General features: G+C 58.5%; 2 protein-coding genes and 1 long non-coding RNA gene across 12 annotated transcripts; 1 reads left to right on the top strand and 2 right to left on the bottom strand.

Moving 5' to 3' along the window:
- Positions 1-15,112: 15,112 nt before the first annotated feature.
- LOC130840856 (uncharacterized) lies at positions 15,113-19,831 on the bottom strand. The gene is made up of 3 exons (XR_009050070.1): positions 19,566-19,831; positions 18,614-18,799; positions 15,113-15,569 (listed from the first exon to the last, which is right to left on the bottom strand). It is a non-coding gene; the product is annotated as an uncharacterized LOC130840856 (long non-coding RNA).
- A 361-nt stretch (positions 19,832-20,192) lies between these two features.
- Positions 20,193-91,955, top strand: BAIAP2 (BAR/IMD domain containing adaptor protein 2). Of its 10 annotated transcripts, XM_057714140.1 has the most exons (15): positions 20,201-20,346; positions 36,345-36,420; positions 37,914-38,000; positions 62,031-62,092; positions 62,773-62,844; positions 63,451-63,588; positions 73,940-74,092; positions 76,779-77,003; positions 77,182-77,383; positions 78,048-78,249; positions 79,229-79,297; positions 79,604-79,766; positions 81,625-81,659; positions 84,307-84,354; positions 89,712-91,931. In XM_057714140.1, exons 1-14 carry the CDS (start codon positions 20,293-20,295, stop codon positions 84,332-84,334), a joined length of 1,566 nt encoding a protein of 521 aa, XP_057570123.1. In that variant the 5' UTR covers positions 20,201-20,292; the 3' UTR covers positions 84,335-84,354; positions 89,712-91,931. The 10 variants fall into 10 exon arrangements, with proteins under 10 accessions (XP_057570121.1, XP_057570123.1, XP_057570122.1 ...); XM_057714138.1 differs by lacking the exon at positions 84,307-84,354 and having other exon boundaries at positions 20,193-20,346; positions 89,712-91,930; XM_057714139.1 differs by lacking the exons at positions 84,307-84,354; positions 89,712-91,931 and adding an exon at positions 82,364-84,182.
- Positions 91,956-93,308: 1,353 nt separating this feature from the next.
- Positions 93,309-106,337, bottom strand: AATK (apoptosis associated tyrosine kinase). The gene is made up of 14 exons (XM_057713865.1): positions 106,128-106,337; positions 105,607-105,784; positions 105,248-105,307; positions 104,608-104,793; positions 102,156-102,235; positions 101,508-101,626; positions 101,225-101,312; positions 100,098-100,231; positions 98,754-98,838; positions 98,556-98,677; positions 97,066-97,215; positions 93,964-96,610; positions 93,725-93,872; positions 93,309-93,547 (listed from the first exon to the last, which is right to left on the bottom strand). Exons 1-14 carry the CDS (start codon positions 106,335-106,337, stop codon positions 93,309-93,311), a joined length of 4,446 nt encoding a protein of 1,481 aa, XP_057569848.1.
- Between the last annotated feature and the right edge of the window lie 8,816 nt (positions 106,338-115,153).

Below are 115,153 nucleotides of genomic sequence, written 5' to 3'. Positions count from 1 at the left end.
TTACAATAGCCAGGACATGGAAGGAACCTAAATGTCCATCAACAGATGAATGGATAAAAAAGATGTGGTACATATATACAATGGAATATTACTCAGCCTGTAAAAAGGAACGAAATTGGGGACATTTGTAGAGACATGGATGGACCTAGAGACTATCATACAGAGTGAAGTGAGTCAGAAAACAAATATCGTATATTAACACATATATGCAGAATATAGAAAAAGGGTACAAATCAACCAGTTTGCAAGGCAGAAACAGAGACACAGATGTAGAGAACAAACATATGGACACCAAGTGGGGAAAGCGGCGGGTGGGGGGGGGGTTGGTGGGGGTTGAATTGGGAGATTGGGATTGCTGCATATACATTACTAATAAGAAAAAAATATCAAATTGTATACTTTAAATATATGCAGTTTGTTGTATGTCAATTGTACCTCAATAAAAGTTCTTAAAAAATAATTAGTGGTGTTGAGCTTCTTTTCATATATCTGTTGGCCATCTGTATGTCTTCTTTGGAAAAATGTCTATTTAGGGTCTTCTGCCCATTTTTTGATTGGGTTGTTGTTTTCTTGATATTGATCTGTATGAAGCTGCTTGTATATTTTGGAAATTAACCCTTTATCAGTCACATCATTTGCAGATATTTTCTCCCATTCCACAGGTTGCCTTTTCATTTTCTTTATGGTTTCTTTTGTTGTGCAAAAGCCTTTAAGTTTAATTAGGTCCCATTTGTTTATTTTTGTTTAATTTCCATTACTGTAGGAGATGGATCCAAAAACATATTGCTTCAATTTATGTCAAAGAGTGTCCTGCCTGTGTTTTCCTCTGGGAGTTTTGTAGTATCTGGTCTTACATTTAGGTCTTTAATAGGTTTTTATTTTTTATATGGTATTAGAGAATGTTCTCATTTTCATTCTTTTATAAGTAGCTGTCCAGTTTTCCCAGCATAACTTATTGAAGAGACTGTCTTCTCTATTGTATATTTTTGCCTCCTTTGTCATCAATTAATTGACTGTAAGTGTGTGGGCTTATTTCTGGACTTTTCTGTCCTGTTACATTGATCTATATGTCTGTTTTTGTCCCAGTACCACTGTTTTGATTTCTGTAGCTTTGTAGCATAGTCTGAAGTCAGGGAGTGCAATTCCTCCAGCTCTGTTCTTCTTTCTCCAGATTGTTTTGGCTATTTGTTTCCATACAAATTTTAAATTATTTGTTCCAGTTCTGTGAAAAATTCCACTGGTAACTGGATAGGTATTGTATTGAATCTGTATATTGCCTTGGGTACCATGGTCATTTTAATAATGTTGATTCTTCCAATCCAAGAACATGGTATATGTTTCCATCTGTTGGTGTCTTCAATTTCATTCATCAGCATCTCACAGTTTTCACAGTACAGGTCTCTTGCCTTCTTAGGTAGGTTTATTCCTAGGTATTTTATTCTTTTTGATGCAATGGTAAATGGGATTATTTCCTTAATTTCTCTTTCTGATATTTTGTTGGTAGTGTATAGAAATGCAACAGATTTCTGTATATTAATTTTGTATCCTACAACTACTTACTTCATCGATGAACTCTAGTAGCTTTCTGGTAGCATCTTTAGAGTTTTCTGTGTATAGTATCATGTCATCTGTGAATAGTGACAGTTTTACTTCTTCCTTTCCAACTTGGATTCCGTTTATTTATTTTTCTTCTCTGATTGTTGTGACTAGGACTTCCAATACTACATTGAATGAAAGTAGCGAGAGTGGGTGTCTTTGTCTTGTTCCTGATCTTAGAGAAAGTGCTTTCAGCTTTCCACTATTAATATGATGTTAGCTCTGCATTTGTCATACATGGCCTTTATTATGTTGATCTGTGTTCCCTCTGTGCCCACAAACACACTTTAATTATGGCTTATGTGGCACACAACCAGCAAGGGAACTTGGACTTAGTGAAGCTCTGAATAATAGGTAAAGCTGAATCTTCAAAGAAAGTAGAAATTTTATGAATCAATTGTTTTGGATTAACTGCATCATCTCCAGGTTATTTTTCTTACAATTTAAAGTAATATATGGAGGGTCCAGCTCTGTTATGGTAGCATAAGCCCACTTCAGCCCATCTCTGTCCATGTTACAAATAAAAACTCAAGGGGGAAAAAAAAAAAGCAGCTCCCTAAGGACTCTGCAAAGTGAACCAAAGTAGGTGGATTGTGGAGGCAAGTTCAAACTTGCTTCTGTGACCTGTATCAGGAGGGAGTTCCCATTTTATTTTTCTCTTTTCTTTTTGCCTTGGGCAACCTCAGTTGCAGAACTACACAGCAACACCAAACCAAAACTCTGATAGAACTCGGTCTTTCTGACAAGAGGAAATCTGACAGAGGAGCTGAGTTCTAAAAAGTGCAGGGGTCCTCGAGAGGAGAGAGTTGGAGAAAGGGACCTGTGTTCTGGATAAACCAGCATGTCTTGGGCTCACTTCCAAGTTACACATGTGCAGGACAGACCCAAAGCAGCACAAAATGCTTTTGGTAACAACTTAGACTGGAACCACTGGCCCCTGAAGGCAAATGCAGCTTGTGGTCTGAACTAACCAGGTTGACGGGCTACTGAGACAGAACAACATTCTCCAGAGGGTTATAACAGACCCAGAGTCTACACAACATAACAGTCAAAATGTCCAATTTACAACCGCAAATTATGCAAGGGGAGAGACAATCAACAGATGCCAACTCTGAGATGATCTGGGTGGTGGAATTATCAGGCAGAAACCTTGAAGTGGTTATTATGACTGCATCACATAAGGTAAGGTCAAACATACCTATAACAAATGGAAAGACAGAACTTCTCAGCTGAAAAGCAGAAACTGTGCCAGTGAACAAAATGGAAACTTTGGAACCGAAAAATAAAGTGCCAGAAATCTAAAAAAGTACTGAATAGGCTCAACGGCAGAAAGGAGATGACCGAGGAAAGACTCAGTGAACTTGAAGATAGACCAACAGAAATTACTCAATTTGGAGAACAGAGAAAGAGAGAAAAGATTGGGGATGCAGGGCAGCTGAGCCTCAGGAACTTGTGGGATAATATCAAAAGGACTAACGTGTTTTTAAAATCCCAGACTGAGAAGAGGAAGAGATTAAAGCAGAAAAGAATTTGAAGAATAGTTGATGAAATTTCCCTCATTAGTGAAGGACATCAATTTACAGATTCAAAAAGCTTGGCAATCCCCAAACAGCATAAATTCAAAGAAAAAAAGCCTAGACATATCATAATTAAACTGCTAAAAGTCAAAGGCAAAGAAAAAATCTCAAAGGCTGCTAGATAAACATGAAACATTACATGCAGAGGAACAACAATGTGAATGACTACAAAATCCTAATCAGAAGCCACAGAAACAGTGTCTCTAAAGTACCGAAGAACAGAAATGTCAACCCAGAGTTCAATATCTGGCAAAATATGTTTCAGGGGACTTCCCTGGTGGCGCAGTGGTTAAGAATCCACCTGTCAATGCAGGGGACACGGGTTCAATCCCTGGTCCGGGAAGATCCCACGTGCCATGGAGCAACTAAGCCCATGCACCACAACTGCTGTGCCCGTGTGCCACAACTATTGAAGCCCATGCACCTAGAGCCGATGTGCCTCAACAATAGAAGTCACCACACTGAGAAGCCCATGTGCAGCAATGAAGATCCAATGCAGCCTAAATAAGTAAATAAATAAATAAGTAAATAAATAAATAAAAATTTTAAAAAGATATGTTTCAGGAATGAAGGGAAAATAAAGACATTCTTAGATGAAGGAGAACTAATAGAATTCACTATGCAGTCCTGCTCAAAGAGCAATACTAAAAGAAATGATTCAGGCTGCAGGGGAATGACACCAAATGGAAAATGAAAAAACAACAGAAATGGTAACTATATGGGTAAATAAAAAAGATAATTTTTCCTTTTAAGGTTTAAAAAATATGTATGACTGTTGAAAGCAAAAATTATAATGTTGCCTAGTGGAATTTTCCACATATGTAGATGTAATAGGTGTGGCAACTATTACACAAAGGAATTTACATGGGGGTAAGTCCTCCACATTTTAGTTGAAATGGTATAACACTAACTAAATAAACTGTGAAAGGATAGGCATGGATATCAAAACCCCTAGTGTGACCCTTTAAAAAAATAGAGATACAGCCTAAAAGTCAGTAGGTAAATTAAAGTGGAGTACTAAAAAGATTCTCAAATAACCCGGAAGGTGGCAGAAAAGGGGACCAGAGGAGACAAACAGAAAACAATAAAATGGTAGACCAAAATTCAACTACTTTAATAATTACATTAAATGTAAATGATCTAAATACAACAACTAAAGGCAGAGATGGTCAAATTGGAATTAAAAAAAATAACACTATAGGCCGTCTACAAGAAACCCACTTTAAATATGAAGACAGAGATAGGGTAAATGTAGAGAAATAGGGAAGTATACCATGGAAACACTAATCAAAGGAAATCTGGAGTGGTTATATTAATATCCTTAGAGATAATTGTATAATAATAAGGCATAATAATCCTAAATATGTATTTGCCTAACAATAGAACTTCAACATACAGAGAGCAAAATCTGACAGAATTAAAGGACAAATAGCTTCTTAGACACTTCTCCATCAGTAAACGAGAGACAGCAGAAAGTCATTAAGGTCATTAAGGATGTGGTTGACCTGAGCAACTTTATCAGCCAACTTAATTCATGTTTGTAGAATATTGCACCCAACAGCAGCAGCACATATATTCTATTCAAGCACATGTGGAACATTTACCAAAATATCATGTTCTGGGACTTTAACAAATCTTGAAGAATTTAAATCATACAAAATATGTTATCTGACTATAATGGAATTAATCTAGAAATCAGTAACAAAGAGATCTGGAAAATCCTAAATACTAAATAATTCATGAATTAAAGAGGAAATCAAAAGGAAATTAGAAAATGTTTTGAATTGCAGAAAATGAAAACCGCATATCAGCATTTATGGATTGTAGCTAAAGTAGTGCCTTTCCTCTCAGGGAAATTTATAACATTAAATGCTTATATATATATTTTTAAAAGTCTCCAGTCATCTAAACTTTCACCATAGTTATTACAAAAAGAGCATATTAAATCCAAACTAATCAGTATAAATGAAATAATAAATAGCAGAAATCAAAATGACAAGAGAAACATTAAAGAAATCAATGAAAGCAAAAACTGATTGAAATGATCAATAAATTTGATAAACCTTGAGCTAGACTGATCAGGAAAAAAAAGGAAGATACAAATTACAACATCAGGAATGAAAGAGGGAACATCACTACAGACCCTATAAATACTGAAAGGATATTAAGGCAGGAATTCCCTGGCGATCCAGTGGTTAGGACTCTGCTTTCACTGCTGAGGGCCCAGGTTCAATCTGTCATCAGGGAACTAAGATCCCACAAGCTGCTCTGCACGGCCAAAAAAAAAAAAAAGAAAGAAAAGAAAAGGATAATAAGGAATTATTACAATTTTAGGCTCATAAATTCAACAATTTAGATGAAATGGGCAAATTCCTTGAAAGACACAGACTACTAAGGCTCACTCAAGAATACATAGATAAACTGAACAGTCATATATCTTATTAAAGAAACTAAATTCTACCAAATATTAAAGAAAGACTTAATACCAATGCTACACAAACTCTTAGAGAAAGTAGATGAGGAAGGAACACATCTCAGCTTGTTTTATGGGGCCAACATTACCCTGATACCAAAATCACATGAGGTCATCACAAGAAACCTGAAGACCAATATCGCTCATGAACATAGGTGAAAAATCAACAAAATATTAGCAAACTGAATCCATCAATATATAAAATGGGTTCTTTGTCCTGGAATAACCTGTTTTTTACAGGATAAATCACATGGGGTTTATCCTAGAAATGCAAGGTTGGCTCAACCTTCAAATATTAATCAATATATTTCACCATATCAATAGACTAAAGAAGAAAAACTTTATGATATCTCAACAAATGCAGGAAAAGCATTTAAAAACTCTTATTAGCAAACTAAGAATAAAAGAGAACTTCTTTAACGTTATAAAAGTCATTTACAGGGACTTCTCTGGTGATCCAGTGGCTAAAACTCCAAGCTCCCAATGCAGGTGGCCCAGGTTCAATCCCTGGTCAGGGAACTAGATCCCACATGCCGAAACTAAGAGTTCGCATGCCGCAACTAAAGATCCCACATGTTGCAATTAAGACCTGGCACAGCCAAATAAGTAAATAAAATAAATATTTTTTTAAAAAGTTGTTTACAAAAACCCTATAGCTAAACACCACACTTCATGGTGGAAGGTTGCATTCTTTCCCCGTAAGACTGGGAACAAGGCAAAGATAACTACTCTTACCACTTCTGTTCAACATCACATTGGAAGTCCTAGTCAGCATAATAAACAAGAAAAGGAAATAAAATGCACACATGCTGGGAAGGAAGAAACAAAACTGTTTTTATTTGTGGATGACAAGACTACATATGTACAAAATCCCAAAGGAATCTGTAAGAAATCTACTAGAACTAAACGTACTAAATCTAATCAGTAGATTTAACAGGGTCACAGCATACTAGGTCAATACGCAAAATTCAATACATATTTCTGTTTACTATCAGTGAACAACTGGAAACTGAAATTAAAATTTAAACATGAGAAACTGGCTTACCAAAAAGGATGTAGTGTGTGGCAGATCAGTGCTCCTGCTAAGAACTAGAGAAGCTAGACAAAATATGTAAATCATCTCTTTAAATGTATCAGAGAACTGCAGAAGCAATGGAAATGAACGGGTTTAAGATTCCACAGAGGGCAGAACCACAGAAAGATGAGCTGACCATCTGCAGGCGGTGCTTGCCAAGCATTGGTTCATACTGGGTTTAGTGACAGAACTGGAGATTTGAGGGGCATCTAATCATGAGAAGAATGGAGACTTGAGGGCTGATCTTTCCTTCAAGACTGACAAATTTAGGAATGTGTGAGGATGCTAGTTAAAGAGCTAAGGTGGGAACCTCTGGAAAGTTGTTTACTTCGGTGCTGAGGACAAAAGACCCACCAAGGGAGGTGCCAGTGTTTACCCCGGACTTTCTGGTTAATGTCCTGGAGGACCAGCCCCTGGCAGGAGAAGCAGATGGACTTACCAAAACCATAAACCAACCCCAGTTCAGCTCCGTCTTGGCTGGGTTAAGGTGGTCAGCCTCCTTACGGAGGAAAAGGATGATTCTTACCTGCTGGAACACAACATCTCTAGAGCAGGAGTTGCCAAACTTTTCCTTAAAAAGCCAGATAGTAAATGTCTCAGGAGGTATGATCTCTGACTGCTGATCTCTACTGTCTGCATGTCTAGTCTCCATGTCTACTGTCTCCATGGAGACGCTATGTAAACAAACGGGCATGGCTGTGTTACCATAAAACTTTACCAAAACAGGTATCTGGCCCTTGGGCTGTAGTTACCTGCCCCCGATCCATTGCTCCCACCGTCTTTAATACATGACATCAGCATTCATTCAGAGGGCCAGGTGACTGAAAACCAAGAGGAAAAACCCAGCAGCAGGTCCACAGGTTCTCTGAGCACTGGTGTAGCAGGTGAGAACTCTGAAAGATCTGGAACCAGAGCATTTTTCTAAATAGAGGAAACAATGGAGAAAGTAGATTAAAAGATAGAGAATTGGAATCCATATAAACAAACATTTAAGAATCTACAAACCCAACCTTTCCCATCCAGGCAGGTCTGAGCACAAGTCACTTCATCCCGGGTGAGTTAGGCTGCATCTTGATATTTCACCTAATAAGTGAATCTGCTCTTGTGACCATAAGTGACCAGAGGACATTACCTGCAAGAGGTGGGGGTGAGGGTCCCCACTGAGGCTAAGCCTGTCCTACGCAGGTCACAGTCCCCCTTCCCTGCCCCTCTCCTGTGTGCCTACTTTTGGGGGGAGCTTGTGAGCAGCCTGGCATGAGGAGGCCAAGGCCAGAGGACCACACAGGTGTCCCAGGTCACTCTCACGGCCCTGGGGGCAGGGTTCAGTGAGGTGGGAGTTCAGGGGCTGCTCGAAGGTCTCATCCTCATCCCTGTGGTGCTGTGAGATGGCACCACAGCACCGTAGGGGACGGGGTCAGGGCTGCATCTGAGAGCCTCATGGGGCTGCAGTGTGGGGACTGGTTTGCATGGGCTAGAGGGATGCGGGGATCAGGGGAGGGACCAATGCATGGGTCTAGGGTGGTGGGGTGGGGGATGGGCGTGGGGAGAAGTAGACAGACTGGAGAATTAGGAACACAAAGCTGAGGGGCTTGGGGATGGGACAGGGGGCAGGTAAAGCAAGAGGAGCTCACCCAAGGCGGAAAAGCCACGGTGGGATGGGACCTGGACTCGGTCCCCAAAGGGGGCCTGACAGGGGGGATCTGGGTAGGTGGTCCGACCTGAAGTCCAGGGAAGAGGTCTGGGCAGGAAATAGAAACTGAGAAGCCGTCTGAGTTTCAAGTGGGGAACTGAGCTCCACTGGGAGGCGGGGGTGAGGGAGGGGTGGGCCTGCAGGCAGGGGCCCTGGGCCAGGCTTGCACTGTGGTCCCAGGGAAGCAGGTGAGGCAGCCTCTTGGCTCCCCACCTGGGGTCTCAGTCAGCCCCACTCCCCAGGGAAATTCCTTCCTGGGGCCAGTTTCCCCGTCAGCAAATGAGGGTCTCAGTCGAATCAACCTCGTGTGCTGTGGAGAGGCACCTGGTGCGGCAGGTGGAGTAAATAAATAGTCACGGTTTGTTCCTGCTGCTCTGGTGCCCTCAGGTGCCTCAGTCTGCAACCGTTTCTTGTTCTGGTTTTGAGAAATTAATTTGATTCTTAGGCCTGTTGATATTGGCAGCACTTCACGGGAAATCTTCAGGCTCCCTTTGATTAACACCTTGAAGAAAGACGGGGGCTTAGTGAGGGAGGACAGGGCCTCTGGGGGTTTCCAGAGTTAAAAACATCTGCCTGAATACAATGTGCGTGTCCCCAGGGGTGATCTTGGGTGCTCTGTATGGTGCAGGGTCAGAAGGTGGAGAAGGGAGGGCATCAGGGGTCAGTAGTTGGCACAGCAGATGTCAGATCCCCCATCCCAGGTCGGGGGCCCCTCAGTGTGGGGGGTTTGGGGAGGCGGCTGCCAAAGGATGGGAGGAGGCTGGGGAGGCAGGGAGAGCTGTGGTGCCAGTTGTGGGGGTTCAGTGGGCTGAGGTGCCGGCAACAGCAGCAGCCCCAGACTCAGGTTCACAGGGTCAGGTGGGCCTGTTTAATGGAAAAGGTGGTCCTCGGGCCAGACCTGGCTCAGGTGGTTCTCCAGATTTTCTGGAAACCCAGTATATCTACCTGATCTTTCAACAAAGCCCATTTCTGCTGAAGTCTCTGAGGCCCTTGCCCACCAGGACCAGCAGGTGCCGCTGCCTGTGCCCCAGGCGGGGCGGCTCTGACTCCCCTGCCCGACTGTGTGGCCTTGGGAAAATCTGATGCCTGGTCCCGCCCCACCTGTCCTGTGGGCTGCTGGGCCTTAGGGGGTTGCTGAGCTCGACTCCCTGGCTCTGGGCCACCATCTGGCAGCACAGTCCAGCCAGGATCGTGGAGGGTCTGGGCTCCCACCCAAGGCGTCTGCAGGCAGCAGGTCAGGACTTCCACTCACTCCACATGGCCAAGGGTGGGGGCCTTCTTACAGACATCTGAGATGCCCGGTCAGCTGGGGAACCCTCAGTCCACACACCACCCTCGTCAGACCACAGGCTTCATCTTAAAGGCACAGGAACTGCTCAACTCACAGAAGTCGTTTTGGTGGTCCTTGCTGCTTCGGGAACTCTGCCCAGCTGGAAGATGCAGCTGGACTGGGTCCAGGGAGCCCCTCTTTCAGCTAGGGGAGCTGTTTTGGTCAGAAGCCTATGAGAGGAGGCCCAGGTGCAGGCTGATTGGCCTCCATGGAGTCTCCCAGGCTTACACCCCCTGAAGGAGTTCTGAAATAAAGGTACTGAAATTCTGCAGAAGTCTGTTCCTTTTAAAAAGGATGCCATATACATGAAAAGACATTCAGTTAGGTACTGGGAAACTCCAGATCAAAACCACAATGAGATACCATGTTGCATCCACTAAGATGGCTAGAATTAAAACAAAATGAAACAGAAAATAACAAGTGTTGGTGAGGATATGGGGGAAGTGGAACCCTTGTGCACTGCTGGTGGGAGAACAGAAAGATGCAGCCGCTTGGAAGACAGCTTGTTGGTTCCTCGAAAAACTAAGCATAAAACTACCATGTGACCCAGCAATTCCACTCCTAGAGTAAACTGAAAACAGGTGTTCAAACCAAAACTTGTACATCACTGTTCAGAGCAGCACTATTCACAGTCACCCAGAGATGGTAACAACCAAATATCCACCACCAATGAATGGATGAACAAAACATGGTCCCCACGCTGGCATGTTACTCAGCCATGAGAAAAAAATGAAGCACTGGCACGTTGCGACAGCCTGGATGCTCCTCAGACCCTGAGTGAAGGATGTCATGCACGAAAGAGCATACCTTGTGTCATTCCACTGATATGAAATGAGCACAGAGACAGGCTGGGGCTGGCGCAGGGTACAGTGAGACCTGTTCATGGGCACAGGGTTTCCCTTCGGGTGGTGAAAGTGTTTCAGGACTACATAGAGTATTGCACATTGTGAATGCACTAAATGCCACTAAAGTGGATGGAATTGTATACTTTAAAATGGTTAATTTTATGTTATGTAAATTTTATCTCAATTTTTAAAAAAAAGATGTCATGGGGCCCTTCAAAAATACACATCACAGGGAGCAATTTTTCTCAGAGAGTGACAGTGGCCAGGGGTCCTGCACAGTCCCCACGTTCCCTCTGCAGGTTTCAGGTGGCCTCTCCCATACACTGTCTTTCCTTCCCTGCTGGGTCCTGGCGGGTGGTACTCCTCCTCTCCTGAATACGCGTCTTAGGAGAGTTCTGGTCCCACAGAGCCAGTGCCCTGACAGCCACCTGCTGACTGCCCAGCTTCAGGGGCAAGCATGGAGACTGCCGCCCTAGCCCGGGCAGCCCCATCCCTGTCACCACCCCTCCGCTCCCTGTAGCCCGTCACCCAGCTGTCTTCCTTCGGCCTGGGGCCACCACTCTCTGAGCCTGCCACTTGTCCCGTCACCTTTCCAAGCTGTCCACCAGGTGGCAGCGGAGGCTCCCCATGTGGCGTCGCTGCCCATCAGCCCCGCCGGCACCCCTCTTCCTCCGCAGACAAGGGGACGAGATGCTGGGGTCACTTCTCCCACAGGGCAGAGCTCGTCGTCAACACAAGCACGGCCTCATCCTCGGTCCTCTCTGCCTGACTCAGGGGAGGCTGAGCTCCAGATGCTGGGCTGGAAGCCTGAAGGCCGGAGTCTCTCCTGCAAAACACTGCAGGGCCATGCTCCTGCAGCTGACACCCCATGAGACCCCACCTGCCCAAAACTGCCTGCAAACCACCACCTCAGCTTCCCGGGAGCGCTGCACGGCAAGCCCACCACTTTCCAGCAGGGAGCCTATGCTGGTGGGGAGCCTTGGCTTTGACTTTTCCCGAGGTGGAATCAAGGTCTCTGGGGTTTTCCTGGTGGGCTATCTATGAGCCAAGGAATGAAGGAAAATTACAACTGAATCCAACACCACCAGCCCCAGGGGCTCTGAAAACCAAGGCCTGAGGCTGAACAAAGGACTCTGTTGGCTCCTGCAGCCACAGAGAAAATTTCGAAATCTGGGTGAGAATTAACAGCAGATTCCAGGGGCTGAGCTGCCAGATCTCCACAGGGGCCTCATTTCTACCAGCAACAGAGCGACACTGCAAAGGTCACATGGAGCTGGTGTCTGGGTGGACTGGGGTTAAAGGTCCCCTGAATCCATTTAAATTGTTTCTTCCCCGTGGATGGAATCTTCTTTTTGTTTGGACAGCTAAGCAACAGCTAAAGTTTTCCACAAGCCCCTACAAAGATGTCAGCTTCTAACAATTTTTGAGGAAAAAAAAAAAAAAAAGCCTGACGGGGCAAATGATATTCTCAAGCTTGACACTAAAATAATTTTTCTCAAAATCCTATTACTTTCTGACCAGACCTGTCAGTGAAGAAATTCCAAAACATTCCACGCTTCCTGAGGATGTGACAGCCTGGGCAGCAGTTTTGACTACTATCCAGACAACTGCCTGGTTCTGGACAAAAACAGGCACCCCACCGCATCCCTGCAGCCAGCATCAATTCAGCCCCGTCTTTACTGGACCGCTACGGGGCCTCCTGAGGGGACCCACCCAGCCATCTGGGTGATTCTGTGGTTCAGGGGCTGCTTTCACTACAGACTGGACTTGGGGCATCACAGTTCTCCAAAGACCCCAGCCCCTCTGCTCTTGGGCTTCCTGCCACTTGCTGCAGGAGCTCATGGTCAGACAAACTCGGTCCCCCACAGGTGTCTAGCCAGCAACCCCCAGGCCCCCAGAGCCCAGTCTGGCCCCTCAGCCAGTTTTGCCTTCTCACCATCCAGTATCATCACAGTCCGTCTAGCATATTCTGGGGTGAGCCACAGAAGCAGGTGAGGGTAGTTACGTGCTACTCAAAGGGGGGACCTCACGTTTCCCCAGTGCCCACCACCACTCAGGCTGGGTCTGTGGGTCACCTCACCTATGGGACCGAGCCCATAGGTGCCCCCTCAGTGCCCTGCCCCGGCCGAGCATCGGCGTCTGGCAGTGGCCATCCAGCATAAGCTGTCCCCCACTGTGCAAACCAGCGCGTGGACACCAGGCTGCTGTCTTCCTATCAGAGCAGCCTCCTGTGGCGTCCACACCCTCAGAACATGGAGAGCCCCTCTTGATGTCCTTGGTTCCCAGAAACAAGAGAAATGGGGAGACCTGAGTGCCAGGAAGGGCAGAGGTGGGAGAGGAGTCCACACACTGCAGGCCGACAGCTGCTGCCCCGCAGGCAGCAACTGCTCATCTGGTCCCTTCACACCTCCAGCAGACACACCCGGACCAGACAGGCCCCGCCACTTTAGGGCCTAGACAGGGAGATGACAGGCGGGTGGCTCCAAATCCCCATCTCCTGGGAACACCTGGCACCATAGGGGACGTACGCCCCCTTCTCCCGAGACCCGCACGCCACTTGTGCATTTGGGAACTGAGGACGTCCGGGGGTGGGGGGACTGGGGGGAGGGTGGAGATTTCCGTGTTCTGGCTGTGTCGACACCACATGAGACCGCTCTGATAGGAAAACATCAGCCAGTTGTCCAATGGACAGCGGTGGGGAGGGCAGGTGGCGCGGTTCTGTCCCACTATCTAGTTGACCCACAGACCCACCAGGGTCAGCCTCAAAGGTCCCCTTTGGGAGCTGTGGGACTCTAGGTGGGGTTTTAGGATCTGCAGCAAGAAGAAAAAGTCGGATTTCAGGCCTGAAGACAACATTTTAAAGTCTGGCTTTAAATAAACATGGAATTTAAAAAAAGAGAGAGAGAGTGTGGAGCCTCCAGCAGCTGAAATTAGAAGCAGCAGCCTGGGCATGGACGCCATCTGCGCTCGCTAGCAGCCCCAGGAGCCAGCGCTGCAGGCTGGGGTCTGCCCTCCGCCGGGAAGGACCCACGGGGACACATCCAGGCTTGTTTTCCGGGGGGTCCCTTAAGTTCACGTTCCAAAGAACAGATTCCCTCCTCTCCGCTCCAAACATACCTTTGAGATCACTTTCACAGCAATGTAAGTCATTTAAGAGGCAGAGTGATAAGAAAACAAAACGGCATTTCAGGGGTAAATTAAGTAATTATATTGAGGATGAGCCCGTGTTTTTCCTTATCTTTCCCTGAAGCCGAGTGACCCCGAGCCGAGCCGGTGTGCCTGGGGCGGCCGGGCTGGGCATACAGACGCGGTACTCAGCCCCTGGGCCCTTCGAGTCGCTCACCTCTGTCCTCCTCACCCAAAACACCGTGTTCTTTTAACCTAGGGGCTTGCATGAGGGCCACTGCTGGCTTCCTTAGCTTCTGGCCTCCCTGCTCACAGAATCCCGTCGCAAGCTTTGCACATAAGACGCGAGCGTGCCCGAGACCGGGAGAGGTGTGTGGGTGGGTGGGTTCCCCCGCTGCCTGCCTTCAGCCCCTCCCTCCCCACCCATCGCAAACCTGGCCCCTGAGCTTGGGCTGTGCCTCCCAGCCCACCCCCTCCACGAGGGCAGCGCGCCCTGGCGTCCTTCCTCTGACCCAGCCCTCCTGCTTCACCTGGGCCAGTACAGGGGGCCCAGGTACAGGGGTCTCTGCCCAAGGCCTCATCCCCTGCCCGAGTTATTTAAGTCGGCATTGTCAGTTAATATATTCTAACAAGCAAGTGGGTGACCGAGCTGGCAGACGCAGGATGACGCTGAAATGTAAGAAGAGGGGGAGAAACACCGAGTGAAACTCTGAGACTCGTCCTCGCCCCTGCGCTCACCCCCACGCTGCCTCCCACAGGCACCTGGAGTCACGCCGATGCGCCGGATTATGTAAGAGAGCCTGTTGCTGGGGAACCTCTCCCCACCCAGCCTGGCGGCAGGGTGGCACCTCCCCTGGCCCCTCCACCCTCAATGAAAGTCCTTGCTGGCCCCTCCCGGCCTGGCCAGTAGAGAAGCTCTGGGAACTTTCTAGGCTGCCTCGCTAAGAGGGTTGAAGCTGAACCAGGAAGGGCATGGGAGGCCACCGGCGCCTGGACCCACACTCCTCCATCTCCTCCGAGAGGGGAGGGGACCCCTGCGGGGCCCAGCAGATGGGTGTCCCCTCCTCCCAGGCAAGGCCCGGCTCAGAGGTTCCTCCAAAGGCAGAGAGGGCAACGTCACCGACCCCTGCAGGCACAGGGTGAAGCCGTGCTGTCTGCAGCCAACATTTTGGTCAGAGAGGTGAAAGCCTCTGAACCATGTTCAGGTTGAGGAGGAGCAGGTTTTGAGGGAAGAGCAAATCTAAGTAAGAGTCTGGGGAGGAGGGAGGTAAGAGCTGCACCTGGGTGGCAGGAGATCAGCCGTCAGCTGGGCCCAAGACCCCCCCACGCCAGCCTCTTGCATGGAAGCCACGTGACAGGTGGTAGAGCGGGCTCAGGGCACTCTGGGGAGACAGGGCCACTGCTCTACCCACTGAACCCACAGACACCAGACTCGGGGGTGAGGTGCAGGCTCCCTCCTTCAGACCCGCAGGCCAAACAGAGCCTTGTCCCGAGGTCATGGGTAAACTTAGCATTTCAGGACTGTTTAGATTTACAAAGTTACCACAAAGATAGCCCACACCCAATAGCTTCCCCTGTTATCAACATGTCACATCACTGTGGTTCATTTGCTACAAGTAACAGACCAACGTGGACTCACTGTTGTTAACTAGAGTCTGGGCTTTATTCAGGTTTTCTTAGTTTTTATCTAGTGTTTTTTTTACTACTTCAGGACCTGTCCCAGACCCCAGGTGCCACGTCTTCTCAGGCTCCTCTTGGCCAAAGGGTCTCAGACTTCCTTGGTTCAGACGATGTGCTGGGCAGGGATCTGCAGACTGTCACTCTGCCAGGCTTGGTGATGTTTCTCTCGTGATAAGCCTGCGGTGATGAGTTTTGGGAGGAAGAGCACAGTGAAGTGCCTTTCTCAGCACATCAAGGCTACGTCGGATCCCCATCACTCACCCTGCAGATGTGGCCTGGCTCGCCTGGCTGAGGTGTGCTTGTCAGTGTCTCCCCAGCACCCGTCCTCTCTGGAAGTCGCCACACAGCCCACACGGAAGCTGGGGGTCTCCTGGAGCATCCACTGTAAAGGGCAGCTTCTCACGTGCCTTCCCATGGGCACTCTGGTGCTCTCTGGAAGGTCCTGTCTAACCGCTAATGATGACAATCTCTAAGACACACCAAGGGCTTGCCACGTGCCAGGCACAGTTCTCGGTGCTTTTTCTGCCGTCTATACATCTACAGGGCTCCTCTGACTCCCTGCACAGATACTCTGCCCACCCAGAACCTACCCAGGTCCCTACGGCCATCACACTGCTGCTGTCCCAGCGACTGGCCCTGGGTACTGGCTCCCCGAGTCCATGGTCATGCCCTCAGCAGCAGCCCAGGGTAGGTGCCAGGCTTCGCCCCGCGGCAGACAACATGGCCCTGACTCATGCTGGACAAAGCCACAGTGTGCTAGAGGCCGCTGAGGTGACCTTCCTGCCGGCAGGACACAGGCCTCCCCCTGCCCCGGAGCTTCCGGCTCCAGGCACCCCCACGCCTTCTTGCTGACAACGCTAACAGTGTGAAGAATGTGGGCCGAGGACCAAAAAAACAGTAATCTGGACACAAGTTGGACAGTTCTGCCCAGTGACCCTGCCCAGGCGGGTTGCCCAGAGCACCTGGCGTGGAGGGAGGAGGCAGTGATGGCCAGAGAGGATGGGGAAGATGAGAGTGTCCATGCCTCCACTCTCTCCTGCTCTGGAACTTTCTGGTTACCGATTATAAGTGCTCTAATCCAGGAAGGAGAAAAGGAAGAGGAGTTCTGATTGGGTGGATCCTTCTCTTAGAGAGATGAGGAGGCTGCCAGGAGGAGGGGGGGCGGTGGAGAAACAGCTCCCTTGACAGGCACGAAATTTCCCTGTGATCTGAGACACATCGCCACCCCCTTAGGCCAAGCTCAGCAGAAACAGGGTTGGGCTGGTCAGAGAGAGAGATGGTGGTGAAAACCCTTCAAAGTTTTGCGGTCACCTCGGAAAGGGCTCCTTCTGTTTAGCAAAAATTCACAAATCCTTGTGCCTGCCTTGCCAGGAGAACAGCTTGCTTGAAAAGCAGAGGCTGTCATCCTGTAATTAAATCTGAGACCCCCCCCATGTGACGTTGAGATGAAGCCACTTACATAACACGACTAAAAATAAGCTGATGAAGAGATGCACTTTGATTCTTCCCGCTTCTAGCCTTTTTCTCCTGGGCCACCCATGCTGGGGTCAGCTGACCCAGGGTCAGTGTTGGCAGCATCACTTGGTCAGATTCTTGCCTCTGACCCCTGCTTGGCGCCCTGTGCGTGAGGTCCCATCACTGGTGCATGGGGCAGGGGGGCCTCGGGTTCAGAGGTGCGGTGCTGCAGGTCACCATGGCTACACACCTCCTGCTTGTTCAGACTATGGAGGTGAGGACGGGCAGTCAGAAGTGATGGGGAAACTGGCAGTGGGCAGATTCCAGCCCATCTGTTTTCTCAGTGACTCCTGACGAGCTGCTCATGTATAGAAAGCCACTCCCCACCCTCCAAATAGTGCAGGAAGAACAACATCCTGGTCCCGGCAAGGGCAGTGGGCTTGGGGTGTTGGGGGCTGACTGTCCCGGCCGGTGCTGGCCCTCATGTTAGTCCCTGCAGAGCAGGAGAGAGGAGCAAAGCCTCTCCAGCGTGGCAGTGGCTTCTCACTGGTCTTGGAGAGGGTGGGCCTGATCCCAAGTCTAAGCAACCCCAGCTGCACTGACCGCCAACCTCCAGGCAACTCACTAGATCCCACAGGCCCCCGACACACTCTGAGAGTCCAGGGGAGAAGGAAGGAGGTGGGGTTGGTAAAAGTACCGAGACAAGCAGATCCTCCTGACTCCTGGGAGTGGCACTGGGGCCACCTGGCACCCAGTCTACCCCCGGCCCTGGGCACTGCTCAGGCCCTAGGTCTTCACCTGTGTTACTCGGCCCCACCCAGACACTGCTGCCATCTGAAAGGACTCCCACCCAAGTAAGAAAGGCCTCAGAGGACACTGGTATTCTCCTGGCCCAAGGTTCTGACCTCCTCCTCGCAGCTGAAGGGGTGAGCACGCAGTGCTGGGTACCTCGGCAGGCTGGTGGCTGGGGGAAGCCGCCGGACAGGGGACAGACTTTCTCGCTATGGTTCTCCAGTCCCAGGTGCAACCCCCTCCTCAGTCCTGCTCTGCACCTGTCATCAGCCCCGCGTTTCTCGGTGCTATTGGGCTCGATGCGCTTATTTTCACGTGTCCCAGGTGCTCTGTGAACGCTCCTCTGACTGATGGCTTCCCTCCCAGCTGTGCACCTTCTGCCCAGCTGTCAGCTGGAGGGTGCAGGCCTGAGGTGAGGCTCTGAGGCAGGTTGGGCTCTGAGTGGGTTTCCTGCCTTAGCTGCTACCAAACGTGAGTGTCCCGGTAGGCAGGAGAAGGGCAGTCGGGAGCAGGACCTTCCAGAGGGTGGGGCGGGGCTCAGGGCCACGGAAGCTTTTCTGGAGAGGCCCCTCTCCTTCCTCTACTCTCTTGTGGCTGACAGAAGCAGACAGCCCAGGCTCATTCCCCTCCCAGAGTGATGAAACCCTGCTTTCGCTGGAAAGCCTCCACCCACCATTCTCTTGATCCTGGCCACTCCAATCCCTTCAGACGAGCAACAGCTCCTGTCCTGCACCCACCCAGCTCCACATTGGCCTATGACTCCATACAGGTCAGTGGACATCCGTCCTAGGGCCAGAAGAATGGAAGCATGTGCTGCATCCAGCTGGCCTGGAGGAAAGGGAGCTGGGAGAGGAAGACAGGCCTGACTTCTATCACATGAGCCAACAACGCCCTCGTTGTTAGAGCCAGTATGAGCTGGCTTTCTGTTACTTGCAACCGAAAGAATCCCAGAAATTACATACACCAGGATCTACCTTAAAACACTGCAAGCAATAGAAAGGAGGCAACCAGGGCTGGTAGCGGAAAGGAAATTAAACGAAGAAACATCTCTGTGAATGAAGGCTCAGGGTTAGGAGGGAAGGCAAATGCGTCCTGAATATCCCTTCCATTTTCTTCGAATCCACGTGAAGCAGAGTGTAGTACATTTTGAGTCAATGACCCTGTGGAAGAAACCTGTCTTAGCCCCTGCTGTCTTCTGTGCTCCTCTAGCAGTTTTTTTTTTTTTTGGGGGGGGGAGAGGGTGGTGGTGTCTGTCTCCTGGGGCACCTGCACTTGAAGGAATGACTGTCCAGGGGTGGGATGCTGGCAGAGAGCATCGAGTTTAATTAAAGGGAAACACTTAGATCTGGTGTTTTACGATATAAAGCAAATAATTCCTCTATGTTAGCCTAATTTATGTAAATATTTCTCCAAGGGAATTGTACCGGAATCCTCTGTGCCAACCTGGTCAGCTTCCTCAGCAGAACCTCCCAGAAATTGCCTTCAAAAACCAGTCATCTCTGATCCCTTGATCCACCTAGGAAGGTTCCCCCTCCCTCAGGTTCTCCTACCTCTGAGGGTCCTCCCTTCTCCTCTCTTTCCCTTGAGTCTTCCTCCCTCAAGGAAACTACCCCAAGGAGGATCTTCTACCACCCCGAGAGTCCTCTCTTTCTTTGAGCGTTCGCCCTCAATCCTCCCCACAGGATCCTCTCCCCACACCCCCTCCAGAATCCGCCCTCCAAATCCCCCCTCCCCAGAGTCCTCTTCCACAACCCAGAGTCCTCCCCTCTCCAGAATTCCAGCCCCAAGGCCCCCCTCAAGATGCACCCCTCCCAGGGTCTTCCCCCAGGGTCCACCCCTCTTCAGGATCCTCCCCAGGGTGCTCCCTCCCCCGAAACCCCCCTCGAAAGGGCTGGCTCGGGGGTCGCAGCCACCCAGCGGACTTACCTCCAAAAGTGCCGGGTCGCGGCCGGGCCCCCGGGACAGCGCGCCGGCCTCTCACCATCCTTCACCAAGCCCGCGCGGCAGCCGTCCGAGCGCCCGGGGACCTTCCCCTGACCAGCGCGGGCGCCCGACCCCGACCGCGTTCGGGGAAGCGACGCCCAGGACCCGGCCACACCGACTCGCCACTTTGCGGAGTGCCTCCCCCACGCGCGTTCGCGGCCGGCGTCCCCCGCACCCTGCTCCCTTCTTCCTGCGCCACCCCGCCCCCGCCTCCCCGCCCCCAGCCCGGCTGTCGCCTGGGCCCCGGAGGCTGTTCCCAGGGCCCCAGCCCGCGCCGCGCCTCCGCCACCTCCCTCGCGATCGACGGCGCCACAAGCCAATCACTGCCTGGTGCCGGCCCACAACCCCCGCCCCTTCCCCCGCCCCTTCCCGAGGCTCCGGACCCCACCAATGGGAAAGGCGGCGCGGGGGCGGGGCCTGTCGGTTGCCTAGCAGCAGCGGCTGGGCGGGGGCGGCAGGGCGGGGGCGGTGATCCGGGCGCGGCGGGGGCAGGCGCGCGGGGGGCGGGGCCTCCTAGGGGCGGGGCCTGATCAGCTATAAAGGCGGCCGCCAGTGGGGCGCCGCGCTCCTGGTCCGGCTCAGCGCGCTGCCTGTCTGCAGTCTTCGCCGCGTCCGCAGTCGCCGCTGCTTGCGCCCCCGCTCCAGTCAGTGGTGTAGCCGGACCAGCACCATGTCGCTCTCTCGTTCGGAGGAGATGCACCGGCTCACGGAAAATGTCTACAAGGTGAGCTCCGCGCTCTCGCAGCCGCCGGGGGCGGTCCCTGGGCCCTCGGGGGTCGTCCCAGAGCGGCCGCGAGGACCCAGCCCCGGCCCGGCGTAAGTTGGCGCCGGCGCCCTCGTTTCGACAGCCCCGCGCTGCCCCTGCGCGTCCCTCCGTGCGCCCTCCGCGCGCCCGGGGGCCGGAGCCCTCGGACCCGAGTGAGGTGGGGGCGCGGGCTCAGGCTGCGGCGTCCGGGGTCTGCCGGGGTCCGGGGCCGCGGCTGCCCGTCGCCCTGCGTCCCGTGGTGGCCCCGCCGGGCGCGGTTACGCAAGCCTCGGGCACTTTTTTCTCAACAGGCTTTTCATGTCTACAACTCCTTTTCGGGCGTCAGTGGACGTGGTCGGGTGGGAGGTGGCGCGCGGGCAGGTTCGATGGGTGGACAGATAATCCGTCATCTTATGTAACCGCGGAGGGAGAAGACTAATCGTGGAGGCTGGCGCGCCCGCCTCTGCTTCTGGTGTGTGAGGAGACGGCTCGCAGCCCCCGGTGCGGAACGCGGGCGTGGGTCTGAGCACCGGCAGCCCGGCGGGTTTGCACGTTGGCAGGCACCCGGGTTTCCGTTTCTTAGCATCCATTTTCTCGGTTTGGACCCCCACCCCCACCGGCACAGACCCAGGCTCCGGCGGCTCGGGGCTGTTCCCGGCAGCGTTTCCTCACGGGAGATTCGTGCCCTGGGCTGTCCACGCGGTCCTCTTACAAAGCCGTGCTCTGTTTCAAAACTGTGTCTCGCGGTGAAGCGGTGGGCCGGGGCGCGGGGCGGGGGGGGGGGGTCGGAGTTGGTATTTACGCGGCGGCGGCTGGTTCATGGCGGCGGAGCGGGATTGCAGCGCGCTGGCAGAGCAACAGTTTCTAGTTGTGTTAAACAACTACGCTGTGCCTCCGTAGCCAGCGGCCTGCCAAGCCCTCTTTGCGCGCGGAGGGAGGCCTCTGGGGGGCCCTTGGCTTTCAGCTGGAGTCCGGCGCGGCTGGAGTCGATCACGGGTGCTAATAAAGGTTTTTAAAGTTGCAGCTAGGTCATCTGGGAGAATCCTGAAGCCGGGTCGGGGGAGACTAAGTCAGTTCTGAAGCCACGTTACAGCTGCTGGCAAACAGGACTGGAGACTGACGAAGCGACAGCACGTAAAAGGAACAGCCTTTGGGGTTTTTATGTTTGTATCATGAAGAGTCAGTGGCATACGTTTTTGGTCGTGTTGCTCTGTAAATGCTGTCAGGGGAGGGAGGTTTATTAAATTATTAGTCATTAGTTCCATTTCGACTTGCTCATTATTGCAGGAGATGGAAGAGAAGTGCTGGTCTTGGTATTTTTTCCCCTGTTTTCCCTGCTTCTGCACTGAAACCATTAAACAGGAACTTTAATGGCGAGAATTAGGAGGGAGTCTGTGGCATGGCTTTGCTCTGGGGAAATCCCATGATCGGTCTTAATAAAACTCTTATAACCGAGCAGTCAGGCATGCTGTTCCAGCTGAGCAGCTTCTGGATGGAGCTGTGATTTGTCTGCGGGTCTGAAGTGAAATTTGTTGGCAGGATGGTGGCAGAAAGCTGTTAGGATCGGAGTACTTGGGGTGCATGTTCAACAGGCTAGTCTGTGGTCTGTGCTCGGCATGTCAGCTGATGACTGAGCTCCCACGGGAAGGTGTGGCCAAGACCAAGGACTTTCAGGTTGGACACATCAGGAAGTGGGTGTCCACAGGGCTGGGTGCCTCACACACTCCTGGCCAGTGACGGCTGCAGAGCCCCGTGGGCAGGTAGGTTTGTGGGTGGTGCTCCCCAGCCGCTCTGCAGCCTGACTGCTGGGTCTTTGGTGCAGCGCTCTTGCTGTTTGTGGTTTGTCACCGGGAGCTTGGGTTCCGCAGAAGAGCCAGGACGGGTTGGGCGGCTTCAACGCACTGACTGGGCAGAGACCAACCCACCCAAGACACAGTCAGGACACAGCCAAAGCTACCATGTGCGGACCCAGGCCGGTCTGGCCAGTCCTCTGCTCTGTCCAGGAACGCTGCTGCCTCAGTGCCTCGGCTGGTGACTTGTGGGAGCGTGGCTGGGTATGTGGCCCTGCTCGGTGTCACCCTGAGCTGCAGCTCAGCTGTTTGTTTGCTTTGGCCCCTCTGTCATATCAACTGCAGTTCTGAGTGGTGTTTGCCTTGGCAGAGAAGGGAACGGTGGGGATGCTTGTCTTTGGCCTTGCTGATTAAAAATGCGAGAATAAAATGTACAGTTTTGATTCTCCTCCCTGGAAGAATCCCTAGTGCAGGATTTAATCTCTCTCCCTGTGGCCCGGTTCCCATGGGAGCCGTGTCCTCAGGGAATTTCATGGAAGCTGAAGGGGCGAGAAATGGAATGGCATCCAGAAATCTACTGAGAGCTCACCCTCAGACCCTGGGCAGGGGGACAGGGGCTTTCTGGGGTGGGCCCTGGGCTGGGACCCTCAGGCGATGGGAGTGCAGGCAGCAGAGCCTGGAGCCCAGGGCTTGGCTCTTAGGCAGCCTTGGGTAATTGCCTGGGGCGAGAGACAGAGTTGCGGAGTGGGGGTGGGGGCCTGCTGCTCAGAATTAAGCCCAAATTGCAGCTCTCTTGGGAGAGGCCTCTACGCGTCCCCACGTGCTGGAAATAGAGGCCCTTCTTTAGCAGCTGACCTTAGACTCTGGCTTCGGGGGAGTGACTGTCAGATTGGTGTTTTTCTCATGATACTGTATCCTAAGAGAAGCCCTGGCTCCAGGTAACCTGATGACCTTGGAGGGTGGTAGTTCTGGCACTTTCTGTAGGAATGGCAGCACGGGCCTCCATCTTGCCCTGAGGCTGCGGGAAGGTGGGGGACAGCTCAAGGAGAAGGAAGTCCTTCGGAAAGCCATAGGCATGGCTGTTCAGGGTGTCGTGGGCCTTGGGCCTCGGTCACCAGAAGCTGTCTGGTGGTCCTCGCTATGCAGCTGTTGGAGGGAAGCTGGCCTGGCCTTTCTGCATCCGCCCTGGGAAGGTGGCTTTGGCCAGTGGGTTCCTGCAGCCAGAGTCGGCCAGGTTTGCCACCACTGGTGCAGGGTGATAGGCGTCAGTGCTGGCAGGTAGGAGCCCACCTCGGTAGGTGAGAGCCCACTGCTGGCCAGGCCTTGCCCACCACCCTCTTCCAGGTGGGTGTTTAGAGGAGCAGAGGGAAGTGTGAGGCCCCAAGTCCTCTGCTGCAGACCCCAGGCCCCCTTCCACTGCTCAGCAGTCACACCAAACTGTTGGCCACCATCAGAAGCCTGGCGCCCCGAGTGGACAGAGCTCAGCAGGCTCCCTGTTGGGGATGGTGAAGTGGATGCTCTGACAGGCGCTTCCTTGGCAACAGAAACGCCTGCTGGGAAGCAGACCTGAGGCTCTTGTGTGTGCATGTGAGTATGTGCTTGTGTGTGCAGGAACACGTGTGCGTATGTGTGTATGTGCAGACGTGAATGAGCTCAAGCATGCGCATGTAAGCAAGTGCCTGCTTGTTTATTCACAAGTCTGTGTCCAGGTGAGCGTGTGAGTGCATGAGTGCGTGTGTGTGTGTATGTGGCACTTTGTCTTGCTTTAGAGGCACGTCAGGGGTGCCACGTTGGGGCAGCATCTTCTGATAAGATGTGGGGCCTGCTGTCCCTGAGCGGACTCCAAGCTGCCCTTCCATAGCGCACTACGTGGTGCCCGCTCCTCCCACCAGCAGCACAGCAGCAGCAGTGCATCTCCTATCCCCTCTGGAGTAGCCAGTGCAGTGAAGGGAGGTTTCCCTGTTGCACTGATCTCTGGGCAACTGGCTTCAGCAGCTGCTTCTGCCCTGATCACATCCCTGAGGTTGTGGGCCCCTTGGCATGGGACTCTTGCTGCTGGACCTTACCCGTGTTTGCTGATGGCCGTAAGGGGGTGGCTCAGGGGCGTGGTGGCTCTGCAGGGTTCCCTGCTGGGCCAGGAGTGTTTTGCCTGCACTGCCATCCCGTTGGTCTCGCATGGAGAACGTGTCTTTTGTTGGGGAGGCTGCTCGGCTCATGGGACAGACCATGTGCACTTGAGGCTCTGGATACTGGCCCAGGGCTCTCGGGGCATCAGTGGGGAGGGCTGTGGGGGTGCTGCGGAAGCCACGTGCTTGTTGCCACCTTGTTTTAGATCAAAGCTCCTTAAGGGCTGGCAGGCCCATGCACTTCCCTCCCTCCCCTTCGGGCACAGGTCAGGTGGTGCTGGCTGGGCTGCCAAGTTCCTGCTTGTGTATTCACAAGTCTGTGTCCAAGTGAGCATGTGTGCACCTGAGTGCATGCATGTGTGTACATGTGGCACTTTGTTTTGTTTTAGAGGTACCTCAGGGGTGTCATGATTTGGGGTCTTTCAGGGGAGGACTGGCCATTGAACAGAGGGCCCTGTCCCCTCCAGTCAGGAAGGCAGGCTGGCAGGGAGACCAAGGCCCGCCTGGCACTCCCCCCAGTTTGCAGGTCTGGGTCCTGATCAGGGGAGCCCCACACTGGACCAGATGGGTGGCAGGCAGGGCTGGTCTTGTCACTCGGTGGTCCCTGCTCAGCCTTGCATGGCCCCTAGGATGGGTGCTGCCTGGGCTGCCCTCTGAGGGCAGGCACACCCGAGCAGTGATCCGGTGGGAGTGCCCTGGGCCGTTGGCTGGTTGGCTCCCATCCTCTTTTCTTGGTCCTCAGGTGCACCCAGGCAGGGCCCACCCCACGTGGTTGCCCTTGAGGCCTCAGGGTGGGGAGGTTGTCCTCATTACAGTGCAGGCCTGTGCCCACTGGACACGCTGCACCAGGGTGCCCAGTGGGGCTGTCAGCGCTCTGCCACTGTCTGCTGCCCGCGGCCGTGGTAGTTACAGGCAGGCGTGGACTGTGCCAGCACCTGCCTGCCCTGTGCTCCCCTCACTGCCGAGCTCTGATTCATTCTGGCCCTGATTGTGCTGCACAGCTGTGAAATACCACGAGGGGCCCCAACCAGAGGGTGCAGGGCGCACAAGGGTATGTACCATATCCCCTACCAGGTAGGTACCCAGGAGCTCCAGCCAGTGGACCTGGGAGGAGGTTGGCGCCCAGGATTCTCTTATTGGAGAAGATCCTTCTGTCCCCACCTGATGTGCTCCTGAGCAACCGGGTATGGTGACTCAGGACCCACGTGGCCCCTGACTGTGGGGACCCCGACCAAGAGGTGTGGCCGGTGCATGCGTGTCAGTGCTTGGGAATGGATGAGCCTCGTTTCTGGTTCTTGGGCTCCTGTGCCTGCATTGCTGTGACCGTCTCTGTCGTGGGTCTGCTCTCTTAGCTGTTTGCTCCACAAGCAGTGGCCCAGGAGCCCCTGCAGGTTCTGGAGATGGTGGCAGGCTTGTGTCCCCATGCAGAGTTCCTTTTTCTCAGAGCCTGAAGGCAGGCCAGGGTGTTAGCCAAAAGCACCTGGTCCTGCCATGGCATGGGGGCCCAAGGGGACACCTGGCAGTGTGAAGGCAGGGCCTGATGGGAGTCCTGTCTCGAAGAGGTGACCTTGGAAACCGTGGGGGTAGGCAGGGGATCTGCTCCTGAGAGGGAGCATCCAGTGGGTGTCAGCAGGACCCCTCTCTGTCTGCAGGGTCCCAGGTTGGCCCCTCCAGCTGCCTTTGGCCCCTCCTCCCAGCTTTTGCTGCAGGAGCCATCCTCTTCCTTGGAGATCTTATCTGGTCCTCCGCTCCTGTGGGAAGTTCAGGGGGATCTTGCCTTTTCTCCCTCTGGCTCTGGACATGTAGAGCCTTGCTCCTGCAGCGTGTGCAATGACAAGGATGGTCCCGGGTCCCTGAAGGCTCCTCTTGCAGCTCCAGTGCTTGTTTGGGGCCTAGTGGTGCCAGTCCTGATGGCCTGGGCTGTGAGGTGAGCATCCGCAGGGCCTCCTGCAGACCCTCGGGGCACGTGTGTGTTTGAGAGAGGGACTCCTTGCCCTTGGATGGCGAGTACCCTGAGCCGTAAGGTGCTGGGAGGGGTTTTGGACCACAGGGAGAAATCAAGCCCACTGATAGGAACAGAGTGCTTTTTTTTTTTTGCTTGGGTTATTTTCTAGTATGGAAACAGTTCTTTCAGAATTATTTGGACAGATTTTTTAAAAGTCATGTGTCAAATACACATGAAATAATTTGGTAGCGTTTTTCTAAAACCTCTTCAGATTCAGAGTCTGACTCTTCAGAGCTTTGTTTTGGCCTACAGTCTTCAGGGTCAGGGTGTCCCCCAGGCCCCACCTCTGGCCGCCCAGGTGTTGGTGATGAGGGGTTTCCTTCCAAGCCTCCAAACTCTTGTTCTGCCACTTTAGTTGCTGGCATTTTCTTTCTTGATCATAGAAGGTTCCCCCACAACAGCCAAGATCCCTGTTCCTTCTTAGTCACTAAGTGATGTGTGGATGTAATGTTCCTGCTTGCCCCTGCCCAGCGGTGCCAGGGACAGTCCCCAGGCAGACCTGTGCCGGGGACGACACACATGTAACCGATAGTGAAACACGCTGGGATTTCACAGGTGTCTGTGCTGTGAAAGAAATTGACATCTTGACGTTGGAATGGGGGTGGGAGCTTGGTGGGGGAGAGGGTGTGCCCCCCACCCCTGGGAGCTAGAATTCCATCCAGCAGGGTGTTTGTATCTCCAGGAGCCAAGCGTGGGCAGAGCTGACCTGCTGAGCCAGAGTAGCCATGCTGCTTCCAATGGGGCTGTTAAAAGAAGGGGGTGTGGTGGAGGCTGAAGTGTTGCTGATGTGCCCCAGATGGAGGGGACCAGGGGTCCCTCCGCACCCGCTGCTCTTCCGAGCCCACTGTGGGGCCAGTCGAACCCCTCTGCCCTAGCTGACACCCTGGCAGAAGCGGTCTGTTGTCCACCCCTCCCTTTATTCCCTCCTGCCCTTCCCACGGTAGGCACGTCCTTTGCAGTCCAGGGACCGATGGAGCTCAGACCGTGGCCAGTCCTGCCCTTGGGGATCCAGGGCCTTGCTGGCCACGCTGAGAGGCAGCCAGGGGCTGTAGTCAAGCCCAAGCAGGAGGCCTGATTTCAGGCTTCTTTCACAGGCCAAACTGGGCAGGGGACCGTGAATTTGGATGCAGGGCCCTGGACACCTCACACTCGCTCTCATTCTGGCCTTGTGCCGGGGGAGGTGCTGTGGCCGCCTGGGATTTGTGTTTGGCTGGTTACCCTGAATCCTCGTGAAGACCTTTGGTGGGTTGCTTGGTCCAGGCATCATACTGGGAGTGGCTTGTGTGTGACCTCATTTATCTCTGAACCTGTTTCACAAGGGGCCTTGGGTATCCCAGCAGGTGGGGGAGCCTCAGAGATGGTGCGTCCCAGCCCATCCTGGGTGCCCTGCTGAGCCCGGGCTGGAGCCGGGCCTAGAGCCAGGCCTGACCTGAGCTGGGCCCTGTGGCTTCAATCCTGCTTTTCTGTTTTTCCATTAGGGGGCTTCAGGCAAGGGTTTTTAGTTTCTGTGCCACTGTTTTCTCGTTCATGATGAGAAATGAGACCAGAGAACCCTTTCTGGCCACAGGAAGCGTCAGGTAAGTGGTAGCTGTGGTTGGTAGCTTTCAGGGTGGAAAGTTCTTGGAGGAGCAGGGAGGCCCAGCCAAGGCCTCCGCTGTTGCCCTCTGATTTCCCGGGTGCCGAGCAGCCTGTGTTCCCGCCAGCGCAACAGCCTTCCCGGCTGGCTTGTCCCAGCTGGAGGATGGCGGCAGGCAGAGAACAGCTCCAGAGTGTCCTGGGCTGGGTCCCTGCTTGCTCATTGAGGTTCCTCGTCCAGCAGGGAGCCCAGCCCTTTGAAACTCGGGTCAGAGCCTTCCTGGGGACAAGGACAGGTCAGCGGCCCTGGACTGTTCTAACTGGTCGAGCAGTAACCAGATGATAAGAGAACTGAGGGCTGGACCTTCACAGGGCAAGTGGGGATTGGCCCAGTGACTGGATCTGCTTGGGCCACCAAAAACAGCACCACGGGTGCTTGAACAACAGACAGGTGTGTCTCACTTGAGGCCTGGAGGCTGGGATCCAGGTGTGGGCAGGGTGGTTCTTCCTGTGGCTTCTCTCCTGGGCATGTGGAGTCCGACTTCTGTGTCCTTATGTGGTTGTCCCTCTATGTGTCTGTGTCCTGATCTTTTCTTAGAAGGACATTAGTCCTGTGCAAGTGGGGCCTATCCAAGTGACCTCATTTTACCTTGTCTCTGTAAAGACTCCTTCCAAATACAGTCACCAATGAGGTGCTGGGGTTAGGCCTAACACATGCATTTTTAGGGGACAAATTCAGTCCCTGACACCCAGCAGCCATGGGGCCCCCACCCCAAGGTGCTGTGGGCTGGTGCGTGGGGAGCTGTCCTGGGCACTGCTGTCTGAGTCACAGAGACCTGTGTGTTTCCGGGCCCGTGAAGGTTTTCCCTGTTATTCAGTCAGATGGCAGCTCTCAGTTTATGACGCCATGAGGACTTCCCTGGGGGCATGCTGGTTTCACCATGAAAGTGGCCAGATGAGCCTGGGCTCCAGCTTAGCACTGACCCTGGACAGAAAGCAGTTGGAAGGCACGTGACCTGGGGTAGGTGTGGCTGGGCCTGGACGCTGGAAGGTGCCTGGGGCCTTGTGGGGTCCTGCCCCACTGAAGTCGGGACTGGCCGTATGTGCCTCTGGATAGGAAGGAAGGGGCTGGTCTGGTGGGGCCCATGTTTGGACCCTGCTGCATGGCTCCTGGTCTGATGGGGTTTGTCCAGTTCCTGTGGGGATGGCTCTCCCAGTGGGACAGACCCCACCCAGCGCTCACTGCCCTGCCCACCCCCCCCCCCCCAACCTCAGCCCACTTGTGGTTTCCTGTCCCCAGGACCCATTCCAGGAGGGGTCAGTCAGGCTGGGGGCACCTGAGGATCCAGGTCCTGAGAGAGAGCTGGGGTGGGAGGTGGGCATCCATGGTCCCAGGAATCAGTGATGGTGCTCGGTTCCTAAAGAAGGTGGGGGCCTCGGGGGCCCTAGGAGCTCAGCTTCCTCACCTTGCATGGCCTATGCCCATTCCCTGCGGGAGCCCAGAAAGGCCCCGCTCCCAGACCAGGACCAGGAAAGTTGGCCAGATCTTTGTCCTTTTCCTGGTGTTGCCCAGCCCCTGGCGCAGGGCCCTCAGGGGTGATGGGAAGAGGTACCACCCCTTGGTCCCTCCTCAGGGGAGGCCACCGTGCTCCCTGGTGTCACTCTGGGCTCTGTGCCAAAGACACAAGTTGTCACTTTATTCTGATGTTGGTGGCTTCCCCAGAAGCTGATGGAGGCTGAGAACCGTCGTTTTGCTGCAGGACAGCCTCTCGGCCCCTCCTGGCCCCAGGCGACCCTTTGCTGGGCTGCCAGGCCAGCTGGAGCACTCCCTGCAGCATGAGAGCCAGGCCTTTCCTCTGGCAGCTCTCTAGGCCTCTCCTTTGACTCCCAAAAGGGCCAGCTGTGCCCCCACTGCCTACCCTCACTCAGGGGCAGGGGACTGTCCTGGGCAGCGTGGGTGCCTTGGTTCCTGATGCTGGGTCCTGTTGCAAATCCTCTTTTGTGCACCCTCCTTGGGAGTCCGCGGCAAGCTTGGACTCTCTGCACTGGTGGGGCCCTAGCCCTTGTCCCCGCTGGAAGTTGTTGGGCTGAGAATGTGTATACCTGGGGGCAGGGGGAGCTTTTGTGGTCTGTGAGGGGTGCTCATGGCCCATGGGGGTGTCTTGTGGACGTGAAGGGGAGCCTAGTGCTGTTAAAGTGAAATCTGCCAGAGTTGACCACTGTGTGGTTTGTTCTTGTTCCTTTGGGGGCCTTTTCTGCAGCCACCGCCAGCTTTGACTCTCCCATCCTTGCATCACAGGCCATTTCATTCTGGAAGCTGCTGTGTCCACTCACTTTCTCAGGTGCAGACCCATTGTTATCTTTTCTCTGGCTGTAACCAAGAGAGATCCAACTCAAGATCCACCGCCTCCAGGAAGCCCTCCCAGCACTCACTGAACTTCTCCAGTTGGTTTTCTTCCTTTAAGGATGGTCCCCAGGAGAGATATCTCAGTTATTATAGGAGAGCAGAGGCAGCAGCCATGCAGAGCTGCCCTGAGAAGCCAGACTTCCTGGCTTAGGAGGGCGATCCTTTCTACCCTTCCCATCCCCACCCTTCTTGCAGTGTGAGCCAGGCCCTCTGCCCAGAGCCTCAGGTATTTGGTGCTCCTTGGGGGTGGGGGGGCAGCTACAGCGAGGACAGCCTCCCTTGGAGGACGGCTGCCACTTTCCCCTGGCAGTGCCTGGACAGTGGCACCACGTTGGAAGTGAGATGGTTGGCCCCAAAGCTGGCGCCTGCTCTTCCTGCCACAGAAGTGGGATGCGAGGGCAGGTGGTCGGGGTAGTCGTGCACCAGGCCCCTAGGAGACTGGAGGTCATGTGTCCAGGGAGAGTGGATGAAGCAGGCACCAGGCCCACCCCTCAGATGACCAGGTATCCTGGCATCAGCCCTTGCCCTGGCTCTGACATTGCTGGAACGTGGCTCCTGAGGAAGCCCTGAGGGCAGGTGGAGTTGCTGTATGGCTCTTGGTCCTGTCCTGCCTGCCTCGGTGACCTGTCGGGACAGCACTGAGGCTCGTGTGGAGAGAGGGACAAGCTAGGCTGTGCAGCCAGCCTGCTGTCGAAGCCGGGACTGGCTCCACCAGGACCGAGAAGGCTGGGTTCTTAGCCTCCCCATGCCTCTCTCAGTCCATCTGTAGAATGGACAGTGGTGCCCACCACCAGTCCTGTGAGGATTCAGGTGATGGGGGTGTAAGGCCACCTCTCCAGATGGTAGGTAGAGTCCAGCATGGTCTTGTCCTCTGAGCTTGTTCTTCTAGGGGTCGAGTGTGTAGGGAGGACTCAGCCTGGCTTGGCCACGGCGTGCATGCACACGTCCGCACGTGAGCACGGGATGCAGGCAGACACCCCACCCCGCTTCCTTGACTGTGCGAGGGCTGGAGGGGAAGCAGGAGACACGTCACTTCCCTGTGTCAGCAGAGAAACTTTGCTCTTTGTTTGTGGCAGTCCTGCCAGAAAAGTGCTGGAGGGGGGCCGTCACCAGGAACCAGAGGTGAGGGATAAACAGGATTCCCGAGCTGGCGAACGGCAGGACCCTGGTGCAGGAGCAGCCAGAGCACAGCCCCTTGGCAGAGCTCCCTCTCTCCTCGTGACCCCACGTTGGAGACAGGGATGTCCTGCTGCCCTTTGTCCTTGCTGGCCGTGCAGACCCATGACCCAAGTCAATCAAGATGGGTGTCACTGCGCAGGCGCTGGGCTGCCCAGGAGCAGGCTAGGCAGGAAGGCCTCGGGGCTCATGGCTGCCGGGGTCCTGCCGACACCGCCTGTGCAGCTGGGCCCGGCCCCTCCCGTCAGCTCCTGTAGAAATGCAGGGCTAGGGGCCCCGGGTGAGTGGGGGGGCTGGCCCTGCCGTGGAGATTTGATTTAAGGCCTGGATTCCTGGGACTGCAGGGGTGGCAGGGACATCCAGCTTTATGACATCTTGGCAAGAGGGCCACCATGAAACACGCCTGAGCTTGCGTCTCTGGCAGGGACCCCTTCCTCACCCTGACCTTTCTGGAGTGTGTGTGTGTGTGTGGTGGGGGTGGCACCAAGTAGATACTGAGCCAACCAAGGAGTAAGTGAAAGGTGCTGGTGCTGAGGGCAGTGCTTGGCCCCTGACCCCTGCAAAGGGGGCAGACACACAGTCACCACGTGCCACAGCATAGCATTTAGGGGGATTTCGTTTCGTTTGCATAGCACAGGTGTCGAGGTTGGAGGAGGTGCTGGTTGTGGCCCACATTGTCGGGTCTCTGTCCTGGCTGTGAGAAAGTGGTCTCAGGATGCAGGGCCTCTCCCAGGCCCTTAAGTTTCACAACAGGTGTGAGGATGGCCTCGTGGCACAGAGGTGCTTGCAAGGAGGGAGCCCTCCTGGCCTGGGCTTCGTTTGCACACGCCCTTTGGCATCAATAAGGAAATGCACTCCCTTCCCCTTGGGAAGTAAACAGGTCTCCCTTCTCCCGCACTGACGCGTGCCACGTTGGGATGTCTGGGGGTTTGTATCTCAGCTCTGTCTATGGAAAGAGTCCCATGGAAGGACACTGTCGTTCCATCACTTCTGAAAAAGTACCGTGGGGTGGGTAATGGGTCGTGGAGCCCCGCAGCCTCCTCTGTGTGGTAACTGTGCCTCTGTTGGCTTCTGCCTTCCCCTCCCAGGGCCCTGCGGTGCTTGGAGGGGCTGTGCAGACCCCTGGTTAGGGGAGCGCTCCCTTGCAGTGGGAGTGGCAGGGCCCCACTCCAGGCCTCTGAGCGTGGGTTTGGGCCTGTCGTGGGCCTGGGGACAGCATGGCCATCTGGGTCTAAATGCCTCTGCCTGAGCCCTAGGACGGCGATGGACTCGGGCTCTGAGAGGCCCCCACCATCAGGGCCACCTCCCACAGAGAATTCCCCTGCAGAGAGGATCCCCCACCAGAGGGGCTAGGCCCTTTTCGAGCCACCAGGGTTCTTCCTGACAAGGTCATCTTGGACCTGGTCTGTCCCTGGTGGTTGAGGTTCTGGGAGATCAGTGACCCGGAGGCGGGTTAGAGGGCAGCATCTGTGAGGAGCCGGGCGGAAGAATGGCTCTTTGGCCAGGGAGGGCCTCCCTGGGACACCAGCCCCACAGCCTCTGCCACCATCTCCAGGCAGGCGAGTCAGTAGCACCTGTGTGGCCAGGCGGTGCCCTGCCCAGGTGTCCTGGCCAGGATCCCAGCGCCCCTCCTGCCCTGCCCCCTCTCTTCCACATTCCTTGTGCATGAGCTGAGCTGCTGCACTAAGGAAGCGAAACCTGGCAGCTGTCCTCGTGTGTCACTGGGTGGGCGTAGGCGGGCTGTCGCGTTGACCCCCTTTGCTGGCCTGGGCGGCTGCTGGCCTATTTCCTGCTGTCACTCAGGATGTTTGGGGCTCAAGGGAGGGAGCTGTGGAGCCTCCTCTTCTGCCCCTGGGTTGGGTGGGGGCTGCAGTCCTAGAGCTCTGTACCCCAGGTCTGCTCTCACACGCCCCCACCCCAGGGCCCTCTCTCAGTCCTGTGTCCCTCACTGCAGCAAGACATGCATCTTACGCTGAAACTGTACGCACACACGAGCACACACACATACACGTGTGCATGTCTGGAACACGAAAATCGGGGGCAGAAGCCACCCTTACTAGGTCTATACCCTGCTTCTGGTCCGTTTCCTTTGAACAGACGCATGCACTCTGCAGCGTTTTTCGGCCCCGACGCCGGTCTGGGTGGTGGTGAGCAGTGAGGATGAGGCTCAGCCAGCCTGTGTGCACACCCTTGGCAGACAGCCCCACACCGACTCCCCCTCCACTCCATCCCCGGACGCCAGTCCCTCGTTTGCTGCCTGTTGTGTGACATCCCTGCCCTGACTGCCGGCACTCCTTGGGTTGGATGCATCCAGACTTGGGTTCCCCACCGCAGAGTCGCCCCCAGACCACTGAGCTTCGTCCTGCCCCCCAACCCCATCCCACATTGCAGTGGGGCCGGCCTTCTGATCCACCTTCACATCTTAGGTTCTGAGCAGCTCTGAGGGGTCTCCCACATCTGTGTGGTCTCGGCTACAACCTGGTCTCCCAGGAGCAGCCAGGGGGTACATTTCCTTTTGAAATGTAGTCAGATTGGCCCTGAGCTTCCTGTCTTGCTCAGGGAAAGCAGGCCTCCCTGCCACGGGCTGTGAGGCAGTAAATTTGGGCCATTACTGCACTACTTCCTGCCTGCTCTTACATCCCACCACCCTTTACCCTGCTCCTGATGTTCTGTGCCTGACACCAGCGGGCCCTGGCCTCGGGGCCTTTGCACACTCCTTCCTGCAGCCCTCTTCTCTCGATGACATGCTTCTCTCCCCTGCTGTCCCCTCTGGGTTGAGCCATGTTGTCTTGTTCTCCAGACGTGGAATATTGCCTGCTGTGTGATGTGGGCCTGCCTTTCCTCTCGGGACTTTGTCCCATGGGGTCACTGCTGCATCCCCCTGTGCCTCAGCCCCTCTGCAGCACATGGCAGGTGCTCTCCCTTTAAAAAAAAAAAAAATATATATATATATATATTTATTTTATTTTTATCCTTGGCTGCATTGGGTCTTAGTTGCGGCATGCGGGATCCTCTGCTGCCTCACGTGGGCTTCTCTCTAGTTGTGGCGCATGGACTCCAAAGCATATGGGGTCTGTAGTTGCGGCACTCAGGCTCTCTAGTTGTGGGCCACGTGGTCAGTAGTTGTGGTGTGCGGGCTTACTTGCCCGTGGCATGAGGGATCTTAGTCCCCTGACGGGGATCAGACCCGCATCCCCTGCATTGGAAGGTGGATTCTTAACCACTGGACCCCCAGGGGAGTCTCGCAGGTGCCCTCCCTTTTGCTGTGTCCAGAAAGGAAGGTGCACCTGCCCTGTGGACTCAGACACGTGTCAGGTGTATATCCTTCCCAGGTTCCCTGCGTGGCATAGAGCAAGTGGGCGCCCGCCCCGGATGTCAGGAGGTGGTGGCTCAGGCTTGGGGTCTCGTCCCTGAGGACACAGGTCTCTGTTCCTCTTGAGCTGGTACTCCTGGCTGCACCTCAGGATGGGTGACGGAAGCGTGTGCCAAGCAGTGGGTTTTTCTGGAGCCCAGATCCCACATCCCTTCTTGGAATCTGTGTTGGGCCTGTGGGCTGAGGGCCAGGAACAGAGACGGAAGGGCATTACCTGGGGCCGGGGCTGCCCATGGGCTGGGCGGGCACCACCTGTGTTCATGCAGAAGCACCCAGGTTTCAAATTGTATGCTTTAAATATATGCAGTTTATTGTATGCCAGTTATATCTCAATAAAATTCTTTTCAAAAGAAAAAAAACCAAGCATTAAATAGTAAAATGAATATTTAAAGTGCAGTGTTTAAAATTTCATAAAAGTCAATTAACAAATGCATTCTTGAATGGATAAACAACAAGGTCCTACTGTAGAGCACAGGGGACTATATCCAGTCTCATGTAATAAACCATAATGGAAAGACTATTAAAAAGAAGGTATACATATGTATAGCTGAATCACTTTGCTGTTCAGCAGAAATTAACACATTGTCAGTCAACTATACTTCAATAAAATAAATTTTTTTAAAAAGGCAGAAAAAAAAAGAAGCGCCCAGGCCTCTGTGGTCTATCCATGGGGCCAGGTGACTTCCCCTTCCTGGTGGCATTTCTCTTACCCTAAGGAAAGATCAGACACGTATCACAGTAATTGACACGAAGATGTAGGACGTGGCTGAGACGGGGTTTTCCTTAGAAATTCCTTGCGGTGTTCTCGCTGGCTGGGGTTGGCACCCGACCATCAGGGCACATTACCCGGTAGAGCTCACATTTGGCTGTTGTTTTGTGTGTGTCTGTTTTTATGCCTCGTAATTAAAACATTTATTTGGCCTTCTCAGTGAAAATCTAATTTCTTCAGTCTAAGAACTGGTGATATTGGCACCAAGACTTGAGTCCATCGGGCGAGCGGATCCAGAGCCCGCTGGATTATTCATCGTGTGGTGTTTGCAATCAGGCTGTGCGATGCTCTAATCAGAGCTGATGTTTGGTAATTGATGTGTTGAATGAAGATCGTGGTGGGAGGGGGCTTCAGGTGGCGATGAGCCTTTTGTGTGTGGCCTGCGGGGCGGCCTTCCTGGCTGACTCAGCCCTGCCAGATGCGGTAATGGCACCTCAGTGCAGCGTGTCTGAGCACCGGCTGTATGCCCGGTGCTGCCCCATGCATCCTACACATGCTCACTTGTTTAATCTGTAAGGCCCCAACGTAGCAGGTTTAGTTCTTTCCCCCATTGTACAGGTGTCAAAACTGAGGCTCTGGAAGGTCATTTGCCCAAGGACATTCAACAGGAGCAGAGCTGGGGTTTGGACCCAAGGCCCGGCTATGGCTTTGTGGTCTCGACCCCACATGTGATGCCTGCGTGATTTTCCCTTCCCCATTCAGGCCCCCAAGCTGCCGGGTGCCTTGCCCCTGATGCGCTTCCCTGCTCTCTTCCAGACCATCATGGAGCAGTTCAACCCCAGCCTGCGGAACTTCATCGCCATGGGCAAGAACTATGAGAAGGCGCTGGCAGGTGAGGCTGGCGTCCCTGGCCCGCGGCAGGAGTGAGGACATCTCAACAGGTGGACAGCTCGCGGGGTCTGATTAGGGAGGAATGGGGGTGTTTCCAGAAGTACGGCGTGGCAGAGTGAGGGTGTAGGTGCTGCACCACAGAGGCCGCTGCACCACAGAGGCCGCACCATCGACGTGGGGCCAAAAGGGCCAAGACGGTTCCAACCCTGGAGGTGGGGGGTCCACCTGCACATTGCAGGCTGACGGTGGTTTCTTTCCTGAGAGCATCATCCAGGGACGTGTCTAACCGCTGGGGGCTTTCTCTCAGAGGGACGTGACTTCACTCTCAGCCATGCAGCTCTGATGGCCAGGGCGAATCTGTCAAAGCCTGGCCTGGGGTCTCCTGCTCGCGTGCCCCAGCCCTTGGACGTGAGGCACAGGCCTCCTTCCAGACCGCTCCATCCCCACCTGGTCCCCCCATGGAGTTCTGTGGCGACTGTGGCGGGGGGCCTGGAGGCATCCTCCCCTGCCATTTTCCTGGACCACCCCATGGGACGGAGCTGCCCTCAGCCTCCCCACGGCCAGGCCTGGGCCCACTGGGCTTTCCTTTCATCTCTTTCAAGGAGCCCACCCTGCCCGGCAGCACACACGCTCCCGCCACCGGGGCGTGGAGCCCGCACACGCTCCTGGGCTGCAGAGCAAATTGCGTGCACTTAATTGAAAACTATCTAAATAAAATTTGATCAAGTGCCCAGTTAAAAGTCCCTAACTGGGTTCTGCAGAAAACGGATTAGAGATTGTAATTATACTGCTGGCGGGTGCTCCCCGCCGTGGCCCTGCTCTGGAGGCGCCCTCGTCCTCCTTCCAGCCTGAAGGGCGGTTTGTGGGTACACCCAGGGTCTTCAAGGGTCTCTGAGTTCCCAGAGGAAGCTCTACCCCAGGCAGCTCTACCTTGGGTGTGGTCCCAGGGAGTCAGCAGGCCTGGCGCTTTCCGTGCCAGTCCCTCGTGAAGTCAGGTCAGCCTCTGGTTAGAGCAGAAGTCGCCCTGGGAAGTGGTATGAGGCCCCCCTCCCCCAGCAGTGCTGCCTTTAGCCCACTTTGAGTGTGTGACTCACTCCCACTTATCCGGCTCACTCTGAGACGGAGGACAGGGACAGATTCCTCAACCCAGATTGGCTGGGGCGTCTTCCTGCCAACCGACTTTGCAGGTCTCCTGCCTGGGGTTGGTGTTTGTCTCGTCAAGGACAGCAGGCCTCGTGGTCATGGTGGCACCCTGCAATTTGACTTGAAAAGCTCTGGACCTGAGTGGTACACTATGTCCTTACACAGAGAAGCAGCTCTCAGGATTGGGATGAGAGACCATCAACAAGAAACGGGCTTAGGTCCTGTCCAGGCCAGAGCCTGTTGAGCACAGGGGAGGTGGCTGTGTGGCAGGTGGGCAGGATCACTGAGTAGGTGCTGCAGGTGTTATTATTTCCTAGTGAGGGAAGTAACCGCCCCTTCCTCTCTTCTCAGGTGTGACGTACGCTGCCAAAGGCTATTTCGATGCTCTGGTGAAGATGGGCGAGTTGGCCAGCGAGAGCCAGGGCTCCAAAGAACTCGGTAAGACCCCCAAACGTGGCAGAGACCCTGGAGGTCCCTGAAGTCGTGGGATGTCCCCAGGCAGATCTGGGACCCTGTCCTGGCCTGTGCCTGGTCCTTCTTTGATTTGGGATCAAGTTTTCCCTGTCCAATAAGGAAAGACTTCCTAAAATGACAGTTGCCCTGGTGAGGGCTGTGGGGCACACACCCTGCTGAGAATGGGGTGCACCGGGAGGTTCCAGGTCCCCTGAAAGCATGGTTTGGGGATAAGGAGACAGGTGTTTATGGCAAAACTTGAATGGCCAGCATAGGGGAGCTGTGTGAAAAGGTGAAAAGTTGGACTCAAATGATGGCCTTTAATGGTGTGGGGAAACGTTCCCAGTATAAAAACAAGTGAAAAAAGATGCAAACCCATAGTGTGGTGTGACCAGATTTTATGAAAATAATTGGGGGTATGACTGTCTCACGATAGAGGAAGAAATCTCAGAAGCTTAACAGGTGAAATTTCTGGGATGAATTATATTCTTTATGCTTTTCCTGTGTTTTGCACATTTTCAACGTGAGCTCACGTTACTTTTAGAGTTGAGCCACACGGTGTGAAACGGAAAGAGCTGTGGGCTCTCTTGGAGAGGCTCCAGGTTGTTGGCAGGTCTGAGGGTGTTTGGTTTTTCTGTGTGTCCATTAATTCCGGCTCCAGAGGTGCCTCTGTCTCACCCACGGCATGGCCTTCTCTCCTGGGCAGAGAGGCTGCCTACTCTCGCTCACAGCCCCATTTCAAATTTTTCACACCATCCTGCCCTGGAAGTCAGGCCTGTCCACTGCTGGGCTTTGCAGTGGCCTCTGCCACTCCCTTGTTTGAGGACACAGGAGGACCTCCTGTTCCCGCCCTGGGTCAGCACCGTCCCAGGCAGGCCTGTCAGGTGCGTGCTGTGTGTTGTGACTGCCAACCTGCTAGAGCAACAGTGGTGTCACAGTTTCTCTGAGACCATTGTAAAAAGCAGGTGCAACTATGGGACCTTCCTGGGCTGGGAGCAGGGTCAGGCGACAACGTGCGGACAAGGCCAGGCAGAATGAGTGACCAGGGCCGGACTCCTCACGTGGTCTGGGCTCTGCTCGCCTGGATGTGTGCTTTCTTCAGTGTCTAGAGAGGTGGCTATACTCTGGCTTTGTGGCTCTAGAGGGAAACCTGGTCTCTTGGGGACACTGAGCTGACCTGCCCTGGGTGACCCCGTGAGGACCTAGAGGCCAGAGTGCCGTGGTGGTCAAGCCTGCAGGCTTGGCCTGGCTGGTGACGTGTTGGGTATTTGGGTGGATGGAGGCCTCACCCCTTTGTGATCAGTGATGGCTGTGAACCAGCTGGCTCTGAGCTCAGAGCCCTCGTGTGGGCCCCTCCCGGCACTCCTGGGCCTCCCAGCTGCGGTGCCTTGGAGGAAAGTTGGGTATTGTGTGTGATCCTGTGTGTGTGTACATGGCTCCTGTCTGTGAAAGGTGCACTTTCTTATCGTGGTTAATCGTAGTGGCCGTGGGGAGACAGGTGCCCTCTCCCTATAGTCACACACACATGTCGGAGGGCAGAGTCTGCCCACGGGGAGATCAGGTCCCGTGTGGCCCCACAGTGAGGGTGGGCGTGTGTAAAATCACGGTGAGATTTTAGAACTTCCTCTTGGCAGAGTTTTGGGGGATTGTTGCTATGACAGGCCCAGTAAGCAGGACGGCAGCCTGCTGCCATGGAATCGCACGTGGTAGGGGCAGGCAGCGGGGTGCACAGGGCGCATGGGAGGGACATCCCTCCACCCACTACTCTAGGAGCTGTCAGGGCTCTGGCCTGAATCAGGGAGCTTCTGGTTTACTTGTGAGTTTTTGAAATCTCTCCAGGGGCTTTTGGGGCATGGGGTCCATCACCAAATAGGAGTCCCTGCTGTGTGCACCTGTGGAGGTGGCTGGTGAGGTGCCAGCCAAGGGAAGACCCTGTTTTCTCCACTCACAACAGTTCTGACACCAGATATGGGTTTTCCCACACCAGCTAGCCCTCTGGTTTCTGAGGACACCTGCCAGGCGTCCCACAGTTCAGCTCACTTCTGACATGACCTACCTGGCGTCAGTGCAGACCCACAGGGTGAGGGCCCCATCCTGAAAGTCTGCCCCCACACAGAGGCTGGTGCAAGTTGTGGGTCCCCAGTTCCCCACACTTCTTTCCAGTGTGACTACAAATCAGGTTCGCACCACTCCCTCCTCAGGGCTGGTAGTTTGTTGGAATGGCTCAGAGAACCCAGGGGAACGCTTACTTAGGATTCCTGGTTTATTGTAAAGGGTATAGTGAAGGACCCAGGTGGACGGCCACAGGAAGAGATGCACAGGGAGAGGTCTGGGAGGCTGCCGAGCGCAGGAGCTTCTGTCCCCATGGAGTTGAGGTGCCCTACCTTCCCTATACGTGGATGTGTCCACCACCCTGGAAGCTCTCTGAACCCCGTGGTTTGGGGCTTTCCAGGCATGACCAATTGTTAGCTCAGTCTCCAGCCCTTCTCCCAGAGGACGGGGATGGGACCAGAAGTTCCCCTTCTAACCCTGGCTCTGTTTTCTGGTGACCAGCCTCCATCCAGGAGCCCACCCAGAGTTGCCTCATTAGAACAAAGGATGCTGCTATCACCAGGAGATAACAAGGGATTAGGAGCTCTATACCAGAAACGGGGGGCAGAGACCAGCGTGCCTTTCTTCTCACGTCATTGCCCGCCCCTCCTCTAGGAACGGAGTTTTTTCTTTTGGCAACAGCTTTATTGAGATGTAATTCACACGCCATACAACTCACCATTGGAAGTGTATAATTCAGTGGTTTCTAATATATTCACAGAGTTGTGCAACCATCACCACTCTCTAGTTCCCAAACTTTTCCTCAACCCCAAAATGCAAGCCATCCCTGTTGGCAGTCAATCCCTCTCCCCCAGCCCCTGGAAGCCACTGATCTGCTCTCTGTGTCTGTGGCTTTAGCTGCTCTGGAGTCTCACAGAGACGGAAGCCTGCCCTGATCTGTCATGACAGTTTGTGTCGGGCTTCTTTCACTTAACATCGTGTCTTCGAGGTGCATCCCTGTTGTAGTGTGTCAGCTCCGTTCTTTTTATGGCCGAATAATATTCTGTTGTGTGGATTCCATTCCCCAGTTGATGAACTTCGGGGCTGCTTCCACATTTTGATCAGTTTCAGTGGTGTGAGTTTCAGCAGTCTGCACAAGTGTCTGTGGACATGTCTTCATATATGCCTGGGAGGGGAACTGCTGAGGCACACGGCTGGAGTTGAATTTTTATTAAAGCGGCACACACCCTGGCTTAAAAATAAGTCCCCCTGCCTCCCACATGCCCAGGACCCGCTTCTCAGCCCTGCATGGTATCTTCCTGTGTTTGCTTCCATACATGTAAGCAGGCAGGTTTATGCTGTTTCCTTCCTTTTTTAAAAATCTTTTGGCCACACTGCGCGGCATGCAGGCGGGATCTTAGTTCCCTGACCAGTGATCCAACCCACGCGCCCCTGCAGTGGAAGCGCAGTCTTAACCGCTGGACCGCCAGGGAGGTCCCTGTGTAATTTCTTCTTTTTTAATTTTGGATATTATTTAATGAATCTTTTTCCTAGAAGATTTGGATTTAGCTTCTTGCCCCACCCAATAGAACAATGACAGCCTTTGCTTAAATTGGTGTTTGATACAGCCTTTGTGTGGTGCTGGCAGGACTCCTTAGCTCAGACAGAGCAGTCTGACCACAGCGCAGCCGACTGCGTGTCTCACGGGGAAGCGTGATGAGGTGGACGTGAGTGCACACCTGACAAGGTAGTGCACACCTGCCCAGGTAGCAGACAGCTCTGTCACCCCCAGCATTTCCTGGAGCCCCTGAGAAAACCTCCTGCCTCTCTCCCTTCATGCCCCACCATCCCCTGCTCCCGATGGGGCAACCACTGCCCTGCACCTTGCCCTGGGACTCGGTGTCCATTTGCCTGAGCTTTGTGTAAGTGGGCTTGTGTAGTGTGTGCTGTGCTCTCTCGGTCTGCTCTCTTATCATGATTGTTTTGAAAGTCACCCCGATGTTCCACGTACCTGCAGACCAACCTCACGCCAAGTGGTTTCCGCTGTGTGGGCGTGCCCTGTTGTTTATACATCCTTCAGTTGATGGACATTTGGATTGTTTCCAGTTTGGGGCATTTCCACATCTGCGTTTCTCTATCTAACTAAAGATGTTGAGCATCTTTTCCCGTGCTGTTTGCCGTTTATCTTCTTTGGTGACATATATGTTTAGATCTTTGCCCCCCCTTTTTTGGTTGGGTTTTTGTCTTACAATTGAGTTGTAGAAGTTCTCTATGTATTCTAGGTAGAAGTGCTCTGTCAGATACATACTTTGCAAATATTTTCTCCCAGACTAGTCGGCCTTTCATTTTCGTCACAGTAGTTTTAGAACGGAAATGTTTAATTTTAATGAAGTGTAGTTGAGTGATATATTTTTTTTCTTGGAAAAAAAATGATCCATAGCGTTTTGTTTTGTTTTGTTTTTATAAATTTGTTTATTGGCTGTGTTGGGTGTTGTTGCTGTACGCAGGCTTTCTCTAGTTGTGGAGAATGGGGGCTATTCTTCATTGCGGTGCGCAGGCTTCTCACTGCAGTGGCTTCTCTTGTTGCGGAGCACGGGCTCTAGGCTCACAGGCTTCAGTAGTTGCAGCACGTGGGCTCAGTAGTTGTGGCACACAGGCTTAGTTGCTCCATGGCATGTGGGAGCTTCCCAGACCAGGGTTTGAATCAGTGTCCCCTGCATTGGCAGGCAGATCCTTAACCACTGCGCCACCAGGGAAGTCTTTTTTTCTTTTTTTTAATTTGTGTCATAGTTTTTTTTCTTAAAAACTTTTATTGAGATACAGTTAACATACAATAAACTGCTTATATTTAGAGTGTAAAATTTGGTATCCCAATCTCCCAATTCATTCCCCCCCAACCCTCCCCACTTTCCCCACTTGGTGTCCATATGTTTGTTCTCTGCATCTGTGTCTCTATTTCTGCCTTGCAAACCGGTTGATTTGTACCCTTTTTCTATATTTCGCATATATGTGTTAACATACAATATTTGTTTTTCTCTTTCTGACTCACTTCACTCTGTATGATAGTCTCTAGGTCCATCCATGTCTCTACAAATGTCCCAGTTTCATTGCTTTTTACAGCTGAGTAATATTCCATTGTATGTATGTACCACATCTTTTTTATCCATTCATCTGTTGATGGACATTTAGGTTCCTTCCATGTCCTGGCTATTGTAAATAGTGCTGCCATGAACATTGGAGTGCATATGTCCTTTTGAATTATGGTGTTCTCTGGGTATATGCCCAGCAGTGGGATTGCTGGGTCATATGGTAGTTCTCTTTTCAGTTTTGCAAGGAACCACCATACTATTCTCCATAGTGGCTGTATCAATTTACATTCCCACCAACAGTGCAAGAGCGTTCCCTTTTTTCCACACCCTCTCCAGCGTTTACTGTTTGTAGATTTTCTGATGATGCCCATTCTAACCGGTGTGAGGTGATACCTCATTGTAGTTTTGATTTGCCTTTCTCTAATAATTAGTGATGTTGAGCAGCTTTTCATGTGCCTCTTGGCCATCCGTATGTCTTCTTTGGAGAAATGCCTATTTAGGTCTTCTGCCCATTTTTTGATTGGGTTGTTTGTTTTGATATTGAGCTGTATGAACTGTTTATATATTTTGGAGATGAATCCTTTGTCTGTTGATTCGTTTGCAAATATTTTCTCCCATTCTGAGGGTTGTCTTTTTGTCTTGCTTATAGTTTCCTTTGCTGTGCAGAAGCTTTGAAGTTTCATTAGGTCCCACTTATTTATTTTTGTTTTTATTTCCATTATTCTAGGGGGTGGGTCAAAAAAGATCTTGCTGTGCTTTACGTTGAAGAGTGTTCTTACTATGTTTTCCTCCAGGAGTTTTATAGTGTCTGGCCTTACATTTAGGTCTTTAATCCATTTGGAGTTTATTTTTGTATATGGTGTTAGGGAGTGTTCTAATTTCATTCTTTTCCATGTAGCTGTCCAGTTTTCCCAGCACCACTTATTGAAGAGGCTCTTTTCTCCATTGTATATCCTTGCCTCCATTGTCATAGATTAGTTGACCATCGTTTATCTGTGGGCTTTTTTGTTTCTGTTTTGACAGCTTTGTTTTTCTCAGAGTTAGTGATTGCCTCCCTTCACCTACGTGGTTGTCAGTTTGCAATCATTAACTTGCTCCCAGACCCGCGACCATGCTCTGGGACTCTTCCCTGTCGGCAGCAGTCCTATTACTCTGGCTGCTGCTCCCCGTCTTGGAACTTGCCTCCCGGAGCCCTGTCCTGCCCTGATCCCCTCGGGCCGGCAGCTGGGCCATGCACGGGATGCCCCTTTTCCAGTCTGGGACCGTGTTTTCTGGGTCCTGGGTCCTGTTTTACTCCCTCAGTAGGGGGATCATCCTTCCTTTTAATGGTTTCTTAGCAGGAAAAGGGGAAATGTTTCTGAGCCCATGTCTGCCTGTGGATGTTTCTCTGCTTCCAGGTGGGAGACCACCTTCCCTCGGAGTTGGAAGGCATCACCCCCTGTTCTCTGACTCCCAGTGTTGCTGTCTTCAGTGCTGTTTTGGCTGATTTTTTTTTTAAGTGTGAGTTTTTTGTTTTTCCCCTCGTGGAAGCTTTTGAGATCTTTGTCCTGGGGTGGGTGTTGTGAAGTTTCCAGATATCGTTCCAGTGTGTATGTTGGGGGAGGGCCCAAGGGGGCCTGGAGAACACAGCATCCTGAGGGTGGGCATGGTGTGTGGCCTCCAGGGCCTCAAGAGGGGTAACCGGGGGCCAGGGTTAAGCTGCAACCCCAACCTCTGGTGAGGACAGTGGGGGCACCAGGAGGGGCGAGGACAGGAGCAAGAGTGCATCCATAAGTGCAAGGTGGACAAAAACGAGGCATTCTGGCAGAAATGGGAAAGTCTGGACGGTGGGGGAGGGGTCAGGGCCTGGCAGGAGCTGGGGCCTTCCGGCCGCAGGAAACCGGGTTTGTGCAGCCTGCTTGTTGCACCTGAGTTATGATCTGCCTGTTGTCGGCAGCAGTGGGTGCATTTTCACTGCTGTAGAATATGCCGTGAACACATGATGGACACAGTGTATTTCTTTGTCCTCCCAATCAGCACTTGGGTTATTCCCAAGGGTGGGGGCGCTGCTCTGAACGAGCTGGTCCTTGGGACCACCGTGCCGAGCCCACCGTGGGATGACCTCCTTGCGGTTCCACAGCAGCTGCTGCCTGGGGGCTCGCCAGTGTGACACCAGTGTGACGCCATGGGGCTCTCCCTCCTGGCCCCGCTGTCCTCCCAGTGATGAGCGTGTGAGGGTTCACAGTGCTCCCGTTAGAGTGAGGCTGGGCACAGCTGCCTTCTCTTCCCATGCCCTCGTGCTCCCCTCTATGTGGGCAAGTATCACCCTGCAGGCCCGCCCAGCCCCCAGGCGCCAAGGCAGCAGCTCTGGCCCACCTGGTTCTGGAGGGGAGGGGAAAACGAAACCAGGACCAGCATCTCACACACCAGCAGGATGATTATTTCCGCTTTGCTATAACTTGGGGTGTGCTGGGTGCCCATGTATCAGGGGCAGTGGTCCAGCCCAGGGGGACGCTTGTCCTGGGACTGCCCTGCAGTGACCTGCTGAGGAAGCTGAGGGCTTCTAGGGCCTTCTGAGCTGCTCACTTCTGCTCCCTGCCTGGAGACCCTGGTAGAAGTAGTAGAAATTTCAGATTTGGGACCCTTTGCTCTTGGCTGGAGTATGGCAGGGGTTGGGGTTCAGTGGTGCATTTTGGCCATCGTCCTCACAGAACAGTGTCACTGGGTCCCTTGCTTAGCGATAGTTTTCTTCTCCATTCCTTGGTCCCATTAGCTCTGCCTGTGGCCTGGGCGTCTGTATGAACTCCCCCTCCCCAAAAGCTGGTCGGGACTCCAGGTAGGGGGCTCTGTGCTGATTCCGGAATGATTCTGGATCTTGGATGTCCATGGACAGGCTGTTTGGTCTGGCGCATGTCTGTAGGTGTCTGTTACATTTGAAGAGATTCCCTGATTATTCCCTGATTCTGAGTGCAGGGTTCCTAATTGTGTTCAAGTTTTCAGTGATTCTACCTCCTTATTAGTAAGTGAAAGAGGCGTTCCTCTTATCCCCCAGGATGGTGGGCTCATCAGTTTCTCTGTGTGGTTTTTGCTTTACATGTTTTCCAGCTGTGTTACTGAGTGTGTAAACTATAAGTTATGTGCAGTCATGTTTTCCTGACAGGCTCAACTTTATAAGGGGACCTTCTCTGTCCCCAGTGATCCCGTTTTCAGTCTATTTTGTTTCATGCTGAGTTTGTCTTCCTCCAGCCTTCCTGTCTGCAACCTTGGGGAATTGCTCATTTCTGACCACTTTCTTCTTAGCAGACCTTACTCTCCGGGATGGGAGGGAAGAGATGTGAGGTCTCTGCTGTCCTGGGGATGAACCAGAGCTCTCAAGGGGTGAGTGCCTTCAGGGAGGTGGCGCTCCAGCTGAGCTGTGGCAGTGGCCTGGAGGGAGCTCTGTTCACACTTGCAGTGTCCTGGGCCAGGTGCATGGCAAAGTGGGGCTTCATCTGCCTTCTCGCTGCCCAATTCCTGCTGGGGTCCTTCTGGGTGTGGCCCCTGGTGGCTGTGGGGTCATGGATTGCCAGACAAGCAGTGACAGACACCGTGGCCGCTCCCTGTTCACCCTCCTTTCTCTGATCCCTTCCCTATTCTTCCAGTTCTTCTTACCTTTCTTTCCCACGAAGGGCAAGAGCTGTATGGCTCCTGCTCTGCTCCTTGGGCCGACAGTCCACTAGGACAGTGTGGGATTCAGCCGTGCCGGCCCTCACCTAATGCTGCAGGGGGTACTGCTCCCCTCCTCATCTCCCCACGAGCCCTGGGCTGCGTCCTTCCTGCAAAAAGTGAGGATCTTGAGCAGCACATCCCCGCCCCCCTGCCCCCGCCACATCGGCCAACCATGTACTGCACAGAGCCGGGTCCCTCTTCACCGAAGCAGAGGCTTGACGCGAGGTCTCCTGCTGTTAGCGAGGCCGAGGCCTTTGGAGGTCAGAGGTCGGAGTCCGTTTGCTCTGCTGCAGCCAAGCAATGGGCGACTGTCCCTTTGTTCCCCCTCCCTGTGGAGAGCAAGTGGCCGCTCTGCCTTTGGTCCCTCGGCTGGGAGGCGGCTTGGGGCTGCAGCTCCAGACCTCACAGAGGAGACAGCGTCTCATCTTCCCTCTGCTTGGCTCTGGCTTCGCTTTGAAAGGCAGGCTGCTTAGTCGGGGTGCAGGGACACCCGCCTTCCCCATCGCCTTGCCGCCCTCTCATCCCCCGCCAGCAGCCACCCACACTTGTGGTGGACTTGTCTCTCTGACTGCCACCCTCACAGCTCTGTCGAGGCACGCCCTGTGCCGCCCCCAGGCAGGTGATTACAGAGGCCATCCCCATCTCTTTGATCTGTGTACTTGCGGCGGCTCTTCCGAGGCCCTGTCTGCTCACTTTCCCCATGGCTTTCTGTGCTCGCGGGGCTGACTGGCAGCTCAGGGCAGTGGGGGTGTCCTGTCTGGGTCCAAGACTCCAGGCCAGTCCCTGGTGTGTGCAGACCCAGGCCTCCCCCAGGCCAAGGATGGTGGCCCGAGGAAGGGTGACCTTGATCACAACGCCTTGCAGGGGCTCACGCACCAAGCTCCTAGATCACGAATTCAGGGGTTTGCTAAGATCTGGGAGCGAGCACACTTGTTTCGCCTGCTTCTCCCCCTGCCTTGAGCCTGGAGGCCGCAGGGTGGAGGGGGCAGGTGGCCCCCTTGCTGCTGGCCACAGCGGGGTGCACCCACCTGTGCCTGTTCCCCTGACACAGGCAGCCTAGTGCCAGCATGGTGGGGAGCACAGCACAGAGCGGGTATTTCCAGACTGCTCTGGTGCTGGCTCTGTGGCTAGTCGAGGAGGTCGGGTCTCCAGTCAGGCTCCTTTTGCCCTGAAGGGAGACAGTGCAGGAGCCGTCCTCCTGTCCTGGGTGCTGTCAGCAGTGTCGTGTCCCCTCTGAGCTCTCCTGCTGCCTTAAGCTTTAAAGTCACAGGACACTTCAAGTCACTTCAAAGCAAAGAGAGCAGGTGGAGACTGCAGTGTCTGTCTCCTGCTGGCGCAGACCGAGAACGGCGTCTTGTCTGCGCCTTGTCACTGTTCCCCTGTGGTGATCCCGACAGCACCTCCTCGCTTCTCCTTCCAGCCTCTGTGTGTGCTGTCGGCAAGCCCAGCCTTGGCCGTGGGGCTGAAAGCACACCTGTCCCCCAATCTAGGCAGTGGACAGGCTGGCTTCTGGACCTTCTGTTCCACCATCACGACTACTTGGCACAGGCTCAGTCTCTGTACTGTTATGCTTGCTGGTTTCTTTCCCAGTGTTGGCTCCTGGGGTGCCCTGCCTCCCTGCTCCTAGGGACCACCATGGACGTTGATCTGGTTCTTTGTGCAGGGGAGGATGCTGTCCCGGCCCCCTCACCGACAGCCGTGCCACCATCTGCAGTAGCCCCCGGGGAGCTGCACACCTGAGCACAACCTGCAGCCAGGCGCCCGGCTCTACTCCCCAAAGCAACTGTGCAAAGAGCAGGGCTGAGCCCAGCACGGGCAGGAGCAAGGAGGTGGAGGCCAGAGTTCCAATGCACCTGGGCTCCAGATACGGTGTGTGCAGGTGGGCAGGTAACTCAGGTACTCTGTGCCGGAATCACTCATGCGAGAAGAGGGTCAGTCAGCTGCCCTGTGGCTGTGCAGGAGGCTAAGGTGACATATCCTGTGGCGCATTCTAGGCTTTCCTGGGTGGCAGCACTAACATGAGGCCATCATTGCAGCAAGGGGCCCAGCCTGCCCTGCGCCGTGTGTTTCCTCCGTGTGCAGCCGAACTTCACGCTGGGCCCGTCCCTCCAAGAACCTCTGTCCGGGACCTCTGCCCAGAGCCTCACCCCGGCCATTTTGTCCATCGGTGCAGCTGAGGGCCAGCGGCTGAGCGGCTGTTTTGTTTGGCCCTCGCCGTCTCCCAAGGCCTCTGCTGTGTTCTCTGCCTTTGAAGAGCCCGCTTGTTTGTGATCCCGGGCGTGTGTGTGCTTGCAGGCACCCTGGGCCTGAGCTTGGCTGCCACCTGCCTGCATCCGTACTGGTATCTGCACCCGCACCCATGAGAGAGCAGGAGCTCCGTGCTGGGCGGGGCCTCGGGGCAGGAGGCAGCGCCCCTGCACCTGAAACTGGGCCGGGTTTGGCCCCACTGAGTCACTGGATTAATGTGTGGCCTGAACACTCCCCTGGCGTTTGGCGGCCGTCCACACCTGGCTACCGGAGTGAAGAACAGAGGCAGGCCGTTCCATGCCAACCTTGGAGACTCGCCCCGTGGGACTCAGCTACCTCTTCCGGTTCCTGCAGATGCCGGCTGACTTTCCCACAGCTGCTTCGTGCTTAGAGGCACAAAGTGGCCCGTCCCTGCATGCAGGTCACTGAACTGCAGGCACCACATGACTCCAGGCGCCTTCGAGACCGTTGCCGGATGGCTTCCTTGGCAGCAGTGGTTCTGAGACGGCGCCACAGACCATCCACCAGGTCGGGGGGGCTGCCCACCACGTTGGCTCCTGTGCTCTTCACAAAGCTGGGAGGTTGTCGGACTCCATTACAGCCCCTTCTATGTCAGGCAGAGCTGTCCACACCTGGCCAGGGAGCCCAAGTGTGTCCCAGCCTTTCCTGCAGGTGGGTGACAGTCTGTCTCACATTCATCTGCTATCAGACGGTAACAGCAGGACCCACCATTGACTGCTAAACCCACCGGACAGGTGCCACTTGGAGGACTTAATTAGACCCACACAGTGGGAGCCATGTCGATTTCACATCCGTGAGGTTTCTGACTCAGAGGACCCACGTCGCCCAACATTGTGGTCCCGTGATGGCCACAGGCCTCCACAGCAGATGGCGTCCCCAGGCCGGCCTAGAGTGGACTCTGCCTGCACCCTGCCTTAACCTCCCCTTCCCAGCTGATAACACCAGTACCCTGCTCCATAGCACATGGAAGGGGTGTCCCTTAGCCTCCAGGAGAAGTGGCTGGTGCACAGGCAGGCCCCAGGAATAGGGGCCACACACTCCTGGCCTCCCTTGGGCCTCGAGCCGATCTTGACACCAGGCAGGCTTTTTGCAGAGTCTCTGTCCTCGCTTCTGGCTTTGTGCGGGTCAAAGGCTGGGGCTGAGCACAGGGTCGGGGGGCAGTCTGGGGGCCCCCTCTCAGGGGCCCCTGGACCCAGATGCCTGGTGTGAAGGGCCGGGGGCTCCAGCGTGTCAGCTTTGCTCGCCCTGATGAGAGCTTTATGGGGCAGGCTCGAGCCTTTGTCAGGAGGGATTAATAAACATCTTAATTGGATCTGCCTGTTCTTGGCGGCTCTGGTCATAGCAGGACAGGTTAGTGTGTTGTCACGCTTCCTCAGTGTCTGAGGGATCACTCTGGGTGGGAACCTCTGTAGGGAACAGCCACGCGTGGCTGAGTTTTGTCCCGGGGATGGACCGGTGACGCCAGGCCCTCTGGTCTGGTTCCTGGGGCTCCTGCTTTGCGGGGAAAGGGAGGGGGCCCTCAGCTGCGGTTCATTCTGAGCCTGGTTCTGGCAGTGACGTGGGGCTGCTGGGCTCTGTGAGGACCGGGCCTGGGCTTGTTCCTGCTGCGGGCAACGTGTGACCTGTCTAGGGTCCACAGCAAGAGGCTCTCTGAGGTCTTTTAAAGCCTTTCCTGCAGTAGCACGCCCATGAGGGCTCTCCTGCCACGGCCAGTCTGACTCGAGTGCCTGGGTGGCTGGAGGTCCCTTGGGCGACCCTAGTCCTGTGACCCCCTCGGTGTCTCCCCCGAATTGAGGTCCTGCCAGCAGTGTGTGCTGTGTTCTCAGTGCGTCCACAGTCCCCCCAAGTGAGAGTGAGGAGGAAGCAGTCCTTTTATCCTCCAGCAGGGAGCAGTGGCCCTGGAGCGTCCCCCACATGGCAGAGGGCCTGGTGGGCACAGGTGCCAGCTCAGGAGCCTCTCTGGCAAGTCTCTGCCTGTCCCCAGGGGTGCTGGCCCCTGGGTCCCCAGTGTTGGCGGGAGGTCAGGCATGTCGGAGGCACTGTGGATGCTCTGATGGCAGAGTCCTGATTACCTCACAGTCAGTCCTCCAGTGGGCCTGTTCCTGTTTGTGTCTCCCACGATTTAGAGCAAGTTGATGCCTGAGAGACGGTCCCCAGGAGATCTGATGTCCGCTTGGACAGTTAATCGGGGCACAAGTGGGCAGGTTAACGGGGAGCCTCCAGTGCTTACGGGGGGTCCTCATGGCACTTGGTGAGGAGTGGAGCAGTGGTGCCTGCCCGGCCTGGGGCACAGCCTCATGGGGCTGCTCTGACCCCTGGAAGGTGGCCACCCTGGGGGAGGGTCATCCACACACTTTCCAGCCTGGGCCCGGCCTGCCCACCCCGCTGAGGTCCATGTGGCCTCCTGTGGCCGGGGTTGTGGCCTTGGCCACTCACATCCCTGCTCTGGGTGGGAATGTGGGAGGAAAACCCCTCCCTCTGTCCACACCTGCATCTCCTTGTCCCCTTGTGAGTTGCGTCAGGAGTAGAGATGGGATTTTGAAGCGCAGCAAGGCTGGAGGGTGGAGGGTCTGTCGAGGTGAGTTCCTGCCCCACCGTCTCCCAGCAGTGTGGCCAATGTCTCACAGTGCCCATTCCTGCTGCCGCTGAGGGGACCCAGTTCAGCCAGGGCCTGCCTGGCCCGTGGGGAGAAGATGCCAGGTTGACGCTAAGTCCCTGCCTCCCTGTCGCCCAGGCTCAGCCCACATGCTCCATGGCCTCATGTTGGCAGTCCCTTGAAGCAGCCCCCCAGCCGGCCTGGGCGGCTGGCCTGGGAACCTCGAATCCCCGCATGTGACCGTGGATGCCTGAGAGCATATGGATTGGCTGAGGACGTGTCCAAATGCGTATTTGGCTCCAGGAGACCTGGGGCAGGGCTGAGCTTCTGAGATCCAAGCAGACTCCCGGTGTGGGCGATGCCAGTCCAGGACCCGGCCCGGAGCAGGTAGGGTAGAGGCTCAGGACTAGAAGGAGGCCAGCCTGGACGGTTGGGCTGTGGGTGGTCATTGCCTCCTCCACCTCATTCCACAACATCCCAGTGCCTAGGCATCCAACTGTGGACACGACACTGATATCAACACCAAGGGGCCGTCTGGTCTTGCTCTGCTTCAGAGCAGCAGTCAGGGAGGGTCATTGTCCGCTATATCACTATGGCAACAGCCATCGATTTTTGTCCTGGTTACCCTTCTGGCCACCTGCCATTTTTTGCCATTTTGTACGCAAGACAAGAACCCTGCTTCTTCCAGGGAGGAGCCTTGGAGGCCAATAGGGAGGATGGGAGGTTGGTGGTTCATTCCATAGGGGTCCCTCAGTGCTCTCTGAGCTCCCCATCTCATCCCGGTGACTCTCACAGCCAACATGACACCCCCGCAGCCCCTCAGCTGTCTGTCTTCCCGGAACGAGAGCTCTATATTCGTGCCTTGTTCAGGCGTATGCTAATTAGCTCTCAGAGGCGCCTTTCTGCTTTGGAAGCCACCAGAATAATTGAGCATTATGGATATTTGCTTCAGAAGGCTTCGGGAGGCAATGGGCGCTCCCAGCCAAGTTTGAGCAGCTGACCCCTTGGCTCAGAGCCCCTTGGCCACCCGCAGGGAATGAGAGCTCTGGCTCCTCCTGAAATGACAGGTCCTCGAGAAACGAGTGTTTTGGCGCCCTCAGAGGCTGCCAGTGACCAACAAGAATGCCATGACCGCTTGGCAGTAATAGTGCGCCCTGCTCACCAGGTTCAAGTCCCGTTCGGGGAAGTCAGGGCTGGACGTCTAGTCTCCAAAGGAAGGTCAGACATCTTCTCTGTGCCCCCAGCACCATCTGGGGCTGCTAAGGCCTGTTCCAGCACGTGGCTGTACCTGGGAGGAGGTGGAGAACGCCAGTAACTCCTGCCCACCCCACCGCAGCGCACACACACACACGTCCGTCTCATGGTCACAGTCATGGCTGTGCGGGTCTCACCTCTGCTTCTCCCAAAGAGGTAGTCAGTGCCCACGTGGGGTGGGGGCTCCTTGCAGGCCTGTGGCTGCTGTGGTCCTCACCATGGTCCCCCAAGCGCCACCCCTCACACTTTGTCAGGCTCCTCTGGAGGGGGTGGCCCTGGCTAGACTTGATCAGGGAGCAGAGGGGCCCTCCCCCAGGGGCCTTCCCTGTCTTGTTGCCCAGTTCCTGAGCCGTTTCACCCACCATCCTCCTGCTTAAAGAAGGAGGGTGTGTGTGGCAGAACCGCTGATGTCAGGGGGGAGCTGCACTCAGTTCCTGGCTGTCATTGGCACTGTTACTGGCAGGGGCACACACTTGCCCGGCTCCTCCTCTGGAGCAGGGACTGTGCTGTGTGCCTTGTCAGCCCAACCCCCTAATCAGGAGACACGTGGCGGTACTGGTTTAATCCTGGGATGAGGTACAGACATGTCCATGTAACCAGTGAGAGAGTGAGGGCAGCCCGGGCCTGGGGCCCTTTCCCCGCAGATGCCTGGACTGTTGGGACGTGCCACCCCCAGGTCGCCCCCCGATGGGCATCCCCCGGCTGGTGGACAGGCCAGGATGGAGGCTGGTCTCTGCCCTGGGGGTTGGTCCTGCTGTGTGGCAGTGGGTTTTGGAGGAGGCCCCTCCGTAGGTGGTGTTGGACCACCCCCCCATATACACACACATGCTTTCCACCCGTCCCCCAGCCAGGGCTCAGCCCACCTGTGCTTTCCGGAGATTGAAACTGCCTTCTGTGACCTCCCCACCCCAGGGCCCCAGGTTCCTCTCACTTCTTGTGTTAATCAGGTTTTAGAATTTTCACAGGGTTGCCTGCTGGACACGGATCTTGGAGGCAGTGTGCTCTGCTGTAGTGGTCACAGTGTTCTGGGGGGCCTGGCCCTCCACGCACCACACCCAGCCCTGGGGTCCAGCAGTCGGGTCCTTGCGCTCATCGTCCTGTGCTGTTCCTCACCTTCGCTGGGGGGGTCAGCTCAGGCCGCTGGCTGTCTTCACGGGAGCTGTTGCGCAGCAGGCTTCCTCAGACCTGTGTTGCTTTGGCAGAAATGTGTTCTTTTTTAAGCCTAAATGGGTGATAACTCAGATCCTCCTGAAATCCTGTCCTCGCGCCTTTGGGATTAGGAGTCCAGCATTATGGCCCAGGAGGGGCCCTCAGGTGGAGTCTGGTCCACACTCGGCTCATAGAACAGGGTGGGGAGCTGCACAGATTTGCTGGGCACCAGCCTGCGAGCGGCCAGACCTCAGGGCCCAAGCTCCCCTCCCACCCCGGTTTATTCCCAGCCTCCCACATCCATGCTCCCTCTCAGCTTCTTGTCATTTGCAGATTGTAAGAACATGTATTTTTTTTCTGCAAAAGAAAAAGAAAAAACAAAAAAAGCAGCCTGAATCTTTAAAAATGTCAGCGTTGTGAGAGATGCAACTCGAGAGGACTCTTCTGGATTAAAGAGGCTGAAGACTCCCGACTCCGCAGAGGAAAGATAAGAATTCTGGTGCCACGGAAGTTTAAGTCCTCCTAACCCACGATTAAGCCTGTTTATGACTTACTTGTTCCAGATGCTCGCAGAGCAGCGTTCAGATAAACAGAATGCTGATTTATTAAGAGAGAGACCTGAAGAGCTACACGTGAGGCCCCGGGTGGGGGAGCAGCTCACAGGTGGCAACGAGTCTGGGCACCTGGGCACTGCAGCGCAGGTGCTGATGGAAAAGGGTCTGTGCTGGTGGCCACTCTCCCTGCACCAGGATGGCCATGGGCCGGTGCACAGAAGTCCGTGCTCTCCAGGTGCAGAAGCTGACGTGCTGGCCACGCCATGATGCTCACTACTGTCTCAGGTTGTTCAACCAAAAAAGCTTGCGCGCGGGTACATAGGTGAGCGCGTCGGAAGGAGAGCTGGGGAGCCTGCTGAAGGGTGAGTGGGTACCCGCTCTGTTATTTTTGCACCTTTTGGGAGGTTTTGAGGTTGGGCTAGGAGGAGAGTGTTCTGTCTTCTAAGCGCAGATAGAACAGATTCATGGCCCCTTTGATCTCAGGGCTGTAGATGGAATCCTGGAATCCTCTGGGTGTGGCTGTGGAACCGGCCTCCAGCCACATTCAGGTCCTCTAGGAGTCAGCATTCAGTGCCGCAGGGGACTCTGCCTGGTGCCTTGTGGAGCTCAGGTGGGAGGCGAGGCTACACCTGTGCTGATCTGGGGCTCAAGAGTCAGCAAGATGAGCCTCCCTGCCAGACCACTCCCCGCCGTCTCTGTGCCACCTCATGGCCCGCAGGTGGCTGTCCTTCCTGGCCTGCCTGGCCTACTTGCCCTTTACTCTGCCTCATCCCTCACGGGCCCGTAGTTTGTCTGCCTTTCCCGGGAAAGAGTTGCAGGCACCCATGGAGGCAGGGCCTCTGGTTAACTGTCTCACCTGGAGCGGCACCTGTATAGAGCAGGTGCTCGTGAAGCAGTCATCAGTGTGGTGACTATGAAGGTGAGCAAGTGCTCCAGGCTGTGAGAGGGTCACCTTTATCTCAGTAACAACTCCTGCATCAAGACACCAGCCTGCAATGTCTAGAGTCTGTGCCTTTTAAAAATCTGGTACATGTAATTTTCTCTAGTCTTCCGGAATCTTTTATCTTTTCCCAAAGAGCCCAGTTTGGGGAAACACTTGAATGTTTCTGAGATCTGAGAGGTCAGCAGTGGGTCCTACATCCCCGAACATGTGTAAAGCAACTGAAGACAGCTCGCCATCTCCTTCTCCGAACCATCTGCAGTTCTGCGAGTACCCGGGGTGGGTGGCTGATCCTTCTGCTAATAGGACATGGCCTGTCACAGCAGGGTGCCGCCCTTCTCATGTCCTGACCTCACCTGGAGCTCCAAGCGACAAAGCGGCTCTGTCCCTTCACCTCCTGTGAGCTGTGGTCCTGCTCACACTGCTCTGCTAAGTGTCTGCCCCCCTGCCGTCCTCCTGGGTGTGAGGGTTTCCTGCACCTGGGCCTCCCCGTCCTCAGCCTTGCCCTGCGCCTTCCCTGGCCAGCGCCAGGCCGCTCCACCTTGTCCTTGTACTGCGGTCCTTTCGGGGGCTGTGCATGTTTTTGAGTCTGTTGGGAATTTTTTCGTATCAGTGGTGAAATAAAACACTTAAGGAAGAGAAGCAGAGCAACCGATCCCTGGTGTTCCCTCTGGCTCACGATCCCAAGGTTTGGCGGAAGCCAGCCTCTGCTGGGGAGCCAGCGGGGGCAGAGGCTCCCCCAGGGATGGCCCCCACCTTCCCTGCTCGTCTCTGAAGCGAGAGGGATGCTGAGTCACCCAGACTTGCTGGAGAGGCTGGCTCCTCGTTGTGGAATCAATTCCTATTAGTATCCTCAGCCTCATCTTCCCAGGGGATTTGGACTAGCCTGGAGCAGGGAGCGTTCCCCGCAGAGATCATGGTGGGCGCCTGGGAGGGGTGCTGACCCTCCTGGCAGCGGAAGGTTCAGTCTGGCTCTGGAGGAACCCGGGAAGGCCTGGCAGCTCTAGGGCTGTGAGGCTCCAGCCCCCCGTGTAGTCACAGCACTGGCCAGAGGCCCCCCGTTTACTCTGCTCCCCCCAGCGTCTGCTGGCCAGGGGACTCTTGCTCTAAGCTGATGGGAAAAAAACCTCAAAAATCATACTGTGAACAGAGTATTGTGTACAAATAGAATTTAGGGCTATTGTAAAACTGCTTCCTAAGGAGAGCTGGTTATCACAGCAGCGCTATTTGTAACAGCCCGAAAGTGGAAATGCCCAATTGTCCACCAACGGACATCAGTGGCTGACTGGTTAAACAAAATGTGGCCCATTCCCTGGAGTGTCATCTGGCCAGGAGAGGAGTGAGGCAGTGAAACACTGCCGCGTGGTGAGCCTCAAAACCCAAAAACGGGCTCGGTGAGGAGTCGAGACACAAAGGGCCTGTGTCACAGGATCCCGTTGATACAAAACGCCCCGAACAGGGAGATCATTACAGACAGTAGATTCGTGGTTGCTCAAGGCTGGAGGGAAAGGGGAGTGACCGCTGATGGGGACAGGTTTCTGGAGTGACGAGAAGTTCTGGAATTAGGAGTGGTGGTTGCTCGACCTTGTGAGTGTCCTTGAGGACAGAGTGGCCTGTAGGGGGCCACACAGGCCTGGGCCCCTGCCCTCCCTGTCCAGCCGCCCCTGCTCCAATGTTGTGTCCTTGTTGGAGGCCATGTCCCTACTGGAAGGCTGGACCAGTTCTTTCTGCCCCTGTCACCCAGGGCAAAGCCACCACCCTGGGGGACAAGGGCCCAACCTGGCTCCCGAGACCACCCAGCCTCTTTTCAGGGGCACACGTGCCGTCTGCAGGACCCTCGGGCTCCCAGGCCTCAGTCGTGCTGAGCAAGGGTGGTGGTGATTGTCCCGATGTTGTCCTGTCTTAGCTGCCCCAGAAAGAGCCAGCCTGTGTGGAGCCAGACTGTGCTGGGGGGAGGGAGGTGGCCGGCATGTCGCCTGTGTCCGTGAGGAAGCGTGTGCTGCCGCCACCCCTGCCTTCCCCTGGGGGAGGGGAGTTGTCGTGTGTACTGAGTTCCACTGTTAACCCAAAGACACAAGGCCGGTATTTGAGGTTACCGAGAGAGTACCAGGAATTTTTAAACTCAGAGCTGAAGGGTGTGTAGCCGGAGGTGACTCACCGCTGACCTGGCTGCCTGCTCGCAGGGTAAGCGCTGGGTGGGAGGGCGTTGCCTTGTTCTCAGATGCCTGTGTTCCTTACGTGGTTTCGTCCTGGGTGAAACCTCGTGGCACCCGAGTGTGGCCTCTCCTGTTCCTGCTCCCGATGGCCTGCTCCTGAACCCTCCTCGGTGCCAGGGTGGCCTTCCCGCTGCCTTCCCGCGGTGCCCTGAGGCCTGGCCACCTGCCTGCCGCCCGCTCTGTTCATACTCCGTGGGGCCTTGGCGGTCCCCTGGGGCGGTGGCTCTCGAGCTGATTATCCTACTCACCCACTGTTTGCTCTGCTGAGGCTGGGTCTGAGCTGCTACTTTAAACCTGGTTTTTCAAGTTTAGGGCCCACCTGTGCTGTGGACCCAGACCTGGGTTCCCAGGCCTAGTAGAAAGCCCAGGGACCTCCTCCTCCCCGGGTGGGGTGGGCCTGGGAAGGTCTCCCCACCTCATGTTGTCCTTTGAACCCAGAGAAGAGGGGAGGCTCGTGGTACCCAGGAACAAGGTGCAACTCCAGCCGGCCCCATGGCTCCGAGGACCTTCACTAGCCCGCCTCCCGGGACCTGGAAGGGACCTGGGTGAGAGGACAAGTGAGTGTCCACGCCGATGCCAGAGGCTCCCCAGGAATGCTAGTTCGGGGCACAGCCTCGTCCCAGGGCAGGGATGACCATCTGCTGCAGCTGGCCCAGTGCCCCTACAGTGCTCTGGGGTCTACCGCCTGGTGGCTCGCACACGCTCACACCACCTTGCAGACGTCATGTACATGTGGCTTCCTGCAGCTGCTTGTAAAATGCACTTTGAAAATTCCTCGCATGGACCGGCTTGCGCAGCCACTGGCTTGCAACTCAGAGCCACGTGCCCGCTCCCGGCATGCGCACCCAGGGACACAGGCGGGGGCTCCGGCGGGCAGAGGTGATGAGGTGCGTCCCAGTGCATCGACAGAGTCTGGGGTGCAGTGGCCAGAATCGTCAAGAAGCTTCACATACTCTTCTTGACAGCAGGAATTCCTTTCCTGAAGGACTTGCTATTTGTTGTTCTTGTCATTTTTCAAATGTTCTTGAATTAGTTGTGTGTGGCCTTTTAAGGAAATACGTGTTTTCAGTTTGATCCAGACATTACGATTCTGGGGTCTCGAGTGTGGTGAACGGTGCCACTTGCTCTGTGTCTTATTTATGAACTTTGTGTCCCTTGAGAGAGCCCATAGGGCCGGAGGGTGACCTGTGGGTCTGAATTTCCTGTGTGCGCCATCCTTGACACACAGGATGGCGTCCCCGCTGAGCAGAACAGATCTGGGTGAGCTGAAAGGCCTCAGTGGTGCTGGGAGCCTCACCCCACTTGGGAGCTGCAGGTCTGTGCCGGGCAGGTCAGGGTGGGGGCAGCCTGGCCTTGTCCCCTCGGCTGCCTGCTTGTATTTTTCTCAGTGGTTGCTTTTCAGCCAAGGACAGGGTCCAGGGACCTTCTGTCCCCTGTTGTCCTTGGCCAGTTCCCTGACTCATAACTGCCCGGCCGCAGGGTCGGGATGGGGTAGAAGTGGGGTCAGGGCCAGGAGGAGGTGAGACTCGCATCCTGTCCTGCTGGGGCTGCTTAGCCTCAGCTCGGCCCTCGGCATGTGGTTGACCATCAACTGTACTGACCACAGGTGGCCGTGGTGGGGGCAGGGCCTTCTTGTCCCCAGGTGCCACCCCTCCCTGCCCTGCTGCACCCAACAGCACCGTCAGGCCTGAGGTCAGGCTGCTATTTGGAGCCTAAGTGGAAGTCACTTCCAGGGATTCTGGGCCCCCGACAGGTGACCCACTGAGCCCTGGTGCTGGTGTCTGTGGCCATGTGGGCATGAGTGGTGTTCAATAAATGTTTATCACTTTGGGTTGGGGGCTTGTGCACCAGGAGCTCCGGGGCCTGCCCCTGCTCATGTCCGTCCCCTCCATCTCCTCCCTCCCGGCTTGTGGACAAGCATGGCCCTGGAAGCAGACCCTGTGTGGCCGGCTCTGGTCCCTGTGGGCCACCCAGTCACAGCCCAGTCACTTAGCTTCCCGGAGCCACATGTCCACGGGGGCATAGCAGCACCCCAGGGCTGCTGGGAGAGAGAAGGGAGGCTGGGGGCTCACGCATACGGCCACACATGTACCCACTCAACACCCACGCACAACACGGCCACACACGCTCACACCCACATGCTGTGCATCCACGCACGAACTCACCCCCATGCTCACAGCCACACAGACACCACGCTCACACCCACAGGCTCACGCTCACGCGGCGTGGCCCTGGCCCTGCCTGCAAGCATCCTTTGCAGCTTCAGGCTGGGCCTGGGCATCTTCCTCTCTCCCTAGCAGCCGTGAGCAGCTTGGTGCCTTTGGTGCTGGCCTGGGCCCCCCCGGGGTCTGTGCTTCCTCATGTGGTGCCTGGGAGGGGGTCTTTGCATAGACAGCCAGCTGGACACTCGGCCCAGGGCCCAGTGAACCCTGACTGTGTGGTCTGAGCCCATGCCTGAAGGTACCCGCCAGCATGCCCATGTCTCCATTTATTGATTGACTGATTGATTGATTGATTGCCACGCTGCACAGCTTGCATGATCTTAGTTGCCCAACCAGGGATCGAACCCGTGTCCTTGGCAGTGAAATCTCGGAGTCCTAACCGCCGGACCAGGGAACTCCTCCCATGTCTTGTGATGTGAACATGCAGTTGGCTTTGCAGGGCCTGTCCCCTGGCACACAGTGGCTCCTCCCAGCTGCCAGGTGACCCTCAGGGCTCCTCCGGAAGCACTCTCTTCCCTTCCTCCTCCCTCAACAGAAATCAGTGCATCCAAGGCAAAGCCAGGCCTTTGGGAACTCACCCCAGCAGTGCACTGAGAGTGAGAACTCAGGACTCGGACAGGAGGCAGGGCACCCAATGGCCGGAGAGGCTGCCCTCGCGTGTGCTCCAACAACAGAGAGTGACCCTGGGAGGCAGGGCTCCAAGTCCTGCAGGGTGGAGGCCAGCACTGTGGCCACTTAACAGCCCGCTGACCTTGGACAGCCTGCCCCAAGGGTTGGAGGAGATCTGTCCTTAAGCTGCCTGCCTGTGATCAGCGGTCACCATGTCCTGTGGTCATCGGGGCTGACAGCACCGGCAGCTCATGGAACAGGCCAAGGACCAGGAGCTGGCCTCCCCCAGAACCCAGTCGTGCTTCTGGGAGGGAGAGAGACCCCGGGGGATCATGCGTGTGCTGTTGGCGTGATCCTGCAGGGTGGGCAGTGTTGTCCCATAAAGGCAGGGGCCACACGAATTGTTCTGCTTTCTGGCTGGCCTCATGGGGACCAGGGGCGCTCCTTGTGGCTGCCCCCAAAAGGACCGTCTGGATCACGTGACCTCTGAGTGGCCTGGACGGGAGCAGGGGAGGGCCGTCCTGGTGTAGGCAGCACCTCGGGACAGGGTTAGTCAGCAGGTGACTCTCCCCAAAGGCAGGGACAGGCCCTCCTCCATGTGGCCACAGTTCATGGTCAGTGCCTGCCACCGAAAATGGCTGCGTAGCAATGTTTGCCAATGAAATGAATGCAGCCGCACTGCACATTCCAGACCCACCTTCTGCAGAGGAGGAAACAAGCCATTTGTGCAAGGGGGTCCTTCACGCTGACGCGGTGGGTGTGGGTGGTAGCCCTGAGGGTCTTTGGAAGCAGGTGCCGTGTGTGCCCCAGCCCAGAGCTTCTGTTCCATGGTGTTTTTTGGGGGTGGATTTTGGGGTTCTGCTGACCGTGGTGTACCTTGGGCCATGGGGTCCCTCCTTCCATGGCCGCTCCTTCTTCCACGCCACATCCCGGGATGCACAGGGGCTGCATGTCACAGCTGCCTTCTCTGCCTGGTCCCAAGGTGGGTGGGCAGGTGGTGGTTGGCACCTGTGAGTGAGAGGAGATGTGTGTGCTCACGGGGTCGCACGTGGGGTTGAAACCTGCCAACATAGGGTCTCTGGTCTTCTTATCTCTGCCGTGAATCTCAGCTCCAATGCAGACACCTGAGACTCCTGAGCCCCCAGAGACACCAAGCGGCTGTGCATCCTTGTCGTTCTAGAATATCCCATCTCCTCTTGGTGGCATCACCTGGAGAGGCACCCCTCCCCCAGCACACACCTGCCTGCCTGCTGGTCCCCCAAACCTCAGCAACTCCAGTACCTGGCCCACTGGTGCCCACTCCCTGGCCGTGGGGGGGGTGGAGGGGGAGGGATGACAAGATAGTGATTCTGAGTAGCTCACTTTCTTACTGCTTTTCTCTCCTACCATCTACCTTCCAGGGGATGTTCTTTTCCAGATGGCTGAAGTCCACAGGCAGATTCAGAATCAGCTGGAAGAAATGGTGAGTCCCAGCCTCCTAGTGTGGCCCCTGGGGGGGAGGGGCACATGCAGGTGGGCAGGTGCCATCAGAGATGAGGGGAAGAGCCAGATGTGTGCTTTGGCCATGTTTCCACTAGGGAAGGATGTGCTGTCCTGTGGTCATTCCCAGAGAGGTGGGACATACCCAGGGTTCAAGACAGAAGTCACACACCAGGAAGGTGACCACCATGGGGGTTGAGGATATACAGATGGACCTGGGAGAAAAGGGGAAGGGCCAGATGGGGTCTTATGCTCAGCTGGCCTTGGGGCCAGGCAGGGACACCTCGGAAGCACAGGTGTGCTGCGACTACAGGCCCCGCCAGGACCCATCAGGTTCACAGCTCCTGTCAGCTGTGTTACCCGCCAGCACGGGAGAGTGGGGACAACAGGGAGCTGCTCTCTGTCTCCCCGTGGGAAGCAGAGTCTCCGTGCCCATCGAAGGCCAGGTTTCAGTTCAGCGCTTACTCGCAGGGCCACCTGGCACCACGGGGTCCACCTGTCCATGCAGGGTCGTCGGTTCATGGATCAGACAAGCTCCTCTCTCCCGTTGGGGTGTCCAGCGGAGCGGGTGCCGTGGTCGTGGTGACCACCCCCTTCTCCCCGGGAGGCTCCCTCCCTTGGGGTGCACGTCGGAGCTGATGGCTGTTTTCTCTCCGTGTGCAGCTGAAGTCTTTTCACAACGAGCTGCTCACGCAACTGGAACAGAAGGTGGAGCTGGACTCCAGGTACCTGAGTGTAAGTAGCCCTGCTCCGTACCCGCTGGGCACCCTGTGCTGCTCGGGCTCTGCTGTGTGTGAATCCTTCCCTCGGTCTGTAGGGTTTTCAGCTTCCTGTGAGCTCCCCTTCTGCGGACTCCTTGCAGCCCCTCTGACATCCATGCCTGTTGGAGACTAAATGTGACCCCGTGGGTGGACCCTCGTGTCTCATGCCCCATGTGCCAGGTTCCGCTGCCCCCGCCTCTCAGCCGCTTTTTGTAAAGGTGATGATGTGAGGCGGCCATCCTATGGAACCGGCGTGAACTCCTCTGACCTGCTGTTGTTTTGTCGCATTTCCTTGTCCTGTCACCTCTCCCAGGTTGACAAGAAGGGCCAGGGGCCAGGCTCTGTCGGTGTTCATTACACAAGTTCACACGAGGTGCTTCCGCCCTGGGTGGGAGAGAGGGAGGCTTGGCTGGTTTTCCCAGCCCTGATCGTTATCGCCGGGATGGGCAGAGCTGAGGCCTCAGGTTTGCAGCTGCGCGATTCCTGCCGTCCACGGGGCTGGGGCCGCTGGGGCCCGGTTGAGAGCAGGCGGGGCACACCGGTTCATTGCCTGTGTTGTGTTTTGTCGTTTGAATCTTAGGCTGCGTTGAAGAAATACCAGACAGAGCAGAGGAGCAAAGGTGATGCGCTGGACAAGTGCCAGGCCGAGCTGAAGAAACTCCGCAAGAAGAGCCAAGGGAGCAAAAACCCCCAGAAGTACTCGGACAAAGAGCTGCAGGTAGGACTCAGCCGCCACATGCTGGGGCTGCGCCTGCAGGGACACACAGGAGCGCCCGGGACCCCGGTTATGGTGTTGGGGCTTCTTGGTCCTTCTAGTGAGTGGTGAAGGGCAGGCGCTCTTGGCTGTCCCCAGCACTGACCCCTCTCATCCTTGGGGGGCGAGGCCGACCCCTCCCGATGAAACTGGGCAGAGCCAGGCTCCACTCTCCTGGGGGACTTCGGGCAGCAGGTGCCCTGTGTGTTGGAGCCAGCAGGACAGCAGCCCCATTTTGCAGCCTTGGTGGGTGCCGGAGGGCTCTCTGCCAAAGTAGCAGAACCCAGAGGGAGTCTTCCCGCCTGTCTCACTGGATTCCTGCCTCAGAGAGAGACTCAAGAGTGTTACTCTGATTGACTTGTGAATACCCACCCCCGAAACGGGCCCAGAGCCTCCGGCAGGCAGACCGTGGCCAGGCCAGCATCTCAGGGGTCCTGCAGCGAGAGGCAGATGGCATTGCAGGGCATGGGAGGGGCAGCCCAGGTCACAGGCATTACATACTGGAGTGGGAGCAAGGATTTAGGACAGTGTGGCCTGGGACAGGCATGGCCCCGGTACACCTGATTCACCAGAACCCCACAGCCAGTTGACACAGTTGAGTCCCAAACGGTGCTTTCCAAGGTCGCACGTCTCAGATAAGGAGGAGAAATAGGACAGCCCCCAGTGGACAGCAGTAGAAGCTTCCCCTGGGCGCAGGTGTTCACCCCGAGGTGAACCCCTCACCTCCTGAAGCCCCACCCTTCCTGCCAGCGATGAGGGCAGTGAGCCTGGGGCCACTGCACACACTGCTTGGGGTCCTTTGTGTGTGGTGCACACGCATGCCCCGTGGTGCCACCGCCGCTGCCCACAAGCGCCTCTGGAGCACGGGGCCAAGAGACCGGTGCTGCCCACACGAGCGCAGTGTAGACAAGCAGGCCGCCTACTCCCCCGGTGCGCCGGGCCTCTGCACCCCTCTGTGCCTGGGCTCCCTGTGGAGAAGATGGGTGGGACAGCGTGGCCAGTGAGAACCACAACCCGCCATGTGGGAAGCCGCCGAGCCAGGCTCCTACAGCCCTTACTGAGGCGTGTTCCTCACAGCGTCGCAATAACTCAACTCCCGCCTCTCTGTAGTATCCCCACCCCTACCCCGAGTCAGACGCGTTTCTCTGCATCAGTGGTTTCCCGAGCATCACCTTCAAGGACTGTCCATAACCCATCACCGCCTTCAGGCCTCCCCACCGCGGTGAGGGCACCGCTGCAGGGGGCCCTCCTGTGTCACCCCCACCTGGGATCCGCTGCTGGGAGCAGGTCACGAGGTCAGGGCTGGAAAGACACCTGCACTGGTGTGTCCGTTTTTCTGTTCTGTCCCACCCTTGACGTCTTTTGCTTCCTGAAAACTTTGACCTGCTGCCTGGGAGGGCAGTGGCCTCCTCAGCACCCGGTCTGAGGGTTGGTTTGGAGGCCTGGTGATGGGGACAGGAGGCTGGCTTGTCTAGGGGTTCAGCCTGTGCACCCCCCTCTCCTCAAGATGCTTTTTTTTTTTTTTGATAACAGCTTTATGGAGAGGTAATTCACATACTGTAAAACTCACCCATTTAAAGTACACAATTCAGTGGTTTTGCGTGTGTTCATAGAGTGTGTAATCGTCACCACAGTCCATTTTAGGATGTTTTCGTGGCCCCCAAAAGAAAGCCATTCTTCAGCAGTCCCTCCCTGCCCCCCAGTGGCGTGGTCGGAATCATACAACATGAGGCCTTTTGCGTCCTGGCGTGAAGCTTTCAAGGTGTGTCCACCTCGTCGTGTGTGTCAGTGCTTCACCCCTTTTTATCATCGAGTACCCGGGCTTCATTCCTCTTTACGGCCACGTACGTGGAGGCTCTGTCCTGAGCCAAGGTCCTCTCCTTGGACGAGCTGACCCTGCTACAGCCAGCTTGCTGAGAGGCGTCAGAAGGGCCTGTGCCCTGGCCGGCACGTCTCTCGGCTGGGAGAGGAGAGGCCAGGCGGAGGAGGTCAGTGCGTGTGGGCTGGCGTCATCCATAGTGTTCACTCCTGCACGACTCGGAGCCACACAGGCATGAGTCATCTCAACTCTGCTGCCTCTGGTTCCCAGCCACCCCCCTTGTCCTGAAGACCCCTCCACCCACTACAAAACCGCTCTACTCGAGAGAGCCCTGACCGTTGCACTCTGGAGCCCAGGCCTGCAGGGCCAAGAGGGTGGAATCTGCTTCCCCAGCGGTGCAGGGCTGGGAGGACACAGCAGGGCTCGGCAGACCCTAGGCTCTCCGTACGGGATGTTGGGTGGTGGTTCTCTCCTTGCAGGGGGCCTCCCAGCAGTTCCCCTACTTGGCAAGGCCGGCCCCGTGCACCCTGGCCTCCTGGGTCCTGGGAGATGTCCAGTGCTAACCTTTCTTCCCATGTCCAGGGGTCACCTCACAACTGAGGCTCCCCTCTGCCCTGTCTCCTCAGCACAGCCCTGCTGCCTCCGGTGAGGCTCGGTCCCCTCCCAGTCCTGCCCTGAGGCTCTCCCTCAGGGACCTCCTCTTCACCCCCCAGGTGGCCTGTCCCTGCCTGAGCACAGCCGTGAGGCCCCAGCAGTCGGTTTGGGGTTTGGATCCCAGCTCTGCCGCATGTGCACTGGCTGTGTGGTCACGGGGAGCTCCACATCCTCTCTCGATTTCCCCGCTTGTGAGGGGTGTACCTCCACCTTCCTCCCATCTCTGAAGGGCCCCGGGCCCTGGACAAAGCAAGGTCACCCCTACCTATTCAGCGCATTTCCTTGGTTTTCCTCTTCTGTCCCACCCCCTCCCTCATCTTTCACTTTCCCAAACTCACCCCCACCCCCTTCCCTCCCCGCCCATTAGCATCCTGAGGGTGTTATTGCAGTGATTCTTCTCCAGTAACCAAGTTCCTCTTGAGGGAGACTGGGGGCTGTGTTCTGCGCTGTCCCTCTTGGCGTCCAGCACAGGCTGCTTACGTGGTGACAGGTGGTACATGATGTTATTTCTAAGGGTGGGAAGCAGAGCGACGGCCCGACCAGTGTGTTTTTTTGTTTTTTTGTTCCCTGGTGGTGCTGAACCTGAGACCCAGGCTGGGGCATTCTCAGCATCCCTCACGCCATGTCTCTGCAGGAGAGGGTGGGTGCTTGGTGTGCTCTGAGCCGGCGAAAGGCACGCTGGCTGCCTGTCCTGTGGACGGTTCTGGCCTGCCTGGAGATGCCCAGCCCACCCAGGCAGGTGAGGGCTCCTTGGCACCTAGGGCTATCCAGACTGTAGTTCACAGCGCTGTCCTGGAGAGCCTGGCCTCACCTGGACCTGCAGGATGTCCTGGCCACTAGACCTGCTTGCTCCAAGCAGATGTGCTTGCACGCTGTCACCAAGTGGGGCGGGATTCCAGATTGTTTGGGCCCCTGGGGAGGTGGGGAAGGACCCCAGGCGCCCATGGTCCCCCTGCTCCCTCAAAGTTCCTTCCATGTCCCCCGGGTCTCTGGCACTCTGGGGACCTTCACCAGGGCCTGGGCCACATGTAGCCCAGTGGGCAGTATGTGCAGGTGGGGGTGGCCCTGGGCCCCACGGCTGGCACAGGGGCCCCACCTGGGCATCCCCAAGCCACAGAAGTCTCTGGCTGATACGAGCTGCGGTACCTCTTGGCAGAGGAGGTGGAACACCCAGACCAATGGAGCTCCGCGACTCTGGTTTCCAGGTGTGGATACACCGCCCAGGACTCCCACAGATGGTGCCAGTGTGGGCTGGCTCAGTGCTCCAACACAGGTGGACTTGCTTGGGTCCATTCCTAGGGTCACTTGTGAGCCTTCTGGAGCCCCTGGCCCGTGTGTTCCCCCTCCCTGACTGGAGCTCACTGAGGAGCTCACCAGGGAGGGTGGAGAGGCCCCCGGGCACCCGCCAGGCAGGGGTCGACTGGAGCACCTGCGTACCTTCCCTGAGGCGCCTCTGCTGCCGAGCAGGGTGGAGGCTTGTCCCCCAAGAGCATGTCCATCAGTCCGTCAGTCCAACTGTGATGGGTTCCCAGTGAGTGGGACTGGGTCAGAGCCAACCGATTTCGGGAACTGCTGATAATTGAGACTGTGTTTTGGGATTTCCACAAAGAGAATTGATTTTAATTATAGGTCAGGGAACAGGCACTTAGAGGCATCTGGGGCACAAACTAGGACAGAGGGTTCTTTCTAGAAGTAGGGAGCGCACCAAGTGCTGACCACACGGCCGAGGTCATGCCCTACACCTCTCGTCGCTGTGCTCACCAGGCCAGGTGCCGACAGAAGTGCCCGTCTGTGTGGAGGCGAATACAGGGGACAGTCTTAGTGGAGGATGTACCATGTGTCCAACAGTGTGGCGACAGGCCTTGTCTGGCACCCTGTCTCTGGCCCGGGGACCCCTCCCCAGGAAAGCGGGTGCATGGTTGTACTGTAGCCTGACCATCAGGTTCTCAAAGCTTCAGGGTGATTCTGATGGGCAGCCAGCCCCCTGGCTGGTTTGCAGCCTCCAGGGCTTTTGACGGAAGGTCAGGGCTGGGGTGTGGCTGGTGCCGTGAGCCGTCCCGGGTGCAGCACTTCAGGAAGCAGCACCAGGTGCAGTTGGTCAGGCTCTGGGTGCATGTCCGCCCTTATAGATCCTGAGGGACTTGGCCAAGGATTTCTACTGTTTCTGTTTCCTTTGGCCCCACCCCCAGCCCAGCTCTGATTAGACAGGAGTCCTTGTTCTCCTAGGGACATTGTGACCATTGGAAAACCCAGCAGTCGTCCATGTCTTTGGGATTCATGTTGGTGTATGGCCAGCGGGGGTCATGGGGAGGCAGTGTGTCCTTCCCATCCCATGTGCAGGCCCTGAGCTCTGAGGGAGGGGCTGCCAAGACCGCAGCAGAGGTGAGAGCCCAGGAAGAGAAGGCTGAGGCAGATGGATGGGTGTGGGGGTGGGGTGGGGTCACCCCCAGTGTGGGCCACACCTGCTGCCTGAGCGCAGAGGGCCAGGGCCATGGACCGTCCCTGCCAGCCCAGCACCAGGCTCTCAGCAGCCCAACACTTGGAGCTGCTGACCCAGCCAGGCTCCTGCCTTTGGGAGGACAGAGGGCCCGACCACCCCAGTCCCCCTTCTGCCCTGATCCGTCTTCCCCATTCCCTCTCTGAGGTGCGGAGAGCAGGGCCTCCAGTGTTCTGGGTGTGGGGTGTGGGCTGCCGCCAGGGCCTGTGTTAACTGAAGCAGGCGGTTCTGGCAGTGTGCTCCCCGTCACTGGGCTCCCTTGTTCCAGGAGGCGCATCCAGATTGCGGTCTGAGAAAGGGGAGAGATTCGTTCTATTTAAAGGGATGTGTAATTAACAAAGCAAAAACAAAATAACCATAATTTAGATCTTCAAAAAAGATAATGGCAGAGGCTGCTCCCATTAGCGCATGGAGTTTGACGGCAGTGGTTTAAGCTCCTTATGAGTCTGCTGTTCTCATTTTAAAAAGCTCTTCAGTGTGAAAGGCGGTCTGTGGACAAGGCACCGCATCCCAGCAGTGGGACATCTTTCCTTGGAGTAGAAGCAGTTAGGGATCCTCCTGGGAAAAACAACTGAGAAGCCAGAGGCCATTGCAAACTCTTAGGGCTTCTGTCCAGAGATGGCATCAGGATGCTCAGTCCTCTGGGGGACTCGGTCCCCTCCCCCAGTGCCCTCCCATACCTGTCTCCAATTCCCCAGATCAAGCCGTGCAGCAGGCTGCCAGCCTGGGCTGCCTACTTGGATAGCACCATGGGAAACCTGGAGCATCTTCTGCTGTCAGAGCTGGGAGGGCTTTCAGGGGCAGCACTGGGCACACCGCACCTGTCTTTTTGCACTGAGAGGTGGGCATGTAAAAACATGAGAAGAAACAGGTGAAGCATTTTATTTAGCAAAACATGCCTAGAGTGCTATTTAGGCACGTGGTTGTTATAACAAATACTAATGAGGTGTTTTGCATTCCTCTTTTCCTGCTGAGTCTTTAAAATTGGGTGTGAATTTTGTACCTGCAGGACCTCCAGGGTCATGTGAGGCAGGGGCTGCCATGTTGGGTGGTGATGCTCTGGCTCAGCCCCTGAGGAAACTGAGGCCCGAAGGGTCTAGAGACTTGGTGGGGGTCACCCAGCAAGGTGGGCACAGGAGCCCAGGCTCTACCTTCCTCCAGGTCCCAGGGCAGCAGAGCAGACCCCAGACCCGGGTGGTGTGGGTCCTGGAAGTTTGGCACGCTCCCTGGCATCTCCCCGAGGCCTTGGTTCCGAGTGCTCACAGGTTGCTGAAACCCATCCCCTTGGGTCTGAAGCCTTTGTCGGCACGTCCAGCCCACTGGTGTGGACAGCAGTGGCCCCACATTCTCTCTTGGGGCCTGGGCATGGGGATTACCATGGGCTCATATCCTCCCTGGATACGCCAGCATGCAAGCTCACCGGGTGGGGTATGGGGAGTGGGATCTGTTTGATCACGGACCCACTTGCAAATCTAGTGATAGCTGGGGGCCCTTTTTCAGGAAAATGGGAAGCCCAGGGCCCATGGGTCCCTGATGCCTGCAAGAGGCGCTGCACTTTCTGCCTGAGGATATGCTCTCAGCACATTCCCCGTAGAGCTGATTACTGGCTTTTCCACCTGCTGGACCATGGGCAGGAGGGCATGGTTGCCCTCTGTTCAGCCCCGGCCCCAAGTGTTGCTTGGAGCTCTTGTGCTTAAATGAGATTTTTAAGGGTCCTTCAACAAGTCACTGAACCACTGCCATGGCCCCCCCGCCAAGCTTCCCCCACTGACCCCCCGCAGCTGGCCTCCCTATTCTTGGCCTGGGTACCAGGTGCATCAGACCAGGGAGGAGGCACAGGCCCGGTCAGCAGGATCCAGGGAAGCCACTGGCTGCTCCCAGAACATGCCCAGTGACTGAAGGTGGGGGGGGGGGGGTGTCAGATTTTGGCTGTAACTTCCCGTACATCACAGCTAATCAGGTTCCCTCCTTGTCTCCTTGGAGTAATGGTTACCAGTGGTGACAGCTGAGGCCCAAGGATTCTGCTGTCATTCACCAGCTGTAGCGGTTAGGGGCAGCGTTGGGGTTTTGAGAAACGTGGGAAAGCCACGACGGCCTATCCGGTGAGGGAAGCCAAAGCCTGGGGTGTTTTCTAGAACGCCCCTCCCCCACTCTGAGTCACTGGCCTGCTCCGCAGAGGAGAGGAGACATGTGTTCTGATCACTTTTGTCTTCTCGGATTACAGGGCTGTTCAGCCCAGGGTGACTAAGTGGGAGCGTTCTGTGGGTCTTAAATGCTTTCAGCTGGGTGTTTCTATAGTGCTGTCGCCATAGCACCCACTAAGCAAGGAGCAGGGGATGGTTGGGGGTGGGGGGAGGCAGGACGCCAGGAGACTGGCCGTGGTGCCCACCTGCGGCGGGGAGAGGCTCAGGCCATTTTCTGCGGCCTGTTGCTAAGTCATCAGGGCTGTAGGGTCAGGCATGTTCTGTTCTCTGCGTGTCCCAGAGAGCACAGCCACTCCTGCACATTTGGGGGTATCCCTGCCGGCAGGGGCCAGCGTGGCCTAGAGGCTGCGGGGGTGGGGCATCCTCCTCTCCCGCCCTTGCAAGGATGAAGTTCCTCACTTGGCCTGGATTTCTAGGATCTGGCCCGTGAAGTGGTGGCCTGTCTCCACAAGGAGGCGGCGTCCTGGGAAAGCAGGTCAGGAAGGCCGCCGTTGTTCCTCGACAGAAGTTTCCCGGTGGCTAGTGCTCTGCCCAGGCCAGGTGCTTGGTGTGGGGGCTTGGGAGGGAAGGGTCCGCTCTCCCAGTCCTCACGGCCCCCGCCTGGGCTGGCCACCCCGGCCGGTGTAGCTCGACATCTCTCCTGCTCCCTCCCAGGCAGGCATGGTCCCTGGGAAGACACGGGCTGGCTCCAGGAGCCCCCCAGTTCCCTGCCTGAGACCTGAGCCGCTCCTGGCCATTCTTGGGGCTCGTTTGAATAAATGGAAATCTTAAAAATAAACCACCACTCCCTCCCCTGGTACGGGAGGCTGCCAGGCAGCTAATGAGGCCAGCTCCCCGCACCAGCTCGTCCGGAGCTGGTTTCTCTCCCCTCCAGGGAGTGGGAGCATTGAGGTGAAAGACGTTACCGCAGCCTGAAAACCTAGAAACCGTTTGCAGGACAGACAGGGGCGCCGGGCCAGCACGAGGAGGAGCCGTCCTCAGCAGCGGGCTCAGGGTGGGTGGGCCCCGGGGGCCCACGTCCCCGTTTACGCTGCTGTCCTGGGGTAACTGCTCACGAAGGTGCCTTTTCCTCCCTGAAGTCCCCATTTAGGTGACAATGGGTAGCCTCCCTTGGGCCTTCCTGCACGAGTCTCCCTGCCAACTTCTCAGCGCCTTAGCCGCTCTCACCCAGGTGTGGGGTCTCCATGTGCCTGGCTCGCCCTGCATCCACTCCACCTCCCAGGCCTGGCCGGCGCTGGAGCAGCCCCCAGGGAGGGCGGGAAGTGGTGACCCCAGGGAAGGGCTGGCTGACTGGGGCTTTTCCTGGGGTTAAACCCCAAACTTCTCCTTCCAGAGTCTTGCAGAGACATTCTGAGGCTGCCCCTTAGAGGGGTCCCGGGACCCCAGCCAAGCTCCTGTGTGCACCCCTGTACATGGACAGGCCAAGAGATGCGTCTTTATGTGGGGCTGGTTGAAGCCTGCAAGGCCACACTGACATCCCACTGTCCCCTGAAGGGGGTAGGACAGCCATGGATCAGAGCGGGTGTGAGACGCTCCGGGAGATTTCAGTCTAACATTGGGTGTTGTTTAGGTGATGGGGCAGGGGCCGTGGGGGTGTGCATCAGGGTCCCCTTCACTGAGCGAGCCCTGCCCCTTCCAGGCCCTTCTGTCTAGGGGGTGTTCCCACCCCCAGGCCTCCTGTCCCGCACAGGGGCTTCAGGGCGATGAGCCAGTGCCCTCGGTGGGCACGTCTGAGGGGCCCTTCCTGCATAGCGTGGCCTTGCCCACCGTGCCTTCCGCAGGCCCCCAGCGGCACCTCACATCTGCAGACTCACTCCCCCGCTTCCTGGAGGAGCTGTGGTGCAGAGGAGGTTCTGCAGGAGCAGGGACTGGAGGCTCTGGGATGCGCACATGTTTCATAACCCAGGGAAGAGCACTTGGAGCTGCTCAGGCTGTTGGGGGAGGGCGGGAGGGGGTGGCAGTGGAAGCAGGGAGCAGGGCTGCCCTGGAGGCCTCTCCGCTTCTACACAGACGTTCTCAGGCACACATACCCCAGGGTGTGGCTGGCCCTGCGGCTGCTCAGGAGGGCCTTTAGGGATGGGATAGTGGGCTGACCCATTTAAACTTCCCTCCCAGGGCGAGGAGAGGGGGTGCAACGTTGCCCGCAGAGTGATCTGCAGGGGGGGGGGGAGGGGAGCAGGGTCCCAGTCCTGGTGAGGGCGCTGGGCAGGCCTTGCCCAGGGCAGTGTGCTCACGCTGGCAGAGCCTAGCACGCTGACAGCGCTGGGGACGGCCCACGCCTGGCAGGCGGGCCCTCGCCCTCCAGCTGAGCGCCGCTGCGAGGGCAGGGGAGGCGGCAGGAACAGCCTGCACTGCGCCCACCCAGCTCCGCACCGCCCACCCACGCTGAGTCAGAGCTGGCGGGGGAGGCCGCCCCCTCGTGGCCCGGGCCTGCCCCTGCTGGCGGATGGGGCTGGATTCGGCAAAGGCTGCTCCCGGCCAGCGCCAGCAGAGTGCAATCCCAGCTTGGGGCAGGGGCGTCTGTGCCCCTTGTGAAGCGTGGGGTGGGCACGGAAGGGAGAGAGAGGAGACAGGAAGGGGGCTGGCAGGGCCTCCCACACCCGGGAAGCGGTGCCCCTCAGACCCTAACGTGGAGGGGCCTGCAGGCCTCCTGGGGACAGCCGCCCCCAGTCTTGCCGGCACTTTGTGACTGAAACTTCCCAACCTGCAGAATCAGAGGATGTTCTGGTGTGCCCCAGCGTCAAGCAGGATCTCCTGCGTCTGCGTTCTCCGCCCACCCCCATGGGATCTGGGTGTGAATTAGTCATTCTCAAACACGCAGTGCTCGCTGAGCTTTCCTGGTCCACCAACCATTAAGGTGGCTTTTATGGTTGGAGTTGGGGTCTGAGGGAGGTGCCACACCGCCACCAGCCTCACCAAGCAGTCTGCCAGCATGGCCCCTACATGTGCGGCTGCCAGGGCACCAGGGGGCAGTGGCGCAGCAGGGCAGCCACATGGCCAAAGTGAGTCACACAACCAAGCCCCAAACCAGTGTGCCAGCGGGAGGTGTGCTCCCCCTCCGTGGGGCTGCCCAGAACTGGAGGTGATCAGGTGTCCCACCGCTGTCTCATCTGCCTCCTCTACCCCCTTTCCCACCCCCAGTACATTGACGCCATCGGCAACAAGCAGGGTGAGCTGGAGAGCTACGTGTCTGATGGCTACAAGACAGCCCTCACTGAGGAGAGGAGGAGGTTCTGCTTCCTGGTGGAGAAGCAGTGTGCCGTGGCCAAGAACTCTGCCGCCTACCACTCCAAGGTGGGTGCTCGCTCTGCGTGGGGCCGAGCCCTTGTTGGCAGAAATGACTGCTTCAGTGGGGAACACTGGGGGCGTGTCCAGCCTGGAGCTGTGGTGAAAGGACACTGTGCTGAACGTCCTGTGCGTTTCGGATTTCCCAAGGGGGAGAGTTCTGGAAGGAGAGTTACCAGGTCAAGGCTGCAGATGTTTTAAGACTCCTGTTAGAAGTTGCCGGGTGTTCTTTTGAGAGCTGTTACACCAACAGCCTACTGTGAGGGTCTCCTCCAGATATCGAGCTCCTTGGAAGGGGCTACAGTGCCAGGGACAGGTAGCTTCAATGGGGCCCCTGTTCTCCATAGTCCACAGGTAGGAGCTGGGGTGGGGTTAGAGCTGTCCACTGGAACATTCCAGAACATTCTGAGAGCTTAGGTGTGGTTAGGCAGCCAAGCCAACCAGGGAGGCCCTCGTTTGTGTCCTTTTTCCATAAAGGGATTTTGCAGGTCAGCAGCTCACACATATGCTTGATCTGACTCAGCTTCTGGTCCCCAGGCCGGGGCTGCCAAGGAGACAGATGCCCTCCCTCCGTGGAGAGGCTCCAGCCTGCCTGGGCCTGCCCAAGGGCCCGCTGCCACCACAGTTGCAAAGCAAAGGCAGTGATGGGATTTGTGTCCTTTGCATGGTCGGGGGTGGGGCCACCCCGCCAAATGGGGCTTTGAGGTTGTCAGGTCCTGTGCCTGGAGGGCTCGCGGGCAGCGGGGCGGTGCTTGTTGCAGCCCCAGTTCTTCGGCAGGGCCGCCACAGCGCCCACGCGGCTCCAGGCAAGCTGCAGCAGGCATGTGCGCCCTCTGGCGGCGGCTGGGCCCTGTGGCTGCTCAGGGAGAGCACGGGCCCGTCCGTGCCGGAAGTAGGGGAGGAAAGCCATCCTTTTGCAGGATGCCACCATCTCTGCCTCCTGGGGGAGGGGGAGTGGGGCTGTTCATACATATTCGAGACGTGACAGCTGACTTCCCGGGTTGCTGGATGCCAGCCCCTTGGTAGATTTAAGAGAGGCACAAGCCCCCGGGCTGGGGCACCAGGGCATGAAGGCAGGACCCTCCAGCCTGTTCCCAGCAGCAGGCTGCTGGCATTTCCCTGGTGCCTGGGTTCTGGCCCAATGGTAACAGGGCCATCGTCAGGATGGGAGCCCTGGACTGCAGTGCCGTGGGCTGTCCCTGTTGGTGCAGAGTCCCTGCTGACCCTCTTTCTCGCCACAAGCCCAGAAATAGTTGACTATTTCTCTCCATCAGAGACCAGATAGTAAATTTCTTCAGTTTTGGCCATTGCATAGGGAAGCGCATATTGCACAGGCCATTGCACAGGGAAGTGGCCACAGATGTGTAAACCAATGGATGTGGCTGTGTTCCAGTCAAACCTTGTTTACAGACAAGCAGCCATCCCTCGGGCAGTTATTGGTTGGCCCGCGGTCTAAACCAGCAGGCAGTGGAGGGGGCCGCGGCCTGCTCCGAAGGGCTGTTTGTCCAGCATCCTCCAGTTTTCCCATGTGGGCACCACCTCCCTGTCCCAGACACGGGTCAAAAGAAGTGGAAGAAGGACTTCCCTGGTGGCCCAGTGGTTAAGACACTGCATGTCTATTGCAGGGGGCGTGGGTTCGTTCCCTGTTTAGGGAACTAAGATCCTGCATGCCGTGCAGTGCAGCCAAAAAATAGGAAAAAAAGAAAAAGGAAAGAAAAATGAAGTGGGAAGATAGGTGAGGAGAAGCAGCGAGGGCTGAACAGACCCCTCCGAGGTACTGGAGACCATGATTGCCCCAAGCTGAGGGGGCAGCTCCACCCTGGGGGGTCCTGGGGTCTGCAGTGGAACATGGGCTGTATCACCGGCTGCAGGTAGGGTAGCCCACTTTGGCCAGAGGGCCAGGAGCGGGGAGGCCACAGCTGCACCCTAGGCCCTGAGCATGTCCATGCCATGGATGCAAGACACCTTAATGGGCTACAGGGGACCTCAGGCTGGTGTCTCGCTTCTGGCGTCACCCCCACCGTGGGACCCTGGTCAGGCCTGTGGCTTCCTCATCCCTTGTCAGGCCCTCGTGCTCTTCTGGCTGGCTGTGTGTCCTGGGCAGGCCCTGGTGCACGCTGGAGGGATGGCTGAGCTTGCGGGCCCCTGGGTGGGGCCCTGACTGCAACTGGGCCCTGGGCACCTCTGTCCCTTCCCCACAGTTCCCTCTCTGACCCTGCACGGCTTCCTGGCCCTCAAGTCTGCCTGAATGGTACTCTTCGTACTATCTTATGGTTTGCCCACAAAGGGCCTTCCTGTTCCGTGGCTGACTACGTGAGCACCTGTTCATTTTAGCTCTCTCAGGCTCCTGGGGAGGCTCTGCCCCGGTCAAGCCTTGGTTTGATCTCTCAACTACACGGCTCACTGCACCATACTGGTCCCTTTCCCCGGTCGGGGGTCAGGGACTTACACGTGGCTTGTCTGGCTGTAAGGCATCCCACCTGGCGAAGAGCAGCCCTAGTCAGGGGCGCCCCTCCCAGGGTGGGTGTGTCTCCTTAGGAGCCTCCTGGTGCCAGGCAGGAGCCAGGGGCTGCATCCGTGAGGTCAGCAGCAGGCCCTCCCCAGCCGTGCAGGGAGGTCCCCCCCGAGCAGTGCCTGGCTGCAGGAGCCTGTGGCCAATCCTCACTCCCACCCTGTTCGGCTTCTTCCACTTCAGGGCAAGGAGCTGCTGGCACAGAAGCTGCCGCTATGGCAGCAGGCCTGTGCCGACCCCAACAAGATTCCAGACCGCGCCGTGCAGCTGATGCAGCAGATGGCCAGCAGCAACGGCTCCATCCTCCCCAGCGGCCTGTCGGCCTCCAAGTCCAACCTGGTCATCTCAGACCCCATTCCGGGGGCCAAGCCCCTACCGGTGCCCCCCGAGCTGGCCCCGTTTGTGGGGGTAAGTCCTTGCTCTGGAAAGCTTTAGGGGTGTGGGGGTGATGGCCCCCCTTGGCACCAGTGGTTGGCATCCCACAGCAGCCAGGGCGCCCCTGCTGGGGGCGAGGGGTCCTCCATGCTGGCCTTGCCCACGCCAGGCCCTCCTGTCACACCGCGCCCGTGCCGCCTCTTCTCGACAGCGGCTGTCTGCCCAGGAGAACACACCCGTCATGAATGGCGTCTCGGGCCCAGACAATGAGGACTACAACCCCTGGGCTGATCGCAAGGCCGCCCAGCCCAAGTCCACGTCTCCTCCGCAGTCTCAGAGCAAGCTGAGCGACTCCTACTCCAACACGCTTCCCGTGCGCAAGAGCGTGGCCCCCAAGAACAGCTACGCCACCAGTAAGCGCTCTGCTGGGGCCCCGGACCTGCCTGCGCCCACAGTAGTCACGTCACACCTGAGGGGAGGCTGGGGAGGTCTGGAGGCTCGTGAGCGTGCATGCGCGTGTGTGTGTGTGTGTGCCATGCTCTGGGGACCCCTCTGAGATTCCCAGCCTGGACTGTTGGGCTTGGCCAGACTCCCCCATTGAGTGACTGTGATAGGGCAGGGTGCTGTCGGGACACCGGCAGTCAGCCAGTGACAGGAGCGGGCGGGTGATGCCGGGGAGGGCTTTGCTGACTGTGGCACAGTTTCCCCCCCTGCCTCCAGTCTGTCCGCCCTGGACAGCACTCTCCCTCCCGCTGCTCCACGGGCGACCTCGACCCGTGAGGGTCTCCTGATTAGCAGATGGGAAAGCTGAGGCTCAGGCCCAGAGAACTGTCCCAGCTGAGGCGTGGCAGGTCAGAGGCTGGATCCACACGCGCCCCAGCTCCCAGGTCCTCCCAGAGTCTGAGCCAAACAGCCCTGGAGGCCTGGCGATCGTGCGTCAGGTTGGAGTCCACCTCCAGGCCCGCCTGGGGCCTCCGAGCACCTCGCCTCCGGGCAGCTGAGCTGATGGGAGGGTGAGTGTTCCCTTCCTGGCTCAGGGCAGAGCTCCCCCTCACACCCACCCTGTCGTCCCGGCAGCCGAGAACAAGACCCTGCCTCGCTCAAGTTCCATGGCAGCCGGCCTGGAGCGCAATGGCCGCATGCGGGTGAAGGCCATTTTCTCCCACGCGGCCGGTGACAACAGCACCCTGCTGAGCTTCAAGGAGGGCGACCTCATCACCCTGTTGGTGCCCGAGGCCCGTGACGGTTGGCACTATGGCGAGAGTGAGAAAACCAAGATGTAAGTCCTGTGTGGGCGGCAGGGACGTCCACCTCCTGACCTGGGCCCCAGACGTCCTGGCTCTGGGCTCTGGGTCCTCCTTTAAACTGATTATCCAGGTCCCGCGTTTCCATTGGGAAGGACAGGCGTAGCTGAGGGCCCCTACCATACCTCACTTCCACGTCCCTTGACTTAGCCTGGCACCCCACGTGCGCGTGTGGTCTCCCAGTCAGCAGAGGCCAGCCTTCCAACCCAAAGCCTTTCTGTGCACGTGAGCAGCCGTCGTGCTGGGGTTCTAGAAGTGGCCTTGAGTCAGGCCACGCCTTCACGGCTTTATTTAACACCTGATGTCAAGAGGCTGTGCCAGCGTCTGGTTCTTGCTCAGCCAGGGGCTGCCCAGGTCAGGGGCTGTCCCTTCCCACTGCCGCCGCCGCCACCGTTGTCTGCATGTGTCTGTTGGTGGATGAGAGACCCCTGCCCTGGGGCAGAATCAGCAGCCTGCCTTAGACGGGGAGGGAGAGGCTGGGCTGAGCTTGTCTCTGGCCTCCTGGTAGCTGCCACCCTGAGTAGGGAGCTCTAAGGAGAGCAGGGACACTGGTGGCACACATTACCGAACACCATGCCTGCCCGCCTCCCTCCAGGCGGCCTCTCATGTTGGTGCTGTGGCTCTCCGTGACCACGTGGGACTGAGGCCCTGCCCAGCTGGGTTGCGTGGCAGGAAATCAGTCCTGCTTGTCGAAGAAATAAGAGCCCTGATTGGGTCCTGGCACCTCCCCCCACCCCCAGCCTTGCTCCCATCCAGGGCAGAGCAGTTCAGAGCTGAATGTACACCCTGCGTGGAGGCAGGGGTCTCCTGGTCTCCCTGGAGTGTGCACGTGTCCCTTTCTCAGACGGGTACAGCCAGGCCAGGGAATCGGTGGGACTTGGGGCCAGATGGCCGTCAGCCCTCATGCCAGAACGCAGAGGCCCTGGTGCACTCTGATGGGGTCTCCTCTTTCAGGCGGGGCTGGTTTCCCTTCTCCTATACCCGGGTCCTGGACAGCGACGGCGGGGACCGGTTGCACATGAGGTGAGCATGCCGCCGGGCAGGTGGCCTGTAGCCCTGGGGAGGGGGTGCAGGGGTGTGGAGGTACTCTTGAGAGGAACGTCTGAGAGCCCCACAGGGTTGCTGCCAGTTCTGTGGAGCAGGGTGCGGCTCCCCTCCCCCAGCACGCCCCACACCCACGCCCCCACTCCTGGTGGGGGCGGGCCCACCGGGACAGCGTGACTGCGCCCCAGGCCACGCAGACCGGCCTCTGGTTCCATCCTCTTTGCGGGGCCAAGCCAGGTGGGGGGCGGGCAGAGCCCGAGCTGAGCCTACGCCGTGTCCCCGCAGCCTGCAGCAGGGCAAGAGCAGCAGCACAGGCAACCTCCTGGACAAGGACGACCTGGCCCTCCCGCCCCCCGACTACGGCACATCTTCCCGGGCCTTCCCCACCCAGACGGCCGGCACTTTCAAGCAGAGGCCCTACAGCGTGGCCGTGCCCGCCTTCTCCCAGGTGTGTGTGGGGCCGCGGCAGGAGCTGTTGGTGGGTGGGCTCGGCCACAGCTCTAACCTGGCACCTCCACTGGAAGGCTGGGTGCTCGGGGGTTTGGGCCTGGCATCCGCGCCCTTTGTGTGGCCACCTCAGGGGACACGGCTGAGCGTCCTCTGTGGTCTTGGGGCTCTAGAGAAGGCACAGCAGCTCTCTGCCTGCCCTTCCCTCAGGCTGGGGCACTGCTGGCCTCGAGACCGCTCTGGATGCCACATCTCGGGAGGAGCCCCTTCCCGGAGAGCCGTTGGGCTCCTGCCATCATGGGTCTGAGTGCAGACCAGTGCCTGCCACTCGGGGCCTGGGACGTGGCTGGAACCTTCTTGTTAGCATGTTTTGGGGGCCCTTAGGAGGCAGGACCAGGCATGCGTGGTCAGGCCCCCTGGCACCAGGTGGCCGGAGGCAGGAGGTGGAGGCTTGGGTCCCCCGTGGCTCCTCCAGTGCGCGTGGTGGTCTTGAGGTCAAGGTGGGGCTGGGGCATGCGTGTGGACGGTGCTGCGCAGCTCTTCGGGGGAAGCTCGTGGGGTGGAGGGGCCAGGCTTCCAGGACGTTCGTCTGCAGTGGCTGCGTGCTGGGCAGGGGCCAGCAGCTTTGTTCCGGGGCTGGTCTCCAGGGCCAGGCCTCACTCTGTTTGGAGGTCGGGGGGCCCAGGCAGGGAGGAGGAGAAGAGAACTCACGTTTTTCTAGGATTTAGGTAGCCAGGGAGTTGACCCAGCAGCTGGGGGTTCACATGTTGACCGTGTGAGGTCAGAAGTGGGTGAAGGAGGGAAGGGTTCTGGGTACGTGGTGGCTGACTCACCATGTCCGGCTGTCCCTGTCCAGCGGCTGTCCCATCCTCACCCACGTCTCCCTCCTGTGAGGAGGGCTTAGCTGGCACTCGCTGTGTGAGGTGTCGTGAGTGGAGGGGGCTGTTTTCAGGGAGTTGATGGTTTAGAGTGAACACATGATTTGAGACAATTTAAGTGGTGAGAGGGACAAGGCTGGGGTGGTGTGGCCAGGCCCTTGGATGGAACTTTTGGAGAAGGTGAGGCTGGGACCGATGGCCAGGGCAAGCAGCAGGGAGGGAGAAGCTGATCCCGCCTTCGGGGAGGCGTAGCGCCTCGAGGGTCACAGGGCCAGGCTGCTGAGCAGTGAGACACTCCAGTCCCTTCCAGCCCTACCCAGGCCTCCTGGCACAGCTGGTCAGGCCTGGAGGGGTCTGACCACTGCTTGCTGCTCTTGCTTCCTGGTCTCTGGATTTGGCTTTGATGCTGAGAGAGCTGAGGAGGGTGCCCCCAATACCTCTCGATGGCCCTGGGGCAGCGGATTCTTCGGGGCCAGGAAGCTGCAGTTGGGGTGTGGGAGCTTAGGGGGACCCACAGCCCAGGAGCCAGTTCAGGGTTTGCATGAGGCAGGCCTGCGGGTGACCATCTGGTGCAGCCGCCCTCCCCACACCAGCCTCTGCCAGCCTGGCTTCTCCACCCGGCCCCCCACCCCCCACCATCAGTAGTTTCAGACTCTGGGTTCCCCAGGAAGCCCTCACCTGCCAGGGGTTCCTGCCACATGACCTGCAGGGCCTCAGGGCCGCAGGGACCATGTGTGGAAGGTGGTCATCAGGTGACCTGTCTTGCATGTGCCGCGAGTGTGAGCTCACGCTCAGCTGCTGGCCAGATAAGGAGGCCTCCCTGTGAGTTTGGGAGGTCACTGCGCTGTGGGGGAGGGGCCCTTCGCGTCCTCGGCTGCAGGCAGCCCCACACACCCGAGGGTCGGGAGCGGTCACTGCAGTGCAGACCTTGCCTCACCCCCTGGGCCTGCAGCCTGACCTGTTTCTTCCTTTCCTCCCCAGGGTCTAGATGATTACGGGGCGCGGGCCGTGAGCAGGTAAGGGGTTTTCAGACTCATCTTTGGGAGTTGTGGGCGGTGGGGGGCTGTCCCACCAGAGGCTGGGGTGCGGTGGCGCCCCTCCCAGGCCTGCTCTGTTGGGGCCTGGCTGGAGACCGTGGTGTCTCCACTGTGAGTCAGTGAGGGGGGCCCGGGGAGCCTGTTTGCTGTCCTTCACCCCGCTGTGCCCTCCCACGGTGCGCCCTGTCCCCTGCCCAGGGTCCCCAGATATCGCCGAGTCTGGATATCGAGATGTCCCCTCCTGGAGCTGCCTTCATGCTCCCCTTGTGGGTGGGTGGGAGCTAGGCCTGGCCCTGTGCCCAGGCTGGAGCCAGGGACCCACTGCAGCCACTGCCAGGGCTCCCCTTCTTTCCCGGTGGGGCCCCTGGGCTGCCACAGCCACAGTATGACGCCCTTGCCTGGTGGTTTTGTGGCCCTGCTCTTTGCCGGTGTCCAGACCCGCCTGTCCATTCTCGTCCAGCAGGCGGGCCCACCCCTGGGCTCGTCTCCCCAGAACGAGCCCAGGCCGGCGCAGGTGGCTCAGGGCTGCTGCCTCCTGGGCCCCTGACCTGGGCTCGGCCTTTGTCCTGGCTCTGGGGTCTCCTGTGCGCACTCCCCCAGGGCTGGGTGGCCGGCCGAGCGGCTGGGAGGGCGGCTGCAGGGAGATGTGCGGCCCGGCAGCTGTCCTGTGCTTTGTTTCACAGCGGCAGCGGCACGCTGGTGTCCACAGTGTGAGGACGCTGACCCCGGGCAGCTGCTGCTCAGAAGCGCTCCTGCCGCCCCCCGTCCCCCAGTCTGTCTGGTCTCCATCGGTTTCCTCCTCAGCTCGCGTTGGTTTCTTCCTGGGTTGGTTTTCTTTCCCACCTGCCCCCTCCCCGCCTTTTGGTTGGTGACCCCAGACTCTGTGATTCCCCAGGGTCCATGGTGCTGCCCCATATCCGCTCCCCGTGTTTACACGCCCCACCCCGTGTGTCAGGACCTGCAGCCAGGCAGCGCGGGTGGGGCGTCCTCGCCGCTGCTCCCCATCCGCCGTGTTCATAACGCGCTGTCCCTCTTTGAAGGCTCACAGTGAGCCAGGTCTAAAACATTTGAAGAGAAAGAAAAATCTTTAAAAACAAACAAACAAAAAAAACACAAAAAGATGAAAAACAGGAAAAGGACTTTTTTTTCCTGAAAAACAAAAACAGATATGCATGGACTCCGGTGTACGTACTGTTATCTCTGCATCTGACCCCCCAGCGCACACTGGCAGCTGTGTCGGGAGAGGGTGGGTGCTGGGGGCTCCAAGAGGCTCGTGGCCCCCAGGGGCACCCTTCCAGGCCGCACCCAGAGAGGGGCTCGGGCTGAGCCGGGGGGCCTCCTGAGGAAGCTAGCCGCTCCTGTGAGGGAGGCCGCAGCCCCCGGCCCCGCCCGTCCGCCAGGCTGGGCTTCTGATGGCCTTCTTGTCCCGACGCCGTTGGACGATGTACAGACCAGAGTGCGGCGCCAGCCTGGGGGCGCCATGACCGTGACTGCACAGTGCACTGGCGGGGAGGGGGCCCGGCCGCACTCGGACATTCCAAAGACCTCCAGAGACCACCCCCAACCCCACGTGTTCTGGAAATCATTTCTTTAACCAGCCTGTGAAGGAGTGAGGGCGGCTCTGGGCATTACGCCCCCATGCCTGCCGTTGGGGAGCAGGCAGTCCCTGCCCCATCCTCCCTTAAACGCTCTCGTCTCTGTGTGTCTTGGTGACTTCAGAAACAGACACGCTGGACTGAGTGGCTACTGGTGTTGCCTCTGTACACCTTGAATCTGGGAAGTGAGTGAGGGCACAGCCACTCCGCCCTTCCCACCACGGGAGCCCCCCCGAAGCTGCGGACGTTCCTTTTTCTGATGTGATTTAGCAAAAACCCTCCCGCCCCCTCCCGTGGACTAGGACGTGACTGGTAGCGTTTGTGAGAGAAGCAGCTCAAGACGCAGACAGACCCTGTTTTATAATTAAGGAAAAAACAAAGCCAGAACATGGACCTTTGTAAAAAGAACCTTCTATGTTGGTGTTCTAATTTTGCTAAAAGATCTCAAATCCAGGGGATTCCATGCTCAATGGATGAATGTAGAAACAAAACCGCAAAACTTGTATGAAGATGTAAAGTGCTGAAAATATTTTTCCTGTTTCCTTTCCTCTTTTTTTTTTTTTTTAAATCTGAATTGTGCCCTGTACTGCAGTTGTTTGAATAAAAGTTTTATTTATTGCATCAAGTTGGGTGTGGTGCCTCCTTCCAGTGCCCCCGCGTGCATCTGGGCCATGTGCAGAGCCTGGCCACCTTGCCAACAGAATAACCAAGGTGCAGACAGCTCCGGCCCACACTGCTCTCCCTGGGGGCACCTGGGGAGGTCCCCACCCCAGGTGAGAGGAGAGCCGCGTGGGCCTGATCCGGGGACGCCCTGCCTGAGCCGACCTGCTCCTTGGTGCCCCCTCCCTGCAGACGCCTCCCGAGACTGGCGAGCCAGCTCTCCCCTGTGGCTGGTGGCACGTGCTCCTGGCAGCGTGCACTCGCTGCCAGGCGTCCCCCCGTCCTCCATCCGGCTTGTGTCTCCTCAGTGTCCTCAGACCTCATTCCCACCTCCTCTGCCTGCACCAACCAAGCCTTGTGTTTCCTTACAGTGCCGATGTGGAAGTGGCCAGATTTTGAGCGGCCCCTGACTAGAGTTAGTAAGTTGCCCTGGTTTTCTTGTGCTGGTCAGCCCGTGTTCCCAGCAGCTCCGGAGATCCTCTGACCTTCGCTGGAGCGGGGTCCGAGGGTCTGCTGAGCCTGCCTCTGCTCTCGGCTCCAGGCCCTTGCTTCCCTTAGACCTCTCCTTGGGCTCTCGGATTTCCTCTCTCTGGAAACTTGCGGGTCTGGCCTGGCCCTCTGCTGGGTTTCCTGCTGCCTCTGCTGGGTGCTTTGGCCGCAATCGGGGTGAAGCCTGGTGATCAGCTGCGAGGCCAGCTTTGGGCTCCTTTGGCTGAGTGCCCCTCAGACTGGTCCCTGGGCGTGGGTCTGAGCCCGGCCTGGCTGGCTGCTGGGCTGGTGAGTACCGCAGCCCCTAGAGGGCTAGGGAGACTCGGATGGGTCTGGGGATGGTGCCATGGCCTGTGCGCAGGGGAGAGCCACAGGCATGCGGGAGCAGGAGCACACACCTGCCCTGCAGGGGACAAGCAGATACGGTAGTTCTGCTGCCCACTTGGCCTGGGCTCACCTCCTCTCTGCCCTGACATGGTTCCAGGGGGCTACACCAGGCTTTCCAGATAGGCCCCGGTGGCCTCCTCCAACTCCCACCTGGTGATAGTCCCTTCAAGCAAGTGCCAACGGCAGGGGATGGGGGGGTTCCTGTGCCTGGGTCAGGGGGGCACTGCTGCCTGATCACTAAGAAGTCCGCCACATGAAGCTGGTGTATGGGCCCTTTACAAAGATGGTGGTCCCTTCACCCCCTTGGGTGTCAGGGCGATGCTGTCCTCCCTGTGGGCAGCCGGGCCACTCCAGCAGGTCCAGGACTCTCTCTCCCTATTGCTGCCTTTCTCGTGTGTGTGGGCAGTGGAAGCATGGAGTCCTAACCACGGGACCTCCAGAGTTACATGTACTTTATGTATTGGAAAACTGCTCTCTGAGTATCTGGAAAACTCTGGAGACAAGTGCTCCTGAAATTGGGGGATGGGGGGGATGACTTTGACCCTGGCTCAGCAGTGGGTGACCTGGGCCACCACCCTCGCCTGCCTCTGTTCCTCCTCTTCTGAGATGCTCTGAGACACCTGCATCTCCCGCCCCTAGCCGAGCAGAACCCACACCTCTGCTGCCCTCGTGGTCCCTCTGAGCTGGTGGGGCCCAGCTGATCTCACCCACTGGGGGTATTGGAAAGGGATGAAGGCTCAGGGAGGCTGGTGCAGACTCTGCCTGGAACCCCATCCCTGGGTGTAGGGCAGAGCCCCAGGGGCACGGTGGGTGGGGGTGCACTCCGCCCTGGGAGTGTGCAGCACGGTGGCCTCAGGGCCTGCCTGTCCTGATGGTTCTACCAGGGGCAGGGGTGTCACAAGCCACCTCTGGTTGGTGAGGGACTCTGTTCAGCTTTGCCCAAGCTCACAACCCTGGGAGGGAGGCTGGGAAGGAGGACAACTCAAGTCCAGAAGGGCGGACGTTCTGAAGTTGTGGAAGACACGTTTTAAGAGGAAGATGTTTGGGAGAACGTTGAAATCTATGCTGTAACTGCTCTTCACTCCTTTTCTGCTCTGGAGTCACCACAGGACACGAGCTGCGCTTCATGCTGACCGGGCTGTTCTCAGACCACTCCCTTTCTTATTCAGGAAGTGGATTCAGAGATAACCGAAGGCGATTCCCCCAAATCCGCAGTGACAAACGTTTCGTGAGCCTGGACCCGAACATTGCTCGGCTGCAGGGGTCCCACCTCGTCAGGCTGTGGGGGTCTGCGGAGGACTGGGCGGTGGGGACAGCCCTCCGGGCGAGCGGCCTGCCTCATGCCTGCCTTCACCACACTCGAGACTCCAGGCCTGCCACCTGCTGCGAATGCAAATCCATCCTCTATAAAAGCTACCGGCTGTCTGCGAGTCCCTGCTCAGGAGGGGGACAGAGGCCAGCCCCTGGTCCTCTGCCAGAGTGCCTGGTGGCCCTGCCTGGGGGAGGAACCCCGGTGTCCTGACAGCTCTGACCCTTGTACACTCCGGCGTCTCCCACTTGGGTCAAGAAGAGTTTGTCTGGGTGGTCTGCTGTCAATTGGCCCCGGCGTCCGCCCCCGGCAGTGACAGATGTCAGCAGGACAGGAGGATCGGTAGTGGCCTTAGGTCCAAATCTTGTCCTGTTTTGTCATCCCAGTGTTGACCCCAGCCTCCTTCCTGGGGTCACACAGGTGCCCTCCCCGGGGTAGCTTGTCAGTCTGTTCTTTCACAGAGCATTCCAGAAGGTGGTGGGCACCCAAGGGGGCCTTGCCCCTCACTCTGGTGTGGAAGGGTGGGAGTGTCCCACCCAGGGGTCTCTGGCCGGGGCTGTGGGCGGGAGTTGCTCTGGAGGCTGGGAGTGACTGTAGCCACCGCCTGCTTCCTCGGAACCTGCAGTGTGGATGGCACGTGCTCCCACGGTCACACTTTTGGGGCAGGCGAGGAGGACAGTGTGGGTCAGAGGCCAGACACTCTCTTGGGGAAGATCTTCCTAGTCCAGGAGACAACGTGGGTTTGCCACCAACCCGGTTTTTTTTTTTTTCTTTTAGTTGATTTATAGCATTGTGTTAATTTCTGCCATAGAGCAAAGTGATTCAGTTATACATATATATACGTTCTCATATTCTTTTCTGTTACAGTTTATCACAGGATACTGAATAGAATTCCCTGTGCTATACGATAGGACCTTGTTTATCCAACCCATAAATAATTGTTTGCATCTGCTAATCCCAAACTCCCAAGCCATCTCTCCCCTACCCCTCCTCCTCCTTGGCAACCACAAGTCTTTTCTCTATGTCTGTGAGTCTGTTTCTGTTTTGTAGATAAGTTCATTTGTATCATTTTTTTTTTTAGCTTCTATGTATAAGTGGTATCATATATTTGTCTTTCTCTTTAAGAGATTTAATTTAGTATGATAATCTCTATTCATGTTGCTGCAAATGGTATTATTCCATTTTTTATGCCTGAGTAATATTCCGTTGTATATATACCACATCTTTATCCATTCATGTCAGTGAACATTTAGGTTGTTTCCATGTCCTGGCTATTGTGAACAGTGCTGCTATGAACATTGGGGTGCATGCATCTTTTTGAATTATAGTTTTGTCTGGACATAAGCCCAGGAGTGGGACTGCTGGATCATATGGCAACTCTATTTTAGTTTTTTGAGGAACCTCCATACTGTTCTCCATAGTGGCTGCACCAACTTACATTTCCCCCAACAGTGAGGGAGTGTTCCCTTTTCTCCACACCCTCTCCAGCACTTGTTATCTGTAGACTTCTTAAGGGTGGCCATTCTCACTGGTGTGAGGTGGTGCCTCGTTGTAGTTGGCATTTGCATTCCTCTAATAATTAGCCATGTTGAGCATCTTTTCACATGCTCGTTGGCCATCTGTATGTCTTCTTTGGAGAAATGTGTTTAGGTCTTCTGCCCATTTTTCAGTTGGGTGGTTTGGTATTTTTGTTGAGATGTATGAGCTGTTCGTATATTTTAGAGACTTAAGCCCTCGTCAGTCGTATCATTTGCAAATATTTTCTCCCAGTTTGTAGGTTGTCTTTGTGTTTGTTTATGGATTCCTTTGCTGTACAAAAGCTTGTAAGTTTGATTTGGTCCCATTTGCTTATTTTTGCTTTTATTTCGATTGCCTTGGGAGACTGACCTTGGTATGATTTATGTCAGAGAATGTTTTGCCTATGTTTTCTTCTAGGAGTTTTATGGCGTCGTGTCATATTTATCTTTAAGCCATTTTGAGTTTATTTGTATGGTGTGAGAGTGTGTTCTAACGCCATTGCTTTACATGTGGCTGGTCACCGACCCTTTGATAAGAATGTAGGTGCGTCGGGACACACTCAGCCGGCGCCCCCTTTTGCCCCTGGCTCTGTTAGCACAGGCACCGTCCTCCCTTCTCTGGGTCCCTGACTCTGGACGGACACACCTGCCCTGTTACTAGCCCTACAAGACCTCCTCCCGTGATCCTGGCTGTGGACAGGCAAAGGCAGGAGCCCTCCTCTAGGACCAGAGTCCAGTCGAGGCGGCAGTGCCCGCGGCTGCTCTGCACCCTCCGTCCCGGGGCAGATGACGCCAGTCACAGCGGAACCTCTGATTCAGAACCTCCAGGCTGGCCCTGCTCAGGGCCAGTGAGGCCGAAGCACAGACCCAAGCCAGGGAGGCCAGAGGCCGGGTGAGGGAGCCCCAGGCTCCGTGGGCTGGAAGGGCCTTTCATTGGGTGCAGACGCTCCAAGGCAGGGGCGGGACCCATGCAGCTGCTGCCAGCTCTCAGGCAGCATCTTGGAGACGCGGAAGCCTCACGTTGCTTCGTCAGCCTCCTCTCACTAGTTCACCCTTTAAAGGACTGAGTCCAAAGTACCTCAGTGTTTCAGAAAATGCCAGGTCCTCAGGCAAACACAGGGGTGCCCACCCCACATGCCATCTTCCTGGGCACCTGGACGGAGTGCCCACCCAGCTCCCGTGGACGCCCAGCCACGCCAGAGCCCACTCCTGCCCCAGGTAATGGCTCCTATTCGTGCTGAGCCCTCTGTGTCCCACGTGCCATCTGTGCTGTCACCCCTGGGACTGCCTGACATCCCCTGGCCTGTGGCCTGCTCTCCTGTGTCACCCCTGCCCAGGCGGGTCCTCTAACCCACCGGGGAGCCCGAGGAGGAGAGGCCTCTGTGAGCATGGAGCCAGGTGCCGGCCCCACCCTGCGCTCATCTCGTTCCGCCTCAGCCCCTTGTCTGGCGTATCCATCTGTCCGCCAACCGTGGCCTCAGCACCCTGGGGCAGGCGCAGCTCCTCTCCATGGCGGCACTCAGCCCCTCCACAGGGGCTGCAGGTGGCCACCCCTGCTGGCCCCGCCGCCACCAGCGTGCCTGCGCCTCGTGTCTGTCATGTCGGCGTGGGGCAGGCCACCCTCTAGGCCCCCGGGATGCATGGGCCGGGCTTGTGCGCTCTGCTGAGCTGTGTCTCTGTGTGTCTACAACCGTGTCCTTGCAGACGGGCTCTGCTGCTGTTCCTGGGCAGGTGGTGGAGGGATGCTGGGCCTTGGGGGGCAGTGCACGAAGCTCAGATATGGCTCTTGTGGGGCTGCCTCGGGTCGCAGAGAAAGGACCAGGGCAGTTGTGGAGGGTGCAGAGGGGCCCCGTCACATCCACCAAACCTGCCCTGCGAGGGTTGATGGTTCGGGGGGTGGGGTTGAGCAGAGGGTGCTGCGTTGGGGCTCAGCTGGCCTTGCAGGCGGCGCTCCTTCCTGGCTCTCCCCAGGGGCCTCTGCTGCCCACCGGCTCTGAACGTGGAGGCGGTCGCAGGGCAACACGCAGCACCTCTCCCAAAGACCACTAAAACTGCTCTTCTCTCCTCTCCTCAGGAATCCCTTCACCAGCGTCCAGCTGAAGCCGACGGTGACCAATGACAGGTCTGCCCCGCTCCTCAGCTGATGGCCACGTCTGCACCCACTGCCCACGGGGTCCCTCCTCCCCGACCCTGATCTGTAACCTATTTTGTTACAGTCTGCTTGCTCCCCATTTAGAGAATTCTCTCCTCCCAAACCCTTCTGCCCCCACCTCAACCTGGCCTGGGCTGGACCCCAGCTGTTCTTAGAGGGTCAGGAGGTGGCACCTGGGCCGAGGAGAGTGAGGGGGGCTGGCCCTTGGAGCTGGGACTGGCCTCCTGGGCCGTGGGGCCACCTTCTGGATCAGGCACGCCTGTCGTGTGGGCGAGGGAACTTCGGGGGGGTGCAGGGAAGGCCATACCATCAGCTTATAGCTATAAGGAGAACCTCTGTCTGGTCAATAATGAGGCCACCCACCTGTGCGTGCCTGCAGGCAGCACGCGGGGAGGCGAGGGCCTGCCACGCTTCCTTGGAAGGCAGATTTAGTAGGAGCACTTAACTTCCTGGCAGACCCCCGAGTGGGGCTCTGCTGGGCCTCCCCACTCCCGCTGGCGGTTTGGGGGCCTCTCTGCCCCTGCGCCCTGCCCACACCCTAATGCCCATCCAGAACTGGCCCCCAGCTCTCCTCCCTTTCCCCAGGGAGGGTGGTTGGTGGTATGGCCTGGGTCCCTGAGCTGTGTGTCACTGAAGGGGTCCTGCCCCAGGATTCCTGGGTGGGCCCCCCCCCCCCCCCCCCCCCCCACCCCGCGCCTTGATGCCCTGGCTGCTTCTGTATTTCAGCTGAAATACAAGATGTTAGAAACTTTATCAGATCCACGCTATTTGACATTTGAGGCTGAAATACAGCCCCGCTAACCATGTTGGTGACTGCAGTCCTTACCTCCAGAGACGTTCCAGGCAGCGTTCGCTTGCTTCTCCCAGACCCTCCAAGGAGGGGCTCTGGAGCCCCCTGCGGCCTGCCCATACCCCAGAACACAGAGCAGAGGGGGCGGGGGCCCAGGAGCCGCTCCCCTTGTGGAAGCTGGAGGCAGCCGGGGGGGGGGGGGGGCAAGGCAGGGCTGTAGGGCAGATGTTTGGGGTGGGGGTGCACAGAAGCCCCAACGCCTCACAGCCAGCCTCGCTCCCAGCTGCCCCACCTGAGGGACAGTGGTGACCCTGGAAAGGCAGGGGGAAGAGCTTCCCAGAGAGGTCTCCTCCTCCTCCTCACCTAGGCAGGGCCAGCTTCCAGGCCAGGAAGTGAGGGCTTCCTCTGTCCCCCTGCCCTGCTCTGGGAAGACACCCCAATCCCGGCACACTGGGGGCCCAAGATTACTGTTTCCCTTTACCAAGGTGTGCCAAGGACAGGGGGAAAGGGGTGGCCTCCCTCCTGCGCCCCCTCAGTGGGCAGAAGGGACTACAGGGACCCCCACCCCACCCCAGCACGGCCCATGTCCCCTTCTGCCCAGGGCTTTATCTGCAGACTCCAAAAGAAAACACGCTTAGCATGAAGGCTTTTTTCTTTAGCTTTGATTTCTCTTAAAAAACAGACAAAAAATGAACAAGAAGATCATTGTACCAGCATCCTAAGCCTCAAACTAATAAACAAAAAAACAAACCCAAAATAAGTCCCAACCCACACCCCAAAAGCAACAATAAACTTTACGTCTCTTTGGCAACAATAACTTAAAAGCATCCCTTTTCCATTTGCTCTGACAACAGCGGTTACAAAAATACTCCCTGTGCTGCCCTATCCCACCCTCCCTCCCAGCTCCACCCCTTCCCACTGTCCCCCCTGTGGTAGGAACCCCGACACTGACCATGGGGTGAAGCACCCACTTTCCTTTGGCAGCTGGGCGGGCTGGGCACTACCTTGCAGAGGGGAGCCGCAGGCACCTCTAGACCAGGACTGTGTCGGCAGGACTGTGACCTGAAAGCCCCCCATCTTTCAGGTTGCCCACCTCAGCCACCTCACTGGACTCCAGTGGGACCCAGGCAGGAGCCAGTCCAGCCCCTGCAGGGAGGGAGAGCTTACAGTCTAGCTGATTCAGTGAAGGGGAAACAGCCACAAACTCGGAGCAGGGACACGTGAGCCCAGTGTCCTCTTCTTGCACTGAGCAAACCCTGAACTGGCAGAATGGGTGAAGGGGGCAGGGAGAGGCCGTCCCAGCGGGCCTGTGCCTGCCCTCTCACTTGGGGTGAGGACACAGCAGCCTGCAATACACCACAGGAACCCGTGGGCAGGGTGTGCGAAAGCCCCTGGCCTCAGAGGCCAAGCAGTCTGACAGCGGGGGCCAGGCGGGGAGGGGGCAGCTGCAGGGCGGGGGGGGGGGGGGGGCGGCCCAGGGACTAGCAGCAAACCCAAGTGTCGAGGGCAAATCCTGCCCCCAGGGCAGCACAGGGCTGGCGTGCACAGATGCTCCACCATCCAGGGCCAGAGGGGGGCCTTTCATCCCGCCCTGCTCCTCCAGGGTGCTACATGGGGCACCGAAGCGCTGGAAGCTGCTGCTGACCACTGCCAGGGTCAAGGTCCCCACCACTCTCGGTCACCATCCTCGCTGCTGCTGGGAACAGGACCGGCAAGGGCTCCAAGCAGGGGCTGCCTGGGGCTCAAGCCTCTTTACAGCTGCCCCCAGCACCTGCTGCAGGACCTGGCAAACACAGAGACTCCTGAGAGCACCCTCCCCTCCAGGGACAGCCAGAGTCCCCTCCCCTCAAGACTCCCACCTGGCCTCAATCTCTGGCTTAGGGGCCACTGGGCCACTGAGCCGCTGGGGCTGCAGCAGGCCTGCCTGTCTAGGTAGGAGCTAGACCATTCTCCTTCCCACCACATCACCAGGGACCAGGCCCAACAAAGCTCAGCATCAGCCCTCTGAGTCCTCCTTTTACAGGTGGGGAAACAGACACGAACAGTATAACCCAAGGGCTGGCCAGGGTCACATACTCGCCTCCTGGTGACCTGCTTGCTTATTCAGACATCCATTTAGGGCACACTGTGTGACAGAGGCCAGCAGGTCTTCCCTAGAGGATGCAGTCACAGGCCAAAGGCAGCAAGGGAGGGGCCAGGTCGGCTTGGGGAACAAGATGAGTAGGGGCATGAGAGTAGAGGTGAGCTTTCAGGGAAGCCTAGCAGAATTGGGCGGGGGGGGGGGGGCACCTGGGCAGGGATGAGCCCACCTGGTCTGAGGCTGACAGGTGTGGAGCCTGGAGGGAGGGGTGAGCTAAGGCCCCTGAGAAGGGCCCCACCTGAACCACCACCACCATCTCTTCTGGACAAGAGCCATCAGATCTGAGATGTGCTGGGGGTGGGGAGGGGTGTCAGTGGATGAGGCAGACCAGCAGGGGCTGGGAAGGTTCTGGCAGGGGAGGCTGCTGCAGGTCAGAGAGCAGGGGCAGGGGGGGAAGCTAGCTGTGTCTGGGGCACTGCATCTCCCCAGGAAGGTGAGGCCATGCGTCAAGGTGGCCACAACAAACAGGCCTAGCGTGACCTGGCCTCTGCGAGCTTCTGTTTCCCCGTCTGAAAACTGAGCTTGCCCAGAAAACGAGAAATAATGAACACAGGGCGTCACGCCCTGCTGGTGCCCCTCCCGGCCGCCCTCACCACTGTCCCGACTCAGTGTCCCCTCCCGCCAGCCCCGCCGCAGCCTCACCTGCCACGGACCCGGAGTCCGAGTCGGAGACGTGCGTGATGGAGAAGCGGGACGCAGGCGCTGGTGAGACAGTGAAGCGCGAGAAGGGGCTGGGCGCGGGGGGCTTGGGGGGAGCGGCGAGGACTCGCGGGGCGGGCTCCTGGGCTGGCGTCAGCAGGAGGCCATCGTCCCACTGGAACCTTCCACCTGCGAGGGGTCCGCCGTCAGTTGTGAACCAGACGCGGAGACCTCGCCTGGAGCTTGCTGTCACATCCAGGCCCCGCCCACCAACAAAATCACAGGCCCCCGCCATCTCCTCCGTCAGGGCCCGCCCCTGCCCCGCGTTGCCCCACCCCCCTCCGTGTAGCCCCGCCTCCAGCTCACCCTCTTCGGCCGCGGGGCAGTCGGGGGGACGGTCAGCCCGCCGTGGCCGGCCGGGGGCGATGGGGGAGCCTGGGCTGCCCGCCGGGAATGTGGGGGACGACTCCTTGGCGCCGGGGAAGGGCTCCCCAAGCTCCCGGGTGGGGCTTTCCTGGAGGATCAGAGCAGCACGAGTCTCCCACGGCTTCCCGTCCCGCCGCCGAACCCCGACTCCCCACGCAGAGCCCAGGGCGGCCGCCCACCTGGTCAAAGAGGTAGACGGTGACGTCGTCAAAGAAGGACACGGCTTTCTTCTTGCGTTCCAGGTCCTCGCAGAAGGCCTCGGACAGCAGGCTGGGCATCTTAAGCAGACTGCGCAGGTTGCGCGCGCTCTGGCTCTCCGCCACCACCACTGGCACGGGCAGTGCCTCCTCCTCGCTCTCCTCGCTCGGCTCCTGGATGCTGTAGCAGCGGAGCTCCTCGTCCGACTCGTCGCTGTCCTCGCTGTCCTCCTCCTCCTCCTCCGGCCGCCCCTCCGGAGCCGTGGGGAGTCCCGGCAGGGCCAGGCAGAGTGGGGTTCTGGGGGCACCTGGGCCCCCTGTCCGTTCCTGCAGGCCCGACCCTGACAGCAGTCCCAGGGTCTCCTGGAGCTCAGGGCGGTGGCTTTCTGAGCTTGGCCGGACTGGAGTCAGCAGGAAAATCTTAGAACTCCCGGGGTTGGGCATGGGTGGCACCTGGGCTGGGTCTTGGGGCCAGGAAGGCTCCAGCCTGGGGCCTGAGGGGCAGGCACTCGGCTCTGGGGAAGAGTCCTCAGACAGTGGCAGTGGCGGCACCTCCCCGGGGCCAGCGCCCTGATCTTCTCCAGGCATCCCCAACTCAGGGGCGGGCTGTGCAGACTGCAGCCTGGGGCTCTTCGGGCTCTCCAGCTCAGGTTCTGGCACACCTCTTTTCTTCTCCTTGGGGCCCAAGGGGGGCTCTGGCTCTGTGTCCAGGTCTGAGAAGTAAGCAGAGTCACGGTAGGGATTCTTCTCGCTGAGGCCACCAAGGGAAGTGGAGAGCCGAGTCTCAGGCCCTGGGCTCTCACCCTCTGAGGCCGGCTCCCCAAAGGCTGCAGGCTCACAGGGCTCGTGCGCCTCCTTGAGGACAAACTCGGGGGACTCGTAGTTCTCCGTGTCATAGCCGCTGTCCAGGGCTCGGGGCTGCCCACCAGGGGTGCCAACAGCTGATGGGCTGAAGACCTCACAGCCACCATCGCTGGCTGAGGATGGGATGTCCAAGGAGTCCAGGGAGTCAGGGGTTCCCACCTGCTTCTGCAGGGAGCGCAAGGCTGGTGTCACATCTGGTTTCTCAGCCTGCGGGCCGTCACTGGACAAGTCAGTGAAGACACCAGACGTGGCCTCAGTCGTGTCCTCGTCTTCACTGCCTGGCGCCTCCAGCTCAAGGGAGCTGCTGCCACTGTCACTGTCCAGAGTCTGGGCTGGCTCGATGGCAGGCGCCTGGCTGCCAGTGGGCGTGGGTGAGGCAGGCAGGGTGGGCGGGGTGCTGGCCTCCTCGGCGGGAAGTGGGGCTCCCTCTTGGGATGGGGACGGGATGGAGGGAAGGGGCAGCTGAAGTCCAGCAGAGCCCTCGGCCTCCTCTGCAAGCCTGGGCTCTACCTGGGGGCTGTCACCCCCACTTATGGCTGCCTCTGTCCAGGAAGATGTGACCAGGCAGGGGGCAGGTGTCAGCCCCTCAGCAGGATACAGGTGGGGGAGGCCAAGGCAGCGGCCCAGCTCCTGACCAGAGGGGGCCTCCTTTGGCCCAAGGAGAGGCTCTCTGGGATCCCCTGGAGTCAGAGGATGGCTCAACTCAGGGACGGCCCGGAGGGTCTGCTTCACGCCAGGGCAGCAGTCCATGTAGCCCGAGAGGCCCGGGACCCAGGATTCTGGGGCTCGGCTTCCGCTGTTGTTGTTGGCAGACACATTGGAGCTCCAGTGTCCGTGCTGGGCGGCCCTGGGCGCCTCAGCCTCCCCCAGCTCCTCCCCACCTGGGGACGGCTGGGCCCCGGAGCTCCCAGAGGGGGAGGTGCCCAGCGGGTCCTCAAAGAAGGGCGGGCAGAAGGCCCCCAGGCCCCAGTCAATATCCTCTGCTCCAGACTGCGCCAGCATCGGGGTCTCCGGTGAGGGAGAGCGTGAGGCGCAGGGCAGATCGCGGGTGTGGCTGCTGCACGGGTGGTAGTCGCAGTGGCTCCAGGGGCCATCGGCGGGTGGCGCGTGGCCCAGCAGCGGCTCCATGACCAGTGAGGCGGCCGCGCTGCCATCGGAGTCGTCATCGTGGTCACTGCCATCGGGGCACAGGGCGGCGGCGAGCATGCTGGGGGCACAGCCGGCGCAGTCGGGGTCATGGCCGGCAGCAGGCGCAGGGTCTTCCAGGCGGATGAAGTACTCGCTGCCCACCGAGGGGCTGTGAGCGCTGAGCACCGGCACCACGCCCGGGGGGGCGCCGTCAGGGACGCAGAGCTCCTGCAGACGCGCGGCTCGGCCCGGACTCAGTGCGCCCTCAGGCGGCGGGAAGGCCTCGGCGCTGCGGCCCACTTCCCACTTGTACTCGAAGTTGAGGCCGCGGCTCGTCTCAGTCACCGTCAGCACGTCGTCGCCGTCCGCGTGGAAGCTGTCGCCAGCGAACTGCTCCAGCAGTGGGAAGGATGAGGTGGCAGCCAGCTCGCCGCCCATGCCCCCCAGTGCCAGGCCTGTTGCCCCCAGCCCGGGACCCGTGCCGCCCCCGCCGGGCCGCAGTGAGCGCCAGCGCCGCTCAAATTCCTCCTCAGCCTCGGTGGCACCTTTGGCGCACAGGTAGGACAACAGCAGGTGCACCTCCTCAGCCGTCGGCCGCTGCTCAGGCTGCAGCCAGCAGAACTGCATCACCTCATACCTGCAGGAGGGGATGCCCTGGGGCTCAGTCCCTGCCCCGCCACGGTGGGCCTGCCCAGACAGGACCCCAGCCCCCAGGGAGCAAGCCAGCCTGCCCTCAGCACAAGGGTCTGAGTTCCCCTCCTTCTCACACTCAGAATCCCCTGAGGGTAGTTAAAGACATCTCCTAAAGTGGGCTCAGTGGTTTGGGAGACGGCAGTGGACCAGGGCACTGTTCCCTTAGCTTATCCCTGCCAGGCCTGCAGGCAAATTTGTGTTTTGGGTAAAGAGGCCATTCCACTGTGGGCACAGGGTGGGGCCCAGAGGTCACTGCCGGCCGGGGGGAGCCAGGGAGAGCTGGAAACCCAGGCCGTCAGGAGGAGCCACTTTTGCTCTGGGGACTCAGAGCAGCCCCCTTTGTCTTGGCCTTCCTGCTGGGGACATCCCCACCCTTGCCTGGCATCACGGGGTCCTCACCAGCGGTCAGAGAGGGTCAGCTGCAGCTGGGGCTTGGGCAGCTTGAGCTGCTGCTCCCGGACAGCGTAGGCCAGCACTTGCCGGTCGGAGTGGTGGGGGTAGGGCTGCGCTCCCAGCTCAAAGAGCTCCCAGATGGTCACGCCCAGGGACCTGTGGGGGTGACAGCCATCAGAGGCCTGGCATGGCTGGCCAAGGCACGGCTACAAAGGGTCACGAAGACTTGGGTGCCCATCATCACACCAGTGGCCAGAGGATGGCGCCTTCCTTTAGTAAATGGGCAGGACATGCCACCTGGCCAGGCCTGAGCCTATGCCCAGGGTGCCTGGACAAATAAAAGCCAGACTGGCCTCCCACGAACCAAGTCAACTTGTTCATTCATTCCTTCCCTTGCCGGGCTGAAGCCCAGACACTGCCAGGTGCAGGAGCTGCCCTGGAGAAGCTCCCAGTCCCGCCAGGCACCTGCGGAGGCTGGAGGGAGGGGTGAGTCTAGGTACATCCCAGCCAGCGTGAGTGGGCCAGGGGAACAGGGGCTGGGAGTGCACGTGGGGCTGGGAGAAGGCAACTGGGAGCCTTCCAGTGGGTGGTGGCTTCACCCCGCTCCTGGGGACCCCAGGCTGTCCGGGGAGACTGGGGGCATGAGGGACAGAACAGATTTGGCAACAGAGAAGTCACAGCACCCTTGGCCAAAGCCATCTAGGGGACCTCAGTGTGGGCGGGCAGGCGGGCAGGGGAGGGTCAGCCAGATGGAGAGTCGAGTGGGGGAGTGGAGTGTCCATGACGGGGGCACAGTTAATGGCTCAGGGGAGACCCTGGAGAGCTCAGGAGGCGGGGCTAGGCCCTGGATCCCGGCCCTGAGGGCTCATCAGGAGCCGAGGGAGGCCCGACAGGCCCGGGAGGAAGCAGGAGAGGGAAGCAGAGGCTGGTCAAGGCCAGGGACAGGGGACCACCACAGCCAAGCCTCTGGAGGCTGCAGTCCTGGGTCCAAACGCCCACTCTGTGCCCAGCCCGGAGCCTCTAGGCCGCAGTCACAGGAGACCCCCGTCCCCTCTCACAGAAACAGATGCTACCATGAGGCCCCGCATCTCATCAGCTTGCCCGAGGGCGCTGATCCTGAGGTCTTCGGGCATCGGCCCAGTGGGTCCTGGGGAGGGGCGGGGCAGGGCTTCCTCCCCAGGCCCCATAGGCCCCGCTGCTCTGCCAGCCCAGCTGCTGCGGGCCATGGCACCGGGCAGCAACAAGGGGCTCCAGAACCCCCACGACCTCACACAGGGCCGTGTTTGGGGCGACAGGGCCGTGGCCTCACTTTGAGCGGCCAGCCTCCAACGCCAGGGAGCCGGCGGGCGGATGGGACTCAGCCCCCCAGCGCCCTCACTGGACACGCACTCGGCACCAGGCAGGGCCTCCATAAGGGCCGACGGTCGCAGGCGGGCATAAAGTCATCGGCTTTCAGGGGTCCACGTCCTCACGGGGACCGCTGGGCCCACACTCACCACACGTTGCTGGCCTTGGTCTGGTCCACCACCAGCAGGTTGCAGTGCACCTCGTCCACCAGCTCGGGCGCGATCCAGCGCAGCGGCACCCACAGCTGGTCGGCCGTCACGAAGTAGTCCTCCTGTCAGCACGTGGGACAGTGTCACCCCGAGGGCCCGCCTGGCCGGCCCTGCCCTGGCCCGGCCCGGCCCACTCACCCTGTATTTGCCGTGAGACAGGCCATAGTCGCCAATCTTCACCGTCAGGTCGGCCGTGAGCAGGCAGTTCCTCAGGGCCAGGTCACTGGGGGGCGGGAGGGTGGTGTCAGGCGGCGGTGCCGGGCTGGGGCGTCCAGAGCACCGAGGGGGCTGGGCCACTTGTCACCAAGGGCATCCTGGGCTCGGTTCGGTGGGTGGGTGGAAAGGGGCATCTGAGAGGCTCCCCGCCCTCCCCCTGCACAGAGCCTCAGCCCCTCACCCAGCGCTGGACGCTTCGAGGGCCTGAGTGGATGGGGCCACCCGTGTCAGAATGCAGAAAAGGAAAACGAGTCCCAAGGGCCCTCCTTGGACCAGGCCTGCCTCACTGGAACCCCGTCCCCTGACCCCAGTCCACTCCCCTGCTTCTCCTCCGACACCAGTCTGCTGACCCGTCCCTGGGGGGCGAGCCAGCCCGGGGACGCCGCAGTCTCCTCCCGCCCACCACACTGCGCCCTCCTCTCCCTGGAGGCAGGCGTCAGTGGGGAACCAGGGCTCCGGGGGACCTGCCCCTGCCCTGCCCTGCCCACACAGGGCCCCAGGCAGGGTGGGGGTGTGGAGTGCCCACCCAGCAGTACCGCTCACCCCCGCCGTTGCCTCCCGCCCACGGCCGACCTTGGCTGCCGGCTTCTCCCCTGCCTGCCTGGTGGCCCCATGGGTGTCTGGGCCCCAGGGCACGGGGGCAAACGTGGGGTAAGCACACCGGCCAAAGTGCTGCTGTGCCGGGGGCCTAAGACGGGCTGGGTGGGCGCGGCGGGCAGGTCGGGAGGCTGGCAGCTGCCCTCTTCAACAAAATCACTGATGCTGGAGTTGCATGTGTCATCACTCAGCACCAGGATATTGTTGGGGAGGACGGCCCGTGCGCTGTCCGGGGCTGGCGGGGCCACATCCATCGCCACTTCTTCTGGCACGTTCCCCTACGCTGGGCCCTGGCCCGTCTTTCCGACTTCAGGGGCCAGGGCGGGAAGCAGGACAGAGTCACCCCTCCCCCTGGGCCTGAGGGAGACAGAGGAGAGCGCGGGCTGGCGTAGGGCCACCAGGCGGCACTGACCGCCTCGGGGACAGAGGATGGGCCTCAGACCCTACCGCCTGCCTGGCCAGGCCAGCTGGACAGTGGGCATCGCCTCGCTTAACCCTCCTGCAGAAGCAGGTGTCCAGCTCCCACCTACCTAGCGTTTCTTATTTGACAAAATCCCTTTGCACAGTAATCCCTAGAGGCTGATCAAAGACTCACCCGGTTAGCTGAGGATCCACCTTACACGGCCCCCACAGTGGCGTGGAGAGCTCCTGCGCCACCCGCGCCCTCACCTGTGCACATAGTTGTTGCGATGCAGGTGCAGGACGCCACAGGCCACCTCACAGGCCATGCGCTGCAGGGTCAGGGGGTCGGGGGCCATGGACTCTGCCAGCCGACAGCTCCGCAGGTAGCCCTTGAGGTCCCCCTGCCGGGAAAAGCAGCACCGTCACCTGCCAGCAGGGCGCCCGTGCAAGCCCACTGCCCAGCCCCTCCCCTCCCCAGCAGGGCCCGTGGGGGAACAGGCGTCCTGCTAATGCCGCGGGGCCACCGCTGCCCAGAGGAGCCCCTGTGTCCACCCCCCCCCCAGAGGCCAGCTCTCAGCAGGAGGACCCCGTAGGCAGGGGACACTTTCCCCAAGCTGACCTCCCCAGCCCCAGGCAGCCCTACGGGCTAGCAGGGCCACATCGCGCATACAGACCACGGGGCCCAGATGCCCGCCGCCTCTCAGCTGGTGGGTGGCAGAGAGGCCACACGAGCAGTGACGCAGAGCCTGGACGGAACCTAGAGCTGGTGACCAGAGGGTCCGCTGGCAACTCCCTGACCTGCCGACACCACCCAGCTCCAGGGAGGGCCCAGCCATCCTGGAAAAGCCCCGGGAGACTCCACCAGGGGTCCAGAAACTAGACAGTGGGGGGGCCCATGCCTGCGGAGGGCGCCTCCCTGTCCGCAAGCAGCTCAGCTGTGTATGTGTGTGTGCGTGTGTGTGTGTGTGAGGGGGCCTGAGGGGCCGTCTGCAGGCACAGTCGCAGGCCCAAGACTAAAACGTGAGCGAGGCCGTGGACCAGATGCGAGAGCTCTAAGCCTCCCAAGCGGGCCGGGGGGCCTCTCGGGAAAACCGCCGTGACTCTGAGCCGCACGGGCAGATGGGCAAGCAGCTGCCCCCCCACCCAGGGTACAGTGGAGTCCCAACCCCGACAGCCACCATCTCTATTGAGGTGGGGGACCTCCCTCCTCCCCCAGGCCACACTGTGGGAGACAGTGGTGCAGGGCCACCTGGACCCCACTTTGCAGGGATGTGAGGCCCACAGGGTTGGGGTGAGGGGTCCCCAGCTCAGCAAAGGCCCCTCTGCAGGGAGGCCAGGCCCACCTTCCAGAAGCATGGGGCAGGGGCAGGAGGGCCAGGGAGCAGGCAACTCACCATCGGGCAGAACTCCATCACCAACAGGTAGGGCGTCACCTCGGCACACTGGGCCAGGCACTGGAGCAGGTTGCTGTGCTGCAGGGCCCTGCAGGAGCCAACAGGCTGCCCCCCTGACTCGCACTCAGGGCAGGAGGGGGCAGGCGGGGAGGGGGGCTGGCTCCGCAGGGCAGGGGAGGAGCGGGACAGCACAGAGCTTGCCTTTGTCTACAGGGCCCGCGCCCCCACCTCCCGGCCAGTGGCCCACCCCCTCCGGCCGAGCCTGTCCCCAGGTGCCACCCACCTGTAAGGCTGCGCCTCCTCCAGGAACTGCATCTGCTCCTGCACGCTGGCACTCGCCTTCAGCTCCTTCACCACCACCTGGGTGCTGCTAATGCCCGAGTTCACCTCCCCAAGGAACACCTGAGGGGCAGGTGTCACCAGGTGGGCGGACTCCATCCTCCCTAAGCTCCGCCCCCAGCCTTGCTCTTTCAGCCAAAGTACGGATCCTTCTGTGCCTCAGTTTACTCATCTGCAAAATGGGTTCTGGACCCCTCCTGGGCAAGCCCTCCTGGCTGCAATACTCCGTCTTTTGTGTCTGCCTCCCCTGAGGTCCCCAGCTGTTCTCAGAGCTTTAGGGGTTTGCAGTGAGGAAGATGGACCCATTGTCCCACCCAGGCTGGTGGTCAGGGAGAAGCCAGGACCAAGGAGCTGCTCCCCGTCCCTGCCCAATCAGAGGCACTTCCCAGCATGATACCAGGATCTGCAGAGAAGAGGCTGCCAGACCCTGAGGTCCCCAGGGAGGGGCCCAGTAGGGCACACCTTAAGACCCCAGGACTGGGAGGTTTCTAGGAGAAGCAGGTCTCCACCACGCCCTCTCCACCTGCCAGGCAAAAGAGGGGACCAGGCTGCCAGTCCCTCCCCCACCCCAACCCGGAGGACGGCAACTCACCTTCCCGAACCAGCCGTGGCCTATCTCTTCCAAGTACAGGAGGCTATGCCGGCCCAGGTCTGTGGACTTGAGCAGCTGCACTGTAACAGGGCAGGGGGCTCAGAGACGCCAGCTCAGCCTCCGTCATCACCCCCATCTTCTCTCGCCTGGCCCCTAGAGGGGCTGCCTGAGTGGCCTGTCGTGGGGAGCTGCCCTGAGCCCCCTGCTCCCTCCTGATGGGGGCTGCCATCAGGAGCAGGGTGCCTGCTGCCCAGGGGAGCTGCGGACCTGCATGCCACACCTGGGCATCTTCCTGAGTGGGCCCGGGAAGGCTGTGCCCCAAGCTACAGGGCCAACGCAGGCTGGAGGCCGCAGGGCCTGCAGCCGGGCAGGCAGTGCAGCTGGGGCGGAGGCCGTGGGGAGGAGGGCAGTGGAGGGGTCCGTCCCCTCACCCCTGCCGCAGGCTGGCATTCCAGCGCCAGGCACGCCAAAGGCTCCTTTGTTGGGGGCTGCTTGGCACAGCCCCGTACGGAACACACTGAGCTCATTCTCTCGCAGGCCGGGCTGGGTGAGGTCAGTGGGGAGGAAGGGTCAGTGAGGGCCCCAGAGGAAGGGTCAGAGCTGCTGAGCCCACCCACACCCCGCCTGTGCCCCAAGGGATTCCCTGAATTCTGCTCCCACACCAACTGCCCAGAGGGCCCAGGGGACAGGCTGAGCCTGGCAGCCAGCGGACTCCGAGGGTGAGGGGCTGCTCCCAGGGATGTGGAACTTGATGCTGCACAGAACTGGTGGCAGGGGGTCCCATTGGGCCCTGGGTGCCAGGGCTCCTCCCCCTGGGCCCCAGCCTGCTGCCCCCCACATATCCAGCCTGGGGTCTCCCCTGGCAGGCTCAGCAGTCCTGACAGTGGACACGGGGGCAGTGATGGAGGTGGGGCACGCCGACTGCCAGCCAACGGGAAAGTTCTCCTGGCAGCTGCAGGAGGCATGGCAGGCCAGGGATCCTGGGGTCCACACCCAAGAGGCAGCACCCACAGAGCCAGGCTGGGGAGACTGAAGGCTGGGCCTTGCTGGGCCATCTTCCCCCACAGTTTAGAGGGGTGGTACCTGCTGCCCAAGTTTTTAATCCTTGACCTCCAGGTGGGCTGCCCTCCCAGCATCACCCAAATCTCGCCCCCTCCCCAAAAGTGGGGTACCAGAGAACAGATTCCAGGGCTAAAAAATGGAAAAAGCATACAATCACTGCCCTCTCCTGGGTCCCTGACCCTCTCATCCTCAGGGCCAGTCCCCTAAGGGGTGGGAGAAGCTGGGTCTCAAAGATTCCTCCGGATCCTAGGCACACACACTGCCGGGGCGGGGGACAGGCCCAGGCCAGGGGTGCAGTGTTCCCTGGGGAGGCCCCTTGCTCCGCACCAGCTCCTAGCATCCAGCAGTGTCAGCACAGGCTCAGAGACTCCCATAGTCACCCAGGAAGGTTGGGAGACCTCCTATAGCAGAGACCCCAACTTCAAGATTTTATGGGGTATTCCTTTGAACCCGTTGACCGAGGAGCCCCAGGCCCTGAAATTCCTGCCCAGCTGCTGAGGTCTCCTCCAGGAGACACTGGCGGGGCGGGGCTGGGGAGCGACAGTCATGAGGCCCAGGGGCTGGGCCCAGCCCAGTGCCTTAGAGGCCCCCAACCTATGATGAAGGCAGGGCTCCAGGGTGGGCAGCATCGTGGCCAGGACCCAGCAGGGCCCAGAACACAAGCAGGTGGGGCAGGCCCGCTCACCACAGGCCCTGGTGCCAACAGACCCTGGGGGCGGGGTCTGTTGGCACCAGGGCCTGACACCCCACTCAGTGCCCCTGAAGGAGCTGGGGTGGGCACAGGCTGGCCTAGGAGCTTCCAGGGAGGGGGACTGGGGCCAGGGACCCCCTACCAGCCTCCAGACACAACTGGGAGTTCTCCCAGCGCTGCATCAGGCGGATGTGGGTTCAAAGCCCAACTTGGCCGTTGACCTTTAACCTCTGGAGTTTGGGTCCCGCATCTGCCGTGTGGGTGGCCAGCCTGGTGGGGGGACCCCAGGATGGGGTGAGTGGGAGACATGGCAAGGAAATCACGGGAGGAGGTCCCACCTGCATCTGCAACCTGAATGCACTGGGGGGACCTAGGCCCCTCCTGCCCCTGCGGCAGGGTCCTGAGCAAAAGGCTCCACCCACAGAGGGAGCCCCAAAGAGCTCCTCCCAAGTGGGTGGGCCCATGTCCTGGGTCCAGCATCCCAGGGACCACAGAGAAGCCCCTCCTCCCAGCACAGGGGTGCCCATCCCAGGACCAGAGGGAGCACCCCCGCCCCTCTGCACAGCGGCCCTGGCTGGCCCGAGCCTGCTCACAGTGCCCAGGTCCCAGGAGAAGGGGGCACACACCAGCACCTTGCCTCCCCTCCCTGGAAGCACCAACCCCGAGCCACACCCTACGCCCACCTGGGGGCTCACTCACCTGACCGCCCAGGCTGCTTGGCCATGGGCAGGGAGACCTCGGTGAGTGGCAGGACGTACACGTCGGGCCCGTTCTGAGCCGCTGCCGCCGGGGAGCCCTGTGCCGAGAAGTCGGCCGCGTACTCTTCCCCCTCGGCATTCTCAAACTCCTGGGCCGAGCAGGCGACACATGCGGTGAGCTCCCGGGCTCCCCAGAATGGGGAGTGGCAGGGGGCAGGGCAGGCAGGGAACGAGGGGTGCAGACCAGCTCTGAAAGGCCCCTTTCTTCCCAGGGCCCAGCTCCCACCAGCACCCCTGCCAGCTGCCCCCTCCACCCACCTCCTCGCTCCTCGGGGCAGAGAACAGACCCCATTCCTAGCCACCCCCTCCCCAGGGACACCAGCTGTCCCAGAAGGGAGGGGTTTGTTTTGTATCAGTTGGAGGGCGGGCATTTGCCTCCCACAGGCAGAGCCTCAAGGGTGGGGGCCGTGAGCCCCAGGGCACCCGCGCCTCCCCTGGCCTCAGCCCACCCACACCCACGCCTACCAGGCTCGGGTCAGGGGGGCAGCACCAGCCCCACACTGGCAGGGGGTGGCCTGGGGCTGGAGGCCAGCTGCCCCTGCCCATCCAGAGTCAGCCCCCAATGCTCTCAGCCACCCCACCTCTCAGCAGCCTTCGCCCTGGGGTGGGGGCACCCACGGCCAGTCGCTTCAGGGTCACGGCTGGGGACCCAGGACAGGGGCTCCGTCACCCCAGCAGCCCTGCCCCAGTGGACAAGCAGCTAAGTGCCTCGCCCCTCCCAGACAAAGAGCATTCCGGAGAGCCCACCCACCAGCTTCACCCCTAGCAGGTACTGCCACCTACCACGGCCATCTGCCTGCTGGCCCCCTGGACCCTGACCCAGACGGGCCAGCGTCCGTCCACTCCCCGGGCTCCTTAAGAGCGGGGGAGTGCCCTGGGCGCCGGGCTGGGGCCCACCTGGCCCGGCTGCTATTTTGAACTTCAGCTCCCCGTGCCCTACCGTCGGAGGAAGCCCCCTCACATTCCTGAGCCACAGCCACGTCTCCCAGGAGCCCCAGGCTAGAAGCAGAACCACAGTAGCAGCGCCGCAGGCCCGTCTGACTCAGACAGACCGCTGCCAGGTGGGGAAACAGAGGCCGAAGCTGAGGGACGTCCGAGGAGCTCAGTGGGGCCGCCCCCTGTGGACAGGCGGCTGGACTGGCAGCCAGGAGGCCCAGGTTCCTCGCCCGGCGCTGTGACCCGAGGACCCTCCTTTCTCCGGGCCTCGCGTTCCTCGGCTGCAAGAGGGAGGCTGGGAGCCCTCTGGGGTGTCCCTGCGGGCCAGTCCCAGCCTGTACTCAGAGAGGACAGAGCCCCTGGGGACAAGGCCTGCAGGGACTCCCCCTCCCCAGGGCCCAGGAGACCACCGTTGGGCCTCGGGCATGTCAGGACCACCCCCCTCGCCTCATAGTCCCAGGGGCGGCTCTGCAGAGGGCACAGATGCCCACCCACCCCCGCCACAGTCTGGCCCCGGCCCGTTACCTGACGATGCCACCTGGAGGCCCGCCAGACGGAGCCCGCAGAGCGGGCGATCAGGTAGGACAGCGTGAGCATCGCTGCCCAGCCCCTTCCCCCAGCACGGCTCCAGGCAGGGGAGCCCAGCACTGGCCCCCCAGAGCCCAGGCGGGAGCCCGCTGTGCAGGCAGGCCCTCCCACTGAGGCGTACTGCTGCTGGAATGTTCTGGGCACCATGTTCCCAGGAGGTGAGGAGGGCACGGGTAGGAGGGGGCCGCGCCGGCCCTTGTTTGGGGCCTTGTTCTCACAGCGCCCTGAGGAGGGGCTGACTTATACGACAGCCAGAAGGCCCACCCCAGGCCCCCGCCCCCAGCCCAGCCCTCCCCCCCCCCACCCCCCGCCCTGCTTTGGCCCCAGGATCCTCCAGGAAAATACCAGCATCGCCTGGCCCAGCCCACTGTGTGCCTGCAGGACAGGGGGACAGGGACGGGCGCAGGACACCTGGGCAGGGGCTTGGCAGCAGACCTGTGGCTCCCGGGGCCACGGGCCTGCCGCCCCGGCCCTGAGCTTCCCCGGCCCACCCCTCAGAGAGCTATGGGAGGATGGCCTGGGTGTGAAATGTGGCAGAGACACCCTTGTAAAAGGCAAGCACCAGGCAGATGCCAGCTCCCTCGTCCCTCACTGTGATGGGACATACCAGGGGGAGGGGGAGGGCACTGCTCCTCTAAAATGGGGGCAACATGGCTGCATTGTGGGTCACAGTGTGGAAACGACGGGGGCAGGGGATGCTGTGCTAGGCCACAGGACAGCCCCTCCCTTCGCAACCTTGCCAGGCCTAAGAATCTGACCTCCAGCCCGGGGCAGGGCAGCCACGTGGGCGGGAGAATGACCACAGGGCCCGCTATGTGCTAAGTCGGCAGAACTCGGCCCACAGGCCTTGGGGCGGGGGCTCTGGTTGGGCCCCTCAGTTCCCAGCTTTTTCTCCTGGTGCTCCATGCTCGGCGCTGCAGCTGAATGTGGGGGGCAGCCGTGGGCGCTTGTAGGACTGGGGAAAAGCGCCCCAGGGGATGCCCCTCCGCCACCAGCCTCAGGAGGGGCGCCTCAGCCCTGGAATCCAGCCCAGGGTGACCCCGGGAGCCCAGCCCTGCCGGGGCGGCCAGAGAGAAGGCGGGCCAGCGTCTAGCTGACGCTCCCGAAACAGCCGTGATTCCTCCTGCTGTCCCATCACCTGATTCCTTCGCGGCACAGAGTCCTTTCCTCATGGGGCAGAAGACACCCAAAGTAAGGGGACCCCAGCCAGAGAGGTGCTTTCGGTGACAGGAAGTGTGTCTGGGCAACTTTGGTTTCCCGTTGCTGATTCGAATGAGCAGGGATTCAAGGACCCCCTGGCCACAGAGCCTCATCCCACACCAGCTCAGGAGCCCCCGTGGCCACCTTCAGGCCCATCCTCACCATCCCGAGATGCACAACACACGGAGGCCTGACCCTGAGCTGGGACATGACAGCGCGAGGCCACGCCCCCACGGGGGGACCCAAAATGGGGGGAGGCAGTGGGAGGGGTCCCTGACAGCCCCTAGGCCTCTCCCCATCGGCCATCCCCAGAGGGGGGGCCGTGGGGTCCTGGGCCCCGGGTCTCTTTGGTCCCCAGGTGGCCCCAGGAGGGAAGGAAGCCCCGTGCTGAGTGGATGCTGGAGGGCTGGCCCTCGGGATCCTGTCCACAGCACCGCCACCCCCACCCCCAGCCCTCACCTTGAACCCGATGCCACCCTTCTTACAGCACAGGCAGGCCAGCATGAGGGCGATGACAGTGAAGAGCCCACAGAAGGACACGGCCACCACGGACAGGGAGGACGGCCAGGAGAGCTCGCCGAGCGGGGCGCCGTCTGCCGAGGGAGAGAGCAGTCCCAGTGTAGCCCTGAGACCCGGCCCCTGTGTGCACCCAGTGCCCCAGGCACACTCAGGGACCAGCTGCACCCCCACCCCAGGCTCCACAGCCCCCCGACTCACTGCGCTCTGAACCTCAGCACCCTCACCCTTTGCTCCAAGACCCCACACTCAGAGGCACAGCCGCCGGGTCCGGGGTGGGTGGACACGCAGGGCGGCCAAGGCCTGCTCAGCTCCTACTTCCGGGGGTTCGTGGACCTCCCTCCATGAGCTCGGGGCTGCAGGAACCCCCTCCCAAATCTCTCTCAGACGGGTCAGCCCACTCACCCCTCTGGAGCGGGCCCCGGGGCCTGTCATCGTTGCCATAGCTACATGGCAGGATTGGTAAAGGCTGTGAGGCCGGGGGGTTGGGCTGCTGGGAGGGGGACCCGGGCCCCACTAAGGGGGAGAGATTGAGGACCTGGCTGCTGGCCACATGCCAGGCTCGGAGCAGCTGGGGGTCAGGGCTAGAAGATACACGACCTGTCCGACCTCTGAGGACAGGGATGTCACTGTCCCCAAGAAGGTCAAGCAGCAGAATTCCTCCACACAGCCTGGTGTTTCCAAGTCGCCCTCTCACTGAACACTCACTGAGGGCCCCCCGGTGCTGTTCCTGTCCTGAGGGCAGCAGAGTCCCCCCTTCTGCAGCACCTGGTCCATGTGAGCCCCTCACAGTTCGCCCTCACCAGACAGGGAAACTGGTGCCCAGGACAGTATGACGTGGCGCTCCCCACACACAACCATGGCCCCCAAATTAGGGCTCCGAGCTGCCCCCACTACCCTGCTGAGCCAAGGCTTTGGGGAAGCTTGGCCCATCTGGTGCCTGCAGGACAGCATGGTGGGGCCAGCCGGGGTCCCCTAAACGCGGGGCTGGCAGCTCCATCCCTGGCCTGCCCTCCTGTCCTACCACACCAGCTCCAACGCACACCCTTTCCGGAGGACTGTCTGCCCGTCCTCCTTTCGGCCCCTGGAGGCTTCCTGCCTGCCCCCAGCTCCTCTGCCCACTGAGCACCCCTACCCCTCAGCTCCCTCAGGACCCTGTCACCCCGCCCAACACACCTGCCATCACTGGACCCTCAGGTTAGAGCAGATCTCAGCAGCACCTCACCGGGTCCTAATGCACTGAGGTGGCTACCATGCCTGTCTCCACTGGACAGGAGGAAATGGGGGCTCAGCGAGGGTAAGGAACCTGCCCGAGGCAGCACAGCTGAACTCTGCCTGATGTGTTTCTGCTCCCAGGCCTTCTGCACCCACATGGGAAGCCAGAGTTGCCAGCTAATGGGGTATTTGGGAGGGCGTCCTGGAGGCAGTGTGAGCCCAAGAGGCTGGAACAACAGCAAGTGTGGCCTGGACTCCTGCTCAAGTCTCCAAGCTCATTCTAGGCACCCAGACACAGGGAAGAGAGGCAGGGCTGGCGGGGGCCAGGAGGGTAGGGTCACCATGGCAGGGGGGACCAGCTCAGCCTGCCCCGGAAGAGACCTCGGAAACTTGGCTGTGTCCCCCAGTCCCGTGGGGCTGCAAACAGATACCTTCACAGGCCAGGTTTTGAGTGTGCGTGTACGTGTGCGCGTGAGTGTGTGCGTGTGTGCGTGCGTGTGCACGTATGCAAACACACCCCCACCCACTGTGTAAGGCCCCCCACTGGGCTCTCCCACCCAAATAGCATGTACTTGCTGGGCACTGAGCGGCCCTGGTTGCCACACGCCCAGGAAGCCACGACAGCTCCAAAGGATGCACTGTTGCCATGGCGACCCACGGGTGCTCAGCAGGCTCCCCTCCCACCACCTCCGCCTGCACATGCACTGGCTGCATCTCCCTCTCTTGCTGGCCCCAGGGCCTGGAAGAAGGCAGAGGCACCAGGCCCATCACCCACCTGCCCCTCTGGGCTGCCGAGGCTGCTGTCGGTCAGGACAACCTCAGGCGGCCCAGCCTTAGCCTCTGCCCTCAGCCTCCTTGACGGTGCTAGTCCTGGGGTGTGGCCCTCCTGTGGGACCCTCCCGACCCCCGGCAGGCCCTGGTCACAGAGCTGGGCCGAGGGTGGGGGGTCATGCAGCCGGATGTGCTCGACTCATCAGCAGAGGAAGGTGGCAGGTGGGGACCGGAGGGCCTCGCGCACCCCCCGACGCCCACATCCCTGACTGTGCATCTGCAGGGAAAGACCAAAGAGACGGGCAGAGCAAGAAGTAGCTCCAAGAGGCCGTGCACTTGAACTTTCAAATCTACAAAACATGTGAGTTTCTGGAGCTCCACATACTGGAATAGTCGAAACCCCACCCCCACCCCAAAATGCAGCAGGTGACAGGAGCATCACCCTCAGAACCACTTTGCAGATGAGGACACTGAGGCCCACGGAAGCGAGGAGGCTGCTCTCGGTCCCCAGGGAGCCCATGTCCTGCCCCTCCATGGTCAGGGGATGATTCTGGGCAGGGAGGAGGGTTCCAGCAGCCCCTCAGCGGCAGGCGGACCTGTCCTCTCCAGTGTCACCCACAGATCCCGAGGCCGCACAAGGGGCCACACACCCCCTGCCCACGCGTAGCTTTCACTCACTCTAGTCCTGCACCCTGGCCAACCCCCCAGGAGGGAACCGCCAACCCCCTCAGCACCTCGGGCTCTGGCTCCCGGAGCCCTTCTCTGTGCCTGTGGGCAGGCGCCTACAGCCTGGGCCCTGCTGGCCGTGAGCTCCTGAATCAGACCAGGCTCTGGCAGAGACACCTGCTGTATGGACACAGCACACACACACACGCATGGGGGCATGTGTACTAAGCATGCACCCACATATACCCTTTCTTCCAGTCCCCCCGGCAAGCCTGCTCAGGAGGTATCATCGTGCCTGCTTTAGGGGTAAGAAAACTGAGGGTCGGGGAAGATACGGACACACCCAAACTCTGACAGAGCTGATGGATGGGGGCCTGGGCGGACCCACTCCTGACTCCTGGCTCCCAGCTCCCTGCCCCTCCCCCACCCAAAGATGCCTACAGGGAAGGCCGTGCTCGTGCCCTGGAGACTGGCACCAACCGTCTGGGGGGCCCACGTGGGGTCCCGTTCACACCCCACCTCCTCCCAGAGGGCAAGTGGGGTCAACACCTCATTTCATTCTTGTGACAACCTCAGCAAGTGCGACTGCCCAGGGACACTCTCTGTGTCAAGGGCCAGAGGGACCCCCGGGGCCTGGAAACAGCAATAAACCCATGTTGACCAACGGAGGAAAGAGAAGGGCACCAGGACCACAAAGGGTGCTGCAGCCTGGCAGGTTTGACGCTGGGGCAGTGGGGCCGCGAGGAGGGAGCAGAGCGGCCGCAGGTGGGGATTCAGCTCCATGGAGCAAATAAGCAATATACCGGAGCCAGTGCAGGATGGGGTGCAGGAAGAGCCCGAGGTGCCTGAACCGAGGCCCAGGTCATGAACACCGAGCACATCTACCGCGCACAGGTAGGTAGGGACGTGTGTGTCTGTGCTCGTGCACCTGCACACACACTTCCCCTTGCTCCATCCACTGAGGGGGCCTGGCAGCGGTGACCCCAAAACCATCCCCCCAGTGCCAGGCCACTCACACACCAGAATGATCCCATGTCAGGACTTCCCTGTTGGCCCAGTGGTTAAGACTCCACGCTCCCAAAGCAGGGGACCTGGGTTCCATCCCTGGTCAGGGAACTAGATTCCACATGCCACAACTAAGAGTCTGCATGCCACAACAAAGATCCCGTGTGCCGCAACTGAGACCTGGTGCAGCCAAATAAATAAATTTTTTTTTTAAAAAAAAGAAGGATCCTGTGTCAGCACCAGCATGCCACTATGGGTGCCCAGGAAGACAAAAGTTGAAAATGGCTTTGTTGTTTCAGAAATGAAAAACTTGGACTTCCCTGGTGGCACAGTGGTTAAGAATCCAATGCAGGGGACATGGGTTCGAGCCCTGGTCCCGGAAGATTCTACATGCCACGGAGCAATTAAGCCTGTGTGCCACAACTACTGAGCCCACGTGCTGCAACTACTGAAGCCCGTGCACACCTAGAACCTGTGCTCTGCAACAAGAGAAGCCGCTGCAATGAGAAGCTCGTGTACCGCAACGAAGAGTAACCCCTGCTCGCTGCAACTAGAGAAAGACAGCCATACATACATTACTAATAAGAAAAAAAAATATCAAATTGTATGCTTTAAATATATGCAGTTTATTGTATGTCAATTGTATCTCAATAAAAGTTCTTAAAGAAGAAAAAGACTGCAGTAATGAAGACTCAACGCAGCCAATAAATAATTTTTTTTTTAAAAAGAATAAACACCTATTAAAAACAAAAAGAAACAAAAAACCCATTTAAACAAACCTCAGGCCATTCAACTCTACAGCAGAAGTGTCCAGCCAGCTTTGCTCCCAAACTCCGAGCCTTTCGTCTCACTGTGGCCTCTCACCCCAGCGTGACTGTTAGCCCCACGCGGGCCCAGCACGGAAGGCCCACTTCCAACCAGACACCTGCCACCCTGCCCTTGGCCTGGGGGACAACTACACAGCCCACAGGAGGGCAGGCCAGCTGGGTCCCGGCTCCCGCAGAGCCCACAGCGGTACAGGGGATGCTTGGCAGTGACATATCAGTTGGTGGGGTCCTCACTGCCCACCAGGTGGCACTGTCTGGATGCTTTATGTCCCAAGGGTTCAGCGGGAGCCGCTTCCCGAAGACACTGCACAGGTGAGCAGGGATCAGAACACCAGCCCCGGACGTGGCCGTGAAGCCCAGCACACACACCGCCACGGCAGTCCCCTTCTGTAACCATGAGGGGCCAGGGTCTGGGGGCTGTAGGGCTGGGTACCAGGAGCCAGGCTCCCTCTGGGTGGCCACAGTAGGCCCCTGGATGTGGGGAAGAAATGCCCTGCTTGTGGGGCTGGTGGCTGGCTCAGAGGGGTGCCTGCCGCTCAGGGGTCCAAGCTGGGGGCTGCTGCACTTGGGACCCACCAGCCTGCTGGCAAATGGCCTCAGTTAACACCCCCTAAGGCACTGCCCCACTGGCAGGCTGTGCCTGGCCTGGGCCCCACTCGGGGGACCCCAGGCCTCCACGGGTGTTTCTGTCCACCCAATGCCTCCAGGACTGACTTCTGCAGCACTGTCACCAGAGATTCCATCCCTGCCCCCAGACCCTGTCCCCAAAGCAGCAGCGAAGGCCAGACCCTCATGGCACCCACAGCTACTGCCCAGCCCCACAGAGGACAGTGGCCGTGCGTGCACAGTCACTGCCTCAGAGGGCCCTGGCGGGGGCAGCGGCTCCCAGGTCCGCTCATGGTGGGGGCCACAGGCTGGGCCGCCCAGTGCAGCTCCAGGAAGGTGGGGTGCCAGGGCCAGAGGTAAGGGAGCCTGCTAAGAGAGGAAGACCAACCCCCCACCAAGAAGCCTCCCTTGCACTCTGGGGCACTCAGCCACTGTGGGCCCTGGCCCTGTGGTCCTTCCCACAGGAGACAGGCACCTGGAGTGCCTGTATACCCTTGGTGGGCAAGTGCTGGCACTGGTCTCGGTGACCTTGTGCCAGTATCGGGGGTGTCGTGGTCGTGGTGGGAAGAAGCCACCTGCTCACCCAGGCTGGGCTGGGGCAGCTCCGGGCCAGGCTGGGAGGGGCAGGCAGGACAGTGGTTGGCGCATCAGGGCCGCCCAGAGCTGGAAGTTCCGCCACTCACCAGCTGTGGGACCCTGAGCCTCAGTTTCCCCATCTGCAAATGGGGCCCCACATTTCACCCCACACTCACCCCACGCCGAGTGTGCAATTGAGGAACATCAGCCCGAGATGTGAGCCAGGCTGGCACGCACCACAGACCCTCTACCACAAGACCCCAACCCCTGCCCTCCCCCACTTCAGTCCAGCCCCTGGCAAGGGGTGAAGGGTGGGCTGAAGGCGCCCCACGCCTCCTGCTGGCTGAGCAGAGGGTGAGGGGACGAGGAACGGGGCAGAGGCTGGTCCCCCAGCAAGGTCATGGGGTAGCCGCTCAACACCTGCTCCACCCTGCCCCCACACTCCCGCCCAGAGAGCCCGCCAAGATTATAAAAATAACCCGCAGACCCAGGTGAAGTTCAGCACACCAGGAATCACCTGGGAGTGGCCGAGGGTGGCCCTGCAGCACGAGCCCTTGGCTGTACCCCATTCAGGGAGCCCCCCACCCCTGAACCTGCTCACCTCCAGGCAGGAAACGAAGCCCCCGCGGGCACCCAGATCCCACAGCCCCTTCAGGCCCCACTTCCCCAGTCTCAGTCCAGCTGGGACGGGAGAGGGCTCACTCACCACACAGCGCGCAGGGCCAGCAGGACTGCTCCGTGCTGGCACGTTCTCTTTTAGGGTCCACTTCATCGTCCAGGTCTGCCCTGGGGCTGTGCAGACCTCCTCCCGGCTGTGCCCACGCCTCGGGGCACCAAGGCAGGGGCAGGGCACTCATGGCGTGTGGCCTCCGCAGGGGGCGGCGAGACTCCCACTGCTTCCGCTCACGCCTACCTCCTTCTGAACTTTGGGCCCTGCCTTCCAGGATCTCCAGGGTCTGCTCACTCCCCACGTGCCCCATGGAGGGGTGACCTGCTCAGTCCCTGGAGCCTCCTCCCTGACCCCCAGCAGCCCGCGTCCCCGGAACCGCTCCGCAAGCTTCCTCCATCCGAGCCGCCCTCAGCAGCAGCAGGCGGCCTTGATATGAGCTGCCTTAAGCAGGGGCAGGTGACCCCCCATCCGAGCCGCCCTGGGCAGGGGCAGGTGGTCTCGATATGAGCTGCCTTAAGCAGGGGCAGGTGGCCAGAGTGGTCCTACACCGGGAGCGGGGTGGGTAGCATCTCAGCCCCACAGGCTAGGTTCCTGCCAAGTGACCGTGGGCGTCTGCACGTACCCCTGCACCTCTGTAGGGCTCACTCCCACAAAGCAGCCCCTTTCCCGTTGGGGGCACCCACAACTGGGGCACCCACAGCCAGGGTCACCTGGCAGGCACACAGCCTGCCTGTCCTCACCCAAAGGGCCGGGGTGAGGAAGGTACAGACAGGAGCCTGGGGCCCCCAGCCGGGACCCCTCCCTGCCCTCCCCATCGCCCTGTGCCCACTCTGTGGGCAGAGCTGGGGGCAGGGAGCCAAGACACTGGGAACAGGGTGGTGACATCACAGGGAGGAGCAGTGCCTGTGGGT

The sequence above is a fragment of the Hippopotamus amphibius genome, chromosome 17 (genome assembly GCF_030028045.1).
Source record: "Hippopotamus amphibius kiboko isolate mHipAmp2 chromosome 17, mHipAmp2.hap2, whole genome shotgun sequence".
Classification (NCBI taxonomy): domain Eukaryota; kingdom Metazoa; phylum Chordata; class Mammalia; order Artiodactyla; family Hippopotamidae; genus Hippopotamus; species Hippopotamus amphibius.
Note: the sequence above shows the minus strand (reverse complement) of the source record. Positions and strands in the feature narration are given on the sequence as shown.

Bases quoted from the DNA above. Each gene is read 5' to 3' on its own strand.
- BAIAP2 (XM_057714133.1), top strand. The intron at 36,470-37,913 runs GTGGACAGCTCG...CTCTCTTCTCAG, and splicing joins GAGTGAGGACATCTCAACAG to GTGTGACGTACGCTGCCAAA. The intron at 62,845-63,450 runs GTAAGTAGCCCT...TTTGAATCTTAG, and splicing joins TGGACTCCAGGTACCTGAGT to GCTGCGTTGAAGAAATACCA.
- AATK (XM_057713865.1), bottom strand. From the start codon at position 106,337: ATGGTGCCCAGAACATTCCAGCAGCAGTACGCCTCAGTGGGAGGGCCT. The intron at 104,794-105,247 runs GTGGGGTGGCTG...CATTCTGGGGAG, and splicing joins AGGGCGAAGGCTGCTGAGAG to CCCGGGAGCTCACCGCATGT. The intron at 93,548-93,724 runs GTGAGCTGGAGG...GACCCCTCGCAG, and splicing joins CTGCCCCGCGGCCGAAGAGG to GTGGAAGGTTCCAGTGGGAC.